The following is a 143529-nucleotide window of genomic DNA, read 5'->3' as shown; positions in this document are numbered from 1 at the left end:
TGCTCACCTGGAGCTTCTGGGCCATCTTTGATTTGCTGATAGTATCATTCTAAGTGTCTTTTTGCTTGGCAAATATTTGTGTGTACTATATTAGTGTCATTTATAAGAATGCAGAGGGCAGAAAAAGGCTTCCTCTATGAAACTGTCATGTGCCAGCTATTGTGGTGTTGAAGTTAAAGAGCGCTCTGTTATTTCCATAATTAATTTTGGACCATTTTGTTGCATCAGCAGTAATTATAGTTCAGATACTGTAACGGTAATTCCAGGTTTACATTTGTAATGTCAGGTTTACATTACAAACGTCGGTATGCATCAGTTTATTTCCAGAGCTTATCACAGAAGAGACCTTCTCTGTTTCAGTGCCATACTTTAGCATTGGTTCCATTTATTTCATATATGCACACTAGGCATGCAGCTATAGGATATTCTAGTAATCGAGTATTCTCCCGATTATGCCATCAACTAACCAAGTAATCGGATAAGAAATACTTTGCTTTATTAAAGAGCAATTGGAAATATACAAAAAGAATAAGAAAAGTCTCTTAAAACAAACAACTCGTCACGATCAGTCCCTTCCGTCTTCGGTGTTCCGTGTTTTCCCTGTCTTGTGTTTAGTTCCGTTCTGTTCCATAGTTTCGTTTTGTTCGATTGCTTACACCTGTCCTTCTTTCTAGTTTTGCGAAGTTGATTGTATTTAAACCCTGCCTTGTTCCCTTAGATTTTGCTGTTCATTTGAATTATTGAATTTTGAATGATCGGTGTATGTGTTTAGTTCAATGAATGTTTGCATGTTTATTCGTATGGTGGGTGTTGGTTTGTGCTCCGTGTTTCCTAGCCCTAAGTTTTCCCTAGCCTTAGTTATAGCCTGCTTCCCTGTTTGCTTTCATGCCTTTGTGTGCTTGTTTTGTTTAATCGTGTATCGCCGCGCTCTCTGTGTTGGCTCTTTGACCCTGGACTGCTTAAACGACTGATTTTGTATTTGTCCCTATTAAATCTCGCTATTCTCCGCACACGTGTCTGCCTCCTTACCGCTCAGCGTTACACAACTAAACAAAACAGAAGACTCATTCGAACGCGTTGAATGCCGAATACAAAACAGTTTGCTTTACACCCATAAAAAATATAATTCAGGTAAAACTAAGTATCTGTGTGAAATCAGAAGTAGTTTATTACTTCCTCAGTGTACAAAAGGTGACAAACTGCATTTGTTCAATTCATTCATTCAAAATACAATTTTACGTAATGGAACTTACTCCAGTCCATTAACTATAATACCTACTCCAAAAATGTCAAATTCAATGTCTCTGCCAATAAACCTGATTTAATGTCACATGGTGAACTAGCTGACCTTCATCTCGAACTGTGGTAGCTCAGTGGTTAAGCTACTTGACTTGTAATCAGAAGGTTGCTGGTTCAAGCGCCACCACTGCTGAGCTACCACTGTTGGACCCCTGAGCAAGGCCCTTAACCCTCTGTTTCTCAAGTTATACCCAGTTGTAATTGTAAGTCGCTTTGGATAAAAGCGTCAGCCTGTGAGGGGGGTGAGATGAGAGGTGGCCCAAAGACCACTGCTGCAGGAAGGACAACCAATCAATATAAAGGACCAAATGTGACAGGCATATGGCCGACACCCACCTGGACATCACGTGGTTGAGCCCAGTCCCTCTGCATTCAGGATGAAGAGCTGTTGGTCCAGCTCCATATCGCCACCTTGTTTCGATACAAGCTGATATAAGAGTATCTGATGGAAATGTCCACTGCTGAGGCTTCAGCGCAGTGCCGAACACGTCCACCTTTCTCACGCTGGAAATCAGAGTGAACAGAGAATCTCATCAGAATCATTTGCATCTATATAGGAACAAAAAATTGTAAACCTCATGATTCCACATTTGATATTCCTACAGTTTATTTCCTGCTTGGAAATGTGCTATATTGTAGTGACAAGGGTTTCTTCAGCAATAATGAGGCACTTCCAAAAGGCTTCCACAACATTCAGTGGAAGGACAGCAGCCTCAAATCAATGATCTATGCGATTCAGCATTTTATTTATTTATGCTGGCATATATGACCATCAGATTAAAGGCCTATTGAAACAAAGAAAAACGGATGTGACTTTTAACGTCGTAGAACGCTCACATCAAATTTGAAACACATATATTTCTCTTATCTTTTATATGGCAAATATGTGGCAGAGATGTTTTTATCATCATCAACTAAACAAAACAAACAGGCAACCAAAGAAAAATATAAATATTCTGGCTTTTCTTTAAGCAACGAAAGCGAGATAACTAATGCTTTGCGGTTGTTCCCAGGCATAAACAGACTAGGACACATTTAGATAAACAAAAACGACTACAAACACTGACCACGTGTTATGAATGTGCTCACTCTTAATGAGCCCTCCATGTGTTTTCTTACATTTTTACATTTTAATAGTCAGCGATTTGCTTTTTATAGCCAGTCTTTTTCAAACAGTACTGAAATGTAGATATCAGGAAGGTGGAGCTTGACATTGTGGGCCTAAAAAAATTAGCCCAAGAAGATCTAATCAGTTGGAGTATTTCACCGATTTCAGTGTGTGTGATATGTCAGAATGTGCTTGCTAGATAGGCTGTGTGAATCTGCAGCTTGTAGCTAGATCAAATCAGCCCATCTTAGCCAATTTGTATTTTTATTATGACCTTTAAGTGATGCTATTGTTCTTGGGTCCACAGAAGTCCAAAATAATCTGCTTCGAGGCATTTCTTAACTACATATAAGAAGGTCTGAATGGTAAGAATGTGGTATTGACGATTCTGATTAGGGTTTAGCCCCACTAGCCCATTTATAACAGCTGCCCCTGGGTATGTATATGTCCTACAGTAACCATAAGGCTTGCTGTGATTTTTATTCATGCTTTTTATTGAAATATCATAAGATATCGGGATATTATTGCGATGTCAGGCTGACTGAAATGTTCAGTCAAGGTTAAGGCTGGTTTTCAGCATTGCACAAGGGCTGTCTTCAGACCACGGATGTGCAGGCCAGGAGGCTACACTGCCACGACAGCTGTCCCGCTCTTCCAGGTTGAACGGCTCAGGCGTCCTCGCACTCAGTTCCTCCAGGTCAAGTAAGAGGGCTGCACTGTTAGCTTCATCCAGGAAGGTCCGAGATTGGGCTGGCTCAGAAGGAGGAACGTCGTGTGGCAGAAAGTCCAAAGCAGAGGGCAAGAGAGCAGCTCTGCGTCCAGCCAAAGGCGCAGACGCACACTTGCGGCTTTGTGGGGTCGTGTCCGTTTTAAGATCAGGCGAGTGACTTCTAGCTTTGTCCCGGACAGTCAAAGTGTGGTCCAGCTCATAAATGGGCACACCAGGTAAGTCGAAATGCATCAGTGAAGAAGTAGGGCTGTTTCTACTTGAAAATGAACACTCGGAACTTCGTGGAGTGGCAAACAGGGTGTCCAGATCCAAACAGATTTCCTCAACAGGCGTCATCATAAGGCTTCTCGGTGTATTCGTTGCTGAATTTCTCGATTGCCATGTCGGGAATCTCTGGGTTTGGGAAACAGCTGTCCAGGAATCAGGCTCATTTTCAGTAGCCGGATTCTGCACTTTTTTAGCTAGTTTACTGTGCTTTCTTTGGCTGGTTGAGTGAGTCTCCACACGTTCAGCACTCTTGCTGTGATCGCTAACCGTATTCGCAGGACAGTTTTCCATGGTCCGGGACGTCGGTCTCGAAGAAGCTGATCCAGGCCTCCGAGTGCTCCTGCGTGAAGACTGCCTGCTACAGCTGACTGAGCAGTCGTCCTCTGCAACGGAGATGCACAGCAGGGCAGCCATCCTGAAGTAGATGGCTGGCAGAGAGAGTTGCTTTTTCTTTTTCCTCTGCCGCTCTGACTTATTTTGTTCCGTTGGCAGAGGGCTGATTTTCATTTCACTATGTTTTTGTCCCATAGCGACACAGTATGCGTTTAATCGTTCTTTATAAAGTACATGTGGTATCACGGACCAAGAAATGTCAAATGCACTAAAACAGACAGATCTTCTTTCTTAATGGTTCTCTGGACTTGTGATGTCAGCAAGGGTGTCACTGTAGAACAGTTCTCACAGTTCTAGATTTCAGCTGGTTAGTTACACCGCTGCGCACTGCTGAAGCAGCTGGCCGGAAGTATAAAAAGGCATAGAGGGATCTGGCCTTAAAATCTGATTGGCTGAGCTGAGCTGCCAAGTTGATATACGTACAGTATGAATTTATATGCTATGACACTATGCTTCACAACAACAGGATTCTGTATTAATGCGACCCCCCGTTTACATTTACATTTTTAGCATTTAGCAGATGCTTTTATCCAGAGTGACTTACAAAAATACTTTGTCAGCTACTGTATCCTAGCAAGTACAGTAGGTTAGAGACAAAGATACTGCTGAACTAGAATACTGCTAAAATACAACACCTAGAAGAGATGCAAAATAAGCATAAGTTTGAGGTAATAAAAAGAGTGTTAACTGGGAAAAGAGGCCTAACATTGCATTAGACATATTAATAACATAAAACATAAGGGAGTATAGAGAGTCTTTGTCCTTTCAGAATGATTTGCGTACAGGGCAGAGGCCTCTGCAGGCTTCAGCAAAGGATCCTGAGTAGACATTGGTGGAGCTCAGGGTAAGATGTATTACCTCTCCACCAGGCTCAGGACCGCATAGACAAACAATCTTCTTTAGGACAAGCTTAAGAGAAAAGAGCATAAAAGAATAGTAGATTGGTTTGTGACAAAGTCACAAAAGGGGGGAAATGAAGTAATAGAGTGTTAGCAGGGAAAAGAGGCCTAATATGCGTATTAGACATTTTACATTTACATTTACTGCATTTAGCAGACGCTCTTACCCAGAGTGATTTACAAATGTTTGTCATTTACTTATAGAATATCCTAGTGCAGTACTGTAGGTTAGAGTCCAACATACCAATGAACTAGAATACTGTAGAATACTGGGATCAATGCTGATACCTAGAAGTACAAAACGCATAAGGTCTATCTTAAACAATGATAAGTGCAATAAACAATAAGTGCTAGAGTGTGTTAAACAACATCAGTGTAATAAACAATACCCTACAATAAGTACTAATTTAGTCAGTCAATATGGGAGCAGTGTCAGTTATCCTTTAAATATTCCACGAATAGATGGGTCTTCAGTCTGCATTTGAAGACTGCAAGGGACTCTGCTGTCCGGACAGCAAGTGGGAATTCATTCCACCATCTTGGAGCCAGGACAGAAAATACTCGATACTTGTCGTCCATGAGTCCTGAAGCAAAGTATTTCTTTAAGAAAGTATTTAACTTTAAGACTAATTGACTGGGCGTTTTAGGAACAACATTTATTGGTGGCCTGTACTACGGGGATCTTTGGTTGTGGACCCGCGCTGTTATCAGCACCCAATGATGAATGACCTAAGAACTGCTTTGTTCTGTGTCTGAGGGCTGAAATTTCCAAAATCTTTAAGGTAAGCAGATGCCTTTTGAAGTTTCTGCATAGTTTCAGACAATTCACAGAGTATTGTAGTGGTTGGGGCTAGGGGTCATAGAAAATGCAGACTGATTGTTGGTGAATGAGACTAGACTGTTAAAAGTAAAAAAAAATGTAAAAGGAGTAATAGTTAGAAAAAAATGGCTGGTGTACAAAAATGAAAAAGTGAGAAAAGAGGTTATAAAAAGGAAAACAACTATGAAAAGACCATGCTATGAAAATAAGTGATAGAAACCATGAGATGAGAAAATGTGCAGAGAGAGCGAGAGCGAGAGAGACAGATAAAAGAGAAAAGAAGGGGAAAAAAAGCACGCAAAGACATAAATGTTACATTTTGTTTGTTTTGTTCGCCTAAAGTGAGGTAAATGGCATATTAGGTAACCTAAACATCTTAGAATGGTTGGATTTGAAGAACATATGAAATAAACTTATGGATGTTAATTTATTGATTGAAACACATGGGTCGAACTTATTACTTGCTTTAAAGACTTCCGTGGGGATATAACTTTGGCAGTCAGAATTGGTAGCGGTTTTAAATTGGAATGAGATTGCTGTTTTTAACCCTAGAAATTTGCAGAGATAATCAGCTTCGGGAACACAGAGCTTGGGAATAAGAGGATAAAGTTGACTGGCAGACGAGAGACTGTTTTACAGTCTACGAGGGTGTTAGTACGTATAGACGTAGATCTGTAACACACGTTTTTAGTAAAGAGGAAAATTATGGACACAAAGGAAAGTAATCGTTTGGAGGTGAATGGTGTTTAGTAGACAAGATCAGATAGTAGGGGGTGATCGGCTGTATGACGTTTCGTCATCAGATATAAACTGTTAAGCAGCTGTATCATGCACTGTTGGAGATGGAGGTTCCGAGTGGAACATGTTAAGATTATTTTATTATGTCCTTCTTAATTAGCGATATACATTATGATGTGAAAAAGGTAGAAAACGTATTTCCAAAGTAAAATACCGTCCCTGATATGTTATGATACGTTTCTTACACACGAAAAGCTTAGTTTTCGACTTGCCAAGGGGGATGGCTACCAATACAAATGGGTTCCATTTGAGTAATGGTAAAAGCGGAGCATGGATGAAGGAAATGTAAGGCTATAAAAAACTCAAAAAATTCGATTTGAAATGATGAACATCTTTTAAGACAACAAACAAACAAGTGTGAAATGTAAAACGCATGAGTACTAACATTGTATTTTAGCAGGCTACTACCGTAGAAGCGAACTGCGGAAGGGAGAGGAGAGTGAGTTCTAACAGCACTCGGGAGAGAGAAAAGTTAGCTCCTTCAGACACACCCACACGACGCCTCCCAGCTGAGGAACAGGGATCACCTTACACTCACGCATATAGCCCCTCCCGACTGACAGAGGAGACAGTCACACACGCACAACTCCATCCAACCGACAGCGCAACTGTAATGGCCCGAGTGCCACAGGGCATGGAACAGGATGCACAGACTCCCTGGACTTTGTGCAACATTTAATGAAATTATGCTAATGAAGATTAACATGGGCTAGACAAACAAATACAATGGCTACACCAACAGTCCAAGATGGCGCCGGTGAGGTCGGCTGCCGTCACGACTGCTCCGTCCACACCTGGCACTTTTTTCGCTCTTTTCGCTATCTTTTTCGTTCTTTTCGCTCTTCCCGCTACCCCTGACTTCTCCGCAGCCCTTCTCTACACACCACGGCACGTGTCTCGTACAGCAGAGATGCCCTTATTTCTCTTAATCTACATAGCACTCACCTCAAGCCGTCTCTAACCCCGGACCCAAGATGGCCGACGGAGATCCTGAGGGAAAACAGAAGACGCGGGGCGAGGAAAAGGCCGCGAGGGAAGCGAGCTGGCGTCAGGAACAGGCTGAGGGCTCGGGCACACCGAGCTCCCTTACCCAGCATCCTGCTAGCCAACGTCCAGTCTCTGGATAACAAGCTCGATGACCTCCGGGCCAGGATAAAGTTCCAGAGGGACATTCGGGACTGCAATCTCCTCTGCTTCACTGAGTCGTGGCTGAACCCAGCGGTACCAAACCACGCTATCCAGCCGGCCGAGTTCTTCTCGGTTCACCGCATGGACAGGATGGCAGATTCGGGGAAGTCGAGAGGCGGCGGAGTGTGTGTGATGGTAAACAACAGCTGGTGCAACAATGCCAATGTTGTTACTCTCGCCTGCTCCTGCTCACCCAACCTGGAGCTGCTCGCCCTCAAACTTCGCCCTTTCTACCTTCCTCGGGAGTTCACTTCGGTCATCATCAACACCGTGTACATCCCACCTCAGGCTAACATGGACACTGCACTGTGGGAACTTCATGAGGCTCTCACACAGTTTCAGGCACAGCACCGGGACGCTGCACTTATTGTGGTTGGGGATTTCAACAGCGCTAACCTCAAGCGTGCGGTGCCCAACTTTTACCAGCACGTAACCTTCCCCACCAGGGGAAATAGGACACTAGATCACTGCTACACCCCATACAAGGACAGCTACAAGGCACTAGCTCATCCACCGTTTGGTAAGTCGGACCACGCCGCCATCTTCCTCCTACCAAAATATAAACAACGGCTGAAACGGGAAGCTCCGGTTCAGAGGGAGGTCGCGTGCTGGACAGACCAATTGGTGGCCGCCCTGCAGGACGCTCTGGATGACGCGGACTGGGACATGTTCCGGCGCAGCACTGATGATGTCAGCGAGTTTACGGAGGCAGTAGTAGGATTTATTGGGAAACTGGTGGACGACACGATCCCAAGAATCACCATCAAGAAGTTTTCCAACCAGAAGCCCTGGGTGGACAGAACCATCCGCGAGGCTCTGAACTCTCAAACTGCTGCCTACAATGCGGGGATCATCAGCGGGAACATGGACGAGTACAAGTCTGCAGCATACGGAGTGCGCAGGGCGGTGAGGGAGGCGAAGCGGCGCTACGGGAAGAAACTAGAGACACAGTTCCAGCAGAGTGGCTCTAGATCCCTGTGGCAGGGACTACGGATGATCACGGACTACAGGAGCCCACCCTCTGGGCTGATGAGTGCGGATGAGTCTCTGGCGAACGAGCTGAATACATTCTTTGCTCGCTTCGAGGCTACATCTAGCAGCGCTAATGCTAGCATCACAAATGCTAACGGCGCTAGTGCTAACAGCGCCAATGCTAACGGTGCTGGTGCAAGTGGCACTATCGGCGCAGCCGGTGGCACATGCACGGGGCCCACCATAGAGCAGCGCCCTCTCATCATCACGGAGAGTGACGTGAGGAGAGTGTTTAAAAGGGTGAATACCAGGAAGGCGATGGGACCAGACGGTATCTGCGGGAGGGTCCTCAAAGCCTGCGCAGATCAGCTAGCCCCGGTATTCACCGACATCTTCAATCTCTCCCTGACGCTCGGTATTGTCCCGTCCAGCTTCAAGCGGTCCACCATCGTCCCCGTCCCGAAGAAACCTCGACCCTCCGACCTCAATGACTACCGCCCTGTCGCCCTCACATCAGTCGTGATGAAGTGCTTTGAAAAGCTAGTTAGAGACTTCATCACATCTTCACTGCCAGCCTCCACGGACCCACTGCAGTTTGCATACCGCCACAACCGCTCCACTGACGATGCGATTGCACATCTGCTCCACACTTCACTGACTCACCTGGACGAAGGGAGGGGAAATTATGTTAAAATGCTATTTGTCGACTACAGTTCAGCATTTAACACTATCATTCCCTCCCTACTCACTAGTAAGTTGGGAGATCTAGGACTGCATACATCCCTGTGCGACTGGATCTCCAACTTCCTAACAGACAGACCACAATCAGTACGGGTGGGCAACTGCGCCTCATCCACCCTCACCCTCAGCACTGGAGCTCCTCACGGTTGTGTCCTAAGCCCCCTGCTCTACTCACTGTACACCTACGACTGCACAGCCACTTCCAGCTCTAACACCATTGTCAAGTTTGCTGACGACACCGTTGTCGTGGGTCTGATCTCGGACAACGACGAGAGGGCCTACCTGGAGGAGATTAAACACCTGGAAAACTGGTGCCAGGAAAATAATCTCCTCCTAAACGTCAGTAAGACAAAGGAGCTGATCGTGGATTGCAGCAAGAAGCAGGAGCGGCACTACCAACCTGTGAGGATCAGTGGAACCGCGGTGGAGAGAGTAGATAGTTTCAGGTACCTTGGTGTTCACATCTCGCAGGACCTGTCCTGATCCCGCCATACCAGCTCCCTGGCAAAGAAGGCTCCTCAGCGTCTTTACCACCTCAGACGCCTAAGGGACTTCAGACTGTCCTCCAAGGTACTGCGGAACTTCTACACCTGCACTATCGAGAGCATCCTCACGGGGAACATCACAGTCTGGTTTGGAAATAGCACCAAGCAGGACAGACAAGCACTCCAAAGGGTAGTGCGTTCAGCAGAGCGCATCACTCACTCGGAACTTCCTGACCTGCAGACCACCTACTACAAGCGGTGCCAAACCAAGGCCAGGAAAATTGTGAAGGACCCCACCCATCCCAACAATAGACTGTTCTCTCTGTTGAGGTCAGGGAGGCGCTTCCGCTCCCTGAAGGCCAAGACAGAGAGGCTGAAGAGGAGCTTCTTCCCACAGGCCATTCGGGCCCTGAATCAGGGAAACTGATAAACTGTGGGGACCACCACCACCACCACGTAACATGACTGTTACGTAACATGACTGTATATCTGTATATCTGTATATCTGTACCACCACGTAACATGACTGTATATCTGTACATCTGTATATATAGATTTAGATTTATACTCAATTAACCTGTTACAACAACTGTAGATATGGTACTATACAATGGATCTGTACATTCTGTAGATTGTGTACATATATACTCAACCATATACATTGTACATTGTGTATATAATCATAATATACATATATTGTACATACATTGTTAATATATTTTTGTACATACATAGAATATATATTTATCTGTATATATATTTTTTTTCTCTATGCACCCCTGGTTTTCTTCCTCAGTTTGGACAGAGCACTCTCCACCATTTCACTGCGTGTTGTACTGTGTATGACTATGTATGTGACAAATAAACCAAACTTGAAACTTGAAACTTGAAACCTGGATACAAACATACCACGTCAGACGCTAACAACCGGTGACCAACACCGAGGCGCGCACTGACGGGGTTTTACATAGACTGACCAACACTAACAATTAGCCCCATACAGGTGCGTGCCACGGGGGTGTGGCCACAAACAAGGGTGAACCCCCGCTGCACGCGGCAGGCCGTACCGAGTCGCTTGGTGGGGGGGGGGAACGTCCCGTGACGGCACCCCCTCCCGAGGGGCGCGGCTTCCGACGCGTCCTCTCCAGGACTACCTAAACCTAAAGTGCTTTCACACTCCTGGAAGAGGTTCCTAACTATGGCCTGGCCACAGTGCAACCTTAATACGAGAGTTACAAAGTATGGATGAACTTACTATGAGGGTCGTAAGCCATCTTGCAGGTTCACTTGTTTTTCCATCAGACAGCGGGAACCACAGCACTGGTTACAGAGTGTTGAGCGGCTTTGTTCACCCAGTGGGCCTGGAGCACAGCGACTGCCTCATTCACCTCAGAACGCAGAGACTCGGGAGACTGCAGCCCCAGAGCCTGAGATGCCATGGTCTGAGAGGCCATCATGTGTGGGACCTGGGAGATGGCGGTGGGTCGGACGGTGCTGAAGGCCTGCGGGCCTGCAGCTGGGCTGATGGCACTCAGCGTAATCTGGAAATGCTGTGGATGGACGCTCTGCGTGGCCCAGGGGGTGCTGGGGTGGAGCTGTGCCAGCTGGCTGCTCAGGTAGTAGGCAGCCCAGTTCTGAGCCTCCGAAACGGCTTCCACGAAGTAGCCGGAGGGCGGGGCGGGCTGGTAGGGGTTCGGCACTGGGTTGGGCACGGCACTCACGCTGGCCATGCGCCGCATGTACTGGTGGGTGAGGCGGGCCTGCCGCTCCTCCTTGCACTGCGCCAGGCCCACGTACAGTGGCTCGGTGCCTACGATGCGCCTGCTCATCTCCTCCATTGCCTCGGTGGCCTTCTCCGGCGAGGAGAAACACACAAAGCCGAACCCTTTGGAGCGGCCGCCCTCCGTCGTCACCTTGGCGCTCGCGATTGTCCCGGAGAGAGAGAACTCTTTACGCAGACGCTCGTCGTCCAGACTGTTGTCTAGGTTTCATCTGCTTCGTCCGCTCAAACTTGCGTTCCATCTGCCTCTCGCCTTTCTTCTGGACACGAGCCACATACAGCTGCTTCCCATTCAGCTGCTTCCCATTCATCTCATCCACAGCCCTTTTTGCATCCTCGTGCCTCTCGAAGCTCACAAAGCCAAAGCCCTTGGACTCGCGTCGGGCCGAACTTGCTGAAGATCTCCTTCAACTTGTTGTCGTGCATGTCTTTTTCTATCCAAGATGTAAAGTTTAATATTTTTGTTCAAGAGATACATCTGGGTCAGATTTTGGATCAGTGGACTAGGCCCAAACTGCAAATATACTGTATATGCAAAATTCAAATGCAGGGAGTTGTTGGTCGCTTCTGTAATCAAATCTGAACACTATGAAATTTTCTTCACATTTGTTCTAATTGGACAGATTTTAAAGGGATAATGGACATCACTAGACAAAAAGGAACCAAAAACTAAATAAAAAGGAGCAAAACCAAAAACAAAGGAAGACTTTAACACACCTGCCCAAACAAGCACTAAATCACACAAAAATAGATCAAGCAATGACAAAGCTGTGAAGAAACATATTAACCATTGTTTACTTTCTTGTTTTCAACAGTGATCTGATTGTTAACATACTGGTTGTCTTCAACCGTTTTGCTCCCAACATATGAATGGGTACAAATGTGGCTCATTACCCACCTGCACAATTTGCTTCTAACATACCGGGCAGCTACAGGGTTGTAAACCCATGTGGATTCTGACATACTGGGCAGCTACGGGGTTCTTCACTTGTGTGGATTCTCTTCTGCTCCTCCATGTGGCCCGTTTCACCAAAGCCCTTCCTACAGTACTTGCAGCACTATGACAAGCGGACACCCTTGTGTGAGCGTTGAGGTGCTTCTCAAGAGTCTGGTCACATTTGAAACACTAGCTACTGACTTTGCACTGTTAACCTTGCAGCCGGTAGCTAGCTAGCTAGCAGCTCAGTAACCGTACAAATTCGTCTGCTACTGAAAACTGTCAAGTTGTATTTATAGCTTTCGTTTTAGTTCTCTCAGCTTACTTATTTATTTTTTGTGCGTTTTTTTTTTTTAGGGAAGTTGAATAATTTCTTAGAAATCTTGGAACATTTTGCCAGTTGGCATCTAGGAAAGCCTTTCTGCTCACAGACAATAAACACAAGCCAGAATTCCTCAAACAGGAATGAATCTACTAATTTACAACACGGTTTAGTAACATTTCAGGCACATGAGTGGAGGAACTAGCAAATTCTAAATGATGAAATCGAAGCTGATAAAAATCCATGAAAATTTAAACTGGTCATGAAAAAATGCATGTGACTTGAAAATGTAAGTGAGAGTTATCTGGAAAAGAAAGGATTAAAACAGTCTTGATTTGATACATTTTTAAAAATCAAATATCAAGTTTGATCATTCATGACCAAGGGAGTTTCTTTGAGGGTGTAAACAACAAATGCATGTGAACTAAATACTACAGTGGCATATAATTAAATAATTTGAGTAACTTTGTGTCACGTCATTTAACGTTTAACTCAAGCCGTTTGTGTTACCGGACTCTTTTATCACTTAACATTAGTAACTGTTTTAGTTGCCTTGTTTATCCAATAACATTCATTAATTAATCAATGGTTTAACCCAAGCAATTTTCGTTACTTCCGCCTCTCGAGGCAAAAATGTCAATCAGAACGTTGCGCCCGCAAACTTCAAATAAATGATAAATAAGGCAAGTAATAAAAATGGATAAAGTTGAAAGATAAGTTGATTAAACTTGAGTCAAATAAAACTACTTATCAGTCAAAACGTAAAATTCATATGCATTTTATTGACTCAATTTAATTTACGTGCATTTTAATCAGCCATATTTTTGGTGTATAGACCTGAGTTTTGTCGTTGAAGAGAATAAAAGAATCCGTCATGTAAACTTACGCCATCTGCAGGCTGAGATGGTGTTGGGGTGACCCGGATGTGACATTTGCCAAGCTGATGACATATCGCGATATTAATTGTGAGATTTCCTTACCATCTTTGCTCTTCGCAGAAGGGCACAGTGCGGTTTACAGGGCACAGTTTGACCCTTTAAATAAAACTACAACCAGACTTCCAGGCACAAGAGGTCACACAGTCATGCCCAGCAAGGTTGCTTTAAACGTGGGCACACTTCAGACCGTTTCACTCTTTAAATCATTCAAAGCACCACATTTCAAGGCCCAAGAGGTCACACAGTCATGCCCAGCAAAGTAGCTCTGGGCCTCGGCAAACTTCATGCAGTTTGACCCTTTAAATAATACTACAAAAAGACTTCCTGGCCCAAGAGGTCACACAGTCACGCCCAGCAAAGTAGCTCTTGGCCTGGGCACACTTCACGCAGTTTTACCGTTTAAATAAAACTAGAAACAGACCTCCAGGCCCAAGAGGTCACACAGTCATGCCCAGCAAAGTAGCTCTGGGCCTGGGCACACTTCACGCAGTTTGACCGTTTAAATAAAACTAGAAACAGACTTCCAGGCCCAAGAGGTCACACAGTCATGCCCAGCAAAGTAGCTCTGGGCCTGGGCACACTTCACACAGTTTGACCCTTTAAATAATACTACAACCAGACACATACAGGTGCGCACATATACACAGATACACATTCTGTTTAATTTCTTTACATCTGCAGACTAGAGTAAGCTGAGGGTATAGTGTTAAACCAGGTACTACATAAACAGTATATAGTATATATACAGAGGATATAGTGTTAAACCAGGTACTACATACAGAGTATATAGATTTACCAAAAGATCGTGCTGATCTTTGATCTCCTGGTTCTTCATCTCCAGCGCCACTTTCAGACTCATGTCCTCCTCTATGGGCTGGTATAACACACACACACACACACACACACACACACACACACACACACACACACACACACACACACACACAGAGAGAGACAAACAGAAAGACACACAGACATATGAAATTAGCAAGCCATATAGTGTAGAAATAGATTGATGTTATTCAGGGACCTCATTTATAAAACTTTGTGGATTCCAAAGTGAAAGTGTGTGTATTCTGCACAAATAACAGGAAATGGCATATACCCCCCAAAAACTTAGATTTCTAAAGCCTCGAGTATGAATTATTGGGAGATAGAGGCGACAATGCAGCGCTAAAGACAAAAAAGGAATTTTCTCTTCTCCAAGGTAACGGAGAGATATGAAAGGATAAAAAGGGAAAAGAATAAAATGCGCGTCGGTTTTAAATTCGCAGGCTACCTGCGCTGAAGGCGTGGAAAACGAGCACGTGACGGAAAGGCTTCCGTACCCGATGGGTCCAGCTCTCGTGGCCAGTCGGTAGCTCGAAGGCCGTGCACATTCGAAGCCGCGCGGCCCCTGGGGCTCACGTTTTCAAGGGTCGAAGTGCGCACGTGCTGATGACCAGCGACCTAGCTCCGTGCCTGGGCACAATTCGGGCACTTTGACCCCCTTCAAGTGAATGGATAGATGGGGGGGGGAGGAACCATACTTCCAGGCCCACCGTGTCACATCGACCATGCAGGGCAAAGTGGCTTCGTCCCTGGGCACACTTTCTTGTGATTTGAGCCTTTAAATAATACAGGATCCAGACTTCCAACACTCTCTAAATCACTTGCCCAGCAAAGTAGCCTTAAACCTGGACACACAATGGAGACCATTTGACCCTTTAAATCAGACTACAACCAGACTTCCAGGCCCACCAGGTCACACAGTCATGCCCAGCAAAGGAGCTCTGGGCCTGGGCAGACCATACAGTTTGACCCTTTATCCAAAACTAGAAACAGACCTCCAAGCCCAGGAGGTCACAGAATCATACCCAGTAAAGTAGCTAGCTAGCTTTCAGCTCAGTAAAACATACAATCAAATGTCCACCAAGCATTTAAACCGCAAGCATTTAAACCAGTAGATACAGCTAGTTACCGGCTGCACGGTTAACAGTGCAAAGCCATTACCAAGCTACCTAGCTAGCTAGCTAGCTACCAGAAGCACTTTTAACAGTGCAAAGTCCCTAACCCTAACCCTAACCCTAACCCTACCCTAACCCTAACCCAACCCAAATTCAGTGCATTGTAAGCATGTTTTGCATTGATTCTAGTGTTAAATCAAAGAAGAGAAATAATACCCGTTTCTTGAAATATTGCAATATTTGTCTTTGAATTTGGATAAGCAATGCTATTTACTCAAATTTACATAGCGCGCTATGTTGTCAAATGTATATACCAGCGTCTGATTAGCTTTCGATTTCAACAGGAAAAAAAAGGAAAAAAGAAAATGGTATATATTTTGCAAAATGAGTGAGACCTTTCTCTGGGACAGCTCATTTTTAAACAGCATGCTGATCTCTTGCCAATAAAGTCAGTGAATGAACTCTACATTGATACAAGGAAAATGGTAACAACTCAATCCTACCAATTGACCAGAATGTTGACAAGACCCAAAAGTCGAAACACTAACAAAACAAGCTGCAGGAAATGGGCTTGTTGGTCTAGGTGTCTGATTTTTGCTTAGGGTGTGAGTGGGCCCAGGTTCAATTGGTTGATGAGCCTTTCATCTTTACTTCTGATACACAGTTGCACAGCACCATGCGTCATTGTCTCCTTATGAAATGAGCAAAATAAATGACTTCTGCTTCTTACGAATGTCCAGTAAAAAGGGTACTAGATTGCGCTACTAAGAGGCTTGTTATTCTAGGCTTGCGATAGTAGCTATGGGTGCAAGAGTTCCTATGATCAACTGGCCCAAAAGTCCACCTTGATCTCGAAACACTGGTTGCTGTGAGAGCATTCAGGTTTGTGTTTAATTTTGTTAAGTGAAGTTGAGCTTCAGACAAAGCAATGGTGTCCACGTCCTTTCCTGGTGATCCAGTGTCCCACAGAAAATACATTTTGGACAGTTTACTCTAAAATAATTGAAAGAGTGCATTAACTCTAAGACTCGCGTTAACTTGGGTTTAGAAATAAACTCCCCAGGTCCAAAATTGGCTTGTTATGTTTTTAGGAATTTTCAATGGCAACCCTCACCTTAAAGCAATGTCTATGTCTAGAGAGAAATGGGTCACCCTAGGACCAACTTTAAAGCTAGCGCTTTGAAAGTCGGTGACCTCCCTCTGTCCAAGGCCTAGAATAAAGCCATTGAATTATAGGTGGCTAAGGGAAATCATTGATGCACAAGCCTCGCGGTCATGTTTTTTTTTTTTAAGTGTATTTTGCCCTGTCATTTCCAATGTGTAATTCACAGGCTAAACAAGTTGAGGCCGAATGATGCATAGCCACAAAAATCTCCGTGCACCATCTGGTCAAGGCTTAGATTAGAGCCATCGAGTTTGGTGCCGATAGGTCAAAGCACTAGTGTGCAGGCCTTAGGAGTGTTCTTTTCAAAAGCTATGTAAAGATGATATCGAAGGACTGGCTATAATGTAACAGTCAAGTTATATTTGGCTTGCAACTAGACTCTGTAGGGTGGAAGAACAACAGGACCAGAAATAGGTTGTCTTTCGGTACCTATTACAGATAGACCTCTTCGTAACAATTGGGTGAAGTAAGAAAGCCAGCTATGGTGGAACCGCAGCATAGCCAAAGGCACAAAGAAAGCCTCAAATGATGATGCCTTTGATGGCCAAATAAGACAGCTCAGCACATGGAAGGTCACACTGAGAAGATAGCTTGGATTCCCTCACACACAGCAAAGCAGGTTTTGCGTGCAGACTCATAGATCACAAACAGTAGAGCACACTCACGTAGTCAGCAGGACTCGAACCTGCGCGGGGAAACCCCAATGGATTTCTAGTCCATCGCCTTAACCTCTCGGCCATGACTACCACGGATCCCGGGGCGATGCTCTACAGCTCTGACGCTGAAGAGCACCGATGCAATGCAGCAAATGTTGAGTGAGAAAAGCATCCCAGAAGTGGGATTCAAACCCTCATCTCTAGGAGAGACTGAGACCTAAACGCAGAGCCTTTGCCCCGTCGGACACCCTGACACGTCTGCTGTTGCGGCGGCGACCACGATACCATGCACTCTCTTTTTATGTAATGAAGAGCACCATCTTTGAGCCAGATTTGTCCATAAACTGACAGAACTCTATCATGCTACAGATAAAGAAAGTTAACAACAATTCTTATCAATGCACATGTTCTGGAAAAATCTTATGTGAGGGTCAGGCTATCATGTTATTTAAAGAGTCATAATTTTAGCACAGAGTTACTGTTTGTGGTTCCCACAAGTGTATATATTTCAAAACACTATAAAACTCTTTATGACCTTCCTATGAACTTGCATAAAGCCTATTCCAACCCTTCAATGATGCGCCGGCGAGATGTTGAATCGTCTTTGAAAACTGAAACATTGTCACAAAACAAATTCAGTGCATTGTAAGCATGTTTTGCATTGATTCTAGTGTTAAATCAAAGAAGAGAAATAATACCCGTTTCTTGAAATATTGCAATATTTGTCTTTGAATTTGGATAAGCAATGCTATTTACTCAAATTTACATAGCGCGCTATGTTGTCAAATGTATATACCAGCGTCTGATTAGCTTTCGATTTCAACAGGAAAAAAAAGGAAAAAAGAAAATGGTATATATTTTGCAAAATGAGTGAGACCTTTCTCTGGGACAGCTCATTTTTAAACAGCATGCTGATCTCTTGCCAATAAAGTCAGTGAATGAACTCTACATTGATACAAGGAAAATGGTAACAAATCAATCCTACCAATTGACCAGAATGTTGACAAGACCCAAAAGTCGAAACACTAACAAAACAAGCTGCAGGAAATGGGCTTGTTGGTCTAGGTGTCTGATTTTTGCTTAGGGTGTGAGTGGGCCCAGGTTCAATTGGTTGATGAGCCTTTCATCTTTACTTCTGATACACAGTTGCACAGCACCATGCGTCATTGTCTCCTTATGAAATGAGCAAAATAAATGACTTCTGCTTCTTACGAATGTCCAGTAAAAAGGGTACTAGATTGCGCTACTAAGAGGCTTGTTATTCTAGGCTTGCGATAGTAGCTATGGGTGCAAGAGTTCCTATGATCAACTGGCCCAAAAGTCCACCTTGATCTCGAAACACTGGTTGCTGTGAGAGCATTCAGGTTTGTGTTTAATTTTGTTAAGTGAAGTTGAGCTTCAGACAAAGCAATGGTGTCCACGTCCTTTCCTGGTGATCCAGTGTCCCACAGAGAATACATTTTGGACAGATTACTCTAAAATAATTGAAAGAGTGCATTAACTCTAAGACTCGCGTTAACTTGGGTTTAGAAATAAACTCCCCAGGTCCAAAATTGGCTTGTTATGTTTTTAGGAATTTTCAATGGCAACCCTCACCTTAAAGCAATGTCTATGTCTAGAGAGAAATGGGTCACCCTAGGACCAACTTTAAAGCTAGCGCTTTGAAAGTCGGTGACCTCCCTCTGTCCAAGGCCTAGAATAAAGCCATTGAATTATAGGTGGCTAAGGGAAATCATTGATGCACAAGCCTCGCGGTCATGTTTTTTTTTTTTAAGTGTATTTTGCCCTGTCATTTCCAATGTGTAATTCACAGGCTAAACAAGTTGAGGCCGAATGATGCATAGCCACAAAAATCTCCGTGCACCATCTGGTCAAGGCTTAGATTAGAGCCATCGAGTTTGGTGCCGATAGGTCAAAGCACTAGTGTGCAGGCCTTAGGAGTGTTCTTTTCAAAAGCTATGTAAAGATGATATCGAAGGACTGGCTATAATGTAACAGTCAAGTTATATTTGGCTTGCAACTAGACTCTGTAGGGTGGAAGAACAACAGGACCAGAAATAGGTTGTCTTTCGGTACCTATTACAGATAGACCTCTTCGTAACAATTGGGTGAAGTAAGAAAGCCAGCTATGGTGGAACCGCAGCATAGCCAAAGGCACAAAGAAAGCCTCAAATGATCATGCCTTTGATGGCCAAATAAGACAGCTCAGCACATGGAAGGTCACACTGAGAAGATAGCTTGGATTCCCTCACACACAGCAAAGCAGGTTTTGCGTGCAGACTCACAGATCACAAACATTAGAACACACTCACGTAGTCAGCAGGACTCGAACCTGCGCGGGGAAACCCCAATGGATTTCTAGTCCATCGCCTTAACCTCTCGGCCATGACTACCACGGATCCCGGGGCGATGCTCTACAGCTCTGACGCTGAAGAGCACCGATGCAATGCAGCAAATGTTGAGTGAGAAAAGCATCCCAGAAGTGGGATTCAAACCCTCATCTCTAGGAGAGACTGAGACCTAAACGCAGAGCCTTTGCCCCGTCGGACACCCTGACACGTCTGCTGTTGCGGCGGCGACCACGATACCATGCACTCTCTTTTTATGTAATGAAGAGCACCATCTTTGAGCCAGATTTGTCCATAAACTGACAGAACTCTATCATGCTACAGATAAAGAAAGTTAACAACAATTCTTATCAATGCACATGTTCTGGAAAAATCTTATGTGAGGGTCAGGCTATCATGTTATTTAAAGAGTCATAATTTTAGCACAGAGTTACTGTTTGTGGTTCCCACAAGTGGATATATTTCAAAACACTATAAAACTCTTTATGACCTTCCTATGAACTTGCATAAAGCCTATTCCAACCCTTCAATGATGCGCCGGCGAGATGTTGAATCGTCTTTGAAAACTGAAACATTGTCACAAAACAAATTCAGTGCATTGTAAGCATGTTTTGCATTGATTCTAGTGTTAAATCAAAGAAGAGAAATAATACCCGTTTCTTGAAATATTGCAATATTTGTCTTTGAATTTGGATAAGCAATGCTATTTACTCAAATTTACATAGCGCGCTATGTTGTTAAATGTATAAAATGTATATACCAGCATCTGATTAGCTTTCGATTTCAACAGGGAAAAAAAGGAAAAAAGAAAATGGTATATATTTTGCAAAATGAGTGAGACCTTTCTCTGGGACAGCTCATTTTTAAACAGCATGCTGATCTCTTGCCAATAAAGTCAGTGAATGAACTCTACATTGATACAAGGAAAATGGTAACAAATCAATCCTACCAATTGACCAGAATGTTGACAAGACCCAAAAGTCGAAACACTAACTAAACAAGCTGCAGGAAATGGGCTTGTTGGTCTAGGTGTCTGAGTGTTGCTTAGGGTGTGAGTGGTCACAGGTTCAATTGGTTGATGAGCCTTTCATCTTTACATGTGATACACAGTTGCACAGCACCATGCGTCATTGTCTCCTTATGAAATGAGCAAAATAAATGACTTCTGCTTCTTACGAATGTCCAGTAAAAAGGGTACTAGATTGCGCTACTAAGAGGCTTTTTATTCTAGGCTTGCGATAGTAGCTTTGGGTGCAAGAGTTCCTATGTTCAACTGGCCCAAAAGTCCACCTTGACCTCGAAACACTGGTTGCTGTGAGAGCATTCAGGTTTGTGTTTAATTTTGTTAAGTGAAGTTGAGCTTCAGACAAAGCAATGGTGTCCACGTCCTTTCCTGGTGATCCAGTGTCCCACAGAGAATACATTTTGGACAGATTACTCTAAAATAATTGAAAGAGTGCATTAACTCTAAGACTCGCGTTAACTTGGGTTTAGAAATAAACTCCCCAGGTCCAAAATTGGCTTGTTATGTTTTTAGGAATTTTCAATGGCAACCCTCACCTTAAAGCAATGTCTATGTCTAGAGAGAAATGGGTCACCCTAGGTCCAACTTTAAAGCTAGCGCTTTAAAAGTCGGTGACCTCCCTCTGTCCAAGGCCTAGAATAAAGCCATTGAATTATAGGTGGCTAAGGGAAATCATTGATGCACAAGCCTCGCGGTCATGTTTTTTTTTTTTAAGTGTATTTTGCCCTGTCATTTCCAATGTGTAATTCACAGGCTAAACAAGTTGAGGCCGAATGATGCATAGCCACAAAAATCTCCGTGCACCATCTGGTCAAGGTTTAGATTAGAGCCATCGAGTTTGGTGCCGATAGGTCAAAGCACTAGTGTGCAGGCCTTAGGAGTGTTCTTTTCAAAAGCTATGTAAAGATGATATCGAAGGACTAGCTATAATGTAACAGTCAAGTTATATTTGGCTTGCAACTAGACTCTGTAGGGTGGAAGAACAACAGGACCAGAAATAGGTTGTCTTTCGGTACCTATTACAGATAGACCTCTTCGTAACAATTGGGTGAAGTAAGAAAGCCAGCTATGGTGGAACCGCAGCATAGCCAAAGGCACAAAGAAAGCCTCAAATGATCATGCCTTTGATGGCCAAATAAGACAGCTCAGCACATGGAAGGTCACACTGAGAAGATAGCTTGGATTCCCTCACAAACAGCAAAGCAGGTTTTGCGTGCAGACTCACAGATCACAAACAGTAGAGCACACTCACGTAGTCAGCAGGACTCGAACCTGCGCGGGGAAACCCCAATGGATTTCTAGTCCATCGCCTTAACCTCTCGGCCATGACTACCACGGATCCCGGGGCGATGCTCTACAGCTCTGACGCTGAAGAGCACCGATGCAATGCAGCAAATGTTGAGTGAGAAAAGCATCCCAGAAGTGGGATTCAAACCCTCATCTCTAGGAGAGACTGAGACCTAAACGCAGAGCCTTTGCCCCGTCGGACACCCTGACACGTCTGCTGTTGCGGCGGCGACCACGATACCATGCACTCTCTTTTTATGTAATGAAGAGCACCATCTTTGAGCCAGATTTGTCCATAAACTGACAGAACTCTATCATGCTACAGATAAAGAAAGTTAACAACAATTCTTATCAATGCACATGTTCTGGAAAAATCTTATGTGAGGGTCAGGCTATCATGTTATTTAAAGAGTCATAATTTTAGCACAGAGTTACTGTTTGTGGTTCCCACAAGTGGATATATTTCAAAACACTATAAAACTCTTTATGACCTTCCTATGAACTTGCATAAAGCCTATTCCAACCTTCAATGATGCGCCGGCGAGATGTTGAATCGTCTTTGAAAACTGAAACATTGTCACAAAACAAATTCAGTGCATTGTAAGCATGTTTTGCATTGATTCTAGTGTTAAATCAAAGAAGAGAAATAATACCCGTTTCTTGAAATATTGCAATATTTGTCTTTGAATTTGGATAAGCAATGCTATTTACTCAAATTTACATAGCGCGCTATGTTGTCAAATGTATATACCAGCATCTGATTAGCTTTCGATTTCAACAGGGAAAAAAAGGAAAAAAGAAAATGGTATATATTTTGCAAAATGAGTGAGACCTTTCTCTGGGACAGCTCATTTTTAAACAGCATGCTGATCTCTTGCCAATAAAGTCAGTGAATGAACTCTACATTGATACAAGGAAAATGGTAACAAATCAATCCTACCAATTGACCAGAATGTTGACAAGACCCAAAAGTCGAAACACTAACTAAACAAGCTGCAGGAAATGGGCTTGTTGGTCTAGGTGTCTGAGTGTTGCTTAGGGTGTGAGTGGTCACAGGTTCAATTGGTTGATGAGCCTTTCATCTTTACATGTGATACACAGTTGCACAGCACCATGCGTCATTGTCTCCTTATGAAATGAGCAAAATAAATGACTTCTGCTTCTTACGAATGTCCAGTAAAAAGGGTACTAGATTGCGCTACTAAGAGGCTTTTTATTCTAGGCTTGCGATAGTAGCTTTGGGTGCAAGAGTTCCTATGTTCAACTGGCCCAAAAGTCCACCTTGACCTCGAAACACTGGTTGCTGTGAGAGCATTCAGGTTTGTGTTTAATTTTGTTAAGTGAAGTTGAGCTTCAGACAAAGCAATGGTGTCCACGTCCTTTCCTGGTGATCCAGTGTCCCACAGAGAATACATTTTGGACAGATTACTCTAAAATAATTGAAAGAGTGCATTAACTCTAAGACTCGCGTTAACTTGGGTTTAGAAATAAACTCCCCAGGTCCAAAATTGGCTTGTTATGTTTTTAGGAATTTTCAATGGCAACCCTCACCTTAAAGCAATGTCTATGTCTAGAGAGAAATGGGTCACCCTAGGTCCAACTTTAAAGCTAGCGCTTTAAAAGTCGGTGACCTCCCTCTGTCCAAGGCCTAGAATAAAGCCATTGAATTATAGGTGGCTAAGGGAAATCATTGATGCACAAGCCTCGCGGTCATGTTTTTTTTTTTTAAGTGTATTTTGCCCTGTCATTTCCAATGTGTAATTCACAGGCTAAACAAGTTGAGGCCGAATGATGCATAGCCACAAAAATCTCCGTGCACCATCTGGTCAAGGTTTAGATTAGAGCCATCGAGTTTGGTGCCGATAGGTCAAAGCACTAGTGTGCAGGCCTTAGGAGTGTTCTTTTCAAAAGCTATGTAAAGATGATATCGAAGGACTAGCTATAATGTAACAGTCAAGTTATATTTGGCTTGCAACTAGACTCTGTAGGGTGGAAGAACAACAGGACCAGAAATAGGTTGTCTTTCGGTACCTATTACAGATAGACCTCTTCGTAACAATTGGGTGAAGTAAGAAAGCCAGCTATGGTGGAACCGCAGCATAGCCAAAGGCACAAAGAAAGCCTCAAATGATCATGCCTTTGATGGCCAAATAAGACAGCTCAGCACATGGAAGGTCACACTGAGAAGATAGCTTGGATTCCCTCACAAACAGCAAAGCAGGTTTTGCGTGCAGACTCACAGATCACAAACAGTAGAGCACACTCACGTAGTCAGCAGGACTCGAACCTGCGCGGGGAAACCCCAATGGATTTCTAGTCCATCGCCTTAACCTCTCGGCCATGACTACCACGGATCCCGGGGCGATGCTCTACAGCTCTGACGCTGAAGAGCACCGATGCAATGCAGCAAATGTTGAGTGAGAAAAGCATCCCAGAAGTGGGATTCAAACCCTCATCTCTAGGAGAGACTGAGACCTAAACGCAGAGCCTTTGCCCCGTCGGACACCCTGACACTTCTGCTGTTGCGGCGGCGACCACGATACCATGCACTCTCTTTTTATGTAATGAAGAGCACCATCTTTGAGCCAGATTTGTCCATAAACTGACAGAACTCTATCATGCTACAGATAAAGAAAGTTAACAACAATTCTTATCAATGCACATGTTCTGGAAAAATCTTATGTGAGGGTCAGGCTATCATGTTATTTAAAGAGTCATAATTTTAGCACAGAGTTACTGTTTGTGGTTCCCACAAGTGGATATATTTCAAAACACTATAAAACTCTTTATGACCTTCCTATGAACTTGCATAAAGCCTATTCCAACCTTCAATGATGCGCCGGCGAGATGTTGAATCGTCTTTGAAAACTGAAACATTGTCACAAAACAAATTCAGTGCATTGTAAGCATGTTTTGCATTGATTCTAGTGTTAAATCAAAGAAAAGAAATAATACCCGTTTCTTGAAATATTGCAATATTTGTCTTTGAATTTGGATAAGCAATGCTATTTACTCATATTTACATAGCGCGCTATGTTGTCAAATGTATATACCAGCGTCTGATTAGCTTTCGATTTCAACAGGAAAAAAAAGGAAAAAAGAAAATGGTATATATTTTGCAAAATGAGTGAGACCTTTCTCTGGGACAGCTCATTTTTAAACAGCATGCTGATCTCTTGCCAATAAAGTCAGTGAATGAACTCTACATTGATACAAGGAAAATGGTAACAAATCATTCCTACCAATTGACCAGAATGTTGACAAGACCCAAAAGTCGAAACATTAACTAAACAAGCTGCAGGAAATGGGCTTGTTGGTCTAGGTGTCTGAGTGTTGCTTAGGGTGTGAGTGGTCACAGGTTCAATTGGTTGATGAGACTTTCATCTTTACTTGTGATACACAGTTGCACAGCACCATGCGTCATTGTCTCCTTATGAAATGAGCAAAATAAATGACTTCTGCTTCTTACGAATGTCCAGTAAAAAGGGTACTAGATTGCGCTACTAAGAGGCTTTTTATTCTAGGCTTGCGATAGTAGCTTTGGGTGCAAGAGTTCCTATGTTCAACTGGCCCAAAAGTCCACCTTGACCTCGAAACACTGGTTGCTGTGAGAGCATTCAGGTTTGTGTTTAATTTTGTTAAGTGAAGTTGAGCTTCAGACAAAGCAATGGTGTCCACGTCCTTTCCTGGTGATCCAGTGTCCCACAGAGAATACATTTTGGACAGATTACTCTAAAATAATTGAAAGAGTGCATTAACTCTAAAACTCGCGTTAACTTGGGTTTAGAAATAAACTCCCCAGGTCCAAAATTGGCTTGTTATGTTTTTAGGAATTTTCAATGGCAACCCTCACCTTAAAGCAATGTCTATGTCTAGAGAGAAATGGGTCACCCTAGGTCCAACTTTAAAGCTAGCGCTTTAAAAGTCGGTGACCTCCCTCTGTCCAAGGCCTAGAATAAAGCCATTGAATTATAGGTGGCTAAGGGAAATCATTGATGCACAAGCCTCGCGGTCATGTTTTTTTTTTTAAGTGTATTTTGCCCTGTCATTTCCAATGTGTAATTCACAGGCTAAACAAGTTGAGGCCGAATGATGCATAGCCACAAAAATCTCCGTGCACCATCTGGTCAAGGCTTAGATTAGAGCCATCGAGTTTGGTGCCGATAGGTCAAAGCACTAGTGTGCAGGCCTTAGGAGTGTTCTTTTCAAAAGCTATGTAAAGATGATATCGAAGGACTGGCTATAATGTAACAGTCAAGTTATATTTGGCTTGCAACTAGACTCTGTAGGGTGGAAGAACAACAGGACCAGAAATAGGTTGTCTTTCGGTACCTATTACAGATAGACCTCTTCGTAACAATTGGGTGAAGTAAGAAAGCCAGCTATGGTGGAACCGCAGCATAGCCAAAGGCACAAAGAAAGCCTCAAATGATGATGCCTTTGATGGCCAAATAAGACAGCTCAGCACATGGAAGGTCACACTGAGAAGATAGCTTGGATTCCCTCACACACAGCAAAGCAGGTTTTGCGTGCAGACTCATAGATCACAAACAGTAGAGCACACTCACGTAGTCAGCAGGACTCGAACCTGCGCGGGGAAACCCCAATGGATTTCTAGTCCATCGCCTTAACCTCTCGGCCATGACTACCACGGATCCCGGGGCGATGCTCTACAGCTCTGACGCTGAAGAGCACCGATGCAATGCAGCAAATGTTGAGTGAGAAAAGCATCCCACAAGTGGGATTCAAACCCTCATCTCTAGGAGAGACTGAGACCTAAACGCAGAGCCTTTGCCCCGTCGGACACCCTGACACGTCTGCTGTTGCGGCGGCGACCACGATACCATGCACTCTCTTTTTATGTAATGAAGAGCACCATCTTTGAGCCAGATTTGTCCATAAACTGACAGAACTCTATCATGCTACAGATAAAGAAAGTTAACAACAATTCTTATCAATGCACATGTTCTGGAAAAATCTTATGTGAGGGTCAGGCTATCATGTTATTTAAAGAGTCATAATTTTAGCACAGAGTTACTGTTTGTGGTTCCCACAAGTGGATATATTTCAAAACACTATAAAACTCTTTATGACCTTCCTATGAACTTGCATAAAGCCTATTCCAACCTTCAATGATGCGCCGGCGAGATGTTGAATCGTCTTTGAAAACTGAAACATTGTCACAAAACAAATTCAGTGCATTGTAAGCATGTTTTGCATTGATTCTAGTGTTAAATCAAAGAAAAGAAATAATACCCGTTTCTTGAAATATTGCAATATTTGTCTTTGAATTTGGATAAGCAATGCTATTTACTCATATTTACATAGCGCGCTATGTTGTCAAATGTATATACCAGCGTCTGATTAGCTTTCGATTTCAACAGGAAAAAAAAGGAAAAAAGAAAATGGTATATATTTTGCAAAATGAGTGAGACCTTTCTCTGGGACAGCTCATTTTTAAACAGCATGCTGATCTCTTGCCAATAAAGTCAGTGAATGAACTCTACATTGATACAAGGAAAATGGTAACAAATCATTCCTACCAATTGACCAGAATGTTGACAAGACCCAAAAGTCGAAACATTAACTAAACAAGCTGCAGGAAATGGGCTTGTTGGTCTAGGTGTCTGAGTGTTGCTTAGGGTGTGAGTGGTCACAGGTTCAATTGGTTGATGAGACTTTCATCTTTACTTGTGATACACAGTTGCACAGCACCATGCGTCATTGTCTCCTTATGAAATGAGCAAAATAAATGACTTCTGCTTCTTACGAATGTCCAGTAAAAAGGGTACTAGATTGCGCTACTAAGAGGCTTTTTATTCTAGGCTTGCGATAGTAGCTTTGGGTGCAAGAGTTCCTATGTTCAACTGGCCCAAAAGTCCACCTTGACCTCGAAACACTGGTTGCTGTGAGAGCATTCAGGTTTGTGTTTAATTTTGTTAAGTGAAGTTGAGCTTCAGACAAAGCAATGGTGTCCACGTCCTTTCCTGGTGATCCAGTGTCCCACAGAGAATACATTTTGGACAGATTACTCTAAAATAATTGAAAGAGTGCATTAACTCTAAAACTCGCGTTAACTTGGGTTTAGAAATAAACTCCCCAGGTCCAAAATTGGCTTGTTATGTTTTTAGGAATTTTCAATGGCAACCCTCACCTTAAAGCAATGTCTATGTCTAGAGAGAAATGGGTCACCCTAGGTCCAACTTTAAAGCTAGCGCTTTAAAAGTCGGTGACCTCCCTCTGTCCAAGGCCTAGAATAAAGCCATTGAATTATAGGTGGCTAAGGGAAATCATTGATGCACAAGCCTCGCGGTCATGTTTTTTTTTTTAAGTGTATTTTGCCCTGTCATTTCCAATGTGTAATTCACAGGCTAAACAAGTTGAGGCCGAATGATGCATAGCCACAAAAATCTCCGTGCACCATCTGGTCAAGGCTTAGATTAGAGCCATCGAGTTTGGTGCCGATAGGTCAAAGCACTAGTGTGCAGGCCTTAGGAGTGTTCTTTTCAAAAGCTATGTAAAGATGATATCGAAGGACTGGCTATAATGTAACAGTCAAGTTATATTTGGCTTGCAACTAGACTCTGTAGGCTGGAAGAACAACAGGACCAGAAATAGGTTGTCTTTCGGTACCTATTACAGATAGACCTCTTCGTAACAATTGGGTGAAGTAAGAAAGCCAGCTATGGTGGAACCGCAGCATAGCCAAAGGCACAAAGAAAGCCTCAAATGATGATGCCTTTGATGGCCAAATAAGACAGCTCAGCACATGGAAGGTCACACTGAGAAGATAGCTTGGATTCCCTCACACACAGCAAAGCAGGTTTTGCGTGCAGACTCATAGATCACAAACAGTAGAGCACACTCACGTAGTCAGCAGGACTCGAACCTGCGCGGGGAAACCCCAATGGATTTCTAGTCCATCGCCTTAACCTCTCGGCCATGACTACCACGGATCCCGGGGCGATGCTCTACAGCTCTGACGCTGAAGAGCACCGATGCAATGCAGCAAATGTTGAGTGAGAAAAGCATCCCACAAGTGGGATTCAAACCCTCATCTCTAGGAGAGACTGAGACCTAAACGCAGAGCCTTTGCCCCGTCGGACACCCTGACACGTCTGCTGTTGCGGCGGCGACCACGATACCATGCACTCTCTTTTTATGTAATGAAGAGCACCATCTTTGAGCCAGATTTGTCCATAAACTGACAGAACTCTATCATGCTACAGATAAAGAAAGTTAACAACAATTCTTATCAATGCACATGTTCTGGAAAAATCTTATGTGAGGGTCAGGCTATCATGTTATTTAAAGAGTCATAATTTTAGCACAGAGTTACTGTTTGTGGTTCCCACAAGTGGATATATTTCAAAACACTATAAAACTCTTTATGACCTTCCTATGAACTTGCATAAAGCCTATTCCAACCTTCAATGATGCGCCGGCGAGATGTTGAATCGTCTTTGAAAACTGAAACATTGTCACAAAACAAATTCAGTGCATTGTAAGCATGTTTTGCATTGATTCTAGTGTTAAATCAAAGAAGAGAAATAATACCCGTTTCTTGAAATATTGCAATATTTGTCTTTGAATTTGGATAAGCAATGCTATTTACTCATATTTACATAGCGCGCTATGCTGTCAAATGTATATACCAGCGTCTGATTAGCTTTCGATTTCAACAGGAAAAAAAAGGAAAAAAGAAAATGGTATATATTTTGCAAAATGAGTGAGACCTTTCTCTGGGACAGCTCATTTTTAAACAGCATGCTGATCTCTTGCCAATAAAGTCAGTGAATGAACTCTACATTGATACAAGGAAAATGGTAACAAATCATTCCTACCAATTGACCAGAATGTTGACAAGACCCAAAAGTCGAAACATTAACTAAACAAGCTGCAGGAAATGGGCTTGTTGGTCTAGGTGTCTGAGTGTTGCTTAGGGTGTGAGTGGTCACAGGTTCAATTGGTTGATGAGACTTTCATCTTTACTTGTGATACACAGTTGCACAGCACCATGCGTCATTGTCTCCTTATGAAATGAGCAAAATAAATGACTTCTGCTTCTTACGAATGTCCAGTAAAAAGGGTACTAGATTGCGCTACTAAGAGGCTTTTTATTCTAGGCTTGCGATAGTAGCTTTGGGTGCAAGAGTTCCTATGTTCAACTGGCCCAAAAGTCCACCTTGACCTCGAAACACTGGTTGCTGTGAGAGCATTCAGGTTTGTGTTTAATTTTGTTAAGTGAAGTTGAGCTTCAGACAAAGCAATGGTGTCCACGTCCTTTCCTGGTGATCCAGTGTCCCACAGAGAATACATTTTGGACAGATTACTCTAAAATAATTGAAAGAGTGCATTAACTCTAAGACTCGCGTTAACTTGGGTTTAGAAATAAACTCCCCAGGTCCAAAATTGGCTTGTTATGTTTTTAGGAATTTTCAATGGCAACCCTCACCTTAAAGCAATGTCTATGTCTAGAGAGAAATGGGTCACCCTAGGTCCAACTTTAAAGCTAGCGCTTTAAAAGTCGGTGACCTCCCTCTGTCCAAGGCCTAGAATAAAGCCATTGAATTATAGGTGGCTAAGGGAAATCATTGATGCACAAGCCTCGCGGTCATGTTTTTTTTTTTAAGTGTATTTTGCCCTGTCATTTCCAATGTGTAATTCACAGGCTAAACAAGTTGAGGCCGAATGATGCATAGCCACAAAAATCTCCGTGCACCATCTGGTCAAGGCTTAGATTAGAGCCATCGAGTTTGGTGCCGATAGGTCAAAGCACTAGTGTGCAGGCCTTAGGAGTGTTCTTTTCAAAAGCTATGTAAAGATGATATCGAAGGACTGGCTATAATGTAACAGTCAAGTTATATTTGGCTTGCAACTAGACTCTGTAGGCTGGAAGAACAACAGGACCAGAAATAGGTTGTCTTTCGGTACCTATTACAGATAGACCTCTTCGTAACAATTGGGTGAAGTAAGAAAGCCAGCTATGGTGGAACCGCAGCATAGCCAAAGGCACAAAGAAAGCCTCAAATGATGATGCCTTTGATGGCCAAATAAGACAGCTCAGCACATGGAAGGTCACACTGAGAAGATAGCTTGGATTCCCTCACACACAGCAAAGCAGGTTTTGCGTGCAGACTCATAGATCACAAACAGTAGAGCACACTCACGTAGTCAGCAGGACTCGAACCTGCGCGGGGAAACCCCAATGGATTTCTAGTCCATCGCCTTAACCTCTTGGCCATGACTACCACGGATCCCGGGGCGATGCTCTACAGCTCTGACGCTGAAGAGCACCGATGCAATGCAGCAAATGTTGAGTGAGAAAAGCATCCCACAAGTGGGATTCAAACCCTCATCTCTAGGAGAGACTGAGACCTAAACGCAGAGCCTTTGCCCCGTCGGACACCCTGACACGTCTGCTGTTGCGGCGGCGACCACGATACCATGCACTCTCTTTTTATGTAATGAAGAGCACCATCTTTGAGCCAGATTTGTCCATAAACTGACAGAACTCTATCATGCTACAGATAAAGAAAGTTAACAACAATTCTTATCAATGCACATGTTCTGGAAAAATCTTATGTGAGGGTCAGGCTATCATGTTATTTAAAGAGTCATAATTTTAGCACAGAGTTACTGTTTGTGGTTCCCACAAGTGGATATATTTCAAAACACTATAAAACTCTTTATGACCTTCCTATGAACTTGCATAAAGCCTATTCCAACCTTCAATGATGCGCCGGCGAGATGTTGAATCGTCTTTGAAAACTGAAACATTGTCACAAAACAAATTCAGTGCATTGTAAGCATGTTTTGCATTGATTCTAGTGTTAAATCAAAGAAGAGAAATAATACCCGTTTCTTGAAATATTGCAATATTTGTCTTTGAATTTGGATAAGCAATGCTATTTACTCATATTTACATAGCGCGCTATGCTGTCAAATGTATATACCAGCGTCTGATTAGCTTTCGATTTCAACAGGAAAAAAAAGGAAAAAAGAAAATGGTATATATTTTGCAAAATGAGTGAGACCTTTCTCTGGGACAGCTCATTTTTAAACAGCATGCTGATCTCTTGCCAATAAAGTCAGTGAATGAACTCTACATTGATACAAGGAAAATGGTAACAAATCATTCCTACCAATTGACCAGAATGTTGACAAGACCCAAAAGTCGAAACATTAACTAAACAAGCTGCAGGAAATGGGCTTGTTGGTCTAGGTGTCTGAGTGTTGCTTAGGGTGTGAGTGGTCACAGGTTCAATTGGTTGATGAGACTTTCATCTTTACTTGTGATACACAGTTGCACAGCACCATGCGTCATTGTCTCCTTATGAAATGAGCAAAATAAATGACTTCTGCTTCTTACGAATGTCCAGTAAAAAGGGTACTAGATTGCGCTACTAAGAGGCTTTTTATTCTAGGCTTGCGATAGTAGCTTTGGGTGCAAGAGTTCCTATGTTCAACTGGCCCAAAAGTCCACCTTGACCTCGAAACACTGGTTGCTGTGAGAGCATTCAGGTTTGTGTTTAATTTTGTTAAGTGAAGTTGAGCTTCAGACAAAGCAATGGTGTCCACGTCCTTTCCTGGTGATCCAGTGTCCCACAGAGAATACATTTTGGACAGATTACTCTAAAATAATTGAAAGAGTGCATTAACTCTAAGACTCGCGTTAACTTGGGTTTAGAAATAAACTCCCCAGGTCCAAAATTGGCTTGTTATGTTTTTAGGAATTTTCAATGGCAACCCTCACCTTAAAGCAATGTCTATGTCTAGAGAGAAATGGGTCACCCTAGGTCCAACTTTAAAGCTAGCGCTTTAAAAGTCGGTGACCTCCCTCTGTCCAAGGCCTAGAATAAAGCCATTGAATTATAGGTGGCTAAGGGAAATCATTGATGCACAAGCCTCGCGGTCATGTTTTTTTTTTTAAGTGTATTTTGCCCTGTCATTTCCAATGTGTAATTCACAGGCTAAACAAGTTGAGGCCGAATGATGCATAGCCACAAAAATCTCCGTGCACCATCTGGTCAAGGCTTAGATTAGAGCCATCGAGTTTGGTGCCGATAGGTCAAAGCACTAGTGTGCAGGCCTTAGGAGTGTTCTTTTCAAAAGCTATGTAAAGATGATATCGAAGGACTGGCTATAATGTAACAGTCAAGTTATATTTGGCTTGCAACTAGACTCTGTAGGGTGGAAGAACAACAGGACCAGAAATAGGTTGTCTTTCGGTACCTATTACAGATAGACCTCTTCGTAACAATTGGGTGAAGTAAGAAAGCCAGCTATGGTGGAACCGCAGCATAGCCAAAGGCACAAAGAAAGCCTCAAATGATGATGCCTTTGATGGCCAAATAAGACAGCTCAGCACATGGAAGGTCACACTGAGAAGATAGCTTGGATTCCCTCACACACAGCAAAGCAGGTTTTGCGTGCAGACTCATAGATCACAAACAGTAGAGCACACTCACGTAGTCAGCAGGACTCGAACCTGCGCGGGGAAACCCCAATGGATTTCTAGTCCATCGCCTTAACCTCTCGGCCATGACTACCACGGATCCCGGGGCGATGCTCTACAGCTCTGACGCTGAAGAGCACCGATGCAATGCAGCAAATGTTGAGTGAGAAAAGCATCCCACAAGTGGGATTCAAACCCTCATCTCTAGGAGAGACTGAGACCTAAACGCAGAGCCTTTGCCCCGTCGGACACCCTGACACGTCTGCTGTTGCGGCGGCGACCACGATACCATGCACTCTCTTTTTATGTAATGAAGAGCACCATCTTTGAGCCAGATTTGTCCATAAACTGACAGAACTCTATCATGCTACAGATAAAGAAAGTTAACAACAATTCTTATCAATGCACATGTTCTGGAAAAATCTTATGTGAGGGTCAGGCTATCATGTTATTTAAAGAGTCATAATTTTAGCACAGAGTTACTGTTTGTGGTTCCCACAAGTGGATATATTTCAAAACACTATAAAACTCTTTATGACCTTCCTATGAACTTGCATAAAGCCTATTCCAACCTTCAATGATGCGCCGGCGAGATGTTGAATCGTCTTTGAAAACTGAAACATTGTCACAAAACAAATTCAGTGCATTGTAAGCATGTTTTGCATTGATTCTAGTGTTAAATCAAAGAAGAGAAATAATACCCGTTTCTTGAAATATTGCAATATTTGTCTTTGAATTTGGATAAGCAATGCTATTTACTCATATTTACATAGCGCGCTATGCTGTCAAATGTATATACCAGCGTCTGATTAGCTTTCGATTTCAACAGGAAAAAAAAGGAAAAAAGAAAATGGTATATATTTTGCAAAATGAGTGAGACCTTTCTCTGGGACAGCTCATTTTTAAACAGCATGCTGATCTCTTGCCAATAAAGTCAGTGAATGAACTCTACATTGATACAAGGAAAATGGTAACAAATCATTCCTACCAATTGACCAGAATGTTGACAAGACCCAAAAGTCGAAACATTAACTAAACAAGCTGCAGGAAATGGGCTTGTTGGTCTAGGTGTCTGAGTGTTGCTTAGGGTGTGAGTGGTCACAGGTTCAATTGGTTGATGAGACTTTCATCTTTACTTGTGATACACAGTTGCACAGCACCATGCGTCATTGTCTCCTTATGAAATGAGCAAAATAAATGACTTCTGCTTCTTACGAATGTCCAGTAAAAAGGGTACTAGATTGCGCTACTAAGAGGCTTTTTATTCTAGGCTTGCGATAGTAGCTTTGGGTGCAAGAGTTCCTATGTTCAACTGGCCCAAAAGTCCACCTTGACCTCGAAACACTGGTTGCTGTGAGAGCATTCAGGTTTGTGTTTAATTTTGTTAAGTGAAGTTGAGCTTCAGACAAAGCAATGGTGTCCACGTCCTTTCCTGGTGATCCAGTGTCCCACAGAGAATACATTTTGGACAGATTACTCTAAAATAATTGAAAGAGTGCATTAACTCTAAAACTCGCGTTAACTTGGGTTTAGAAATAAACTCCCCAGGTCCAAAATTGGCTTGTTATGTTTTTAGGAATTTTCAATGGCAACCCTCACCTTAAAGCAATGTCTATGTCTAGAGAGAAATGGGTCACCCTAGGTCCAACTTTAAAGCTAGCGCTTTAAAAGTCGGTGACCTCCCTCTGTCCAAGGCCTAGAATAAAGCCATTGAATTATAGGTGGCTAAGGGAAATCATTGATGCACAAGCCTCGCGGTCATGTTTTTTTTTTTAAGTGTATTTTGCCCTGTCATTTCCAATGTGTAATTCACAGGCTAAACAAGTTGAGGCCGAATGATGCATAGCCACAAAAATCTCCGTGCACCATCTGGTCAAGGCTTAGATTAGAGCCATCGAGTTTGGTGCCGATAGGTCAAAGCACTAGTGTGCAGGCCTTAGGAGTGTTCTTTTCAAAAGCTATGTAAAGATGATATCGAAGGACTGGCTATAATGTAACAGTCAAGTTATATTTGGCTTGCAACTAGACTCTGTAGGGTGGAAGAACAACAGGACCAGAAATAGGTTGTCTTTCGGTACCTATTACAGATAGACCTCTTCGTAACAATTGGGTGAAGTAAGAAAGCCAGCTATGGTGGAACCGCAGCATAGCCAAAGGCACAAAGAAAGCCTCAAATGATGATGCCTTTGATGGCCAAATAAGACAGCTCAGCACATGGAAGGTCACACTGAGAAGATAGCTTGGATTCCCTCACACACAGCAAAGCAGGTTTTGCGTGCAGACTCATAGATCACAAACAGTAGAGCACACTCACGTAGTCAGCAGGACTCGAACCTGCGCGGGGAAACCCCAATGGATTTCTAGTCCATCGCCTTAACCTCTCGGCCATGACTACCACGGATCCCGGGGCGATGCTCTACAGCTCTGACGCTGAAGAGCACCGATGCAATGCAGCAAATGTTGAGTGAGAAAAGCATCCCACAAGTGGGATTCAAACCCTCATCTCTAGGAGAGACTGAGACCTAAACGCAGAGCCTTTGCCCCGTCGGACACCCTGACACGTCTGCTGTTGCGGCGGCGACCACGATACCATGCACTCTCTTTTTATGTAATGAAGAGCACCATCTTTGAGCCAGATTTGTCCATAAACTGACAGAACTCTATCATGCTACAGATAAAGAAAGTTAACAACAATTCTTATCAATGCACATGTTCTGGAAAAATCTTATGTGAGGGTCAGGCTATCATGTTATTTAAAGAGTCATAATTTTAGCACAGAGTTACTGTTTGTGGTTCCCACAAGTGGATATATTTCAAAACACTATAAAACTCTTTATGACCTTCCTATGAACTTGCATAAAGCCTATTCCAACCTTCAATGATGCGCCGGCGAGATGTTGAATCGTCTTTGAAAACTGAAACATTGTCACAAAACAAATTCAGTGCATTGTAAGCATGTTTTGCATTGATTCTAGTGTTAAATCAAAGAAGAGAAATAATACCCGTTTCTTGAAATATTGCAATATTTGTCTTTGAATTTGGATAAGCAATGCTATTTACTCATATTTACATAGCGCGCTATGCTGTCAAATGTATATACCAGCGTCTGATTAGCTTTCGATTTCAACAGGAAAAAAAAGGAAAAAAGAAAATGGTATATATTTTGCAAAATGAGTGAGACCTTTCTCTGGGACAGCTCATTTTTAAACAGCATGCTGATCTCTTGCCAATAAAGTCAGTGAATGAACTCTACATTGATACAAGGAAAATGGTAACAAATCATTCCTACCAATTGACCAGAATGTTGACAAGACCCAAAAGTCGAAACATTAACTAAACAAGCTGCAGGAAATGGGCTTGTTGGTCTAGGTGTCTGAGTGTTGCTTAGGGTGTGAGTGGTCACAGGTTCAATTGGTTGATGAGACTTTCATCTTTACTTGTGATACACAGTTGCACAGCACCATGCGTCATTGTCTCCTTATGAAATGAGCAAAATAAATGACTTCTGCTTCTTACGAATGTCCAGTAAAAAGGGTACTAGATTGCGCTACTAAGAGGCTTTTTATTCTAGGCTTGCGATAGTAGCTTTGGGTGCAAGAGTTCCTATGTTCAACTGGCCCAAAAGTCCACCTTGACCTCGAAACACTGGTTGCTGTGAGAGCATTCAGGTTTGTGTTTAATTTTGTTAAGTGAAGTTGAGCTTCAGACAAAGCAATGGTGTCCACGTCCTTTCCTGGTGATCCAGTGTCCCACAGAGAATACATTTTGGACAGATTACTCTAAAATAATTGAAAGAGTGCATTAACTCTAAGACTCGCGTTAACTTGGGTTTAGAAATAAACTCCCCAGGTCCAAAATTGGCTTGTTATGTTTTTAGGAATTTTCAATGGCAACCCTCACCTTAAAGCAATGTCTATGTCTAGAGAGAAATGGGTCACCCTAGGTCCAACTTTAAAGCTAGCGCTTTAAAAGTCGGTGACCTCCCTCTGTCCAAGGCCTAGAATAAAGCCATTGAATTATAGGTGGCTAAGGGAAATCATTGATGCACAAGCCTCGCGGTCATGTTTTTTTTTTTAAGTGTATTTTGCCCTGTCATTTCCAATGTGTAATTCACAGGCTAAACAAGTTGAGGCCGAATGATGCATAGCCACAAAAATCTCCGTGCACCATCTGGTCAAGGCTTAGATTAGAGCCATCGAGTTTGGTGCCGATAGGTCAAAGCACTAGTGTGCAGGCCTTAGGAGTGTTCTTTTCAAAAGCTATGTAAAGATGATATCGAAGGACTGGCTATAATGTAACAGTCAAGTTATATTTGGCTTGCAACTAGACTCTGTAGGGTGGAAGAACAACAGGACCAGAAATAGGTTGTCTTTCGGTACCTATTACAGATAGACCTCTTCGTAACAATTGGGTGAAGTAAGAAAGCCAGCTATGGTGGAACCGCAGCATAGCCAAAGGCACAAAGAAAGCCTCAAATGATGATGCCTTTGATGGCCAAATAAGACAGCTCAGCACATGGAAGGTCACACTGAGAAGATAGCTTGGATTCCCTCACACACAGCAAAGCAGGTTTTGCGTGCAGACTCATAGATCACAAACAGTAGAGCACACTCACGTAGTCAGCAGGACTCGAACCTGCGCGGGGAAACCCCAATGGATTTCTAGTCCATCGCCTTAACCTCTCGGCCATGACTACCACGGATCCCGGGGCGATGCTCTACAGCTCTGACGCTGAAGAGCACCGATGCAATGCAGCAAATGTTGAGTGAGAAAAGCATCCCACAAGTGGGATTCAAACCCTCATCTCTAGGAGAGACTGAGACCTAAACGCAGAGCCTTTGCCCCGTCGGACACCCTGACACGTCTGCTGTTGCGGCGGCGACCACGATACCATGCACTCTCTTTTTATGTAATGAAGAGCACCATCTTTGAGCCAGATTTGTCCATAAACTGACAGAACTCTATCATGCTACAGATAAAGAAAGTTAACAACAATTCTTATCAATGCACATGTTCTGGAAAAATCTTATGTGAGGGTCAGGCTATCATGTTATTTAAAGAGTCATAATTTTAGCACAGAGTTACTGTTTGTGGTTCCCACAAGTGGATATATTTCAAAACACTATAAAACTCTTTATGACCTTCCTATGAACTTGCATAAAGCCTATTCCAACCTTCAATGATGCGCCGGCGAGATGTTGAATCGTCTTTGAAAACTGAAACATTGTCACAAAACAAATTCAGTGCATTGTAAGCATGTTTTGCATTGATTCTAGTGTTAAATCAAAGAAGAGAAATAATACCCGTTTCTTGAAATATTGCAATATTTGTCTTTGAATTTGGATAAGCAATGCTATTTACTCATATTTACATAGCGCGCTATGCTGTCAAATGTATATACCAGCGTCTGATTAGCTTTCGATTTCAACAGGAAAAAAAAGGAAAAAAGAAAATGGTATATATTTTGCAAAATGAGTGAGACCTTTCTCTGGGACAGCTCATTTTTAAACAGCATGCTGATCTCTTGCCAATAAAGTCAGTGAATGAACTCTACATTGATACAAGGAAAATGGTAACAAATCATTCCTACCAATTGACCAGAATGTTGACAAGACCCAAAAGTCGAAACATTAACTAAACAAGCTGCAGGAAATGGGCTTGTTGGTCTAGGTGTCTGAGTGTTGCTTAGGGTGTGAGTGGTCACAGGTTCAATTGGTTGATGAGACTTTCATCTTTACTTGTGATACACAGTTGCACAGCACCATGCGTCATTGTCTCCTTATGAAATGAGCAAAATAAATGACTTCTGCTTCTTACGAATGTCCAGTAAAAAGGGTACTAGATTGCGCTACTAAGAGGCTTTTTATTCTAGGCTTGCGATAGTAGCTTTGGGTGCAAGAGTTCCTATGTTCAACTGGCCCAAAAGTCCACCTTGACCTCGAAACACTGGTTGCTGTGAGAGCATTCAGGTTTGTGTTTAATTTTGTTAAGTGAAGTTGAGCTTCAGACAAAGCAATGGTGTCCACGTCCTTTCCTGGTGATCCAGTGTCCCACAGAGAATACATTTTGGACAGATTACTCTAAAATAATTGAAAGAGTGCATTAACTCTAAGACTCGCGTTAACTTGGGTTTAGAAATAAACTCCCCAGGTCCAAAATTGGCTTGTTATGTTTTTAGGAATTTTCAATGGCAACCCTCACCTTAAAGCAATGTCTATGTCTAGAGAGAAATGGGTCACCCTAGGTCCAACTTTAAAGCTAGCGCTTTAAAAGTCGGTGACCTCCCTCTGTCCAAGGCCTAGAATAAAGCCATTGAATTATAGGTGGCTAAGGGAAATCATTGATGCACAAGCCTCGCGGTCATGTTTTTTTTTTTAAGTGTATTTTGCCCTGTCATTTCCAATGTGTAATTCACAGGCTAAACAAGTTGAGGCCGAATGATGCATAGCCACAAAAATCTCCGTGCACCATCTGGTCAAGGCTTAGATTAGAGCCATCGAGTTTGGTGCCGATAGGTCAAAGCACTAGTGTGCAGGCCTTAGGAGTGTTCTTTTCAAAAGCTATGTAAAGATGATATCGAAGGACTGGCTATAATGTAACAGTCAAGTTATATTTGGCTTGCAACTAGACTCTGTAGGGTGGAAGAACAACAGGACCAGAAATAGGTTGTCTTTCGGTACCTATTACAGATAGACCTCTTCGTAACAATTGGGTGAAGTAAGAAAGCCAGCTATGGTGGAACCGCAGCATAGCCAAAGGCACAAAGAAAGCCTCAAATGATGATGCCTTTGATGGCCAAATAAGACAGCTCAGCACATGGAAGGTCACACTGAGAAGATAGCTTGGATTCCCTCACACACAGCAAAGCAGGTTTTGCGTGCAGACTCATAGATCACAAACAGTAGAGCACACTCACGTAGTCAGCAGGACTCGAACCTGCGCGGGGAAACCCCAATGGATTTCTAGTCCATCGCCTTAACCTCTCGGCCATGACTACCACGGATCCCGGGGCGATGCTCTACAGCTCTGACGCTGAAGAGCACCGATGCAATGCAGCAAATGTTGAGTGAGAAAAGCATCCCACAAGTGGGATTCAAACCCTCATCTCTAGGAGAGACTGAGACCTAAACGCAGAGCCTTTGCCCCGTCGGACACCCTGACACGTCTGCTGTTGCGGCGGCGACCACGATACCATGCACTCTCTTTTTATGTAATGAAGAGCACCATCTTTGAGCCAGATTTGTCCATAAACTGACAGAACTCTATCATGCTACAGATAAAGAAAGTTAACAACAATTCTTATCAATGCACATGTTCTGGAAAAATCTTATGTGAGGGTCAGGCTATCATGTTATTTAAAGAGTCATAATTTTAGCACAGAGTTACTGTTTGTGGTTCCCACAAGTGGATATATTTCAAAACACTATAAAACTCTTTATGACCTTCCTATGAACTTGCATAAAGCCTATTCCAACCTTCAATGATGCGCCGGCGAGATGTTGAATCGTCTTTGAAAACTGAAACATTGTCACAAAACAAATTCAGTGCATTGTAAGCATGTTTTGCATTGATTCTAGTGTTAAATCAAAGAAGAGAAATAATACCCGTTTCTTGAAATATTGCAATATTTGTCTTTGAATTTGGATAAGCAATGCTATTTACTCATATTTACATAGCGCGCTATGCTGTCAAATGTATATACCAGCGTCTGATTAGCTTTCGATTTCAACAGGAAAAAAAAGGAAAAAAGAAAATGGTATATATTTTGCAAAATGAGTGAGACCTTTCTCTGGGACAGCTCATTTTTAAACAGCATGCTGATCTCTTGCCAATAAAGTCAGTGAATGAACTCTACATTGATACAAGGAAAATGGTAACAAATCATTCCTACCAATTGACCAGAATGTTGACAAGACCCAAAAGTCGAAACATTAACTAAACAAGCTGCAGGAAATGGGCTTGTTGGTCTAGGTGTCTGAGTGTTGCTTAGGGTGTGAGTGGTCACAGGTTCAATTGGTTGATGAGACTTTCATCTTTACTTGTGATACACAGTTGCACAGCACCATGCGTCATTGTCTCCTTATGAAATGAGCAAAATAAATGACTTCTGCTTCTTACGAATGTCCAGTAAAAAGGGTACTAGATTGCGCTACTAAGAGGCTTTTTATTCTAGGCTTGCGATAGTAGCTTTGGGTGCAAGAGTTCCTATGTTCAACTGGCCCAAAAGTCCACCTTGACCTCGAAACACTGGTTGCTGTGAGAGCATTCAGGTTTGTGTTTAATTTTGTTAAGTGAAGTTGAGCTTCAGACAAAGCAATGGTGTCCACGTCCTTTCCTGGTGATCCAGTGTCCCACAGAGAATACATTTTGGACAGATTACTCTAAAATAATTGAAAGAGTGCATTAACTCTAAGACTCGCGTTAACTTGGGTTTAGAAATAAACTCCCCAGGTCCAAAATTGGCTTGTTATGTTTTTAGGAATTTTCAATGGCAACCCTCACCTTAAAGCAATGTCTATGTCTAGAGAGAAATGGGTCACCCTAGGTCCAACTTTAAAGCTAGCGCTTTAAAAGTCGGTGACCTCCCTCTGTCCAAGGCCTAGAATAAAGCCATTGAATTATAGGTGGCTAAGGGAAATCATTGATGCACAAGCCTCGCGGTCATGTTTTTTTTTTTAAGTGTATTTTGCCCTGTCATTTCCAATGTGTAATTCACAGGCTAAACAAGTTGAGGCCGAATGATGCATAGCCACAAAAATCTCCGTGCACCATCTGGTCAAGGCTTAGATTAGAGCCATCGAGTTTGGTGCCGATAGGTCAAAGCACTAGTGTGCAGGCCTTAGGAGTGTTCTTTTCAAAAGCTATGTAAAGATGATATCGAAGGACTGGCTATAATGTAACAGTCAAGTTATATTTGGCTTGCAACTAGACTCTGTAGGGTGGAAGAACAACAGGACCAGAAATAGGTTGTCTTTCGGTACCTATTACAGATAGACCTCTTCGTAACAATTGGGTGAAGTAAGAAAGCCAGCTATGGTGGAACCGCAGCATAGCCAAAGGCACAAAGAAAGCCTCAAATGATGATGCCTTTGATGGCCAAATAAGACAGCTCAGCACATGGAAGGTCACACTGAGAAGATAGCTTGGATTCCCTCACACACAGCAAAGCAGGTTTTGCGTGCAGACTCATAGATCACAAACAGTAGAGCACACTCACGTAGTCAGCAGGACTTGAACCTGCGCGGGGAAACCCCAATGGATTTCTAGTCCATCGCCTTAACCTCTCGGCCATGACTACCACGGATCCCGGGGCGATGCTCTACAGCTCTGACGCTGAAGAGCACCGATGCAATGCAGCAAATGTTGAGTGAGAAAAGCATCCCACAAGTGGGATTCAAACCCTCATCTCTAGGAGAGACTGAGACCTAAACGCAGAGCCTTTGCCCCGTCGGACACCCTGACACGTCTGCTGTTGCGGCGGCGACCACGATACCATGCACTCTCTTTTTATGTAATGAAGAGCACCATCTTTGAGCCAGATTTGTCCATAAACTGACAGAACTCTATCATGCTACAGATAAAGAAAGTTAACAACAATTCTTATCAATGCACATGTTCTGGAAAAATCTTATGTGAGGGTCAGGCTATCATGTTATTTAAAGAGTCATAATTTTAGCACAGAGTTACTGTTTGTGGTTCCCACAAGTGGATATATTTCAAAACACTATAAAACTCTTTATGACCTTCCTATGAACTTGCATAAAGCCTATTCCAACCTTCAATGATGCGCCGGCGAGATGTTGAATCGTCTTTGAAAACTGAAACATTGTCACAAAACAAATTCAGTGCATTGTAAGCATGTTTTGCATTGATTCTAGTGTTAAATCAAAGAAGAGAAATAATACCCGTTTCTTGAAATATTGCAATATTTGTCTTTGAATTTGGATAAGCAATGCTATTTACTCATATTTACATAGCGCGCTATGCTGTCAAATGTATATACCAGCGTCTGATTAGCTTTCGATTTCAACAGGAAAAAAAAGGAAAAAAGAAAATGGTATATATTTTGCAAAATGAGTGAGACCTTTCTCTGGGACAGCTCATTTTTAAACAGCATGCTGATCTCTTGCCAATAAAGTCAGTGAATGAACTCTACATTGATACAAGGAAAATGGTAACAAATCATTCCTACCAATTGACCAGAATGTTGACAAGACCCAAAAGTCGAAACATTAACTAAACAAGCTGCAGGAAATGGGCTTGTTGGTCTAGGTGTCTGAGTGTTGCTTAGGGTGTGAGTGGTCACAGGTTCAATTGGTTGATGAGACTTTCATCTTTACTTGTGATACACAGTTGCACAGCACCATGCGTCATTGTCTCCTTATGAAATGAGCAAAATAAATGACTTCTGCTTCTTACGAATGTCCAGTAAAAAGGGTACTAGATTGCGCTACTAAGAGGCTTTTTATTCTAGGCTTGCGATAGTAGCTTTGGGTGCAAGAGTTCCTATGTTCAACTGGCCCAAAAGTCCACCTTGACCTCGAAACACTGGTTGCTGTGAGAGCATTCAGGTTTGTGTTTAATTTTGTTAAGTGAAGTTGAGCTTCAGACAAAGCAATGGTGTCCACGTCCTTTCCTGGTGATCCAGTGTCCCACAGAGAATACATTTTGGACAGATTACTCTAAAATAATTGAAAGAGTGCATTAACTCTAAAACTCGCGTTAACTTGGGTTTAGAAATAAACTCCCCAGGTCCAAAATTGGCTTGTTATGTTTTTAGGAATTTTCAATGGCAACCCTCACCTTAAAGCAATGTCTATGTCTAGAGAGAAATGGGTCACCCTAGGTCCAACTTTAAAGCTAGCGCTTTAAAAGTCGGTGACCTCCCTCTGTCCAAGGCCTAGAATAAAGCCATTGAATTATAGGTGGCTAAGGGAAATCATTGATGCACAAGCCTCGCGGTCATGTTTTTTTTTTTAAGTGTATTTTGCCCTGTCATTTCCAATGTGTAATTCACAGGCTAAACAAGTTGAGGCCGAATGATGCATAGCCACAAAAATCTCCGTGCACCATCTGGTCAAGGCTTAGATTAGAGCCATCGAGTTTGGTGCCGATAGGTCAAAGCACTAGTGTGCAGGCCTTAGGAGTGTTCTTTTCAAAAGCTATGTAAAGATGATATCGAAGGACTGGCTATAATGTAACAGTCAAGTTATATTTGGCTTGCAACTAGACTCTGTAGGGTGGAAGAACAACAGGACCAGAAATAGGTTGTCTTTCGGTACCTATTACAGATAGACCTCTTCGTAACAATTGGGTGAAGTAAGAAAGCCAGCTATGGTGGAACCGCAGCATAGCCAAAGGCACAAAGAAAGCCTCAAATGATGATGCCTTTGATGGCCAAATAAGACAGCTCAGCACATGGAAGGTCACACTGAGAAGATAGCTTGGATTCCCTCACACACAGCAAAGCAGGTTTTGCGTGCAGACTCATAGATCACAAACAGTAGAGCACACTCACGTAGTCAGCAGGACTCGAACCTGCGCGGGGAAACCCCAATGGATTTCTAGTCCATCGCCTTAACCTCTCGGCCATGACTACCACGGATCCCGGGGCGATGCTCTACAGCTCTGACGCTGAAGAGCACCGATGCAATGCAGCAAATGTTGAGTGAGAAAAGCATCCCACAAGTGGGATTCAAACCCTCATCTCTAGGAGAGACTGAGACCTAAACGCAGAGCCTTTGCCCCGTCGGACACCCTGACACGTCTGCTGTTGCGGCGGCGACCACGATACCATGCACTCTCTTTTTATGTAATGAAGAGCACCATCTTTGAGCCAGATTTGTCCATAAACTGACAGAACTCTATCATGCTACAGATAAAGAAAGTTAACAACAATTCTTATCAATGCACATGTTCTGGAAAAATCTTATGTGAGGGTCAGGCTATCATGTTATTTAAAGAGTCATAATTTTAGCACAGAGTTACTGTTTGTGGTTCCCACAAGTGGATATATTTCAAAACACTATAAAACTCTTTATGACCTTCCTATGAACTTGCATAAAGCCTATTCCAACCTTCAATGATGCGCCGGCGAGATGTTGAATCGTCTTTGAAAACTGAAACATTGTCACAAAACAAATTCAGTGCATTGTAAGCATGTTTTGCATTGATTCTAGTGTTAAATCAAAGAAGAGAAATAATACCCGTTTCTTGAAATATTGCAATATTTGTCTTTGAATTTGGATAAGCAATGCTATTTACTCATATTTACATAGCGCGCTATGCTGTCAAATGTATATACCAGCGTCTGATTAGCTTTCGATTTCAACAGGAAAAAAAAGGAAAAAAGAAAATGGTATATATTTTGCAAAATGAGTGAGACCTTTCTCTGGGACAGCTCATTTTTAAACAGCATGCTGATCTCTTGCCAATAAAGTCAGTGAATGAACTCTACATTGATACAAGGAAAATGGTAACAAATCATTCCTACCAATTGACCAGAATGTTGACAAGACCCAAAAGTCGAAACATTAACTAAACAAGCTGCAGGAAATGGGCTTGTTGGTCTAGGTGTCTGAGTGTTGCTTAGGGTGTGAGTGGTCACAGGTTCAATTGGTTGATGAGACTTTCATCTTTACTTGTGATACACAGTTGCACAGCACCATGCGTCATTGTCTCCTTATGAAATGAGCAAAATAAATGACTTCTGCTTCTTACGAATGTCCAGTAAAAAGGGTACTAGATTGCGCTACTAAGAGGCTTTTTATTCTAGGCTTGCGATAGTAGCTTTGGGTGCAAGAGTTCCTATGTTCAACTGGCCCAAAAGTCCACCTTGACCTCGAAACACTGGTTGCTGTGAGAGCATTCAGGTTTGTGTTTAATTTTGTTAAGTGAAGTTGAGCTTCAGACAAAGCAATGGTGTCCACGTCCTTTCCTGGTGATCCAGTGTCCCACAGAGAATACATTTTGGACAGATTACTCTAAAATAATTGAAAGAGTGCATTAACTCTAAGACTCGCGTTAACTTGGGTTTAGAAATAAACTCCCCAGGTCCAAAATTGGCTTGTTATGTTTTTAGGAATTTTCAATGGCAACCATCACCTTAAAGCAATGTCTATGTCTAGAGAGAAATGGGTCACCCTAGGTCCAACTTTAAAGCTAGCGCTTTAAAAGTCGGTGACCTCCCTCTGTCCAAGGCCTAGAATAAAGCCATTGAATTATAGGTGGCTAAGGGAAATCATTGATGCACAAGCCTCGCGGTCATGTTTTTTTTTTTAAGTGTATTTTGCCCTGTCATTTCCAATGTGTAATTCACAGGCTAAACAAGTTGAGGCCGAATGATGCATAGCCACAAAAATCTCCGTGCACCATCTGGTCAAGGCTTAGATTAGAGCCATCGAGTTTGGTGCCGATAGGTCAAAGCACTAGTGTGCAGGCCTTAGGAGTGTTCTTTTCAAAAGCTATGTAAAGATGATATCGAAGGACTGGCTATAATGTAACAGTCAAGTTATATTTGGCTTGCAACTAGACTCTGTAGGGTGGAAGAACAACAGGACCAGAAATAGGTTGTCTTTCGGTACCTATTACAGATAGACCTCTTCGTAACAATTGGGTGAAGTAAGAAAGCCAGCTATGGTGGAACCGCAGCATAGCCAAAGGCACAAAGAAAGCCTCAAATGATGATGCCTTTGATGGCCAAATAAGACAGCTCAGCACATGGAAGGTCACACTGAGAAGATAGCTTGGATTCCCTCACACACAGCAAAGCAGGTTTTGCGTGCAGACTCATAGATCACAAACAGTAGAGCACACTCACGTAGTCAGCAGGACTCGAACCTGCGTGGGGAAACCCCAATGGATTTCTAGTCCATCGCCTTAACCTCTCGGCCATGACTACCACGGATCCCGGGGCGATGCTCTACAGCTCTGACGCTGAAGAGCACCGATGCAATGCAGCAAATGTTGAGTGAGAAAAGCATCCCACAAGTGGGATTCAAACCCTCATCTCTAGGAGAGACTGAGACCTAAACGCAGAGCCTTTGCCCCGTCGGACACCCTGACACGTCTGCTGTTGCGGCGGCGACCACGATACCATGCACTCTCTTTTTATGTAATGAAGAGCACCATCTTTGAGCCAGATTTGTCCATAAACTGACAGAACTCTATCATGCTACAGATAAAGAAAGTTAACAACAATTCTTATCAATGCACATGTTCTGGAAAAATCTTATGTGAGGGTCAGGCTATCATGTTATTTAAAGAGTCATAATTTTAGCACAGAGTTACTGTTTGTGGTTCCCACAAGTGGATATATTTCAAAACACTATAAAACTCTTTATGACCTTCCTATGAACTTGCATAAAGCCTATTCCAACCTTCAATGATGCGCCGGCGAGATGTTGAATCGTCTTTGAAAACTGAAACATTGTCACAAAACAAATTCAGTGCATTGTAAGCATGTTTTGCATTGATTCTAGTGTTAAATCAAAGAAGAGAAATAATACCCGTTTCTTGAAATATTGCAATATTTGTCTTTGAATTTGGATAAGCAATGCTATTTACTCATATTTACATAGCGCGCTATGCTGTCAAATGTATATACCAGCGTCTGATTAGCTTTCGATTTCAACAGGAAAAAAAAGGAAAAAAGAAAATGGTATATATTTTGCAAAATGAGTGAGACCTTTCTCTGGGACAGCTCATTTTTAAACAGCATGCTGATCTCTTGCCAATAAAGTCAGTGAATGAACTCTACATTGATACAAGGAAAATGGTAACAAATCATTCCTACCAATTGACCAGAATGTTGACAAGACCCAAAAGTCGAAACATTAACTAAACAAGCTGCAGGAAATGGGCTTGTTGGTCTAGGTGTCTGAGTGTTGCTTAGGGTGTGAGTGGTCACAGGTTCAATTGGTTGATGAGACTTTCATCTTTACTTGTGATACACAGTTGCACAGCACCATGCGTCATTGTCTCCTTATGAAATGAGCAAAATAAATGACTTCTGCTTCTTACGAATGTCCAGTAAAAAGGGTACTAGATTGCGCTACTAAGAGGCTTTTTATTCTAGGCTTGCGATAGTAGCTTTGGGTGCAAGAGTTCCTATGTTCAACTGGCCCAAAAGTCCACCTTGACCTCGAAACACTGGTTGCTGTGAGAGCATTCAGGTTTGTGTTTAATTTTGTTAAGTGAAGTTGAGCTTCAGACAAAGCAATGGTGTCCACGTCCTTTCCTGGTGATCCAGTGTCCCACAGAGAATACATTTTGGACAGATTACTCTAAAATAATTGAAAGAGTGCATTAACTCTAAAACTCGCGTTAACTTGGGTTTAGAAATAAACTCCCCAGGTCCAAAATTGGCTTGTTATGTTTTTAGGAATTTTCAATGGCAACCCTCACCTTAAAGCAATGTCTATGTCTAGAGAGAAATGGGTCACCCTAGGTCCAACTTTAAAGCTAGCGCTTTAAAAGTCGGTGACCTCCCTCTGTCCAAGGCCTAGAATAAAGCCATTGAATTATAGGTGGCTAAGGGAAATCATTGATGCACAAGCCTCGCGGTCATGTTTTTTTTTTTAAGTGTATTTTGCCCTGTCATTTCCAATGTGTAATTCACAGGCTAAACAAGTTGAGGCCGAATGATGCATAGCCACAAAAATCTCCGTGCACCATCTGGTCAAGGCTTAGATTAGAGCCATCGAGTTTGGTGCCGATAGGTCAAAGCACTAGTGTGCAGGCCTTAGGAGTGTTCTTTTCAAAAGCTATGTAAAGATGATATCGAAGGACTGGCTATAATGTAACAGTCAAGTTATATTTGGCTTGCAACTAGACTCTGTAGGGTGGAAGAACAACAGGACCAGAAATAGGTTGTCTTTCGGTACCTATTACAGATAGACCTCTTCGTAACAATTGGGTGAAGTAAGAAAGCCAGCTATGGTGGAACCGCAGCATAGCCAAAGGCACAAAGAAAGCCTCAAATGATGATGCCTTTGATGGCCAAATAAGACAGCTCAGCACATGGAAGGTCACACTGAGAAGATAGCTTGGATTCCCTCACACACAGCAAAGCAGGTTTTGCGTGCAGACTCATAGATCACAAACAGTAGAGCACACTCACGTAGTCAGCAGGACTCGAACCTGCGCGGGGAAACCCCAATGGATTTCTAGTCCATCGCCTTAACCTCTCGGCCATGACTACCACGGATCCCGGGGCGATGCTCTACAGCTCTGACGCTGAAGAGCACCGATGCAATGCAGCAAATGTTGAGTGAGAAAAGCATCCCACAAGTGGGATTCAAACCCTCATCTCTAGGAGAGACTGAGACCTAAACGCAGAGCCTTTGCCCCGTCGGACACCCTGACACGTCTGCTGTTGCGGCGGCGACCACGATACCATGCACTCTCTTTTTATGTAATGAAGAGCACCATCTTTGAGCCAGATTTGTCCATAAACTGACAGAACTCTATCATGCTACAGATAAAGAAAGTTAACAACAATTCTTATCAATGCACATGTTCTGGAAAAATCTTATGTGAGGGTCAGGCTATCATGTTATTTAAAGAGTCATAATTTTAGCACAGAGTTACTGTTTGTGGTTCCCACAAGTGGATATATTTCAAAACACTATAAAACTCTTTATGACCTTCCTATGAACTTGCATAAAGCCTATTCCAACCTTCAATGATGCGCCGGCGAGATGTTGAATCGTCTTTGAAAACTGAAACATTGTCACAAAACAAATTCAGTGCATTGTAAGCATGTTTTGCATTGATTCTAGTGTTAAATCAAAGAAGAGAAATAATACCCGTTTCTTGAAATATTGCAATATTTGTCTTTGAATTTGGATAAGCAATGCTATTTACTCATATTTACATAGCGCGCTATGCTGTCAAATGTATATACCAGCGTCTGATTAGCTTTCGATTTCAACAGGAAAAAAAAGGAAAAAAGAAAATGGTATATATTTTGCAAAATGAGTGAGACCTTTCTCTGGGACAGCTCATTTTTAAACAGCATGCTGATCTCTTGCCAATAAAGTCAGTGAATGAACTCTACATTGATACAAGGAAAATGGTAACAAATCATTCCTACCAATTGACCAGAATGTTGACAAGACCCAAAAGTCGAAACACTAACTAAACAAGCTGCAGGAAATGGGCTTGTTGGTCTAGGTGTCTGAGTGTTGCTTAGGGTGTGAGTGGTCACAGGTTCAATTGGTTGATGAGACTTTCATCTTTACTTGTGATACACAGTTGCACAGCACCATGCGTCATTGTCTCCTTATGAAATGAGCAAAATAAATGACTTCTGCTTCTTACGAATGTCCAGTAAAAAGGGTACTAGATTGCGCTACTAAGAGGCTTTTTATTCTAGGCTTGCGATAGTAGCTTTGGGTGCAAGAGTTCCTATGTTCAACTGGCCCAAAAGTCCACCTTGACCTCGAAACACTGGTTGCTGTGAGAGCATTCAGGTTTGTGTTTAATTTTGTTAAGTGAAGTTGAGCTTCAGACAAAGTAATGGTGTCCACGTCCTTTCCTGGTGATCCAGTGTCCCACAGAGAATACATTTTGGACAGATTGCTCTAAAATAATTGAAAGAGTGCATTAACTCTAAGACTCGCGTTAACTTGGGTTTAGAAATAAACTCCCCAGGTCCAAAATTGGCTTGTTATGTTTTTAGGAATTTTCAATGGCAACCCTCACCTTAAAGCAATGTCTATGTCTAGAGAGAAATGGGTCACCCTAGGTCCAACTTTAAAGCTAGCGCTTTAAAAGTCGGTGACCTCCCTCTGTCCAAGGCCTAGAATAAAGCCATTGAATTATAGGTGGCTAAGGGAAATCATTGATGCACAAGCCTCGCGGTCATGTTTTTTTTTTTTAAGTGTATTTTGCCCTGTCATTTCCAATGTGTAATTCACAGGCTAAACAAGTTGAGGCCGAATGATGCATAGCCACAAAAATCTCCGTGCACCATCTGGTCAAGGCTTAGATTAGAGCCATCGAGTTTGGTGCCGATAGGTCAAAGCACTAGTGTGCAGGCCTTAGGAGTGTTCTTTTCAAAAGCTATGTAAAGATGATATCGAAGGACTGGCTATAATGTAACAGTCAAGTTATATTTGGCTTGCAACTAGACTCTGTAGGGTGGAAGAACAACAGGACCAGAAATAGGTTGTCTTTCGGTACCTATTACAGATAGACCTCTTCGTAACAATTGGGTGAAGTAAGAAAGCCAGCTATGGTGGAACCGCAGCATAGCCAAAGGCACAAAGAAAGCCTCAAATGATGATGCCTTTGATGGCCAAATAAGACAGCTCAGCACATGGAAGGTCACACTGAGAAGATAGCTTGGATTCCCTCACAAACAGCAAAGCAGGTTTTGCGTGCAGACTCACAGATCACAAACAGTAGAGCACACTCACATAGTCAGCAGGACTCGAACCTGCGCGGGGAAACCCCAATGGATTTCTAGTCCATCGCCTTAACCTCTCGGCCATGACTACCACGGATCCCGGGGCGATGCTCTACAGCTCTGACGCTGAAGAGCACCGATGCAATGCAGCAAATGTTGAGTGAGAAAAGCATCCCACAAGTGGGATTCAAACCCTCATCTCTAGGAGAGACTGAGACCTAAACGCAGAGACTTTGCCCCGTCGGACACCCTGACACGTCTGATGTTGCGGCGGCGACCACGATACCATGCACTCTCTTTTTATGTAATGAAGAGCACCATCTTTGAGCCAGATTTGTCCATAAACTGACAGAACTCTATCATGCTACAGATAAAGAAAGTTAACAACAATTCTTATCAATGCACATGTTCTGGAAAAATCTTATGTGAGGGTCAGGCTATCATGTTATTTAAAGAGTCATAATTTTAGCACAGAGTTACTGTTTGTGGTTCCCACAAGTGGATATATTTCAAAACACTATAAAACTCTTTATGACCTTCCTATGAACTTGCATAAAGCCTATTCCAACCTTCAATGATGCGCCGGCGAGATGTTGAATCGTCTTTGAAAACTGAAACATTGTCACAAAACAAATTCAGTGCATTGTAAGCATGTTTTGCATTGATTCTAGTGTTAAATCAAAGAAGAGAAATAATACCCGTTTCTTGAAATATTGCAATATTTGTCTTTGAATTTGGATAAGCAATGCTATTTACTCATATTTACATAGCGCGCTATGCTGTCAAATGTATATACCAGCGTCTGATTAGCTTTCGATTTCAACAGGAAAAAAAAGGAAAAAAGAAAATGGTATATATTTTGCAAAATGAGTGAGACCTTTCTCTGGGACAGCTCATTTTTAAACAGCATGCTGATCTCTTGCCAATAAAGTCAGTGAATGAACTCTACATTGATACAAGGAAAATGGTAACAAATCATTCCTACCAATTGACCAGAATGTTGACAAGACCCAAAAGTCGAAACATTAACTAAACAAGCTGCAGGAAATGGGCTTGTTGGTCTAGGTGTCTGAGTGTTGCTTAGGGTGTGAGTGGTCACAGGTTCAATTGGTTGATGAGACTTTCATCTTTACTTGTGATACACAGTTGCACAGCACCATGCGTCATTGTCTCCTTATGAAATGAGCAAAATAAATGACTTCTGCTTCTTACGAATGTCCAGTAAAAAGGGTACTAGATTGCGCTACTAAGAGGCTTTTTATTCTAGGCTTGCGATAGTAGCTTTGGGTGCAAGAGTTCCTATGTTCAACTGGCCCAAAAGTCCACCTTGACCTCGAAACACTGGTTGCTGTGAGAGCATTCAGGTTTGTGTTTAATTTTGTTAAGTGAAGTTGAGCTTCAGACAAAGCAATGGTGTCCACATCCTTTCCTGGTGATCCAGTGTCCCACAGAGAATACATTTTGGACAGATTACTCTAAAATAATTGAAAGAGTGCATTAACTCTAAAACTCGCGTTAACTTGGGTTTAGAAATAAACTCCCCAGGTCCAAAATTGGCTTGTTATGTTTTTAGGAATTTTCAATGGCAACCCTCACCTTAAAGCAATGTCTATGTCTAGAGAGAAATGGGTCACCCTAGGTCCAACTTTAAAGCTAGCGCTTTAAAAGTCGGTGACCTCCCTCTGTCCAAGGCCTAGAATAAAGCCATTGAATTATAGGTGGCTAAGGGAAATCATTGATGCACAAGCCTCGCGGTCATGTTTTTTTTTTTAAGTGTATTTTGCCCTGTCATTTCCAATGTGTAATTCACAGGCTAAACAAGTTGAGGCCGAATGATGCATAGCCACAAAAATCTCCGTGCACCATCTGGTCAAGGCTTAGATTAGAGCCATCGAGTTTGGTGCCGATAGGTCAAAGCACTAGTGTGCAGGCCTTAGGAGTGTTCTTTTCAAAAGCTATGTAAAGATGATATCGAAGGACTGGCTATAATGTAACAGTCAAGTTATATTTGGCTTGCAACTAGACTCTGTAGGGTGGAAGAACAACAGGACCAGAAATAGGTTGTCTTTCGGTACCTATTACAGATAGACCTCTTCGTAACAATTGGGTGAAGTAAGAAAGCCAGCTATGGTGGAACCGCAGCATAGCCAAAGGCACAAAGAAAGCCTCAAATGATGATGCCTTTGATGGCCAAATAAGACAGCTCAGCAAATGGAAGGTCACACTGAGAAGATAGCTTGGATTCCCTCACACACAGCAAAGCAGGTTTTGCGTGCAGACTCATAGATCACAAACAGTAGAGCACACTCACGTAGTCAGCAGTACTCGAACCTGCGCGGGGAAACCCCAATGGATTTCTAGTCCATCGCCTTAACCTCTCGGCCATGACTACCACAGATCCCGGGGCGATGCTCTACAGCTCTGACGCTGAAGAGCACCGATGCAATGCAGCAAATGTTGAGTGAGAAAAGCATCCCACAAGTGGGATTCAAACCCTCATCTCTAGGAGAGACTGAGACCTAAACGCAGAGCCTTTGCCCCGTCGGACACCCTGACACGTCTGCTGTTGCGGCGGCGACCACAATACCATGCACTCTCTTTTTATGTAATGAAGAGCACCATCTTTGAGCCAGATTTGTCCATAAACTGACAGAACTCTATCATGCTACAGATAAAGAAAGTTAACAACAATTCTTATCAATGCACATGTTCTGGAAAAATCTTATGTGAGGGTCAGGCTATCATGTTATTTAAAGAGTCATAATTTTAGCACAGAGTTACTGTTTGTGGTTCCCACAAACAATTGGGTGAAGTAAGAAAGCCAGCTATGGTGGAACCGCAGCATTGCCAAAGGCACAAAGAAAGCCTCAAATTATAATGCCTTTGATGGCCAAATAAGACAGCTCAGCACATGGAAGGTCACAATGAGAAGATGGCTTGGATTCCTTCACAAATAGCAAAGCAGGTTTTGTGTGCAGACTCAATGCTCAAATGTGAAGTGCAGTGATTAATAAAAAAAATTGTCAGATTGGTCTTTGATCATATTTGCTATGAATAGGCAATTTGAGTAATCAATTGAGGCTTACGTCCACACCAGCTTGAGAATGACCAATGTCCTCTGACCTTGCAAGCTAAGCAAGTTTGGTCCTTGATAGTACTGAGATGGGATCCTACCTAGGAAGTCCAGGTGCTATAAGCTTTTCTTGCATCACTTTAATTTACTTTCAAGATGACCTGCTCAAAAGTGAAGTACAGTCATTAATAAAAAAAAAAAAACTATCTGTTAGCACCTGGGAATAGCAGAAGCTGTAAGTTGTTATTGCATCACTTTAATTTACTCTGCAACTGACATTCTTGTATGTGAAGTTCACAGATTAAATAGAAATCTTTTAGTACCAGGGAATAACAGGTACTGTAAGATTTTCTTGCATGACTTGAATTTACTTTCAAGCTAACATGCTCAAATGTGAAGAGAATTGAATAATTAAAAAAAACTATCTGTTAGCACCTGGGAATAACAGAAGCTGTTTTTTTTTGTTGCATCACTTTAATTTACTCTCCAACTCACATGCTTGAATGGGAAGTGCAGTGATTAATCAGAAATCTCTCTGTTAGCACCTAGGAATACCAGGTGCTGTAAACTTCTCTTGCATCACATTAATTTATTTTGCATCTGACATGCTTGTATGTGAAGTGCACAGATTAAATAGAAATCTTTTAGTACCAGGGAATAGCAGGTGCTGTAAGATTTGCTTGCATCACTTTAATTTACTTTCAAGCTAACATGCTCAAATGTGAAGTGCAATGATTAATAATAAAAAAACCTATCTGTTAGTGCCTCCGAATAGCAGATGTTGTAAGCTTTTATTGCATCATTTTAATTTACTTTCAAGCTAACATTCTAGAATTTCAAGGTTCCATGGCTGCTAGCATGGATTCTGTTGAGCAAGATGCTTTTGAGCTTGGAATGGACGCCATGCTTGATGTACTGTAAGTATGAAATTCATATAGCATGTGTGATTCTTTATTGTAAAAGTTCAGTGTCGATTGCATAATATTTAAATGTCCCCTGAACTTGCTCCTATGTTGACTGAAACTCTAGTACGGAAGCCCAAGATGGCCGATGGAGATCCTGAGGAAAAACAAAAAGGACGCGACGCGAGCAAAAGGCCTCGGGCAGACCGAGCTCCCTTACCCAGCATCCTGCTAGCCAACGTCCAGTCTCTGCACAACAAGCTCGCTGACCTCTGGGCCAGGATAAAGTTCCAGAGGGACATTCGGGACTGCAATCTCCTCTTCTTTACCAAGTCGTGGCTGAACCCAGCGGTACCAAACCACGCCATCCAGCCGGCCAAGTTCTTCTCGGTTCACCACATGGACAGGACGGCAGATTCTGGGAAGTCGAGAGGCGGTGGAGTGGGTGTGATGGTAAACAACAGCTGGTGCAACAATGCCATTGTTGTTACTCTCGCCCGCTCCTGCTCACCCAACCTGGAGCTGCTCGCCCTCAAGCTTCGTCCTTTCTACCTTCCCTGGGAGTTCACTTCGGTCATCATAAATACCATGTACATCCCACCTCAGGCCAACATGGACACTGCACTGTGTGAACTTCATGAGGCTCTCACACAGTTTCAGGCACAGCACCGGGATGCTGCACTTATCGTGGTTGTGGATTTGAACAGCGCTAACCTCAAGTGTGCAGTGCCCAACCTTTACCAGCACGTAACCTTCCCCAGCAGGGGAAATAGGAGACTCTACCACTGCTACACCCCATACAAGGACAGCTACAAGGCACTAGCTCATCCACCGTTTGGCAAGTCGGACCACGCCACCATCTTCCTCCTACCAAAATATAAACAAAGGCTGAAACGGGACGCTCCGGTTCAGAAGGAGGTCGCGCGCTGGACAGACCAATCGGTGGCCGCTCTGCAGGACGCTCTGGATGACGCAGACTGGGACATGTTTTGGCGCAGCACTGATGATGTCAGCGAGTTTACGGAGGCAGTAGTGGGGTTTATTGGGAAACTGGTGGATGACATGATTCCAAGAATCACCCTCAAGAAGTTTCCCAACCAAAAGCCCTGGGTGGACAAAACCATCTGCGAGGCTCTGAACTCTCGCACTGCTGCCTACAATGCGGGGATCATCAGCGGGAACATAGACGAGTACAAGTCTGCGGCATACGGAGTGCGCAGGGCGGTGAGGGAGGCGAAGCGGCGCTACAGGAAGAAACTAGAGACACAGTTCCAGCAGAGTGGCTCTAAAGCCCTGTGGCAGGGACTATGGATGATCACGGACTACAGGAGCCCACCCTCCGGACTGATGAGTGCGGATGAGTCTCTGGCGAACGAGCTGAATACATTCTTCGCTCGCTTCGAGGCTACATCTAGCAGCGTTGATGCTAGCCGTGCTAATGCTAGCAGCACTAGTGCTAATGCTAATGGTAATGGTACTATCGGCGCAGCCAATGGTACATGCCCAGAGCCTGAACAGTGCCCTCTCATCGTCACGGAGAGTGACGTGAGGAGAGTGTTTAAAAGGGTGAATACCAGGAAGGTGGTGGGACCAGGAGGGTCCTCTAAGCCTGCGCAAATCAGCTAGCCCCGGTATTCATCAACATCTTCAATCTCTCCCTGACGCTCGGTATCGTCCCATCCAGCTTCAAGCGATCCACCATTGTCCCCGTCCCGAAGAAACCTCAACCCTCCGACCTCAATGACTACCGCCCTGTTGCCCTCACATCAGTCATGATGAAGTGCTTTGAGAAGCTTGTCAGAGATTTCATCACATCTTCACTGCCAGCCTCCATGGACCCACTGCAATTTGCATACCGCCACAACCGCTCCAATGATGATGCAATCACACATTTGCTCCACACCACACTGACCCACCTGGACAAAGGGAGGGGTAATTATGTTAAAATGCTGTTTGTCAACGACAGTTCAGCATTTAACACCATCATCTCCTCCCTACTCACAACTAAGTTGGAGGATCTAGGACTGCATGCATACATCCCTGTGTGACTGGATCTCCAACTTCCTAACAGACAGACCACAATCGGTACGGGTGGGCAACTGTGCCTCATCCACCCTCACCCTCAGCACTGGAGCTCCTCAGGGTTGTGTCCTAAGCCCTCTGCTCTACTTACTGTACACCTACGACTGCACAACAACTTCCAGCTCCATCCTTATTTTCAAGTTTGCTGACGATACCGTCATCATGGGCCTGATCTCAGACAACGATGAGAGGGCCTATCTGGAGGAGATTAAACACCTGGAGAACTGGTGCCAGATAAATAATCTCCTCCTAAACATCAGCAAGACAAAGGAGCTGATTGTGGATTGCAGCAAAAAGCAGGAGCGGCACTACCAACCTGTGAGGATCAGTGGATCGGTGGAGAGAGTAGATAATTTCAGGTACCTTGGTGTTCACATCTCGCAGGACCTATCCTGGTCCCTCCATACCAACTCCCTGGCAAAGAAGGCTCATCAGCGTCTTTACCACCTCAGACGCCTAAGGCACTTCAGACTGCCCTCCAAGGTACTGCGGAACTTCTACACCTGTACTATAGAGAGCATCCTCATTGGGAAACTTCACAGTCTGGTTTGGGAATAGCACCAAGCAGGACAGACAAGCACTCCAAAGGGTAGTGCGTTCAGCAGAGTGCATCACTCACACGGAACTTCCTGACCTGCAGACCACTTACTACAAGTGGTGCCAGACCAAGGCCAGGAGGATTGTGAAGGACCCCATCCATCCCAACAATAGGCTCTTCTCTCTGTTGAGGTCAGGGAGGTGCTTTTACTCCCTGAAGACCAAGACAGAGAGACTGAAGAGGAGCTTCTTCCCACAGGCCATTCAGGCCCTGAATCAGGGAAACTGATAAACTGTGCGGACCACCACCACCACCATGTAACATAACTGTATATATATATATATATATATATATATATATATATATATATATATATAGATATAGATATAGATATATAGATAGATATTCTATTCCACCATGTAACAAAAACTGTAAAAACTGTAAATATGTCATTTTACAAATAGATCTGTACATTCTGTACATATACATACACAACCATATACATTGTACATTGTGTATATAAACATAATATACATGTATTGTACATACATTGTTAATATAGTTTTGTACATATATAGAATATATATTTCTGTATGCACCCCTATTTTCTTTTTTCTCAGTTTGGACAGAGCACGCAACCATTTCACTGCGAGTTGTATTGTGTATGACTGTGTATGTGACAAATACACCAAACTTGAACTTGAACTATTGTTTATCGCACTGATTGTGTAAGTCGTAACTCGCTCTGGATAAGCGCGTCTGCTAAATACCCTAAATGTAAAGGTAAATTATTGTTGTTTGAAATGGAGCTTATGTATTTTGCACTAGGCATTAGCATTGATCATCATTCTAGTTCATTGGTATCTTGGTTATATGATTGTAAAGCGTCCTTGAGCATGCAAAGGCACTATAGTCATGTAATTGTAAATGTATGTAGTATGTAGTAAATGTAATAATAATTTTGTCTTATTTAGCATGACAATTTGCAATTTGTATTTATTTTCATCTTCATATTTTACTCATTTGGCTGTTATCCTGTCTTTGTCTTGCAGTGAAGAAGATTCACCCTCCCCTCCCCCCATCAGAGATTACACACCTCTTCTGGCCCACCCCCAGAGCCATCAGCTTCTACCCCCTGCCAATCTGTGGACACCCCTCACACCTCAGGACTGCATAGTCACAGAGGCAGCAGGAGCACAAGCCCACCCCAAGCAAAGAAAAGAGCGTCAACACCGAAAGGTGCCAAAAAGAGCAGAAGAGCTCCTGCAAAACCACCACCTGCAACACTGGAGGACAGATGGCATGACACATCGGAGGAAGATGAGCAGCCTCCTCCATTGCAGTTTCACCCCAGGAGGACACCAGGAGTCCAGCTGGATTTTCAGAAGGACTAAAGCCCTTCTGAAGTCTTCCAGCTGTTCTTCAGTCAAGAAGTGCTCCTGACCCTGTGCAATAATACCAACAAGTATGCAGCACGGAGAACAGAGAGGGGCATGAGGAGGCAGTGGACTGACATTAATGCTGATGAACTGCTTTGATTTATCGGTATTGTAATTTACCTTGGACTTCTGAAGCCTTTGGCTATTTGGGATCTGTGGAGGAAGGATCATTTGCACAGCTTCCCATTTCCTCCTGCAGTGATGACTGGGAAGCGGTATGAGGCCATCAGTGCAAACCTGCACATGAGTGACCCAGCAGCAGATGCCATCAATGATCAGCTTAGAGGTAAACCTGGCCATGATTGTCTCTTCCACCTCAAGCCACTCATGGAACAGATCCTGACCGCCTGTCAAACATATTACCAGCCACACCAGAATATTGCCGTGGACGAAAGGATGGTGGCCACCAAGGCAAGGATTTCCATGAAACAGTACATGAAGGGCAAGCCGACCAAGTGGGGATACAAGCTCTTTGTGCTGGCCAACAGCTCCAACAGTTACACATTTGGTTTCAGCATGGATGAGGGGAAGGCAAGGAAACCATCCAGAAAAGGACTGAGTTTTGATGCTGTGGTCAACCTAATACATGTTCCTTCTCTGGGCACAGGATACACAGTATATGTGGACAATTTTTATACAAGTTCACTACTATTCCATCACCTACACGGAATTGGTTTTGGGGCTTGTGGAACCATCCGGCAGAATAGGATAGGTTTTTCAAAGGCATCTGCCAATGACCTGCCAAAAAAAGCTGCCCATGGCGACATGAGATGGATCAGGGATGGCCCATTACTGTTTGTAAAGTGGAGGGACACACGAGATGTCACAATGTGCTCCACTGTCCACAAAGCTTACAGTGGGAAAACTGTGCAGCAACGGGTGAGAAATGAAAGTGGCACCTGGTCCACCCAACAGATCCCTGTACCAGATACTGTGAAGGCATACAACAAGTTCATGGGAGGAGTTGACATGCCGGATGCCCTCATAAAGTACTTTTCTGTGACACAGAATTCCAGACGCTGGTACATGAAGCTGTTTTTGCATTTCATAGACATTGTGGTGGTGAACAGGCTTCATCATTCAAAGGGAGATGGCACTGGCAACAAAGAAGCAGCCCCTCAACCAAAAGCGCTTCAGGGAGGTTTTATGTTCAGAGCTGGCTGGTGTTGGGAGACCACAGGAATCCCCAGAGGTAGAAGCTACGAGTGCCTCTTCGTCAGCTCCTCGTGTCCCAGAGCAGAGACCACAGGGGTGCTTCCCTGTTCCGGTATGTGAGCCATCCACTGACATCAGACAAAAAAGCCACACAAGGGAGGAGAAAATGTGTGAACCGCAAAATGAAGACAATGTTCATGTGCTGATCTTGCAGTGTTCTGCTTTGTGTTGTGGTAGATAGGATGTGCTTCACAGAGTGGCATGATCAAAAGAAATAGATGTAAATAGTTTATAGTTGTAAAATAGTTGTAAATATTTGCTATTTTATAAGTTGTAAGTTCTGTCAAATAAAAATGCACACAGATTTATCACAGACTTTTTATGGACTCTTAAAAAGATACCCCCCCCCCCCCCGTGTAACTGTTACACGGGGGGGGGGGGGGGGAACATGATATTTTATGTCCAGAACTTTTAAAGAGATCTTAAGATCATTATATTTATTGTTGAATTTTATTGCTGCATTTTTGATTTATGATTAAATAAATGTAAAAAAAATCTGTTCTTATCGAACAGAAATGAAATTGATCTTTTAAAAGGTGGTGGGTTTTAATTCGTGATTTTAATTGCGTTTCATTCTGTGTTTTTAGTCCCAGCTCACCTGGACCGGAGGGAGGAAGCCCCTGGAGCACCTGGAGGACGACGGAACCGGCAACTGGAGGACCTGCGAAGGATCTCTGCTCGGGACTCGGCTGGAGGAGGGCAGTGGATGGCGACCGAAGGACCTCAGGGTCCGGAGCTGGCAGGTGGGGCCTCAGCGGAGGCCCCGGAGCCCTGGGGGACTGCGCGGCAGGAGCAGGAAGTGGGGAGTAAGTTTTCTGATAGTCAGCCAGGCAAACGAGCAAGGCATGGTGAAGAGTACGCACTCCTGAAATTGTCCGAGTTTACAAACGCAATCTTCCAACAGTTCACATAATCAACAATGGAGACTCCGGGCCAGAAGCGTACCACCCACAGTGGGACAGCCACTGTGCTCTCCCCCACGTGCATCACATGTCTCCAAGAGAAAGAGGACCTGCGCAACCCGAACGACCGCCTGGCCATCTACATTGACAAGGTGCGCTCCCTGGAGACGGAGAATGCCGCCCTGCAGCTGCGCGTCACTGAGTCGGAGACGGAGGTCTGCCGTGAGCTGACCGGCATGAAGGCAGCATATGAGGCCGAGCTGGCCAACGCCCGCAAGACCCTAGAGTCGGTGGCCAAAGAGCGAGCCAGGCTGCTACTGGAGCTCAGCAAGGTGCGTGAGGACTATAAAGGAGCTCAAGGCCAGCGTCACCAAGGACTGAATGGATTGGATGCAACTCAACATGACTTTGGAAGGGAGGGATCGAGACACGGGTGCGGGAATGCAGAGTCTTTATCATCCATCAAGACACAGAACAGAGAGAAGGAAAATAAAAAGTGATGCCACTGGCAGCAGTTCTCTAGGCATAGTGGCACAGAAGAGCAGCAGTTTTCCAATGCATGCAGGAACTAGGAGCAATCAATAATCAAGTGATTTTGGAGTGTGTGTGTGTGACCATGGGTGTGTTGCTCGAGCACTGTGACACCTAAAGTATTATGTATGATTGCAGTGGACAGGGGTACAGCATATCTATGTGGCGATATTGAAATTGGACTGCATTGCTTTGCCATGTTATATTATTATACTGTTATATGTGTATATATAATTGTGTAGTTGTTATGAAATGACAAAACACTTTAATGCACTTTTGGATTTCGGGGACAAATTTGTTGGGTTTACACATGTGTGTCTGTCAATTTGTCTTCTGCCATTCTGATGCATAGTCATAGTTTTGATGTGCATACCTAGGGCATTCTTGATGGTGTGTAGGATTGTCGGGGACTGTGTGTGGTCATGACCCATAGTCATTAAATAAATGTTTTAGTCAGGAAGAAAAAAAAAAAAATCTGTTCTCATCAGTTTGGATTTTACAACGGATTTTACACCTGAAGAGAAAGCAGCCGCGCTTGGGCTTTTTTTTTATAGCTTTAAGTGAGGCCAAGGGTGATCTTAGGTGCAGTAGTCTGGAGGCTTGTCCTCCGACACCACATGTGATCCCTTGGTCTCATTGTTATTTGATTTTTAGTGTTTTTTAATTTTTGTTTTAGCCCCGGCTCATCCCGACGCTGAGGAGGACAATGACATTTTCAACTTGGCCAGCAGGGGGAGGACCTCCCAGCACCAACAAAGCTGCCGACGTGGGGGTTCATTCCAGCTCCAGCTCCGGGACCGGCCAGAGATGGCCACGGAAGGCAATGGGGCGGCTCCTTGCTGCACGCCGCAGGCAGCAGAGGCCCCGGTAGAGACAGCCAGCAGGACCTGCCTGGCGGGACCGGGCCCAAGAGTAGGCGGAGGCCTGCTTAATATGGCCCGGTTCTGCTGGAGGGACCCGGAGGACGGGACCCGCTTTACTGAGTGGGTCCCCTTCATATGGGAGGTCCTGTTCGGTTGTGTCGGGCTCCACCCGGGGGCACTCATTTACACTCAGCGCAATAGTGCGCAGTTTTATTATGACATGATGATGGCAAGTGATGCCGCCTACAGGAGGGTCCTGGAGCTGGAGGGTAAGATGTGTGACCATCCGCTGGGCAAGTACTACACTCTTGAGCCATTATGAGATGGCAACCGGCCCACGTTTTTAACTCCCACATTATGGCAGCGAGTGTGAGGTTGTTCCTGGCTGGGATCTGGAATGGGTGCCGCCAGTTTTTAATGAAGTTTAGAAAGGACGGCGATGGGAAGGAGGTGTACCCCCCAGCCTACTTCACATGGGCTGGGAATAGCGGGTACCTATTCTTCAGGGGGCAGCCCACCTTCTCCAGGGGGTGCCAGCATTACAGACACTTGGTCGAGGGGTGCCAAGACTCCATCTGTCGGAACTGCCTGGGGCCGGGGCACGTGTCTAAAGACTGCAAAAACCCCCGCCGGTGCAGGGCATGCGGGGGGGAGGGACATATGGCGCACTCCTGCCCCGGACAAGCCAGGTCTTATGCCACGGTGCTGGCAGGGGTCGGGAGTGCGGCCCTGAAAGCCAGGAACTCCGGGGGAGAGGAACTGTTGTCCATGTGTCGTCACCCCCCGGAGCAAGGAGAGGAAGACCTTCCCCCTCCGCTGCCCTTATGACGTCGTCACCGGCAGGGGCAGGGACCCCGGCTCTGGGCCAGCAGCAATGCCAAGCGGAAGAGGGAGAAGGCCTTACCGGATAAGGAGAAGAGGATGAAAGCGAGCCCCCCTTTAGTGGCGCCGCCTGTTGAGGAGCCCCCCGAGCTTCGGACTCCTCCCTTGCCCCCAAAGCAGAAGATTATAGCCGATTATAGCCGGAGGCATATCCTCCTCCACCATTGACCACGTATGGGGGCAGGGAGGGGTCACCAAACGAGACTCCTTTCTTAGAAGACATTATGGATGATGGGGAGAGGGGGGCTCCCCTTTCTTAGTTGTTTTTCGTGTGTTTTAGTGTTTTAATGAACCTTTTCTCCTTTTTATTATGGCAGATTTTACTATTTTAACTACTAACGTCAGAGGGCTGCAGAATGTGGTGAAAAAGGCAGCAGTTTTCCAGGACTTGGCATCGACCCCTTCAGCACTATATTGTTTGCAAGAGGTTCACCTTAGGGACCAGAGGGATGAGGCTCTTTATTCCCCAGCAATGGAAGAAAAGTAAAGCCTACTGGAGTGTGGGTGGCATCCACTCTTCAGGCGTGGGAATCCTGTTGGGGGACCACACCTTTGAGAAGGTAAGACCCTTTATCATCATGCCAGGGAGGGTGAGGAGGGTGGATGTCACCTAGAGAGGTCAACACCTGAGGGCAATTTGTGCCTATACTCCGGTAGAGGCCCCGTCCTGTGTCACGAATAGACACCTTTTTATAGCAGGTGATTTTAATGTTTTTTTGGAAGGGTGAGTGGATGTCAAACCTAGGATCATAATGGAAGGGTCAAGAGTCTGCAGAGGCCCGTAGTGGATGAAGTCAATAAGGAAATCAAAAACTGGTTAGCAGCTCATGATGTGTACACCCTCCATAAGGTTCAATTTAAAAGGGGTCACTAAAATCAAAATAATTCTGGGTCACCATGCAAAAGCATGGATTCTACATGACTCTACCGAGCAATGCCTCCAAAAGACATTTACCCCGATAAGATTTCATGCTTAACAACCAAAATTTGTGAATCATATAGATTTGTTGGGGACTTGGTAGATCACTCGTACAGAGGTGCAATATTCTCATACTTGCTACTCACTGAAGGAGCTGGATATGGATATGGATATGGAAAGTGTCTTTTTTATTAATCACCACACAAGGAGAAAGTAGTGTGATATACATGTCTTTTTCAAGCCAAGGGTATTATAGTATAGAACACCTGGTTAAGGAAATTAAGGATATTTTAAAAAATTAGCTCTTGCTCTAAAAATAGAATACCAAGCCATGAAAAACAATTCATCTGATGACTACCAAACCCTATCCACTTTGGACTCAAGGAAACCTTTCACATATTCTTTGGCTGCATCAAAAATGTTTTGTACATGAGGAACCAGAGGCACCCTTCCCCGCCAACATTCACACGGGGTTTTATACCATGTACATGGATATTATACAGCATCAGAGAGTAGGAAACAGTTTTGTTCCTTTGCTGAGGTGTACATAACTGGGAAGAACAATCAAGTTACTGTAAAATGTACGACAACCCACACTACGTACCCGTTAGCAAATCTCCCATAAGTGATATTAGCATTGAGGTCAAATCTGATCAAAACATTCATATACCCTTTCTATACAATAGATTTGTGGCCAAGCTTCACTTTAGACCAGAAAAACACACTTTTCTTGTCTGAAAAAAGTGAGTGATCGGCGCAAGTTACGTGGACTACTATAAGCATCAGGCAGGGAATGGACTTTCAAGGTTTGCAGGAACCCCAAGCATGTATGGGTCTTGGCTTGGTGGTATACTAAAAGCACTATTTTGTAAGGCTGTACTTCATATACATTATACTTTGCAGGAAGTGGTAGTTCTCAACAGTCTTGTATACACTGATACTAATGATGTACAGGTGTGTTCAATACTCCGGTGATGCTGATCTGCTTAAGTGTCTGATTGGTGGAGTTGTTGCCAGGGAGAACAGGTTGCTGCATGTTGCCAGATACCCTAGCAGACTACATTATGACAGTGAAGCAGTAGAACATACTTCTTCCTTTTGAACAACTCTTCTGATGGATTACTACATCTTCATTCATTTCTAGTTCTACTGGTAAGGTGGGCTTGAACCCAGGTCAGCTAGGTCACCAACAGCCTACTGGGTGAGCAACCACACTAACAATGGTGGGCCCATGTGCAGAACAGTTAGATCTTGGCTCAGGTAAAACAAAAGGAAAAAAACTAACACCACACCAAGTGTGGAAAAAGGGAGAACAAAAAGGATGCCACGGGAAGAAATGGCAACCCCGATGCACGGGGCAAAACCAAATGAAAACTTCACAAACAAAACCAGAAAACAGGGAGGAACTTGAATGGCTAAGGGAAGCCTCAGGAGAAAGACAGACTCAAGAGGAAAAACTGGAGAAAGGAGGAGATGTGTAAAAACACAAACGCCCTCACAGACAAGAAGTGAGGTGTGGCACGATGGCTCACAGACCGCAATACCTGAAGTTACCAGCTAGGAGCTTGGCTCAAAACTTTAGCAAAAACCCAGCAGTGCATGAGTGGGTCACTGGGCTTATATAAACTCTAACCCAGCTGTTGGGTGTTAAACCTGATTAGTAGTATGATTGACTCGAGGCCTCCCTCTGGTGGCCAGAGGGGGCCTCAGCCTGGTGCCGACCCTTACACTATCGATCTGGATCTTTTTTGGAATTGGTGTTTTTTTTTTCTCTTCCTTTTTCCCCCCGATTGTTCAGCCACCAATTCCTCCTCCTCCTCTTGCTCCTCCTCCATGAAACTTTCAAATCCTTCTGTGTTCTTCTGCCTTCTGAGTATTTAAATGTAATGAATAGAATTTATTTGCTGCTGAGGTGTCATGGCACATGAAGTCCGCCACAATTTCCCTTTCCTTGGGTCCCAGGGCATTCCTAGCCTGCAATGAAGAAACAAAAAAAATAATTCAGGCCATTGGCATAAATGACACACTGTGCGATACTTACATGGGTGGCAATGGAGCTCCTAATATCTGTGAAATTTGGTTTTCCTGGCAGCTGCATCCTCTTCCAAGCATCTTGCAAGTGTTTGGGGTGGAATTGGAAAATACATATTTCAAAATTGTTGCTCCCAATAACCTTAATTGCAAATATTTCGACATCCACTCAAACTGCTCAGCTGTGAGGCAGAGCTGCGCAACACTGAAAACTTCATTTGTTTTGTGGGACTCTACCTCTTTAAATGAAAATGGACAAAAACACAAACAATACATAACATATTAGAACCTATAAGGAAGAAATGATGATCTGCAGTATCAAAAGTAAATCACTGCAGAAGTGACTATGTGTAATGTTCTAATAGAATTAGGGCAAATAACAAATTTTTACATTTATGAAGTAGGTATCTTATTGCTGGTCATGTTTTGTCAGCATGACCATTCCACCTTGAGATTTTGAAATACCCCCGATCTATGCCCATAAATACACGAGAGGAAGGCTGTGATGTAGCCATACCACAATCTCTGTGTTTTTATGGACCATTTTTTGGGACAGGTTCTCTGTGGGAGGAAAAAGGCAAACAAAAACAACATAAGAATGAAACTTGACACCATCCCACTTGCAGTATATTTCACATAACTAAAATAGACTAAGAGGTTTCTTTAACCTCCTTATGCACCAATGCCCCCTAGCGGGCCAGCGGGTGGACCCAAACTGGCATATCAAATAAATTACTTGATAACATCAAATATTCTTAAAGTACAGTAGATTTATCAACATAACTTTTCATAGGACTAATACAAGTACCTGCTGACCAATTTTCAGCTGTCTACATGCATCCGTTTGCCAGAAATTGCACGCTGAAGACACCGTGCTTTTCTGGTAAAATTTCCACAAAAACATGCCTGCCCTTTAAAACATTCTTTCGGTATAAGATAAGTTCAAATTTTGTCATAGAAAATTAAATTACCATCAAAACAACTGCATGACACATTTAAATGGTATACAGAGTGTTAGTAAAGTTCTTTAATTGTGTTCTCACAATTTAATTATGTTCTCACAAAAAGTTTTTCTTTTGGTTCGGTTCCTTCGTAACAAACCCAAACTATGCAAGCCTTTGGTTTACTGAAAATGCATGCTACTGACGTAAAAGTGTTCCTGAATAGAGCATTAGACCCCCTTTTCTATTTTATATTGATTTTTATTGGCCATTGCAGCACCCTTGTCTTGGAGTGACAGCAATTCTCTGTCACTCCAGGGGAGGTAGCGTGACTAGCATTTACTTCCAAGTGTTTCCAAGTGTTTCTAGGGAAAGTGGCATGATTGGCAGTTGTTTCATGAAATAGAGGAGGCTTAGACAAAAACGGAGACCTCTTGGTTGCCTCATTTAGTCATCCCTTTAATGTTTAAAGATCTGTGCAATGCTTCAGTGTTGATAGCATAGTGCATCAGTTTGGTGCTGTTTGGTGAAACTCGTACAACCATAGGAATGATTTGATCATTTTGTGTCTATGTTTGGACATCATGGAAAGGAAGAGGCTTATTTTAGCTGAAGTTTACGTGGAGTTGTTTGGGTGCTGCTAGCATGGACTAGCTTGACTGCTAGCATAGACTAGCTTGGCTGCTAGCATGGACTAGCTTCGATGCTTGCATAGCAAATCACGGGATGTTTCCATTCACTGCTGGAAAAATTCATAATCCTGCTACATATCATAAGTATAAATGAGAATGTATACTATTTCTTTCCAGTATTACAGCACTTACAGTATTTTCCCCAGCATTTACAATATTAGCTACAGTATTTTCCCCTAATGATGCCAACAATGACACTATGAAGCTAATATTGTTGTGGAACTTACTAAAGTTAGTACAAATATACACTTTGTGGGATTTGGCCCCATTCCTATATACTGCTATTGGACACATATATGCGCAAAAGCATTGCGAGCTCATTTGGGATCCCAATACGTGCTAGGTTAAGTGATTGTCCGGACAGCGTTTACTAACATTTACTGACCCAATTACCACGGTCAATATACAGGTTTTGGGACTCACTAGGGGTGCTTCTGCACTTTCTTGCCCCTCACTCCACCCTAGACCCTATTTCCACACACTCAATGACATACTTCTATTAGGATTTTCATCCCATTTGCAGTATATTTGACACACTGACTACCGCCCTGTCGCCCTCACATCAGTCGTGATGAAGTGCTTTGAAAAGCTAGTCAGAGACTTCATCGCATCTTCACTGCCAGCCTCCATGGACCCACTGCAATTTGCATACCGCCACAACCGCTCCACTGACGATGCAATTGCACATCTGCTCCACACTACATTGACTCACCTTGACGAAGGGAGGGGAAATTATGTTAAAATGCTATTTGTCGACTATAGTTCAGCATTTAACACTATCATCCCCTCCCTACTCACTACTAAGTTGGGAGATCTAGGACTGCATACATCCCTGTGCGACTGGATCTCCAACTTCCTAACAGACAGACCACAATCGGTACAGGTGGGCAACTGCACCTCATCCACCCTCACCCTCAGCACTGGAGCTCCTCAGGGTTGTGTCCTAAGCCCCCTGCTCTACTCACTGTACACCTACGACTGCACAGCCACTTCCAGCTCTAACATCATTGTCAAGTTTGCTGATGACACCGTTGTCGTGGGTCTGATCTCGGACAACGATGAGAGGACCTAGCTGGAGGAGATTAAACACCTGGAAAACTGGTGCCAGGAAAATAATCTCCTCCTAAACGTCAGTAAGACAAAGGAGCTGATCGTGGATTGCAGCAAGAAACAGGTGCGGCACTACCAACCTGTGAGGATCAGTGGAACCACGGTGGAGAGAGTAGATAGTTTCAGGTACCTTGGAGTTCACATCTCGCAGGACCTGTCCTGGTCCCGCCATACCAACTCCCTGGCAAAGAAGGCTCGTCAGCGTCTTTACCACCTCAGACGCCTAAGGGACTTCAAACTGCCCTCCAAAGTACCGCGGAACTTCTACACCTGCACTATCGAGAGCATCCTCACGGGGAACATCACAGTCTGGTTTGGGAATAGCACCAAGCAGGACAGACAATCACTCCAAAGGGTAGTGCGTTCAGCAGAGCGCATCACTCACACGGAACTTCCTGACCTGCAGACCATCTACTACAAGCGGTGCCAGACCAAGGCCAGGAAAATTGTGAAGGACCCCACCCATCCCAACAATAGACTCTTCTCTCTGTTGAGGTCAGGGAGGCGCTTCCGCTCCCTGAAGACCAAGACAGAGAGGCTGAAGAGTAGCTTCTTCCCACATGCCATTTGGGCCCTGAATCAGGGAAACTGATAAACTGTGGGGACCACCACCACCATGTAACATGACTGTATATCTGTACATCTGTATATATAGATTTATACTCAATTACCCTGTTACACAACAACTGTAGATATGTTATTATACAAAATGGATCTGTACATTCTGTAGATTGTGTACATATTTACGCAACCATATACATTGTACATTGTGTATATAATCATAATATAAATATATTGTACATACATTGTTAATATATTTTTGTACATACATAGAATATATATATTTATCTGCATATATATGTTTTTCTCTATGCACCCCTGTTTCTCTTCCTCAGTTTGGACAGAGCACTCTCCACCATTTCACTGTGCATTATACTGTGTATGACTATGTATGTGACGAATAAACCGAACTTGAACTTGAACACTCACCTTCTATGTACGGGTATCGAATGTCTGCTTCAAACTTAGAGAGCCACACTTTTAAAGAATCATTAAATAAAACATATTTCAACTGTTTAAATAACAGATCTATCAGGCTGAAATACTTTTGCAGCTGAAACCAGTTGCTACATCCAAAGTTCATTACTGAATCTCTCCTGATATCCGTTCCAGGTTCATGACATTTATGGCCATGAATCACAGAGAAACAAATGTCTACAGCTGTCAACTCAATCAAATCAAGCAATAAACCATTTTGACGGTTAGTGAATACCATCTCTCTCTCGTAGGTCAGTTAACATATGTTCCTGTTGTGAAAGATAGTCAGGAGGTGTTGCTTCTCCCACTTCTGAGAAGTGTCTGATCCTGGTATGATATGTCAGTGTTGACTAAACACAAATGATAACAGCTTTAGAAATTGAGTGGGGGAAAAAATGGATTATTTTCAGTAAATAGTTAGAATTCTTTATCAGACCACTCGCATGATGGGGGAGGCACTCTTAAATCAGCCTCCCAGGCAAACAGACTCAACTCCTGATCCCCGTCATCCGAACCATCTTAGAAAATCTTTTTGAATCAATTATTCTAGTATAAATGTGATTATTAATCATGCTTTTGAAATTATACTTACACTGTGATCGTGGCATACATCTTAGTGGTTGAACAGCTTGAAGAAGCCTAATAAGCCTAGAGCCACAGTGACCTCTGCATACGTTTCTATAGACGTCGTTGGTTGTTCGACGTCCCCTGAAAAAATTGTGAGCTCCGTCGGAGTGCTCGATGAGTAGTGGATGATGGCAGAGGGATTCAACCCTTCTGCCTCTGTGTGACAAATGAAAGCACTGTATAAACCTTTAGACAAAAAGCAGTCTTTTAACATATGTTAGATGCACTTTAGAATGGATTAATTTGCATCAACTCATTCAGTATATGGACTGTTTCATCCTTATATCTGCTAATAAAAAATAACAAATTAAAATGGTAAATACATAAAATTAAAACATAAAAGTTCACAAATTACATTGGTCAGCAATTCTCCCCACAGATTCAAGGAACTTGTAAACGTCTGACCCTACTGAAATACGTAGAACAGAATTATAAACCGTGAGCAGAAAAGATCCTCATGATCGTATCCTTTATACCAAAATGCAGTGATGTTACATCATTTATTTCTTAATTTAAGTAAATAGAATCTCCTACTTCGAAGTTAAAGTTTTTCTATTTAGCTAGCCATGAGAATAAGAATAGCTATCGATGAAAAGAGTTTCAGTCAATCAAAATGTTTCACGTACTGTAAAATACAATATAGTAATATTACATAATCATCAGAATAAAGACAATATCCTTTCCTAGCTAGCTCGCAAAAGAATAGTTATGATAGCTTGTACATAATATGTAATCAATGTTTGATAAAATACAATTAAATTACGCAACTGGTAGAGATATCCAGTTGACTCATTAATAAAATACCTTCATGAAAGAACATTACTATTTTCCCCCTAGTTTAGCTGACAAACAATTATTTTCTAATATGATTAATAATTTTCAGATCTTGACAGTGCAGGGCTTGTAGGTTTTATCTAGACCTGAAATTAATTACTACGTTAGGCCCCAAGGAGTTAAAATATACAATGCATGATAAAGTATTTCAACCATTAGTTAAATAAATAGCTAAATACATGTCAGCCTTTTTAGTAACTTAGACTAACATAAGTTATAACATGAATGGATAAATAGAATGTAACTGATGATAACGGTTGAACCATGTCCATGTTCATTCGGAGGTCTTGGGAAAGGTTTTCAGATGTATCGGTTAGAATTATGGCTGTGAACTAAACGAGTGAGGTACCATAAAAAATGGCTTTAAGAAAGAAAGGTCGAGGGGAAAAGAGATGGTTTTTGGATAAAAGCTGTAAATTACAATCCACCCCTCCCCAACACTTCTCTCAGATGTGGAATGCACTGAAAAGGGTTAAGGACCCAACATGTGATAATGGATAAGAACCTAGTGTGATAACACATTTAGTTAGGGATCACAGAAAAAAATAATTAAATAGAAACGTTATGATGTTTTGTGAAAAGTTTGCTTATTGCCCTGATTGGGTACACATGGCAGATAAGGTGTGAGGAGGTGTGAGAGTGCAAGAGAGAGAGAGCAAAAGTGTCAACGACCCCGTTCTATTTAGTCTGTGCACTTCACATAGAAGCATGTCAGTTGCAGAGTAAATTAAAGTGATGCAACAAATACCTACAGCATCTGCTATTCCCAGGTGCTAACAGATAGTTTGATTTAATGATTCACTGCACTTCAAATTTGAGCATGACAGCTTAAACATAATTTAAAGGGATGCAATAAAATCTTACAGCACCTGCTCTTCCCTGGTGCAAAAAGATTTCTATTTAATCTGTGCACTTCAGATAGAAGCATGTCAGTTGCAGAATAAATTAAAGTGATGCAACAAATACCTACAGCATCTGCTATTCCCAGGTGCTCACAGATAGTTTTTAGTATTAATCACTGCACTTCACATTTGAGCATGTCAGCTTGAAAGTAAATTAAAGTGATGCAAGAAAAGCCTACAGCAGCTGCTATTCCCAGGTGCTAACAGATAGTTTTTTCTATTAATCAGTGCACTTCACATTTGAGCATGTCAGCTTGAATGTAAATTAAAGTGATGCAAGAAAAGCCTACAGCAGCTGGTATTCCTAGGTAGGGTCCCACCTCAATACTATCCAAGTCCGAATTTGCTTAGCTTCAAAGGTCAGATGAGATTGGGCGTTCTCAAACTAGTGTGGCCGTAAGCCTTAAACACTTACTCAAATTGCCTATTCATAGTAAATATGATCAAAGACCATATGACAATTTTTTTTATTAATCACTGCACTTGATATTCTAGAATGTTAGCATGAAAGGAAAATAAAATGATGCAATAAAAGCTTAAAACATCTGGTATTCAGAGGCACTAACAGACAGATTTTTTATTAATCACTGCACTTCACATTCACGAATGTCAGTTGGAGAGTAAATTAAAGTGATGCAATAAAAACTTACAGCATCTGCTATTCGCACGTTCTAACAGATAGTTTGATTTTATGATTCACTGCACTTCAAATTTGAGCATGATAGCTTGAACATAAATTAAAGGAATGCAATAAAATCTTAGAGCACCTGCTATTCCCTGGTGCAAAAAGATTTCTATTTAATCTGTGCACTTCAGATAGAAGCATGTCAGTTGCAGATTAAATTAAAGTGATGCAACAAAAATTTACAGCATCTGCTATTCCCAGGTGCTAACAGATAGTTTTTTTTAATTAATCACTGCACTTCACATTTGAGCATGTCAGCTTGAATGTAAATTAAAGTGATGCAAGAAAAGCCTACAGCAGCTGGTATTCCTAGGTAGGGTCCCACCTCAGTACTATCCAGGTCCAAATTTGCTTAGTTTCAAAGGTCAGATGAGATTGGGCGTTCTCAAACTGGTGTGGCCGTAAGCCTTAAACACTTACTCTAATTGCCTATTCATAGCAAATATGATCAAAGACCAATCTGACAATTTTTTTTATTTAATCACTGCACTTGACATTCTAGAATGTTAGCTTGAAAGTAAATTAAAATGATGCAATAAAAGCTTACAACATCTGGGATTCAGAGGCACTAACAGACAGATTTTTTATTAATCACTGCACTTCACATTCACGCATGTCAGTTGGAGAGTAAATTAAAGTGATGCAATAAAAACTTACAGCATCTGCTATTCCCAGGTGCTAACAGATAGTTTGATTTAATGATTCACTGCACTGCAAATTTGAGCCTGATAGCCTGAACATAAATTAAAGGGCTGCAATAAAATCTTACAGCACCTGCTATTCCCTGGTGCAAAAAGATTTCTATTTAATCTGTGCACTTCAGATAGAAGCATGTCAGTTGCAGAGTAAATTAAAGTGATGCAACAAATACCTACAGCATCTGCTATTCCCAGGTGCTCACAGATAGTTTTTAGTATTAATCACTGCACTTCACATTTGAGCATGTCAGCTTGAAAGTAAATTAAAGTGATGCAAGAAAAGCCTACAGCAGCTGCTATTCCCAGGTGCTAACAGATAGTTTTTTCTATTAATCAGTGCACTTCACATTTGAGCATGTCAGCTTGAATGTAAATTAAAGTGATGCAAGAAAAGCCTACAGCAGCTGGTATTCCTAGGTAGGGTCCCACCTCAATACTATCCAAGTCCGAATTTGCTTAGCTTCAAAGGTCAGATGAGATTGGGCGTTCTCAAACTAGTGTGGCCGTAAGCCTTAAACACTTACTCAAATTGCCTATTCATAGTAAATATGATCAAAGACCATATGACAATTTTTTTTATTAATCACTGCACTTGATATTCTAGAATGTTAGCATGAAAGGAAAATAAAATGATGCAATAAAAGCTTAAAACATCTGGTATTCAGAGGCACTAACAGACAGATTTTTTATTAATCACTGCACTTCACATTCACGAATGTCAGTTGGAGAGTAAATTAAAGTGATGCAATAAAAACTTACAGCATCTGCTATTCGCACGTTCTAACAGATAGTTTGATTTTATGATTCACTGCACTTCAAATTTGAGCATGATAGCTTGAACATAAATTAAAGGAATGCAATAAAATCTTAGAGCACCTGCTATTCCCTGGTGCAAAAAGATTTCTATTTAATCTGTGCACTTCAGATAGAAGCATGTCAGTTGCAGATTAAATTAAAGTGATGCAACAAAAATTTACAGCATCTGCTATTCCCAGGTGCTAACAGATAGTTTTTTTTAATTAATCACTGCACTTCACATTTGAGCATGTCAGCTTGAATGTAAATTAAAGTGATGCAAGAAAAGCCTACAGCAGCTGGTATTCCTAGGTAGGGTCCCACCTCAGTACTATCCAGGTCCAAATTTGCTTAGTTTCAAAGGTCAGATGAGATTGGGCGTTCTCAAACTGGTGTGGCCGTAAGCCTTAAACACTTACTCTAATTGCCTATTCATAGCAAATATGATCAAAGACCAATCTGACAATTTTTTTTATTTAATCACTGCACTTGACATTCTAGAATGTTAGCTTGAAAGTAAATTAAAATGATGCAATAAAAGCTTACAACATCTGGGATTCAGAGGCACTAACAGACAGATTTTTTATTAATCACTGCACTTCACATTCACGCATGTCAGTTGGAGAGTAAATTAAAGTGATGCAATAAAAACTTACAGCATCTGCTATTCCCAGGTGCTAACAGATAGTTTGATTTAATGATTCACTGCACTGCAAATTTGAGCCTGATAGCCTGAACATAAATTAAAGGGCTGCAATAAAATCTTACAGCACCTGCTATTCCCTGGTGCAAAAAGATTTCTATTTAATCTGTGCACTTCAGATAGAAGCATGTCAGTTGCAGAGTAAATTAAAGTGATGCAACAAATACCTACAGCATCTGCTATTCCCAGGTGCTAACAGATAGTTTCATTTAATGATTCACTGCACTTCAAATTTGAGCATGATAGCCTGAACATAAATTAAAGGGATGCAATAAAAACTTACAGCATCTGCTATTCCCAGGAGCTAACAGATAGTTTGATTTAATGATTCACTGCACTTCAAATTTGAGCATGATAGCTTGAACATAAATTAAAGGGATGCAATAAAATCTTACAGCACCTGCTATTCCCTGGTGCAAAAGGATTTCTATTTAATCTGTGCACTTCACATAGAAGCATGTCAGTTGCAGAGTAAATTAAAGTGATGCAACAAATACCTACAGCATATGCTATTCCCAGGTGCTAACAGATAGTTTTTAGTATTAATCACTGCACTTCACATTTGAGCATGTCAGCTTGAAAGTAAATTAAAGTGATGCAAGAAAAGCCTACAGCAGCTGCTATTCCCAGGTGCTAACAGATAGTTTTTTTTATTAATCACTGCACTTCACATTTGAGCATGTCAGCTTGAATGTAAATTAAAGTGATGCAAGAAAAGCCTACAGCAGCTGGTAGTCCTAGGTAGGGTCCCACCTCAATACTATCCAAGTCCAAATTTGCTTAGCTTCAAAGGTCAGATGAGATTGGGCGTTCCCAAACTAGTGTGGCCGTAAGCCTTAAACACTTACTCAAATTGCCTATTCATAGTAAAAATGATCAAAGACCATATGACAATTTTTTTTATTAATCACTGCACTTGATATTCTAGAATGTTAGCATGAAAGGAAAATAAAATGATGCAATAAAAGCTTAAAACATCTGGTATTCAGAGGCACTAACAGACAGATTTTTTATTAATCACTGCACTTCACATTCACGAATGTCAGTTGGAGAGTAAATTAAAGTGATGCAATAAAAACTTACAGCATCTGCTATTCGCACGTTCTAACAGATAGTTTGATTTTATGATTCACTGCACTTCAAATTTGAGCATGATAGCTTGAACATAAATTAAAGGAATGCAATAAAATCTTAGAGCACCTGCTATTCCCTGGTGCAAAAAGATTTCTATTTAATCTGTGCACTTCAGATAGAAGCATGTCAGTTGCAGATTAAATTAAAGTGATGCAACAAAAATTTACAGCATCTGCTATTCCCAGGTGCTAACAGATAGTTTTTTTTAATTAATCACTGCACTTCACATTTGAGCATGTCAGCTTGAAAGTAAATTAAAGTGATGCAAGAAAAGCCTACAGCAGCTGGTATTCCTAGGTAGGGTCCCACCTCAGTACTATCCAGGTCCAAATTTGCTTAGTTTCAAAGGTCAGATGAGATTGGGCGTTCTCAAACTGGTGTGGCCATAAGCCTTAAACACTTACTCTAATTGCCTATTCATAGCAAATATGATCAAAGACCAATCTGACAATTTTTTTTATTTAATCACTGCACTTGACATTCTAGAATGTTAGCTTGAAAGTAAATTAAAATGATGCAATAAAAGCTTACAACATCTGGGATTCAGAGGCACTAACAGACAGATTTTTTATTAATCACTGCACTTCACATTCACGCATGTCAGTTGGAGAGTAAATTAAAGTGATGCAATAAAAACTTACAGCATCTGCTATTCCCAGGTGCTAACAGATAGTTTGATTTTATGATTCACTGCACTTCAAATTTGAGCCTGATAGCCTGAACATAAATTAAAGGGATGCAATAAAATCTTACAGCACCTGCTATTCCCTGGTGCAAAAAGATTTCTATTTAATCTGTGCACTTCAGATAGAAGCATGTCAGTTGCAGAGTAAATTAAAGTGATGCAACAAATACCTACAGCATCTGCTATTCCCAGGTGCTAACAGATAGTTTGATTTAATGATTCACTGCACTTCAAATTTGAGCATGATAGCCTGAACATAAATTAAAGGGATGCAATAAAAACTTACAGCATCTGCTATTCCCAGGAGCTAACAGATAGTTTGATTTAATGATTCACTGCACTTCAAATTTGAGCATGATAGCCTGAACATAAATTAAAGTGATGCAACAAATACCTACAGCATCTACTATTCCCAGTTGCTAACAGATAGTTTGATTTAATGATTCACTGCACTTCAAATTTGAGCATGATAGCTTGAACATAAATTAAAGGGATGCAATAAAATCTTACAGCACCTGCTATTCCCTGGTGCAAAAGGATTTCTATTTAATCTGTGCACTTCACATAGAAGCATGTCAGTTGCAGAGTAAATTAAAGTGATGCAACAAATACCTACAGCATATGCTATTCCCAGGTGCTAACAGATAGTTTTTAGTATTAATCACTGCACTTCACATTTGAGCATGTCAGCTTGAAAGTAAATTAAAGTGATGCAAGAAAAGCCTACAGCAGCTGCTATTCCCAGGTGCTAACAGATAGTTTTTTCTATTAATCAGTGCACTTCACATTTGAGCATGTCAGCTTGAATGTAAATTAAAGTGATGCAAGAAAAGCCTACAGCAGCTGGTATTCCTAGGTAGGGTCCCACCTCAATACTATCCAAGTCCAAATTTGCTTAGCTTCAAAGGTCAGATGAGATTGGGCGTTCTCAAACTAGTGTGGCCGTAAGCCTTAAACACTTACTCAAATTGCCTATTCATAGTAAATATGATCAAAGACCATATGACAATTTTTTTTATTAATCACTGCACTTGATATTCTAGAATGTTAGCATGAAAGGAAAATAAAATGATGCAATAAAAGCTTAAAACATCTGGTATTCAGAGGCACTAACAGACAGATTTTTTATTAATCACTGCACTTCACATTCACGAATGTCAGTTGGAGAGTAAATTAAAGTGATGCAATAAAAACTTACAGCATCTGCTATTCGCACGTTCTAACAGATAGTTTGATTTTATGATTCACTGCACTTCAAATTTGAGCATGATAGCTTGAACATAAATTAAAGGAATGCAATAAAATCTTAGAGCACCTGCTATTCCCTGGTGCAAAAAGATTTCTATTTAATCTATGCACTTCACATAGAAGCATGTCAGTTGCAGAGTAAATTAAAGTGATGCAACAAATACCTACAGCATCTGCTATTCCCAGGTGCTAACAGATAGTTTTTTTTATTAATCACTGCACTTCACATTTGAGCATGTCAGCTTGAAAGTAAATTAAAGTGATGCAAGAAAAGACTACAGCAGCTGGTATTCCTAGGTAGGGTCCCACCTCAGTACTATCCAGGTCCAAATTTGCTTAGTTTCAAAGGTCAGATGAGATTGGGCGTTCTCAAACTGGTGTGGCCGTAAGCCTTAAACACTTACTCTAATTGCCTATTCATAGCAAATATGATCAAAGACCAATCTGACAATTTTTTTTATTTAATCACTGCACTTGACATTCTAGAATGTTAGCTTGAAAGTAAATTAAAATGATGCAATAAAAGCTTACAACATCTGGGATTCAGAGGCACTAACAGACAGATTTTTTATTAATCACTGCACTTCACATTCACGCATGTCAGTTGGAGAGTAAATTAAAGTGATGCAATAAAAACTTACAGCATCTGCTATTCCCAGGTGCTAACAGATAGTTTGATTTAATGATTCACTGCACTTCAAATTTGAGCCTGATAGCCTGAACATAAATTAAAGGGATGCAATAAAATCTTACAGCACCTGCTATTCCCTGGTGCAAAAAGATTTCTATTTAATCTGTGCACTTCAGATAGAAGCATGTCAGTTGCAGAGTAAATTAAAGTGATGCAACAAATACCTACAGCATCTGCTATTCCCAGGTGCTAACAGATAGTTTGATTTAATGATTCACTGCACTTCAAATTTGAGCATGATAGCTTGAACATAAATGAAAGTTATGCAACAAATACCTACAGCATCTGCTATTCCCAGTTGCTAACAGATAGTTTGATTTAATGATTCACTGCACTTCAAATTTGAGCATGATAGCTTGAACATAAATTAAAGGGATGCAATAAAATCTTACAGCACCTGCTATTCCCTGGTGCAAAAAGATTTCTATTTAATCTGTGCACTTCACATAGAAGCATGTCAGTTGCAGAGTAAATTAAAGTGATGCAACAAATACCTACAGCATCTGCTATTCCCAGGTGCTCAGAGATATTTTTTTTAATTAATCACTGCACTTCACATTTGAGCATGTCAGCTTGAAAGTAAATTAAAGTGATGCAAGAAAAGCCTACAGCAGCTGCTATTCCTAGGTAGGGTCCCACCTCAGTACTATCCAGATCCAAATTTGCTTAGCTTCAAAGGTCAGGTGAGATTGGGCGTTCTCAAACTGGTGTGGACGTAAGTCTTACACACTTACTCTAATTGCCTATTCATAGCAAATATGATCAAAGACCAATCTGAATTTTTTTCATTAATCACTGCACTTGACATTCTAGAATGTTAGCTTGAAAGTAACTTAAAATGATGTAATAAAAGCTTACAACATCTGGTATTCAGAGGCACTAACAGACAGATTTTTTATTAAGCACTGCACTTCACATTCACGCATGTCAGTTGGAGAGTAAATTAAAGTGATGCAATAAAAACTTACAGCATCTGCTATTCCCAGGTGCTAACAGATAGTTTGATTTAATGATTCACTGCACTTCAAATTTGAGCATGATAGCTTGAACATAAATTAAAGGAATGCAATAAAATCTTAGAGCACCTGCTATTCCCTGGGGCAAAAAGATTTCTATTTAATCTATGCACTTCACATAGAAGCATGACAGTTGCAGAGTAAATTAAAATGATGCAACAAATACCTACAGCATCTGCTATTCCCAGGTGCTAACAGATAGTTTGATTTAATGATTCACTGCACTTCAAATTTGAGCATGATAGCCTGAACATAAATTAAAGGGATGCAATAAAAACTTACAGCATCTGCTATTCCCAGGAGCTAACAGATAGTTTGATTTAATGATTCACTGCACTTCAAATTTGAGCATGATAGCCTGAACATAAATTAAAGTGATGCAACAAATACCTACAGCATCTACTATTCCCAGTTGCTAACAGATAGTTTGATTTAATGATTCACTGCACTTCAAATTTGAGCATGATAGCTTGAACATAAATTAAAGGGATGCAATAAAATCTTACAGCACCTGCTATTCCCTGGTGCAAAAGGATTTCTATTTAATCTGTGCACTTCACATAGAAGCATGTCAGTTGCAGAGTAAATTAAAGTGATGCAACAAATACCTACAGCATATGCTATTCCCAGGTGCTAACAGATAGTTTTTAGTATTAATCACTGCACTTCACATTTGAGCATGTCAGCTTGAAAGTAAATTAAAGTGATGCAAGAAAAGCATACAGCAGCTGCTATTCCCAGGTGCTAACAGATAGTTTTTTCTATTAATCAGTGCACTTCACATTTGAGCATGTCAGCTTGAATGTAAATTAAAGTGATGCAAGAAAAGCCTACAGCAGCTGGTATTCCTAGGTAGGGTCCCACCTCAATACTATCCAAGTCCAAATTTGCTTAGCTTCATAGGTCAGATGAGATTGGGCGTTCTCAAACTAGTGTGGCCTTAAGCCTTAAACACTTACTCAAATTGCCTATTCATAGTAAATATGATCAAAGACCAATATGACAATTTTTTTTATTAATCACTGCACTTGATATTCTAGAATGTTAGCATGAAAGGAAAATAAAATGATGCAATAAAAGCTTAAAACATCTGGTATTCAGAGGCACTAACAGACAGATTTTTTATTAATCACTGCACTTCACATTCACGAATGTCAGTTGGAGAGTAAATTAAAGTGATGCAATAAAAACTTACAGCATCTGCTATTCGCACGTTCTAACAGATAGTTTGATTTTATGATTCACTGCACTTCAAATTTGAGCATGATAGCTTGAACATAAATTAAAGGAATGCAATAAAATCTTAGAGCACCTGCTATTCCCTGGTGCAAAAAGATTTCTATTTAATCTGTGCACTTCAGATAGAAGCATGTCAGTTGCAGATTAAATTAAAGTGATGCAACAAAAATTTACAGCATCTGCTATTCCCAGGTGCTAACAGATAGTTTTTTTTAATTAATCACTGCACTTCACATTTGAGCATGTCAGCTTGAAAGTAAATTAAAGTGATGCAAGAAAAGCCTACAGCAGCTGGTATTCCTAGGTAGGGTCCCACCTCAGTACTATCCAGGTCCAAATTTGCTTAGTTTCAAAGGTCAGATGAGATTGGGCGTTCTCAAACTGGTGTGGCCATAAGCCTTAAACACTTACTCTAATTGCCTATTCATAGCAAATATGATCAAAGACCAATCTGACAATTTTTTTTATTTAATCACTGCACTTGACATTCTAGAATGTTAGCTTGAAAGTAAATTAAAATGATGCAATAAAAGCTTACAACATCTGGGATTCAGAGGCACTAACAGACAGATTTTTTATTAATCACTGCACTTCACATTCACGCATGTCAGTTGGAGAGTAAATTAAAGTGATGCAATAAAAACTTACAGCATCTGCTATTCCCAGGTGCTAACAGATAGTTTGATTTTATGATTCACTGCACTTCAAATTTGAGCCTGATAGCCTGAACATAAATTAAAGGGATGCAATAAAATCTTACAGCACCTGCTATTCCCTGGTGCAAAAAGATTTCTATTTAATCTGTGCACTTCAGATAGAAGCATGTCAGTTGCAGAGTAAATTAAAGTGATGCAACAAATACCTACAGCATCTGCTATTCCCAGGTGCTAACAGATAGTTTGATTTAATGATTCACTGCACTTCAAATTTGAGCATGATAGCTTGAACATAAATGAAAGTGATGCAACAAATACCTACAGCATCTGCTATTCCCAGTTGCTAACAGATAGTTTGATTTAATGATTCACTGCACTTCAAATTTGAGCATGATAGCTTGAACATAAATTAAAGGGATGCAATAAAATCTTACAGCACCTGCTATTCCCTGGTGCAAAAAGATTTCTATTTAATCTGTGCACTTCACATAGAAGCATGTCAGTTGCAGAGTAAATTAAAGTGATGCAACAAATACCTACAGCATCTGCTATTCCCAGGTGCTCACAGATATTTTTTTTTATTAATCACTGCACTTCACATTTGAGCATGTCAGCTTGAAAGTAAATTAAAGTGATGCAAGAAAAGCCTACAGCAGCTGCTATTCCTAGGTAGGGTCCCACCTCAGTACTATCCAGATCCAAATTTGCTTAGCTTCAAAGGTCAGGTGAGATTGGGCGTTCTCAAACTGGTGTGGACGTAAGTCTTACACACTTACTCTAATTGCCTATTCATAGCAAATATGATCAAAGACCAATCTGAATTTTTTTCATTAATCACTGCACTTGACATTCTAGAATGTTAGCTTGAAAGTAACTTAAAATGATGCAATAAAAGATTACAACATCTGGTATTCAGAGGCACTAACAGACAGATTTTTTATTAAGCACTGCACTTCACATTCACGCATGTCAGTTGGAGAGTAAATTAAAGTGATGCAATAAAAACTTACAGCATCTGCTATTCCCAGGTGCTAACAGATAGTTTGATTTAATGATTCACTGCACTTCAAATTTGAGCATGATAGCTTGAACATAAATTAAAGGAATGCAATAAAATCTTAGAGCACCTGCTATTCCCTGGGGCAAAAAGATTTCTATTTAATCTATGCACTTCACATAGAAGCATGACAGTTGCAGAGTAAATTAAAATGATGCAACAAATACCTACAGCATCTGCTATTCCCAGGTGCTAACAGATAGTTTTTTCTATTAATCAGTGCACTTCACATTTGAGCATGTCAGCTTGAATGTAAATTAAAGTGATGCAAGAAAAGCCTACAGCAGCTGGTATTCCTAGGTAGGGTCCCACCTCAATACTATCCAAGTCCAAATTTGCTTAGCTTCAAAGGTCAGATGAGATTGGGCGTTCTCAAACTAGTGTGGCCGTAAGCCTTAAACACTTACTCAAATTGCCTATTCATAGTAAATATGATCAAAGACCAATATGACAATTTTTTTTATTAATCACTGCACTTGATATTCTAGAATGTTAGCATGAAAGGAAAATAAAATGATGCAATAAAAGCATAAAACATCTGGTATTCAGAGGCACTAACAGACAGATTTTTTATTAATCACTGCACTTCACATTCACGAATGTCAGTTGGAGAGTAAATTAAAGTGATGCAATAAAAACTTACAGCATCTGCTATTCGCACATTCTAACAGATAGTTTGATTTTATGATTCACTGCACTTCAAATTTGAGCATGATAGCTTGAACATAAATTAAAGGAATGCAATAAAATCTTAGAGCACCTGCTATTCCCTGGTGCAAAAAGATTTCTATTTAATCTATGCACTTCACATAGAAGCATGTCAGTTGCAGAGTAAATTAAAGTGATGCAACAAATACCTACAGCATCTGCTATTCCCAGGTGCTAACAGATAGTTTTTTTTATTAATCACTGCACTTCACATTTGAGCATGTCAGCTTGAAAGTAAATTAAAGTGATGCAAGAAAAGCCTACAGCAGCTGGTATTCCTAGGTAGGGTCCCACCTCAGTACTATCCAGGTCCAAATTTGCTTAGTTTCAAAGGTCAGATGAGATTGGGCGTTCTCAAACTGGTGTGGCCGTAAGCCTTAAACACTTACTCTAATTGCCTATTCATAGCAAATATGATCAAAGACCAATCTGACAATTTTTTTTATTTAATCACTGCTCTTGACATTCTAGAATGTTAGCTTGAAAGTAACTTAAAATGATGCAATAAAAGCTTACAACATCTGGTATTCAGAGGCACTAACAGACAGATTTTTTATTAAGCACTGCACTTCACATTCACGCATGTCAGTTGGAGAGTAAATTAAAGTGATGCAATAAAAACTTACAGCATCTGCTATTCCCAGGTGCTAACAGATAGTTTGATTTAATGATTCACTGCACTTCAAATTTGAGCCTGATAGCCTGAACATAAATTAAAGGGATGCAATAAAATCTTACAGCACCTGCTATTCCCTGGTGCAAAAAGATTTCTATTTCATCTGTGCACTTCAGATAGAAGCATGTCAGTTGCAGAGTAAATTAAAGTGATGCAACAAATACCTACAGCATCTGCTATTCCCAGGTGCTAACAGATAGTTTGATTTAATGATTCACTGCACTTCAAATTTGAGCATGATAGCTTGAACATAAATGAAAGTGATGCAACAAATACCTACAGCATCTGCTATTCCCAGTTGCTAACAGATAGTTTGATTTAATGATTCACTGCACTTCAAATTTGAGCCTGATAGCCTGAACATAAATTAAAGTGATGCAATAAAATCTTACATCACCTGCTATTCCCTGGTGCAAAAAGATTTCTATTTAATCTGTGCACTTCAGATAGAAGCATGTCAGTTGCAGAGTAAATTAAAGTGATGCAACAAATACCTACAGCATCTGCTATTCCCAGGTGCTAACAGATAGTTTGATTTAATGATTCACTGCACTTCAAATTTGAGCATGATAGCTTGAACATAAATGAAAGTGATGCAACAAATACCTACAGCATCTGCTATTCCCAGTTGCTAACAGATAGTTTGATTTAATGATTCACTGCACTTCAAATTTGAGCATGATAGCTTGAACATAAATTAAAGGGATGCAATAAAATCTTACAGCACCTGCTATTCCCTGGTGCAAAAAGATTTCTTTTTAATCTGTGCACTTCACATAGAAGCATGTCAGTTGCAGAGTAAATTAAAGTGATGCAACAAATACCTACAGCATCTGCTATTCCCAGGTGCTAACAGATAGTTTTTTTTATTAATCACTGCACTTCACATTTGAGCATGTCAGCTTGAAAGTAAATTAAAGTGATGCAAGAAAAGCCTACAGCAGCTGGTATTCCTAGGTAGGGTCCCACCTCAGTACTATCCAGGTCCAAATTTGCTTAGTTTCAAAGGTCAGATGAGATTCGGCGTTCTCAAACTGGTGTGGCCGTAAGCCTTAAACACTTACTCTAATTGCCTATTCATAGCAAATATGATCAAAGACCAATCTGACAATTTTTTTTATTTAATCACTGCTCTTGACATTCTAGAATGTTAGCTTGAAAGTAACTTAAAATGATGCAATAAAAGCTTACAACATCTGGTATTCAGAGGCACTAACAGACAGATTTTTTATTAAGCACTGCACTTCACATTCACGCATGTCAGTTGGAGAGTAAATTAAAGTGATGCAATAAAAACTTACAGCATCTGCTATTCCCAGGTGCTAACAGATAGTTTGATTTAATGATTCACTGCACTTCAAATTTGAGCCTGATAGCCTGAACATAAATTAAAGGGATGCAATAAAATCTTACAGCACCTGCTATTCCCTGGTGCAAAAAGATTTCTATTTAATCTGTGCACTTCAGATAGAAGCATGTCAGTTGCAGAGTAAATTAAAGTGATGCAACAAATACCTACAGCATCTGCTATTCCCAGGTGCTAACAGATAGTTTGATTTAATGATTCACTGCACTTCAAATTTGAGCATGATAGCTTGAACATAAATGAAAGTGATGCAACAAATACCTACAGCATCTGCTATTCCCAGTTGCTAACAGATAGTTTGATTTAATGATTCACTGCACTTCAAATTTGAGCCTGATAGCCTGAACATAAATTAAAGTGATGCAATAAAATCTTACATCACCTGCTATTCCCTGGTGCAAAAAGATTTCTATTTAATCTGTGCACTTCAGATAGAAGCATGTCAGTTGCAGAGTAAATTAAAGTGATGCAACAAATACCTACAGCATCTGCTATTCCCAGGTGCTAACAGATAGTTTGATTTAATGATTCACTGCACTTCAAATTTGAGCATGATAGCTTGAACATAAATGAAAGTGATGCAACAAATACCTACAGCATCTGCTATTCCCAGTTGCTAACAGATAGTTTGATTTAATGATTCACTGCACTTCAAATTTGAGCATGATAGCTTGAACATAAATTAAAGGGATGCAATAAAATCTTACAGCACCTGCTATTCCCTGGTGCAAAAAGATTTCTTTTTAATCTATGCACTTCACATAGAAGCATGACAGTTGCAGAGTAAATTAAAGTGATGCAACAAATACCTACAGCATCTGCTATTCCCAGGTGCTAACAGATAGTTTTTTTTATTAATCACTGCACTTCACATTTGAGCATTTCAGCTTGAAAGTAAATTAAAGTGATGCAAGAAAAGCCTACAGCAGCTGCTATTCCTAGGTAGGGTCTCACCTCAATACTATCCAGGTCCAAATTTGCTTAGCTTCAAAGGTCAGATAATTGGGCGGTCTCAACCTGGTGTGGCCATAAGCCTTAAACACTTACTCAATTTGCCTATTCATAGCAAATATGATCAAAGACCAATCTGACAATTTTTTTTATTAATCACTGCACTTGACATTCTAGAATGTTAGCTTGAAAGTAAATTAAAATGATGCAATAAAAGCTTACAACATCTGGTATTCAGAGGCACTAACAGACAGGTTTTTTATTAATCACTGCACTTCACATTCACGCATGTCAGTTGGAGAGTAAATTAAAGTGATACAATAAAAACTTACAGCATCTGCTATTCCCAGGTGCTAACAGATAGTTTGATTTAATGATTCACTGCTCTTCAAATTTGAGCATGATACCTTGAACATAAATTAAAGGGATGCAATAATATCTTACAGCACCTGCTATTCCCTGGTGCAAAAAGATTTCTATTTAATCTGTGCACTTAACATAGAAGCATGTCAGTTGCAGAGTAAATTAAAGTGATGCAACAAATACCTACAGCATCTGCTATTCCCAGGTGCTAACAGATAGTTTGATTTAATGATTCACTGCACTTCAAATTTGAGCATGACAGCTTGAACATAATTTAAAGGGATGCAATAAAATCTTACAGCACCTGCTCTTCCCTGGTGCAAAAAGATTTCTATTTAATCTGTGCACTTCAGATAGAAGCATGTCAGTTGCAGAATAAATTAGAGTGATGCAACAAATACCTACAGCATCTGCTATTCCCAGGTGCTCACAGATAGTTTTTTTTATTAATCACTGCACTTCACATTTGAGCATGTCAGCTTGAAAGTAAATTAAAGTGATGCAAGAAAAGCCTACAGCAGCTGCTATTCCTAGGTAGGGTCCCACCTCAGTACTATCCAGATCCAAATTTGCTTAGCTTCAAAGGTCAGGTGAGATTGGGCGTTCTCAAACTGGTGTGGCTGTAAGTCTTAAACACTTACTCAAATTGCCTATTCATAGCAAATATGATCAAAGACCAATCTGGATTTTTTTTATTAATCACTGCACTTGACATTCTAGAATGTTAGCTTGAAAGTAACTTAAAATGATGCAATAAAAGCTTACAACATCTGGTATTCAGAGGCACTAACAGACAGATTTTTTATTAATCACTGCACTTCACATTCACGCATGTCAGTTGCAGAGCAAATTAAAGTGATGCAACAAATACCTACAGCATCTGCTATTCCCAGGTGCTAACAGATAGTTTGATTTAATGATTCACTGCACTTCAAATTTGAGCATGATAGCTTGAACATAAATTAAAGTGATGCAACAAATACCTACAGCATCTGCTATTCCCAGTTGCTAACAGATAGTTTGATTTAATGATTCACTGCACTTCAAATTTGAGCATTATAGCTTGAACATAAATTAAAGGGATGCAATAAAATCTTACAGCACCTGCTCTTCCCTGGTGCACAAAGATTTCTATTTAATCACTGCACTTAACATTTGAGCATGTCAGCTTGAAAGTAAATTAAAGTGATGCAAGAAAAGCCTACAGCAGTTGCTATTCCCAGGTGCTAACAGATAGTTTTTTCTATTAATCACTGCACTTCACATTTGAGCATGTCAGCTTGAAAGTAAATTAAAGTGATGCAAGAAAAGCCTACAGCAGCTGCTATTCCTAGGTAGGGTCCCACCTCAGTACTATCCAGATCCAAATTTACTTAGCTTCAAAGGTCAGGTGAGATTGGGCGTTCTCAAACTGGTGTGGCTGTAAGTCTTAAACACTTACTCAAATTGCCTATTCATAGCAAATATGATCAAAGACCAATCTGGATTTTTTTTATTAATCACTGCACTTGACATTCTAGAATGTTAGCTTGAAAGTAACTTAAAATGATGCAATAAAAGCTTACAACATCTGGTATTCAGAGGCACTAACAGACAGATTTTTTATTAATCACTGCACTTCACATTCACGCATGTCAGTTGCAGAGCAAATTAAAGTGATGCAACAAATACCTACAGCATCTGCTATTCCCAGGTGCTAACAGATAGTTTGATTTAATGATTCACTGCACTTCAAATTTGAGCATGATAGCTTGAACATAAATTAAAGTGATGCAACAAATACCTACAGCATCTGCTATTCCCAGTTGCTAACAGATAGTTTGATTTAATGATTCACTGCACTTCAAATTTGAGCATTATAGCTTGAACATAAATTAAAGGGATGCAATAAAATCTTACAGCACCTGCTCTTCCCTGGTGCACAAAGATTTCTATTTAATCACTGCACTTAACATTTGAGCATGTCAGCTTGAAAGTAAATTAAAGTGATGCAAGAAAAGCCTACAGCAGTTGCTATTCCCAGGTGCTAACAGATAGTTTTTTTTATTAATCACTGCACTTCACATTTGAGCATGTCAGCTTGAAAGTAAATTAAAGTGATGCAAGAAAAGCCTACAGCAGCTGCTATTCCTAGGTAGGGTCTCACCTCAATACTATCCAGATCCAAATTTGCTTAGCTTCAAAGGTCAGATAATTGGGCGGTCTCAACCTGGTGTGGCCATAAGCCTTAAACACTTACTCAATTTGCCTATTCATAGCAAATATGATCATAGACCAATCTGACAATTTTTTTTATTAATCACTGCACTTGACATTCTAGAATGTTAGCTTGAAAGTAAATTAAAATGATGCAATAAAAGCTTACAACATCTGGGATTCAGAGGCACTAACAGACAGGTTTTTTATTAATCACTGCACTTCACATTCACGCATGTCAGTTGGAGAGTAAATTAAAGTGATACAATAAAAACTTACAGCATCTGCTATTCCCAGGTGCTAACAGATAGTTTGATTTAATGATTCACTGCACTTCAAATTTGAGCATGATACCTTGAACATAAATTAAAGGGATGCAATAATATCTTACAGCACCTGCTATTCCCTGGTGCAAAAAGATTTCTATTTAATCTGTGCACTTAACATAGAAGCATGTCAGTTGCAGAGTAAATTAAAGTGATGCAACAAATACCTACAGCATCTGCTATTCCCAGGTGCTAACAGATAGTTTGATTTAATGATTCACTGCACTTCAAATTTGAGCAGGACAGCTTGAACATAATTTAAAGGGATGCAATAAAATCTTACAGCACCTGCTCTTCCCTGGTGCAAAAAGATTTCTATTTAATCTGTGCACTTCAGATAGAAGCATGTCAGTTGCAGAATAAATTAGAGTGATGCAACAAATACCTACAGCATCTGCTATTCCCAGGTGCTCACAGATAGTTTTTTTTATTAATCACTGCACTTCACATTTGAGCATGTCAGCTTGAAAGTAAATTAAAGTGATGCAAGAAAAGCCTACAGCAGCTGCTATTCCTAGGTAGGGTCCCACCTCAGTACTATCCAGATCCAAATTTGCTTAGCTTCAAAGGTCAGGTGAGATTGGGCGTTCTCAAACTGGTGTGGCTGTAAGTCTTAAACACTTACTCAAATTGCCTATTCATAGCAAATATGATCAAAGACCAATCTGGATTTTTTTTATTAATCACTGCACTTGACATTCTAGAATGTTAGCTTGAAAGTAACTTAAAATGATGCAATAAAAGCTTACAACATCTGGTATTCAGAGGCACTAACAGACAGATTTTTTATTAATCACTGCACTTCACATTCACGCATGTCAGTTGCAGAGCAAATTAAAGTGATGCAACAAATACCTACAGCATCTGCTATTCCCAGGTGCTAACAGATAGTTTGATTTAATGATTCACTGCACTTCAAATTTGAGCATGATAGCTTGAACATAAATTAAAGTGATGCAACAAATACCTACAGCATCTGCTATTCCCAGTTGCTAACAGATAGTTTGATTTAATGATTCACTGCACTTCAAATTTGAGCATTATAGCTTGAACATAAATTAAAGGGATGCAATAAAATCTTACAGCACCTGCTCTTCCCTGGTGCACAAAGATTTCTATTTAATCACTGCACTTAACATTTGAGCATGTCAGCTTGAAAGTAAATTAAAGTGATGCAAGAAAAGCCTACAGCAGTTGCTATTCCCAGGTGCTAACAGATAGTTTTTTCTATTAATCACTGCACTTCACATTTGAGCATGTCAGCTTGAAAGTAAATTAAAGTGATGCAAGAAAAGCCTACAGCAGCTGCTATTCCTAGGTAGGGTCCCACCTCAGTACTATCCAGATCCAAATTTGCTTAGCTTCAAAGGTCAGGTGAGATTGGGCGTTCTCAAACTGGTGTGGCTGTAAGTCTTAAACACTTACTCAAATTGCCTATTCATAGCAAATATGATCAAAGACCAATCTGGATTTTTTTTATTAATCACTGCACTTGACATTCTAGAATGTTAGCTTGAAAGTAACTTAAAATGATGCAATAAAAGCTTACAACATCTGGTATTCAGAGGCACTAACAGACAGATTTTTTATTAATCACTGCACTTCACATTCACGCATGTCAGTTGCAGAGCAAATTAAAGTGATGCAACAAATACCTACAGCATCTGCTATTCCCAGGTGCTAACAGATAGTTTGATTTAATGATTCACTGCACTTCAAATTTGAGCATGATAGCTTGAACATAAATTAAAGTGATGCAACAAATACCTACAGCATCTGCTATTCCCAGTTGCTAACAGATAGTTTGATTTAATGATTCACTGCACTTCAAATTTGAGCATTATAGCTTGAACATAAATTAAAGGGATGCAATAAAATCTTACAGCACCTGCTCTTCCCTGGTGCACAAAGATTTCTATTTAATCACTGCACTTAACATTTGAGCATGTCAGCTTGAAAGTAAATTAAAGTGATGCAAGAAAAGCCTACAGCAGTTGCTATTCCCAGGTGCTAACAGATAGTTTTTTTTATTAATCACTGCACTTCACATTTGAGCATGTCAGCTTGAAAGTAAATTAAAGTGATGCAAGAAAAGCCTACAGCAGCTGCTATTCCTAGGTAGGGTCTCACCTCAATACTATCCAGATCCAAATTTGCTTAGCTTCAAAGGTCAGATAATTGGGCGGTCTCAACCTGGTGTGGCCATAAGCCTTAAACACTTACTCAATTTGCCTATTCATAGCAAATATGATCATAGACCAATCTGACAATTTTTTTTATTAATCACTGCACTTGACATTCTAGAATGTTAGCTTGAAAGTAAATTAAAATGATGCAATAAAAGCTTACAACATCTGGGATTCAGAGGCACTAACAGACAGGTTTTTTATTAATCACTGCACTTCACATTCACGCATGTCAGTTGGAGAGTAAATTAAAGTGATACAATAAAAACTTACAGCATCTGCTATTCCCAGGTGCTAACAGATAGTTTGATTTAATGATTCACTGCACTTCAAATTTGAGCATGATACCTTGAACATAAATTAAAGGGATGCAATAATATCTTACAGCACCTGCTATTCCCTGGTGCAAAAAGATTTCTATTTAATCTGTGCACTTAACATAGAAGCATGTCAGTTGCAGAGTAAATTAAAGTGATGCAACAAATACCTACAGCATCTGCTATTCCCAGGTGCTAACAGATAGTTTGATTTAATGATTCACTGCACTTCAAATTTGAGCAGGACAGCTTGAACATAATTTAAAGGGATGCAATAAAATCTTACAGCACCTGCTCTTCCCTGGTGCAAAAAGATTTCTATTTAATCTGTGCACTTCAGATAGAAGCATGTCAGTTGCAGAATAAATTAGAGTGATGCAACAAATACCTACAGCATCTGCTATTCCCAGGTGCTCACAGATAGTTTTTTTTATTAATCACTGCACTTCACATTTGAGCATGTCAGCTTGAAAGTAAATTAAAGTGATGCAAGAAAAGCCTACAGCATCTGCTATTCCCAGGTGCTAACAGATAGTTTGATTTAATGATTCACTGCACTTCAAATTTGAGCATGATAGCTTGAACATAAATTAAAGTGATGCAACAAATACCTACAGCATCTGCTATTCCCAGTTGCTAACAGATAGTTTGATTTAATGATTCACTGCACTTCAAATTTGAGCATTATAGCTTGAACATAAATTAAAGGGATGCAATAAAATCTTACAGCACCTGCTCTTCCCTGGTGCACAAAGATTTCTATTTAATCACTGCACTTAACATTTGAGCATGTCAGCTTGAAAGTAAATTAAAGTGATGCAAGAAAAGCCTACAGCAGTTGTTATTCCCAGGTGCTAACAGATAGTTTTTTCTATTAATCACTGCACTTCACATTTGAGCATGTCAGCTTGAAAGTAAATTAAAGTGATGCAAGAAAAGCCTACAGCAGCTGCTATTCCTAGGTAGGGTCCCACCTCAGTACTATCCAGATCCAAATTTGCTTAGCTTCAAAGGTCAGGTGAGATTGGGCGTTCTCAAACTGGTGTGGCTGTAAGTCTTAAACACTTACTCAAATTGCCTATTCATAGCAAATATGATCAAAGACCAATCTGGATTTTTTTTATTAATCACTGCACTTGACATTCTAGAATGTTAGCTTGAAAGTAACTTAAAATGATGCAATAAAAGCTTACAACATCTGGTATTCAGAGGCACTAACAGACAGATTTTTTATTAATCACTGCACTTCACATTCACGCATGTCAGTTGCAGAGCAAATTAAAGTGATGCAACAAATACCTACAGCATCTGCTATTCCCAGGTGCTAACAGATAGTTTGATTTAATGATTCACTGCACTTCAAATTTGAGCATGATAGCTTGAACATAAATTAAAGTGATGCAACAAATACCTACAGCATCTGCTATTCCCAGTTGCTAACAGATAGTTTGATTTAATGATTCACTGCACTTCAAATTTGAGCATTATAGCTTGAACATAAATTAAAGGGATGCAATAAAATCTTACAGCACCTGCTATTCCCTGGTGCAAAAAGATTTCTATTTAATCTGTGCACTTCACATAGAAGCATGTCAGTTGCAGAGCAAATTAAAGTGATGCAACAAATACTTACAGCATCTGCTATTCCCAGGTGCTAACAGATAGTTTGATTTAATGATTCACTGCACTTCAAATTTGAGCATGATAGCTTGAACATAAATTAAAGTGATACAATAAAATCTTACAGCACCTGCTCTTCCCTGGTGCAAAAAGATTTCTATTTAATCACTGCACTTCACATTTGAGCATGTCAGCTTGAAAGTAAATTAAAGTGATGCAAGTAAAGCCTACAGCAGCTGCTATTCCCAGGTGCTAACAGATAGTTTTTTCTATTAATCAGTGCACTTCACATTTGAGCATGTCAGCTTGAATGTAAATTAAAGTGATGCAAGAAAAGCCTACAGCAGCTGGTATTCCTAGGTAGGGTCCCACCTCAGTACTATCCAAGTCCAAATTTGCTTAGCTTCAAAGGTCTGATGAGATTGGGCGTTCTCAAACTAGTGTGGCCTTAAGCCTTAAACACTTACTCAAATTGCCTATTCATAGTAAATATGATCAAAGACCAATATGACAATTTTTTTTATTAATCACTGCACTTGATATTCTAGAATGTTAGCATGAAAGGAAAATAAAATGATGCAATAAAAGCTTAAAACATCTGGTATTCAGAGGCACTAACAGACAGATTTTTTATTAATCACTGCACTTCACATTCACGAATGTCAGTTGGAGAGTAATTTAAAGTAATGCAATAAAAACTTACAGCATCTGCTATTCCCAGGTGCTAACAGATATTTTGATTTAATGATTCACTGCACTTCAAATTTGAGCCTGATAGCCTGAACATAAATTAAAGGCATGCAATAAAATCTTACAGCACCTGCTATTCCCTGGTGCAAAAAGATTTCTATTTAATCTGTGCACTTCAGATAGAAGCATGTCAGTTGCAGAGTAAATTAAAGTGATGCAACAAATACCTACAGCATCTGCTATTCCCAGGTGCTAACAGATAGTTTTTTTTATTAATCACTGCACTTCACATTTGAGCATTTCAGCTTGAAAGTAAATTAAAGTGATGCAAGAAAAGCCTACAGCAGCTGCTACTCCTAGGTAGGGTCCCACCTCAGTACTATCCAGGTCCAAATTTAATTAGCTTCAAAGGTAAGAGGAGATTGGCCGTTCTCAACCTGGTGTGGCCGTAAGCCTTAAACACTTACTCTAATTGCGTATTCATAGCAAATATGATCAAAGACCAATCTGACAATTTTTTTTATTTAATCACTGCACTTGACATTCTAGAATGTTAGCTTGAAAGTAAATTAAAATGATGCAATAAAAGCTTACAACATCTGGGATTCAGAGGCACTAACAGACAGATTTGTTATTAATCACTGCACTTCACATTCACGCATGTCAGTTGGAGAGTAAATTAAAGTGATGCAATAAAAACTTACAGCATCTGCTATTCCCAGGTGCTAACAGATAGTTTGATTTAATGATTCACTGCTCTTCAAATTTGAGCATGATAGCTTGAACATAAATTAAAGGGATGCAATAAAATCTTACAGCACCTGCTATTCCCTGGTGCAAAAAGATTTCTATTTAATCTGTGCACTTCACATAGAAGCATGTCAGTTGCAGAGCAAATTAAAGTGATGCAACAAATACCTACAGCATCTGCTATTCCCAGGTGCTAACAGATATTTTGATTTAATGATTCACTGCACTTCAAATTTGAGCCTGATAGCCTGAACATAAATTAAAGGCATGCAATAAAATCTTACAGCACCTGCTATTCCCTGGTGCAAAAAGATTTCTATTTAATCTGTGCACTTCAGATAGAAGCATGTCAGTTGCAGAGTAAATTAAAGTGATGCAACAAATACCTACAGCATCTGCTATTCCCAGGTGCTAACAGATAGTTTTTTTTATTAATCACTGCACTTCACATTTGAGCATTTCAGCTTGAAAGTAAATTAAAGTGATGCAAGAAAAGCCTACAGCAGCTGCTACTCCTAGGTAGGGTCCCACCTCAGTACTATCCAGGTCCAAATTTAATTAGCTTCAAAGGTAAGAGGAGATTGGCCGTTCTCAACCTGGTGTGGCCGTAAGCCTTAAACACTTACTCTAATTGCCTATTCATAGCAAATATGATCAAAGACCAATCTGACAATTTTTTTTATTTAATCACTGCACTTGACATTCTAGAATGTTAGCTTGAAAGTAAATTAAAATGATGCAATAAAAGCTTACAACATCTGGGATTCAGAGGCACTAACAGACAGATTTGTTATTAATCACTGCACTTCACATTCACGCATGTCAGTTGGAGAGTAAATTAAAGTGATGCAATAAAAACTTACAGCATCTGCTATTCCCAGGTGCTAACAGATAGTTTGATTTAATGATTCACTGCTCTTCAAATTTGAGCATGATAGCTTGAACATAAATTAAAGGGATGCAATAAAATCTTACAGCACCTGCTATTCCCTGGTGCAAAAAGATTTCTATTTAATCTGTGCACTTCACATAGAAGCATGTCAGTTGCAGAGCAAATTAAAGTGATGCAACAAATACCTACAGCATCTGCTATTCCCAAGTGCTAACAGATAGTTTGATTTAATGATTCACTGCACTTCAAATTTGAGCATGATAGCTTGAACATAAATTAAAGTGATGCAACAAATACCTACAGCATCTGCTATTCCCAGTTGCTAACAGATAGTTTGATTTAATGATTCACTGCACTTCAAATTTGAGCATGATAGCTTGAACATAAATTAAAGGGATGCAATAAAATCTTACAGCACCTGCTCTTCCCTGGTGCAAAAAGATTTCTATTTAATCACTGCACTTCACATTTGAGCATGTCAGCTTGAAAGTAAATTAAAGTGATGCAAGAAAAGCCTACAGCAGCTGCTATTCCCAGGTGCTAACAGATAGTTTTTTCTATTAATCAGTGCACTTCACATTTGAGCATATCAGCTTGAATGTAAATTAAAGTGATGCAAGAAAAGCCTACAGCAGCTGGTATTCCTAGGTAGGGTCCCACCTCAGTACTATCCAAGTCCAAATTTGCTTAGCTTCAAAGGTCAGATGAGATTGGGCGTTCTCAAACTAGTGTGGCCGTAAGCATTAAACACTTACTCAAATTGCCTATTCATAGTAAATATGATCAAAGACCAATATGACAATTTTTTTTATTAATCACTGCACTTGACATTCTAGAATGTTAGCTTGAAAGTAACTTAAAATGATGCAATAAAAGCTTAAAACATCTGGTATTCAGAGGCACTAACAGACAGATTTTTTATTAATCACTGCACTTCACATTCACGAATGTCAGTTGGAGAGTAATTTAAAGTGATGCAATAAAAACTTACAGCATCTGCTATTCCCAGGTGCTAACAGATAGTTTGATTTAATGATTCACTGCACTTCAAATTTGAGCCTGATAGCCTGAACATAAATTAAAGGGATGCAATAAAATCTTACAGCACCTGCTATTCCCTGGTGCAAAAAGATTTCTATTTAATCTGTGCACTTCAGATAGAAGCATGTCAGTTGCAGAGTAAATTAAAGTGATGCAACAAATACCTACAGCATCTGCTATTCCCAGGTGCTAACAGATAGTTTTTTTTATTAATCACTGCACTTCACATTTGAGCATTTCAGCTTGAAAGTAAATTAAAGTGATGCAAGAAAAGCCTACAGCAGCTGCTACTCCTAGGTAGGGTCCCACCTCAGTACTATCCAGGTCCAAATTTACTTAGCTTCAAAGGTCAGATGAGATTGGGCGTTCTCAACCTGGTGTGGCCGTAAGCCTTAAACACTTACTCTAATTGCGTATTCATAGCAAATATGATCAAAGACCAATCTGACAATTTTTTTTATTTAATCACTGCACTTGACATTCTAGAATGTTAGCTTGAAAGTAAATTAAAATGATGCAATAAAAGCTTACAACATCTGGGATTCAGAGGCACTAACAGACAGATTTGTTATTAATCACTGCACATCACATTCACGCATGTCAGTTGGAGAGTAAATTAAAGTGATGCAATAAAAACTTACAGCATCTGCTATTCCCAGGTGCTAACAGATAGTTTGATTTAATGATTCACTGCTCTTCAAATTTGAGCATGATAGCTTGAACATAAATTAAAGGGATGCAATAAAATCTTACAGCACCTGCTATTCCCTGGTGCAAAAATATTTCTATTTAATCTGTGCACTTCACATAGAAGCATGTCAGTTGCAGAGCAAATTAAAGTGATGCAACAAATACCTACAGCATCTGCTATTCCCAGGTGCTAACAGATAGTCTGATTTAATGATTCACTGCACTTCAAATTTGAGCATGATAGCTTGAACATAAATTAAAGGGATGCAATAAAATCTTACAGCACCTGCTCTTCCCTGGTGCAAAAAGATTTCTATTTAATCACTGCACTTCACATTTGAGCATGTCAGCTTGAAAGTAAATTAAAGTGATGCAAGAAAAGCCTACAGCAGCTGCTATTCCCAGGTGCTAACAGATAGTTTTTTCTATTAATCAGTGCACTTCACATTTGAGCATGTCAGCTTGAATGTAAATTAAAGTGATGCAAGAAAAGCCTACAGCAGCTGGTATTCCTAGGTAGGGTCCCACCTCAGTACTATCCAAGTCCAAATTTGCTTAGCTTCAAAGGTCAGATGAGATTGGGCGTTCTCAAACTAGTGTGGCCGTAAGCCTTAAACACTTACTCAAATTGCCTATTCATAGTAAATATGATCAAAGACCAATATGACAATTTTTTTTATTAATCACTGCACTTGACATTCTAGAATGTTAGCTTGAAAGTAACTTAAAATGATGCAATAAAAGCTTAAAACATCTGGTATTCAGAGGCACTAACAGACAGATTTTTTATTAATCACTGCACTTCACATTCACGAATGTCAGTTGGAGAGTAATTTAAAGTGATGCAATAAAAACTTACAGCATCTGCTATTCCCAGGTGCTAACAGATAGTTTGATTTAATGATTCACTGCTCTTCAAATTTGAGCATGATAGCTTGAACATAAATTAAAGGGATGCAATAAAATCTTACAGCACCTGCTATTCCCTGGTGCAAAAAGATTTCTATTTAATCTGTGCACTTCACATAGAAGCATGTCAGTTGCAGAGCAAATTAAAGTGATGCAACAAATACCTACAGCATCTGCTATTCCCAGGTGCTAACAGATAGTTTGATTTAATGATTCACTGCACTTCAAATTTGAGCATGATAGCTTGAACATAAATTAAAGGGATGCATTAAAATCTTACAGCACCTGCTCTTCCCTGGTGCAAAAGATTTCTATTTAATCACTGCACTTCACATTTGAGCATGTCAGCTTGAAAGTAAATTAAAGTGATGCAAGAAAAGCCTACAGGAGCTGCTATTCCCAGGTGCTAACAGATAGTTTTTTCTATTAATCAATGCACTTCATATTTGAGCATGTCAGCTTGAATGTAAATTAAAGTGATGCAAGAAAAGCCTACAGCAGCTGGTATTCCTAGGTAGGGTCCCACCTCAGTACTATCCAAGTCCAAATTTGCTTAGCTTCAAAGGTCAGATGAGATTGGGCGTTCTCAAACTAGTGTGGCCGTAAGCCTTAAACACTTACTCAAATTGCCTATTCATAGTAAATATGATCAAAGACCAATATGACAATTTTTTTTATTAATCACTGCACTTGATATTCTAGAATGTTAGCATGAAAGGAAAATAAAATGATGCAATAAAAGCTTAAAACATCTGGTATTCAGAGGCACTAACAGACAGATTTTTTATTAATCACTGCACTTCACATTCACGAATGTCAGTTGGAGAGTAATTTAAAGTAATGCAATAAAAACTTACAGCATCTGCTATTCCCAGGTGCTAACAGATAGTTTGATTTAATGATTCACTGCACTTCAAATTTGAGCCTGATAGCCTGAACATAAATTAAAGGGATGCAATAAAATCTTTCAGCACCTGCTATTCCCTGGTGCAAAAAGATTTCTATTTAATCTGTGCACTTCAGATAGAAGCATGTCAGTTGCAGAGTAAATTAAAGTGATGCAACAAATACCTACAGCATCTGCTATTCCCAGGTGCTAACAGATAGTTTTTTTTTATTAATCACTGCACTTCACATTTGAGCATTTCAGCTTGAAAGTAAATTAAAGTGATGCAAGAAAAGCCTACAGCAGCTGCTACTCCTAGGTAGGGTCCCACCTCAGTACTATCCAGGTCCAAATTTACTTAGCTTCAAAGGTCAGATGAGATTGGGCGTTCTCAACCTGGTGTGGCCGTAAGCCTTAAACACTTACTCTAATTGAGTATTCATAGCAAATATGATCAAAGACCAATCTGACAATTTTTTTTATTTAATCACTGCACTTGAAATTCTAGAATGTTAGCTTGAAAGTAAATTAAAATGATGCAATAAAAGCTTACAACATCTGGGATTCAGAGGCACTAACAGACAGATTTTTTATTAATCACTGAACTTCACATTCACGCATGTCAGTTGGAGAGTAAATTAAAGTGATGCAATAAAAACTTACAGCATCTGATATTCCCAGGTGCTAACAGATAGTTTGATTTAATGATTCACTGCACTTCAAATTTGAGCATGATAGCTTGAACATAAATTAAAGGGATGCAATAAAATCTTACAGCACCTGCTATTCCCTGGTGCAAAAAGATTTCTATTTAATCCGTACACTTCACATAGAAGCATGTCAGTTGCAGAGTAAATTAAAATGATGCAACAAATACCTACAGCATCTGCTATTCCCAGGTGCTAAAAGATAGTTTGATTTAATGATTCACTGCACTACAAATTTGAGCATGATAGCCTGAACATAAATTAAAGTGATGCAACAAATACCTACAGCATCTACTATTCCCAGTTGCTAACAGATAGTTTGATTTAATGATTCACTGCACTTTAAATTTGAGCATGATAGCTTGAACATAAATTAAAGGGATGCAATAAAATCTTACAGCACCTGCTCTTCCCTGGTGCAAAAAGATTTCTATTTAATCACTGCACTTCACATTTGAGCATGTCAGCTTGAAAGTAAATTAAAGTGATGCAAGAAAAGCCTACAGCAGCTGCTATTCCCAGGTGCTAACAGATAGTTTTTTCTATTAATCAGTGCACTTCACATTTGAGCATGTCAGCTTGAAAGTAAATTAAAGTGATGCAAGAAAAGCCTACAGCAGCTGCTATTCCCAGGTGCTAGTCCCAGGTGCTAACAGATAGTTTTTTCTATTAATCAGTGTACTTCACATTTGAGCATGTCAGCTTGAATGTAAATTAAAGTGATGCAAGAAAAGCCTACAGCAGCTGGTATTCCTAGGTAGGGTCCCACCTCAGTACTATCCAAGTCCAAATTTGCTTAGCTTCAAAGGGCAGATGAGATTGGGCGTTCTCAAACTAGTGTGGCCGTAAGCCTTAAACACTTACTCAAATTGCCTATTCATAGTAAATATGATCAAAGACCAATATGACAATTTTTTTTATTAATCACTGCACTTGATATTCTAGAATGTTAGCATGAAAGGAAAATAAAATGATGCAATAAAAGCTTAAAACATCTGGTATTCAGAGGCACTAACAGACAGATTTTTTATTAATCACTGCACTTCACATTCACGAATGTCAGTTGGAGAGTAATTTAAAGTGATGCAATAAAAACTTACAGCATCTGCTATTCCCAGGTGCTAACAGATAGTTTGATTTAATGATTCACTGCACTTCAAATTTGAGCCTGATAGCCTGAACATAAATTAAAGGGATGCAATAAAATCTTACAGCACCTGCTATTCCCTGGTGCAAAAAGATTTCTATTTAATCTGTGCACTTCAGATAGAAGCATGTCAGTTGCAGAGTAAATTAAAGTGATGCAACAAATACCTACAGCATCTGCTATTCCCAGGTGCTAACAGATAGTTGTTTTTATTAATCACTGCACTTCACATTTGAGCATTTCAGCTTGAAAGTAAATTAAAGTGATGCAAGAAAAGCCTACAGCAGCTGGTATTCCTAGGTAGGGTCCCACCTCAGTACTATCCAGGTCCAAATTTACTTAGCTTCAAAGGTCAGATGAGATTGGGCGTTCTCAACCTGGTGTGGCCGTAAGCCTTAAACACTTACTCTAATTGCGTATTCATAGCAAATATGATCAAAGACCAATCTGACAATTTTTTTAATTTAATCACTGCACTTGACATTCTAGAATGTTAGCTTGACAGTAAATTAAAATGATGCAATAAAAGCTTACAACATCTGGTATTCAGAGGCACTAACAGACAGATTTGTTATTAATCACTGAACTTCACATTCACGCATTTCAGTTGGAGAGTAAATTAAAGTGACGCAATAAAAACTTACAGCATCTGCTATTCCCAGGTGCTAACAGATAGTTTGATTTAATGATTCACTGCTCTTCAAATTTGAGCATGATAGCTTGAACATAAATTAAAGGGATGCAATAAAATCTTACAGCACCTGCTATTCCCTGGTGCAAAAAGATTTCTATTTAATCTGTGCACTTCACATAGAAGCATGTCAGTTGCAGAGCAAATTAAAGTGATGCAACAAATACCTACAGCATCTGCTATTCCCAGTTGCTAACAGATAGTTTGATTTAATGATTCACTGCACTTCAAATTTGAGCATGATAGCTTGAACATAAATTAAAGGGATGCATTAAAATCTTACAGCACCTGCTCTTCCCTGGTGCAAAAAGATTTCTATTTAATCACTGCACTTCACATTTGAGCATGTCAGCTTGAAAGTAAATTAAAGTGATGCAAGAAAAGCCTACAGCAGCTGCTATTCCCAGGTGCTAACAGATAGTTTTTTCTATTAATCAGTGCACTTCACATTTGAGCATGTCAGCTTGAATGTAAATTAAAGTGATGCAAGAAAAGCCTACAGCAGCTGGTATTCCTAGGTAGGCTCCCACCTCAGTACTATCCAAGTCCAAATTTGCTTATCTTCAAAGGTCAGATGAGACTGGGCGTTCTCAAACTAGTGTGGCCGTAAGCCTTAAACACTCACTCAAATTGCCTATTCATAGTAAATATGATCAAAGACCAATATGACAATTTTTTTTATTAATCACTGCACTTGACATTCTAGAATGTTAGCTTGAAAGTAACTTAAAATGATGCAATAAAAGCTTAAAACATCTGGTATTCAGAGGCACTAACAGACAGATTTTTTATTAATCACTGCACTTCACATTCACGAATGTCAGTTGGAGAGTAATTTAAAGTGATGCAATAAAAACTTACAGCATCTGCTATTCCCAGGTGCTAACAGATAGTTTGATTTAATGATTCACTGCACTTCAAATTTGAGCCTAATAGCCTGAACATAAATTAAAGGGATGCAATAAAATCTTACAGCACCTGCTATTCCCTGGTGCAAAAAGATTTCTATTTAATCTGTGCACTTCAGATAGAAGCATGTCAGTTGCAGAGTAAATTAAATGATGCAACAAATACCTACAGCATCTGCTATTCCCAGGTGCTAACAGATAGTTTTTTTTATTAATCACTGCACTTCACATTTGAGCATTTCAGCTTGAAAGTAAATTAAAGTGATGCAAGAAAAACCTACAGCAGCTGCTACTCCTAGGTAGGGTCCCACCTCAGTACTATCCAGGTCCAAATTTACTTAGCTTCAAAGGTCAGATGAGATTGGGCGTTCTCAACCTGGTGTGGCCGTAAGCCTTAATCACTTACTCTAATTGCGTATTCATAGCAAATATGATCAAAGACCAATCTGACAATTTTTTTTATTTAATCACTGCACTTGACATTCTAGAATGTTAGCTTGAAAGTAAATTAAAATGATGCAATAAAAGCTTACAACATCTGGGATTCAGAGGCACTAACAGACAGATTTGTTATTAATCACTGCACTTCACATTCACGCATGTCATTTGGAGAGTAAATTAAAGTGATGCAATAAAAACTTACAGCATCTGCTATTCCCAGGTGCTAACAGATAGTTTGATTTAATGATTCACTGCTCTTCAAATTTGAGCATGATAGCTTGAACATAAATTAAAGTGATGCAACAAATACCTACAGCATCTGCTATTCCCAGTTGCTAACAGATAGTTTGATTTAATGATTCACTGCACTTCAAATTTGAGCATGATAGCTTGAACATAAATTAAAGGGATGCAATAAAATCTTACAGCACCTGCTCTTCCCTGGTGCAAAAAGATTTCTATTTAATCACTGCACTTCACATTTGAGCATGTCAGCTTGAAAGTAAATTAAAGTGATGCAAGAAAAGCCTACAGCAGCTGCTATTCCCAGGTGCTAGTCCCAGGTGCTAACAGATAGTTTTTTCTATTAATCAGTGTACTTCACATTTGAGCATGTCAGCTTGAATGTAAATTAAAGTGATGCAAGAAAAGCCTACAGCAGCTGGTATTCCTAGGTAGGGTCCCACATCAGTACTATCCAAGTCCAAATTTGCTTAGCTTCAAAGGTCAGATGAGATTGGGCGTTCTCAAACTAGTGTGGCCGTAAGCCTTAAACACTTACTCAAATTGCCTATTCATAGTAAATATGATCAAAGACCAATATGACAATTTTTTTTATTAATCACTGCACTTGACATTCTAGAATGTTAGCTTGAAAGTAACTTAAAATGATGCAATAAAAGCTTAAAACATCTGGTATTCAGAGGCACTAACAGACAGATTTTTTATTAATCACTGCACTTCACATTCACGAATGTCAGGTGGAGAGTAATTTAAAGTGATGCAATAAAAACTTACAGCATCTGCTATTCCCAGGTGCTAACAGATAGTTTGATTTAATGATTCACTGCACTTCAAATTTGAGCCTGATAGCCTGAACATAAATTAAAGGGATGCAATAAAATCTTACAGCACCTGCTATTCCCTGGTGCAAAAAGATTTCTATTTAATCTGTGCACTTCAGATAGAAGCATGTCAGTTGCAGAGTAAATTAAAGTGATGCAACAAATACCTACAGCATCTGCTATTCCCAGGTGCTAACAGATAGTTTTTTTTATTAATCACTGCACTTCACATTTGAGCATTTCAGCTTGAAAGTAAATTAAAGTGATGCAAGAAAAGCCTACAGCAGCTGCTACTCCTAGGTAGGGTCCCACCTCAGTACTATCCAGGTCCAAATTTACTTAGCTTCAAAGGTCAGATGAGATTGGGCGTTCTCAACCTGGTGTGGCCGTAAGCCTTAATCACTTACTCTAATTGCGTATTCATAGCAAATATGATCAAAGACCAATCTGACAATTTTTTTTATTTAATCACTGCACTTGACATTCTAGAATGTTAGCTTGAAAGTAAATTAAAATGATGCAATAAAAGCTTACAACATCTGGGATTCAGAGGCACTAACAGACAGATTTGTTATTAATCACTGCACTTCACATTCACGCATGTCATTTGGAGAGTAAATTAAAGTGATGCAATAAAAACTTACAGCATCTGCTATTCCCAGGTGCTAACAGATAGTTTGATTTAATGATTCACTGCTCTTCAAATTTGAGCATGATAGCTTGAACATAAATTAAAGTGATGCAACAAATACCTACAGCATCTGCTATTCCCAGTTGCTAACAGATAGTTTGATTTAATGATTCACTGCACTTCAAATTTGAGCATGATAGCTTGAACATAAATTAAAGGGATGCAATAAAATCTTACAGCACCTGCTCTTCCCTGGTGCAAAAAGATTTCTATTTAATCACTGCACTTCACATTTGAGCATGTCAGCTTGAAAGTAAATTAAAGTGATGCAAGAAAAGCCTACAGCAGCTGCTATTCCCAGGTGCTAACAGATAGTTTTTTCTATTAATCAGTGCACTTCACATTTGAGCATGTCAGCTTGAATGTAAATTAAAGTGATGCAAGAAAAGCCTACAGCAGCTGGTATTCCTAGGTAGGGTCCCACATCAGTACTATCCAAGTCCAAATTTGCTTAGCTTCAAAGGTCAGATGAGATTGGGCGTTCTCAAACTAGTGTGGCCGTAAGCCTTAAACACTTACTCAAATTGCCTATTCATAGTAAATATGATCAAAGACCAATATGACAATTTTTTTTATTAATCACTGCACTTGACATTCTAGAATGTTAGCTTGAAAGTAACTTAAAATGATGCAATAAAAGCTTAAAACATCTGGTATTCAGAGGCACTAACAGACAGATTTTTTATTAATCACTGCACTTCACATTCACGAATGTCAGTTGGAGAGTAATTTAAAGTGATGCAATAAAAACTTACAGCATCTGCTATTCCCAGGTGCTAACAGATAGTTTGATTTAATGATTCACTGCACTTCAAATTTGAGCCTGATAGCCTGAACATAAATTAAAGGGATGCAATAAAATCTTACAGCACCTGCTATTCCCTGGTGCAAAAAGATTTCTATTTAATCTGTGCACTTCAGATAGAAGCATGTCAGTTGCAGAGTAAATTAAAGTGATGCAACAAATACCTACAGCATCTGCTATTCCCAGGTGCTAACAGATAGTTTTTTTTTATTAATCACTGCACTTCACATTTGAGCATTTCAGCTTGAAAGTAAATTAAAGTGATGCAAGAAAAGCCTACAGCAGCTGCTACTCCTAGGTAGGGTCCCACCTCAGTACTATCCAGGTCCAAATTTACTTAGCTTCAAAGGTCAGATGAGATTGGGCGTTCTCAACCTGGTGTGGCCGTAAGCCTTAAGCATTTACTCTAATTGCGTATGCATAGCAAATATGATCAAAGACCAATCTGACAATTTTTTTTATTTAATCACTGCACTTGACATTCTAGAATGTTAGCTTGAAAGTAAATTAAAATGATGCAATAAAAGCTTACAACATCTGGGATTCAGAGGCACTAACAGACAGATTTGTTATTAATCACTGCACTTCACATTCACGCATGTCATTTGGAGAGTAAATTAAAGTGATGCAATAAAAACTTACAGCATCTGCTATTCCCAGGTGCTAACAGATAGTTTGATTTAATGATTCACTGCTCTTCAAATTTGAGCATGATAGCTTGAACATAAATTAAAGGGATGCAATAAAATCTTACAGCACCTGCTATTCCCTGGTGCAAAAAGATTTCTATTTAATCTGTGCACTTCACATAGAAGCATGTCAGTTGCAGAGCAAATTAAAGTGATGCAACAAATACCTACAGCATCTGCTATTCCCAGGTGCTAACAGATAGTTTGATTTAATGATTCACTGCACTTCAAATTTGAGCATGATAGCTTGAACATAAATTAAAGTGATGCAACAAATACCTACAGCATCTGCTATTCCCAGTTGCTAACAGATAGTTTGATTTAATGATTCACTGCACTTCAAATTTGAGCATGATAGCTTGAACATAAATTAAAGGGATGCAATAAAATCTTACAGCACCTGCTCTTCCCTGGTGCAAAAAGATTTCTATTTAATCACTGCACTTCACATTTGAGCATGTCAGCTTGAAAGTAAATTAAAGTGATGCAAGAAAAGCCTACAGCAGCTGCTATTCCCAGGTGCTAACAGATAGTTTTTTCTATTAATCAGTGCACTTCACATTTGAGCATGTCAGCTTGAATGTAAATTAAAGTGATGCAAGAAAAGCCTACAGCAGCTGGTATTCCTAGGTAGGGTCCCACATCAGTACTATCCAAGTCCAAATTTGCTTAGCTTCAAAGGTCAGATGAGATTGGGCGTTCTCAAACTAGTGTGGCCGTAAGCCTTAAACACTTACTCAAATTGCCTATTCATAGTAAATATGATCAAAGACCAATATGACAATTTTTTTTATTAATCACTGCACTTGACATTCTAGAATGTTAGCTTGAAAGTAACTTAAAATGATGCAATAAAAGCTTAAAACATCTGGTATTCAGAGGCACTAACAGACAGATTTTTTATTAATCACTGCACTTCACATTCACGAATGTCAGTTGGAGAGTAATTTAAAGTGATGCAATAAAAACTTACAGCATCTGCTATTCCCAGGTGCTAACAGATAGTTTGATTTAATGATTCACTGCACTTCAAATTTGAGCCTGATAGCCTGAACATAAATTAAAGGGATGCAATAAAATCTTACAGCACCTGCTATTCCCTGGTGCAAAAAGATTTCTATTTAATCTGTGCACTTCAGATAGAAGCATGTCAGTTGCAGAGTAAATTAAAGTGATGCAACAAATACCTACAGCATCTGCTATTCCCAGGTGCTAACAGATAGTTTTTTTTATTAATCACTGCACTTCACATTTGAGCATTTCAGCTTGAAAGTAAATTAAAGTGATGCAAGAAAAGCCTACAGCAGCTGCTATTCCCAGGTGCTAACAGATAGTTTGATTTAATGATTCACTGCACTTCAAATTTGAGCATGATAGCTTGAACATAAATTAAAGGGATGCAATAAAATCTTACAGCACCTGTTATTCCCTGGTGCAAAAGGATTTCTATTTAATCTGTGCACTTCACATAGAAGCATGTCAGTTGCAGAGTAAATTAAAGTGATGCAACAAATACCTACAGCATACGCTATTCCCAGGTGCTAACAGATAGTTTTTAGTATTAATCACTGCACTTCACATTTGAGCATGTCAGCTTGAAAGTAAATTAAAGTGATGCAAGAAAAGCCTACAGCAGCTGCTATTCCCAGGTGCTAACAGATAGTTTTTTTTATTAATCACTGCACTTCACATTTGAGCATTTCAGCTTGAAAGTAAATTAAAGTGATGCAAGAAAAGCCTACAGCAGCTGCTACTCCTAGGTAGGGTCCCACCTCAGTACTATCCAGGTCCAAATTTACTTAGCTTCAAAGGTCAGATGAGATTGGGCGTTCTCAACCTGGTGTGGCCGTAAGCCTTAATCACTTACTCTAATTGCGTATTCATAGCAAATATGATCAAAGACCAATCTGACAATTTTTTTTATTTAATCACTGCACTTGACATTCTAGAATGTTAGCTTGAAAGTAAATTAAAATGATGCAATAAAAGCTTACAACATCTGGGATTCAGAGGCACTAACAGACAGATTTGTTATTAATCACTGCACTTCACATTCACGCATGTCAGTTGGAGAGTAAATTAAAGTGATGCAATAAAAACTTACAGCATCTGCTATTCCCAGGTGCTAACAGATAGTCTGATTTAATGATTCACTGCTCTTCAAATTTGAGCATGATAGCTTGAACATAAATTAAAGGGATGCAATAAAATCTTACAGCACCTGCTATTCCCTGGTGCAAAAAGATTTCTATTTAATCTGTGCACTTCACATAGAAGCATGTCAGTTGCAGAGCAAATTAAAGTGATGCAACAAATACCTACAGCATCTGCTATTCCCAGGTGCTAACAGATAGTTTGATTTAATGATTCACTGCACTTCAAATTTGAGCATGATAGCTTGAACATAAATTAAAGTGATGCAACAAATACCTACAGCATCTGCTATTCCCAGTTGCTAACAGATAGTTTGATTTAATGATTCACTGCACTTCAAATTTGAGCATGATAGCTTGAACATAAATTAAAGGGATGCAATAAAATCTTACAGCACCTGCTCTTCCCTGGTGCAAAAAGATTTCTATTTAATCACTGCACTTCACATTTGAGCATGTCAGCTTGAAAGTAAATTAAAGTGATGCAAGAAAATCCTACAGCAGCTGCTATTCCCAGGTGCTAACAGATAGTTTGATTTAATGATTCACTGCACTTCAAATTTGAGCATGATAGCTTGAACATAAATTAAAGGGATGCAATAAAATCTTACAGCACCTGCTATTCCCTGGTGCAAAAGGATTTCTATTTAATCTGTGCACTTCACATAGAAGCATGTCAGTTGCAGAGTAAATTAAAGTGATGCAACAAATACCTACAGCATACGCTATTCCCAGGTGCTAACAGATAGTTTTTAGTATTAATCACTGCACTTCACATTTGAGCATGTCAGCTTGAAAGTAAATTAAAGTGATGCAAGAAAAGCCTACAGCAGCTGCTATTCCCAGGTGCTAACAGATAGTTTTTTTTATTAATCACTGCACTTCACATTTGAGCATTTCAGCTTGAAAGTAAATTAAAGTGATGCAAGAAAAGCCTACAGCAGCTGCTACTCCTAGGTAGGGTCCCACCTCAGTACTATCCAGGTCCAAATTTACTTAGCTTCAAAGGTCAGATGAGATTGGGCGTTCTCAACCTGGTGTGGCCGTAAGCCTTAATCACTTACTCTAATTGCGTATTCATAGCAAATATGATCAAAGACCAATCTGACAATTTTTTTTATTTAATCACTGCACTTGACATTCTAGAATGTTAGCTTGAAAGTAAATTAAAATGATGCAATAAAAGCTTACAACATCTGGGATTCAGAGGCACTAACAGACAGATTTGTTATTAATCACTGCACTTCACATTCACGAATGTCAGTTGGAGAGTAAATTAAAGTGATGCAATAAAAACTTACAGCATCTGCTATTCCCAGGTGCTAACAGATAGTTTGATTTAATGATTCACTGCTCTTCAAATTTGAGCATGATAGCTTGAACATAAATTAAAGGGATGCAATAAAATCTTACAGCACCTGCTATTCCCTGGTGCAAAAAGATTTCTATTTAATCTGTGCACTTCACATAGAAGCATGTCAGTTGCAGAGCAAATTAAAGTGATGCAACAAATACCTACAGCATCTGCTATTCCCAGGTGCTAACAGATAGTTTGATTTAATGATTCACTGCACTTCAAATTTGAGCATGATAGCTTGAACATAAATTAAAGTGATGCAACAAATACCTACAGCATCTGCTATTCCCAGGTGCTAACAGATAGTTTGATTTAATGATTCACTGCACTTCAAATTTGAGCATGATAGCTTGAACATAAATTAAAGGGATGCAATAAAATCTTACAGCACCTGCTCTTCCCTGGTGCAAAAAGATTTCTATTTAATCACTGCACTTCACATTTGAGCATGTCAGCTTGAAAGTAAATTAAAGTGATGCAAGAAAAGCCTACAGCAGCTGCTATTCCCAGGTGCTAACAGATAGTTTTTTCTATTAATCAGTGCACTTCACATTTGAGCATGTCAGCTTGAATGTAAATTAAAGTGATGCAAGAAAAGCCTACAGCAGCTGGTATTCCTAGGTAGGGTCCCACATCAGTACTATCCAAGTCCAAATTTGCTTAGCTTCAAAGGTCAGATGAGATTGGGCGTTCTCAAACTAGTGTGGCCGTAAGCCTTAAACACTTACTCAAATTGCCTTTTCATAGTAAATATGATCAAAGACCAATATGACAATTTTTTTTATTAATCACTGCACTTGACATTCTAGAATGTTAGCTTGAAAGTAACTTAAAATGATGCAATAAAAGCTTAAAACATCTGGTATTCAGAGGCACTAACAGACAGATTTTTTATTAATCACTGCACTTCACATTCACGAATGTCAGTTGGAGAGTAATTTAAAGTGATGCAATAAAAACTTACAGCATCTGCTATTCCCAGGTGCTAACAGATAGTTTGATTTAATGATTCACTGCACTTCAAATTTGAGCCTGATAGCCTGAACATAAATTAAAGGGATGCAATAAAATCTTACAGCACCTGCTATTCCCTGGTGCAAAAAGATTTCTATTTAATCTGTGCACTTCAGATAGAAGCATGTCAGTTGCAGAGTAAATTAAAGTGATGCAACAAATACCTACAGCATCTGCTATTCCCAGGTGCTAACAGATAGTTTTTTTTATTAATCACTGCACTTCACATTTGAGCATTTCAGCTTGAAAGTAAATTAAAGTGATGCAAGAAAAGCCTACAGCAGCTGCTGCTACTCCTAGGTAGGGTCCCACCTCAGTACTATCCAGGTCCAAATTTACTTAGCTTCAAAGGTCAGATGAGATTGGGCGTTCTCAACATGGTGTGGCCGTAAGCCTTAATCACTTACTCTAATTGCGTATTCATAGCAAATATGATCAAAGACCAATCTGACAATTTTTTTTATTTAATCACTGCACTTGACATTCTAGAATGTTAGCTTGAAAGTAAATTAAAATGATGCAATAAAAGCTTACAACATCTGGGATTCAGAGGCACTAACAGACAGATTTGTTATTAATCACTGAACTTCACATTCACGCATGTCAGTTGGAGAGTAAATTAAAGTGATGCAATAAAAACTTACAGCATCTGCTATTCCCAGGTGCTAACAGATAGTTTGATTTAATGATTCACTGCTCTTCAAATTTGAGCATGATAGCTTGAACATAAATTAAAGGGATGCAATAAAATCTTACAGCACCTGCTATTCCCTGGTGCAAAAAGATTTCTATTTAATCTATGCACTTCACATAGAAGCATGTCAGTTGCAGAGTAAATTAAAGTGATGCAACAAATACCTACAGCATCTGCTATTCCCAGGTGCTAACAGATAGTTTTTTTTATTAATCACTGCACTTCACATTTGAGCATTTCAGCTTGAAAGTAAATTAAAGTGATGCAAGAAAAGCCGACAGCAGTTGCTATTCCCAGGTGCTAACAGATACTTTTTTCTATTAATCACTGCACTTCACATTTGAGCATGTCAGCTTGAAAGTAAATTAAAGTGATGCAAGAAAAGCCTACAGCAGCTGGTATTCCTAGGTAGGGTCCCACCTCAGTACTATCCAGGTCCAAATTTGCTTAGTTTCAAAGGTCAGATGAGATTGGGCGTTCTCAAACCGGTGTGGCCGTAAGCATTAAACACTTACTCTAATTGCCTATTCATAGCAAATATGATCAAAGACCAATCTGACAATTTTTTTTATTTAATCACTGCACTTGAAATTCTAGAATGTTAGCTTGAAAGTAAATTAAAATGATGCAGTAAAAGCTTACAACATCTGGGATTCAGAGGCACTAACAGACAGATTTTTTATTAATCACTGAACTTCACATTCACGCATGTCAGTTGGAGAGTAAATTAAAGTGATGCAATAAAAACTTACAGCATCTGCTATTCCCAGGTGCTAACAGATAGTTTGATTTAATGATTCACTGCACTTCAAATTTGAGCATGATAGCTTGAACATAAATTAAAGGGATGCAATAAAATCTTACAGCACCTGCTATTCCCTGGTGCAAAAAGATTTCTATTTAATCTGTACACTTCACATAGAAGCATGTCAGTTTCAGAGTAAATTAAAGTGATGCAACAAATACCTACAGCATCTGCTATTCCCAGGTGCTAACAGATAGTTTGATTTAATGATTCACTGCACTACAAATTTGAGCAAGATAGCCTGAACATAAATTAAAGTGATGCAACAAATACCTACAGCATCTACTATTCCCAGTTGCTAACAGATAGTTTGATTTAATGATTCACTGCACTTCAAATTTGAGCATGATAGCTTGAACATAAAATAAAGGGATGCAATAAAATCTTACAGCACCTGCTCTTCCCTGGTGCAAAAAGATTTCTATTTAATCACTGCACTTCACATTTGAGCATGTCAGCTTGAAAGTAAATTAAAGTGATGCAAGAAAAGCCTACAGCAGCTGCTATTCCCAGGTGCTAACAGATAGTTTTTTCTATTAATCAGTGCACTTCACATTTGAGCATGTCAGCTTGAATGTAAATTAAAGTGATGCAAGAAAAGCCTACAGCAGCTGGTATTCCTAGGTAGGGTCCCACCTCAGTACTATCCAAGTCCAAATTTGCTTAGCTTCAAAGATCAGATGAGATTGGGCGTTCTCAAACTAGTGTGGCCGTAAGCCTTAAACACTTACTCAAATTGCCTATTCATAGTAAATATGATCAAAGACCAATATGACAATTTTTTTTTATTAATCACTGCACTTGATATTCTAGAATGTTAGCATGAAAGGAAAATAAAATGATGCAATAAAAGCTTAAAACATCTGGTATTCAGAGGCACTAACAGACAGATTTTTTATTAATCACTGCACTTCACATTTGAGCATGTCAGCTTGAAAGTAAATTAAAGTGATGCAAGAAAAGCCTACAGCAGCTGCTATTCCTAGGTAGGGTCTCACCTCAATACTATCCAGGTCCAAATTTGCTTAGCTTCAAAGGTCAGATAATTGGGCGGTCTCAACCTGGTGTGGCCATAAGCCTTAAACACTTACTCAATTTGCCTATTCATAGCAAATATGATCAAAGACCAATCTGACAATTTTTTTTATTAATCACTGCACTTGAAATTCTAGAATGTTAGCTTGAAAGTAAATTAAAATGATGCAATAAAAGCTTACAAAATCTGGTATTCAGAGGCACTAACAGACAGGTTTTTTATTAATCACTGCACTTCACATTCACGCATGTCAGTTGGAGAGTAAATTAAAGTGATACAATAAAAACTTACAGCATCTGCTATTCCCAGGTGCTAACAGATAGTTTGATTTAATGATTCACTGCACTTCAAATTTGAGCCTGATAGCCTGAACATAAATTAAAGGGATGCAATAAAATCTTACAGCACCTGCTATTCCCTGGTGCAAAAAGATTTCTATTTAATCTGTGCACTTCAGATAGAAGCATGTCAGTTGCAGAGTAAATTAAAGTGATGCAACAAATACCTACAGCATCTGCTATTCCCAGGTGCTCACAGATAGTTTTTTTTTATTAATCACTGCACTTCACATTTGAGCATGTCAGCTTGAAAGTAAATTAAAGTGATGCAAGAAAAGCCTACAGCAGCTGCTATTCCTAGGTAGGGTCTCACCTCAATACTATCCAGGTCCAAATTTGCTTAGCTTCAAAGGTCAGATAATTGGGCGGTCTCAACCTGGTGTGGCCATAAGCCTTAAACACTTACTCAATTTGCCTATTCATAGCAAATATGATCAAAGACCAATCTGACAATTTTTTTTATTAATCACTGCACTTGACATTCTAGAATGTTAGCTTGAAAGTAAATTAAAATGATGCAATAAAAGCTTACAACATCTGGTATTCAGAGGCACTAACAGACAGGTTTTTTATTAATCACTGCACTTCACATTCACGCATGTCAGTTGGAGAGTAAATTAAAGTGATACAATAAAAACTTACAGCATCTGCTATTCCCAGGTGCTAACAGATAGTTTGATTTAATGATTCACTGCACTTCAAATTTGAGCCTGATAGCCTGAACATAAATTAAAGGGATGCAATAAAATCTTACAGCACCTGCTATTCCCTGGTGCAAAAAGATTTCTATTTAATCTGTGCACTTCAGATAGAAGCATGTCAGTTGCAGAGTAAATTAAAGTGATGCAACAAATACCTACAGCATCTGCTATTCCCAGGTGCTCACAGATAGTTTTTTTTTATTAATCACTGCACTTCACATTTGAGCATGTCAGCTTGAAAGTAAATTAAAGTGATGCAAGAAAAGCCTACAGCAGCTGCTATTCCTAGGTAGGGTCCCACCTCAGTACTATCCAGATCCAAATTTGCTTAGCTTCAAAGGTCAGGTGAGATTTGGCGTTCTCAATCTGGTGTGGAAGTAAGTCTTACACACTTACTCAAATTGCCTATTCATAGCAAATATGATCAAAGACCAATCTGAATTTTTTTTATTAATCACTGCACTTGACATTCTAGAATGTTAGCTTGAAAGTAACTTAAAATGATGCAATAAAAGATTACAACATCTGGTATTCAGAGGCACTAACAGACAGATTTTTTATTAATCACTGCACTTCACATTCACGCATGTCAGTTGGAGAGTAAATTAAAGTGATGCAATAAAAACTTACAGCATCTGCTATTCCCAGGTGCTAAAAGATAGTTTGATTTAATGATTCACTGCACTTCAAATTTGAGCATGATAGCCTGAACATAAATTAAAGGGATGCAATAAAATCTTAGAGCACCTGCTATTCCCTGGTGCAAAAATATTTTTATTTAATCTATGCACTTCACATAGAAGCATGTCAGTTGCAGAGTAAATTAAAGTGATGCAACAAATACCTACAGCATCTGCTATTCCCAGGTGCTAACAGATAGTTTTTTTTATTAATCACTGCACTTCACATTTGAGCATTTCAGCTTGAAAGTAAATTAAAGTGATGCAAGAAAAGCCGACAGCAGTTGCTATTCCCAGGTGCTAACAGATACTTTTTTCTATTAATCACTGCACTTCACATTTGAGCATGTCAGCTTGAAAGTAAATTAAAGTGATGCAAGAAAAGCCTACAGCAGCTGGTATTCCTAGGTAGGGTCCCACCTCAGTACTATCCAGGTCCAAATTTGCTTAGTTTCAAAGGTCAGATGAGATTGGGCGTTCTCAAACCGGTGTGGCCGTAAGCATTAAACACTTACTCTAATTGCCTATTCATAGCAAATATGATCAAAGACCAATCTGACAATTTTTTTTATTTAATCACTGCACTTGACATTCTAGAATGTTAGCTTGAAAGTAAATTAAAATGATGCAATAAAAGCTTACACCATCTGGGATTCAGAGGCACTAACAGACAGATTTTTTATTAATCACTGAACTTCACATTCACGCATGTCAGTTGGAGAGTAAATTAAAGTGATGCAATAAAAACTTACAGCATCTGCTATTCCCAGGTGCTAACAGATAGTTTGATTTAATGATTCACTGTACTTCAAATTTGAGCATGATAGCTTGAACATAAATTAAAGGGATGCAATAAAATCTTACAGCACCTGCTATTCCCTGGTGCAAAAAGATTTCTATTTAATCTGTACACTTCACATAGAAGCATGTCAGTTGCAGAGTAAATTAAAGTGATGCAACAAATACCTACAGCATCTGCTATTCCCAGGTGCTAACAGATAGTTTGATTTAATGATTCACTGCACTACAAATTTGAGCAAGATAGCCTGAACATAAATTAAAGTGATGCAACAAATACCTACAGCATCTACTATTCCCAGTTGCTAACAGATAGTTTGATTTAATGATTCACTGCACTTCAAATTTGAGCATGATAGCTTGAACATAAAATAAAGGGATGCAATAAAATCTTACAGCACCTGCTCTTCCCTGGTGCAAAAAGATTTCTATTTAATCACTGCACTTCACATTTGAGCATGTCAGCTTGAAAGTAAATTAAAGTGATGCAAGAAAAGCCTACAGCAGCTGCTATTCCCAGGTGCTAACAGATAGTTTTTTCTATTAATCAGTGCACTTCACATTTGAGCATGTCAGCTTGAATGTAAATTAAAGTGATGCAAGAAAAGCCTACAGCAGCTGGTATTCCTAGGTAGGGTCCCACCTCAGTACTATCCAAGTCCAAATTTGCTTAGCTTCAAAGATCAGATGAGATTGGGCGTTCTCAAACTAGTGTGGCCGTAAGCCTTAAACACTTACTCAAATTGCCTATTCATAGTAAATATGATCAAAGACCAATATGACAATTTTTTTTTATTAATCACTGCACTTGATATTCTAGAATGTTAGCATGAAAGGAAAATAAAATGATGCAATAAAAGCTTAAAACATCTGGTATTCAGAGGCACTAACAGACAGATTTTTTATTAATCACTGCACTTCACATTTGAGCATTTCAGCTTGAAAGTAAATTAAAGTGATGCAAGAAAAGCCTACAGCAGCTGCTATTCCCAGTTGCTAACAGATAGTTTTTTTTATTAATCACTGCACTTCACATTTGAGCATGTCAGCTTGAAAGTAAATTAAAGTGATGCAAGAAAAGCCTACAGCAGCTGCTATTCCTAGGTAGGGTCTCACCTCAATACTATCCAGGTCCAAATTTGCTTAGCTTCAAAGGTCAGATAATTGGGCGGTCTCAACCTGGTGTGGCCATAAGCCTTAAACACTTACTCAATTTGCCTATTCATAGCAAATATGATCAAAGACCAATCTGACAATTTTTTTTATTAATCACTGCACTTGACATTCTAGAATGTTAGCTTGAAAGTAAATTAAAATGATGCAATAAAAGCTTACAACATCTGGTATTCAGAGGCACTAACAGACAGGTTTTTTATTAATCACTGCACTTCACATTCACGCATGTCAGTTGGAGAGTAAATTAAAGTGATACAATAAAAACTTACAGCATCTGCTATTCCCAGGTGCTAACAGATAGTTTGATTTAATGATTCACTGCACTTCAAATTTGAGCCTGATAGCCTGAACAAAAATTAAAGGGATGCAATAAAATCTTACAGCACCTGCTATTCCCTGGTGCAAAAAGATTTCTATTTAATCTGTGCACTTCAGATAGAAGCATGTCAGTTGCAGAGTAAATTAAAGTGATGCAACAAATACCTACAGCATCTGCTATTCCCAGGTGCTCACAGATAGTTTTTTTTTATTAATCACTGCACTTCACATTTGAGCATGTCAGCTTGAAAGTAAATTAAAGTGATGCAAGAAAAGCCTACAGCAGCTGCTATTCCTAGGTAGGGTCTCACCTCAATACTATCCAGGTCCAAATTTGCTTAGCTTCAAAGGTCAGATAATTGGGCGGTCTCAACCTGGTGTGGCCATAAACCTTAAACACTTACTCAATTTGCCTATTCATAGCAAATATGATCAAAGACCAATCTGACAATTTTTTTTATTAATCACTGCACTTGACATTCTAGAATGTTAGCTTGAAAGTAAATTAAAATGATGCAATAAAAGCTTACAACATCTGGTATTCAGAGGCACTAACAGACAGGTTTTTTATTAATCACTGCACTTCACATTCACGCATGTCAGTTGGAGAGTAAATTAAAGTGATACAATAAAAACTTACAGCATCTGCTATTCCCAGGTGCTAACAGATAGTTTGATTTAATGATTCACTGCACTTCAAATTTGAGCATGATAGCTTGAACATAAATTAAAGGGATGCAATAAAATCTTACAGCACCTGCTATTCCCTGGTGCAAAAATATTTCTATTTAATCTGTGCACATCACATAGAAGCATGTCAGTTGCAGAGTAAATTAAAGTGATGCAACAAATACCTACAGCATCTGCTATTCCCAGTTGCTAACAGATAGTTTGATTTAATGATTCACTGCACTTCAAATTTGAGCATGATAGCTTGAACATAAATTAAAGGGATGCAATAAAATCTTACAGCACCTGCTATTCCCTGGTGCAAAAAGATTTCTATTTAATCACTGCACTTCACATTTGAGAATGTCAGCTTGAAAGTAAATTAAAGTGATGCAAGAAAAGCCTACAGCATCTGCTATTCCCAGGAGCTAACAGATAGTTTGATTTAATGATTCACTGCACTTCAAATTTGGGCATGATAGCTTGAACATAAATTAAAGGGATGCAATAAAATCTTACAGCACCTGCTATTCCCTGGTGCAAAAATATTTCTATTTAATCTGTGCACTGCACATAGAAGCATGTCAGTTGCAGAGTAAATTAAAGTTATGCAACAAATACCTACAGCATCTGCTATTCCCAGGTGCTAACAGATAGTTTTTTTTATTAATCACTGCACTTCACATTTGAGCATGTCAGCTTGAAAGTAAATTAAAGTGATGCAATAAAAACTAACAGATAGTTTGATTTAATGATTCACTGCACTTCAAATTTGAGCATGATAGCCAGAACATAAATTAAGGGGATGCAATAAAAACTTACAGCATCTGCTATTCCCAGGTGTTAACAGATAGTTTGATATAATGATTCACTGCACTTCAAATTTGAGCATGATAGCCTGAACATAAATTAAAGGGATGCAATAAAATCTTAAAGCACCTGCTATTCCCTGGTGCAAAAGGATTTCTATTTAATCTGTGCACTTCACATAGAAGCAGGTCCAAAGTTGCTTAGCTTCAAAGGTCAGATAAGATTGGGCGTTCTCAAACTGGTGTGGCCGTAAGCCTTAAACACGTACTCTAATTGCCTATTCATAGCAAATATGATCAAAGACCAATCTGACAATTTTTTTTATTTAAGCACTGCACTTGACATTCTAGAATGTTAGCTTGAAAGTAAATTAAAATGATGCAATAAAAGCTTACAACATCTGGGATTCAGAGGCACTAACAGACAGATTTTTTATTAATCACTGCACTTCACATTCACGCATGTCAGTTGGAGAGTAAATTAAAGTGATGCAATAAAAACTTACAGCATCTGCTATTCCCAGGAGCTAACAGATACTTTGATTTAATGATTCACTGCACTACAAATTTGAGCATGATAGCCTGAACATAAATTAAAGTGATGCAACAAATACCTACAGCATCTACTATTCCCAGTTGCTAACAGATAGTTTGATTTAATGATTCACTGCACTTCAAATTTGAGCATGATAGCTTGAACATAAATTAAAGGGATGCAATAAAATCTTACAGCACCTGCTATTCCCTGGTGCAAAAAGATTTCTATTTAATCTGTGCACTTCACATAGAAGCATGTCAGTTGCAGAGCAAATTAAAGTGATGCAACAAATACCTACAGCATCTGCTATTCCCAGTTGCTAACAGATAGTTTGATTTAATGATTCACTGCACTTCAAATTTGAGCATGATAGCTTGAACATAAATTAAAGGGATGCAATAAAATCTTACAGCACCTGCTATTCACTGGTGCAAAAAGATTTCTATTTAATCACTGCACTTCACATTTGAGCATGTCAGCTTGAAAGTAAATTAAAGTGATGCAAGAAAAGCCTACAGCAGCTGCTATTCTTAGGTGCTAACAGATAGTTTTTTCTATTAATCAGTGCACTTCAGATTTGAGCATGTCAGCTTGAATGTAAATTAAAGTGATGCAAGAAAAGCCTACAGCAGCTGGTATTCCTAGGTAGGGTCCCACCTCAGTACTATTCAGGTCCAAATTTACTTAGCTTCAAAGGTCAGATGGGATTGGGCGTTCTCAACCTGGTGTGGCCGTAAGCCTTAAGCACTTACTCTAATTGCGTATTCATAGCAAATATGATCAAAGACCAATCTGACAATTTTTTTTATTTAATCACTGCACTTGACATTCTAGAATGTTAGCTTGAAAGTAAATTAAAATGATGCAATAAAAGCTTACAACATCTGGGATTCAGAGGCACTAACAGACAGATTTGTTATTAATCACTGCACTTCACATTCACGCATGTCAGTTGGAGAGTAAATTAAAGTGATACAATAAAAACTTACAGCATCTGCTATTCCCAGGTGCTAACAGATAGTTTGATTTAATGATTCACTGCACTTCAAATTTGAGCCTGATAGCCTGAACAAAAATTAAAGGGATGCAATAAAATCTTACAGCACCTGCTATTCCCTGGTGCAAAAAGATTTCTATTTAATCTGTGCACTTCAGATAGAAGCATGTCAGTTGCAGAGTAAATTAAAGTGATGCAACAAATACCTACAGCATCTGCTATTCCCAGGTGCTCACAGATAGTTTTTTTTTATTAATCACTGCACTTCACATTTGAGCATGTCAGCTTGAAAGTAAATTAAAGTGATGCAAGAAAAGCCTACAGCAGCTGCTATTCCTAGGTAGGGTCTCACCTCAATACTATCCAGGTCCAAATTTGCTTAGCTTCAAAGGTCAGATAATTGGGCGGTCTCAACCTGGTGTGGCCATAAACCTTAAACACTTACTCAATTTGCCTATTCATAGCAAATATGATCAAAGACCAATCTGACAATTTTTTTTATTAATCACTGCACTTGACATTCTAGAATGTTAGCTTGAAAGTAAATTAAAATGATGCAATAAAAGCTTACAACATCTGGTATTCAGAGGCACTAACAGACAGGTTTTTTATTAATCACTGCACTTCACATTCACGCATGTCAGTTGGAGAGTAAATTAAAGTGATACAATAAAAACTTACAGCATCTGCTATTCCCAGGTGCTAACAGATAGTTTGATTTAATGATTCACTGCACTTCAAATTTGAGCATGATAGCTTGAACATAAATTAAAGGGATGCAATAAAATCTTACAGCACCTGCTATTCCCTGGTGCAAAAATATTTCTATTTAATCTGTGCACATCACATAGAAGCATGTCAGTTGCAGAGTAAATTAAAGTGATGCAACAAATACCTACAGCATCTGCTATTCCCAGTTGCTAACAGATAGTTTGATTTAATGATTCACTGCACTTCAAATTTGAGCATGATAGCTTGAACATAAATTAAAGGGATGCAATAAAATCTTACAGCACCTGCTATTCCCTGGTGCAAAAAGATTTCTATTTAATCACTGCACTTCACATTTGAGAATGTCAGCTTGAAAGTAAATTAAAGTGATGCAAGAAAAGCCTACAGCATCTGCTATTCCCAGGAGCTAACAGATAGTTTGATTTAATGATTCACTGCACTTCAAATTTGGGCATGATAGCTTGAACATAAATTAAAGGGATGCAATAAAATCTTACAGCACCTGCTATTCCCTGGTGCAAAAATATTTCTATTTAATCTGTGCACTGCACATAGAAGCATGTCAGTTGCAGAGTAAATTAAAGTTATGCAACAAATACCTACAGCATCTGCTATTCCCAGGTGCTAACAGATAGTTTTTTTTATTAATCACTGCACTTCACATTTGAGCATGTCAGCTTGAAAGTAAATTAAAGTGATGCAATAAAAACTAACAGATAGTTTGATTTAATGATTCACTGCACTTCAAATTTGAGCATGATAGCCAGAACATAAATTAAGGGGATGCAATAAAAACTTACAGCATCTGCTATTCCCAGGTGTTAACAGATAGTTTGATATAATGATTCACTGCACTTCAAATTTGAGCATGATAGCCTGAACATAAATTAAAGGGATGCAATAAAATCTTAAAGCACCTGCTATTCCCTGGTGCAAAAGGATTTCTATTTAATCTGTGCACTTCACATAGAAGCAGGTCCAAAGTTGCTTAGCTTCAAAGGTCAGATAAGATTGGGCGTTCTCAAACTGGTGTGGCCGTAAGCCTTAAACACGTACTCTAATTGCCTATTCATAGCAAATATGATCAAAGACCAATCTGACAATTTTTTTTATTTAAGCACTGCACTTGACATTCTAGAATGTTAGCTTGAAAGTAAATTAAAATGATGCAATAAAAGCTTACAACATCTGGGATTCAGAGGCACTAACAGACAGATTTTTTATTAATCACTGCACTTCACATTCACGCATGTCAGTTGGAGAGTAAATTAAAGTGATGCAATAAAAACTTACAGCATCTGCTATTCCCAGGAGCTAACAGATACTTTGATTTAATGATTCACTGCACTACAAATTTGAGCATGATAGCCTGAACATAAATTAAAGTGATGCAACAAATACCTACAGCATCTACTATTCCCAGTTGCTAACAGATAGTTTGATTTAATGATTCACTGCACTTCAAATTTGAGCATGATAGCTTGAACATAAATTAAAGGGATGCAATAAAATCTTACAGCACCTGCTATTCCCTGGTGCAAAAAGATTTCTATTTAATCTGTGCACTTCACATAGAAGCATGTCAGTTGCAGAGCAAATTAAAGTGATGCAACAAATACCTACAGCATCTGCTATTCCCAGTTGCTAACAGATAGTTTGATTTAATGATTCACTGCACTTCAAATTTGAGCATGATAGCTTGAACATAAATTAAAGGGATGCAATAAAATCTTACAGCACCTGCTATTCACTGGTGCAAAAAGATTTCTATTTAATCACTGCACTTCACATTTGAGCATGTCAGCTTGAAAGTAAATTAAAGTGATGCAAGAAAAGCCTACAGCAGCTGCTATTCTTAGGTGCTAACAGATAGTTTTTTCTATTAATCAGTGCACTTCAGATTTGAGCATGTCAGCTTGAATGTAAATTAAAGTGATGCAAGAAAAGCCTACAGCAGCTGGTATTCCTAGGTAGGGTCCCACCTCAGTACTATTCAGGTCCAAATTTACTTAGCTTCAAAGGTCAGATGGGATTGGGCGTTCTCAACCTGGTGTGGCCGTAAGCCTTAAGCACTTACTCTAATTGCGTATTCATAGCAAATATGATCAAAGACCAATCTGACAATTTTTTTTATTTAATCACTGCACTTGACATTCTAGAATGTTAGCTTGAAAGTAAATTAAAATGATGCAATAAAAGCTTACAACATCTGGGATTCAGAGGCACTAACAGACAGATTTGTTATTAATCACTGCACTTCACATTCACGCATGTCAGTTGGAGAGTAAATTAAAGGGATGCAATAAAATCTTACAGCACCTGCTATTCCCTGGTGCAAAAAGATTTCTATTTAATCACTGCACTTCACATTTGAGCATGTCAGCTTGAAAGTAAATTAAAGTGATGCAAGAAAAGCCTACAGCATCTGCTATTCCCAGGAGCTAACAGATAGTTTGATTTAATGATTCACTGCACTTCAAATTTGAGCATGATAGCCTGAACATAAATTAAGGGGATGCAATAAAAACTTACAGCATCTGCTATTCCCAGGTGTTAACAGATAGTTTGATATAATGATTCACTGCACTTCAAATTTGAGCATGATAGCCTGAACATAAATTAAAGGGATGCAATAAAATCTTAAAGCACCTGCTATTCCCTGGTGCAAAAGGATTTCTATTTAATCTGTGCACTTCACATAGAAGCATGTCAGTTGCAGAGTAAATTAAAGTGATGCAACAAATACCTACAGCATATGCTATTCCCAGGTGCTAACAGATAGTTTTTTCTATTAATCAGTGCCCTTCACATTTGAGCATGTCAGCTTGAATGTAAATTAAAGTGATGCAAGAAAAGCCTACAGCAGCTGGTATTCCTAGGTAGGGTCCCACCTCAGTACTATCCAGGTCTAAAGTTGCTTAGCTTCAAAGGTCAGATAAGATTGGGCGTTCTCAAACTGGTGTGGCCGTAAGCCTTAAACACGTACTCTAATTGCCTATTCATAGCAAATATGATCAAAGACCAATCTGACAATTTTTTTTATTTAAGCACTGCACTTGACATTCTAGAATGTTAGCTTGAAAGTAAATTAAAATGATGCAATAAAAGCTTACAACATCTGGGATTCAGAGGCACTAACAGACAGATTTTTTATTAATCACTGCACTTCACATTCACGCATGTCAGTTGGAGAGTAAATTAAAGTGATGCAATAAAAACTTACAGCATCTGCTATTCCCAGGAGCTAACAGATACTTTGATTTAATGATTCACTGCACTACAAATTTGAGCATGATAGCCTGAACATAAATTAAAGTGATGCAACAAATACCTACAGCATCTACTATTCCCAGTTGCTAACAGATAGTTTGATTTAATGATTCACTGCACTTCAAATTTGAGCATGATAGCTTGAACATAAATTAAAGGGATGCAATAAAATCTTACAGCACCTGCTATTCCCTGGTGCAAAAAGATTTCTATTTAATCTGTGCACTTCACATAGAAGCATGTCAGTTGCAGAGCAAATTAAAGTGATGCAACAAATACCTACAGCATCTGCTATTCCCAGTTGCTAACAGATAGTTTGATTTAATGATTCACTGCACTTCAAATTTGAGCATGATAGCTTGAACATAAATTAAAGGGATGCAATAAAATCTTACAGCACCTGCTATTCCCTGGTGCAAAAAGATTTCTATTTAATCACTGCACTTCACATTTGAGCATGTCAGCTTGAAAGTAAATTAAAGTGATGCAAGAAAAGCCTACAGCAGCTGCTATTCTTAGGTGCTAACAGATAGTTTTTTCTATTAATCAGTGCACTTCAGATTTGAGCATGTCAGCTTGAATGTAAATTAAAGTGATGCAAGAAAAGCCTACAGCAGCTGGTATTCCTAGGTAGGGTCCCACCTCAGTACTATCCAAGTCCAAATTTGCTTAGCTTCAAAGGTCAGATGAGATTGGGCGTTCTCAAACTAGTGTGGCCGTAAGCCTTAAACACTTACTCAAATTGCCTATTCATAGTAAATATGATCAAAGACCAATATGACAATTTTTTTTATTTAAGCACTGCACTTGACATTCTAGAATGTTAGCTTGAAAGTAAATTAAAATGATGCAATAAAAGCTTACAACATCTGGGATTCAGAGGCACTAACAGACAGATTTTTTATTAATCACTGCACTTCACATTCACGCATGTCAGTTGGAGAGTAAATTAAAGTGATGCAATAAAAACTTACAGCATCTGCTATTCCCAGGAGCTAACAGATACTTTGATTTAATGATTCACTGCACTACAAATTTGAGCATGATAGCCTGAACATAAATTAAAGGGATGCAATAAAATCTTACAGCACCTGCTATTCCCTGGTGCAAAAAGATTTCTATTTAATCTGTGCACTTCAGATAGAAGCATGTCAGTTGCAGAGTAAATTAAAGTGATGCAACAAATACCTACAGCATCTGCTATTCCCAGATGCTAACAGATAGTTTTTTTTATTAATCACTGCACTTCACATTTGAGCATTTCAGCTTGAAAATAAATTAAAGTGATGCAAGAAAAGCCTACACCAGCTGCTACTCCTAGGTAGGGTCCCACCTCAGTACTATCCAGGTCCAAATTTACTTAGCTTCAAAGGTCAGATGAGATTGGGCGTTCTCAACCTGGTGTGGCCGTAAGCCTTAAGCACTTACTCTAATTGCGTATTCATAGCAAATATGATCAAAGACCAATCTGACAATTTTTTTTATTTAATCACTGCACTTGACATTCTAGAATGTTAGCTTGAAAGTAAATTAAAATGATGCAATAAAAGCTTACAACATCTGGGATTCAGAGGCACTAACAGACAGATTTGTTATTAATCACTGCACTTCACATTCACGCATGTCAGTTGGAGAGTAAATTAAAGGGATGCAATAAAATCTTACAGCACCTGCTATTCCCTGGTGCAAAAATATTTCTATTTAATCACTGCACTTCACATTTGAGCATGTCAGCTTGAAAGTAAATTAAAGTGATGCAAGAAAAGCCTACAGCATCTGCTATTCCCAGGAGCTAACAGATAGTTTGATTTAATGATTCACTGCACTTCAAATTTGAGCATGATAGCCTGAAGATAAATTAAGGGGATGCAATAAAAACTTACAGCATCTGCTATTCCCAGGTGTTAACAGATAGTTTGATATAATGATTCACTGCACTTCAAATTTGAGCATGATAGCCTGAACATAAATTAAAGGGATGCAATAAAATCTTAAAGCACCTGCTATTCCCTGGTGCAAAAGGATTTCTATTTAATCTGTGCACTTCACATAGAAGCATGTCAGTTGCAGAGTAAATTAAAGTGATGCAACAAATACCTACAGCATATGCTATTCCCAGGTGCTAACAGATAGTTTTTTCTATTAATCAGTGCCCTTCACATTTGAGCATGTCAGCTTGAATGTAAATTAAAGTGATGCAAGAAAAGCCTACAGCAGCTGGTATTCCTAGGTAGGGTCCCACCTCAGTACTATCCAGGTCTAAAGTTGCTTAGCTTCAAAGGTCAGATAAGATTGGGCGTTCTCAAACTGGTGTGGCCGTAAGCCTTAAACACGTACTCTAATTGCCTATTCATAGCAAATATGATCAAAGACCAATCTGACAATTTTTTTTATTTAAGCACTGCACTTGACATTCTAGAATGTTAGCTTGAAAGTAAATTAAAATGATGCAATAAAAGCTTACAACATCTGGGATTCAGAGGCACTAACAGACAGATTTTTTATTAATCACTGCACTTCACATTCACGCATGTCAGTTGGAGAGTAAATTAAAGTGATGCAATAAAAACTTACAGCATCTGCTATTCCCAGGAGCTAACAGATACTTTGATTTAATGATTCACTGCACTACAAATTTGAGCATGATAGCCTGAACATAAATTAAAGTGATGCAACAAATACCTACAGCATCTACTATTCCCAGTTGCTAACAGATAGTTTGATTTAATGATTCACTGCACTTCAAATTTGAGCATGATAGCTTGAACATAAATTAAAGGGATGCAATAAAATCTTACAGCACCTGCTATTCCCTGGTGCAAAAATATTTCTATTTAATCTGTGCACATCACATAGAAGCATGTCAGTTGCAGAGTAAATTAAAGTGATGCAACAAATACCTACAGCATCTGCTATTCCCAGTTGCTAACAGATAGTTTGATTTAATGATTCACTGCACTTCAAATTTGAGCATGATAGCTTGAACATAAATTAAAGGGATGCAATAAAATCTTACAGCACCTGCTATTCCCTGGTGCAAAAAGATTTCTATTTAATCACTGCACTTCACATTTGAGCATGTCAGCTTGAAAGTAAATTAAAGTGATGCAAGAAAAGCCTACAGCATCTGCTATTCCCAGGAGCTAACAGATAGTTTGATTTAATGATTCACTGCACTTCAAATTTGGGCATGATAGCTTGAACATAAATTAAAAGGATGCAATAAAATCTTACAGCACCTGCTATTCCCTGGTGCAAAAATATTTCTATTTAATCTGTGCACTGCACATAGAAGCATGTCAGTTGCAGAGTAAATTAAAGTTATGCAACAAATACCTACAGCATCTGCTATTCCCAGGTGCTAACAGATAGTTTTTTTTATTAATCACTGCACTTCACATTTGAGCATGTCAGCTTGAAAGTAAATTAAAGTGATGCAATAAAAACTAACAGATAGTTTGATTTAATGATTCACTGCACTTCAAATTTGAGCATGATAGCCTGAACATAAATTAAGGGGATGCAATAAAAACTTACAGCATCTGCTATTCCCAGGTGTTAACAGATAGTTTGATATAATGATTCACTGCACTTCAAATTTGAGCATGATAGCCTGAACATAAATTAAAGGGATGCAATAAAATCTTAAAGCACCTGCTATTCCCTGGTGCAAAAGGATTTCTATTTAATCTGTGCACTTCACATAGAAGCAGGTCCAAAGTTGCTTAGCTTCAAAGGTCAGATAAGATTGGGCGTTCTCAAACTGGTGTGGCCGTAAGCCTTAAACACGTACTCTAATTGCCTATTCATAGCAAATATGATCAAAGACCAATCTGACAATTTTTTTTATTTAAGCACTGCACTTGACATTCTAGAATGTTAGCTTGAAAGTAAATTAAAATGATGCAATAAAAGCTTACAACATCTGGGATTCAGAGGCACTAACAGACAGATTTTTTATTAATCACTGCACTTCACATTCACGCATGTCAGTTGGAGAGTAAATTAAAGTGATGCAATAAAAACTTACAGCATCTGCTATTCCCAGGAGCTAACAGATACTTTGATTTAATGATTCACTGCACTACAAATTTGAGCATGATAGCCTGAACATAAATTAAAGTGATGCAACAAATACCTACAGCATCTACTATTCCCAGTTGCTAACAGATAGTTTGATTTAATGATTCACTGCACTTCAAATTTGAGCATGATAGCTTGAACATAAATTAAAGGGATGCAATAAAATCTTACAGCACCTGCTATTCCCTGGTGCAAAAAGATTTCTATTTAATCTGTGCACTTCAGATAGAAGCATGTCAGTTGCAGAGTAAATTAAAGTGATGCAACAAATACCTACAGCATCTGCTATTCCCAGTTGCTAACAGATAGTTTGATTTAATGATTCACTGCACTTCAAATTTGAGCATGATAGCTTGAACATAAATTAAAGGGATGCAATAAAATCTTACAGCACCTGCTATTCCCTGGTGCAAAAAGATTTCTATTTAATCACTGCACTTCACATTTGAGCATGTCAGCTTGAAAGTAAATTAAAGTGATGCAAGAAAAGCCTACAGCAGCTGCTAGTCTTAGGTGCTAACAGATAGTTTTTTCTATTAATCAGTGCACTTCAGATTTGAGCATGTCAGCTTGAATGTAAATTAAAGTGATGCAAGAAAAGCCTACAGCAGCTGGTATTCCTAGGTAGGGTCCCACCTCAGTACTATCCAAGTCCAAATTTGCTTAGCTTCAAAGGTCAGATGAGATTGGGCGTTCTCAAACTAGTGTGGCCGTAAGCCTTAAACACTTACTCAAATTGCCTATTCATAGTAAATATGATCAAAGACCAATATGACAATTTTTTTTATTTAAGCACTGCACTTGACATTCTAGAATGTTAGCTTGAAAGTAAATTAAAATGATGCAATAAAAGCTTACAACATCTGGGATTCAGAGGCACTAACAGACAGATTTTTTATTAATCACTGCACTTCACATTCACGCATGTCAGTTGGAGAGTAAATTAAAGTGATGCAATAAAAACTTACAGCATCTGCTATTCCCAGGAGCTAACAGATACTTTGATTTAATGATTCACTGCACTACAAATTTGAGCATGATAGCCTGAACATAAATTAAAGTGATGCAACAAATACCTACAGCATCTACTATTCCCAGTTGCTAACAGATAGTTTGATTTAATGATTCACTGCACTTCAAATTTGAGCATGATAGCTTGAACATAAATTAAAGGGATGCAATAAAATCTTACAGCACCTGCTATTCCCTGGTGCAAAAAGATTTCTATTTAATCTGTGCACTTCACATAGAAGCATGTCAGTTGCAGAGCAAATTAAAGTGATGCAACAAATACCTACAGCATCTGCTATTCCCAGTTGCTAACAGATAGTTTGATTTAATGATTCACTGCACTTCAAATTTGAGCATGATAGCTTGAACATAAATTAAAGGGATGCAATAAAATCTTACAGCACCTGCTATTCCCTGGTGCAAAAAGATTTCTATTTAATCACTGCACTTCACATTTGAGCATGTCAGCTTGAAAGTAAATTAAAGTGATGCAAGAAAAGCCTACAGCATCTGCTATTCCCAGGAGCTAACAGATAGTTTGATTTAATGATTCACTGCACTTCAAATTTGGGCATGATAGCTTGAACATAAATTAAAAGGATGCAATAAAATCTTACAGCACCTGCTATTCCCTGGTGCAAAAATATTTCTATTTAATCTGTGCACTGCACATAGAAGCATGTCAGTTGCAGAGTAAATTAAAGTTATGCAACAAATACCTACAGCATCTGCTATTCCCAGGTGCTAACAGATAGTTTTTTTTATTAATCACTGCACTTCACATTTGAGCATGTCAGCTTGAAAGTAAATTAAAGTGATGCAATAAAAACTAACAGATAGTTTGATTTAATGATTCACTGCACTTCAAATTTGAGCATGATAGCCTGAACATAAATTAAGGGGATGCAATAAAAACTTACAGCATCTGCTATTCCCAGGTGTTAACAGATAGTTTGATATAATGATTCACTGCACTTCAAATTTGAGCATGATAGCCTGAACATAAATTAAAGGGATGCAATAAAATCTTAAAGCACCTGCTATTCCCTGGTGCAAAAGGATTTCTATTTAATCTGTGCACTTCACATAGAAGCAGGTCCAAAGTTGCTTAGCTTCAAAGGTCAGATAAGATTGGGCGTTCTCAAACTGGTGTGGCCGTAAGCCTTAAACACGTACTCTAATTGCCTATTCATAGCAAATATGATCAAAGACCAATCTGACAATTTTTTTTATTTAAGCACTGCACTTGACATTCTAGAATGTTAGCTTGAAAGTAAATTAAAATGATGCAATAAAAGCTTACAACATCTGGGATTCAGAGGCACTAACAGACAGATTTTTTATTAATCACTGCACTTCACATTCACGCATGTCAGTTGGAGAGTAAATTAAAGTGATGCAATAAAAACTTACAGCATCTGCTATTCCCAGGAGCTAACAGATACTTTGATTTAATGATTCACTGCACTACAAATTTGAGCATGATAGCCTGAACATAAATTAAAGTGATGCAACAAATACCTACAGCATCTACTATTCCCAGTTGCTAACAGATAGTTTGATTTAATGATTCACTGCACTTCAAATTTGAGCATGATAGCTTGAACATAAATTAAAGGGATGCAATAAAATCTTACAGCACCTGCTATTCCCTGGTGCAAAAAGATTTCTATTTAATCTGTGCACTTCAGATAGAAGCATGTCAGTTGCAGAGTAAATTAAAGTGATGCAACAAATACCTACAGCATCTGCTATTCCCAGTTGCTAACAGATAGTTTGATTTAATGATTCACTGCACTTCAAATTTGAGCATGATAGCTTGAACATAAATTAAAGGGATGCAATAAAATCTTACAGCACCTGCTATTCCCTGGTGCAAAAAGATTTCTATTTAATCACTGCACTTCACATTTGAGCATGTCAGCTTGAAAGTAAATTAAAGTGATGCAAGAAAAGCCTACAGCAGCTGCTATTCTTAGGTGCTAACAGATAGTTTTTTCTATTAATCAGTGCACTTCAGATTTGAGCATGTCAGCTTGAATGTAAATTAAAGTGATGCAAGAAAAGCCTACAGCAGCTGGTATTCCTAGGTAGGGTCCCACCTCAGTACTATCCAAGTCCAAATTTGCTTAGCTTCAAAGGTCAGATGAGATTGGGCGTTCTCAAACTAGTGTGGCCGTAAGCCTTAAACACTTACTCAAATTGCCTATTCATAGTAAATATGATCAAAGACCAATATGACAATTTTTTTTATTTAAGCACTGCACTTGACATTCTAGAATGTTAGCTTGAAAGTAAATTAAAATGATGCAATAAAAGCTTACAACATCTGGGATTCAGAGGCACTAACAGACAGATTTTTTATTAATCACTGCACTTCACATTCACGCATGTCAGTTGGAGAGTAAATTAAAGTGATGCAATAAAAACTTACAGCATCTGCTATTCCCAGGAGCTAACAGATACTTTGATTTAATGATTCACTGCACTACAAATTTGAGCATGATAGCCTGAACATAAATTAAAGTGATGCAACAAATACCTACAGCATCTACTATTCCCAGTTGCTAACAGATAGTTTGATTTAATGATTCACTGCACTTCAAATTTGAGCATGATAGCTTGAACATAAATTAAAGGGATGCAATAAAATCTTACAGCACCTGCTATTCCCTGGTGCAAAAAGATTTCTATTTAATCTGTGCACTTCACATAGAAGCATGTCAGTTGCAGAGCAAATTAAAGTGATGCAACAAATACCTACAGCATCTGCTATTCCCAGTTGCTAACAGATAGTTTGATTTAATGATTCACTGCACTTCAAATTTGAGCATGATAGCTTGAACATAAATTAAAGGGATGCAATAAAATCTTACAGCACCTGCTATTCCCTGGTGCAAAAAGATTTCTATTTAATCACTGCACTTCACATTTGAGCATGTCAGCTTGAAAGTAAATTAAAGTGATGCAAGAAAAGCCTACAGCAGCTGGTATTCCTAGGTAGGGTTCCACCTCAGTACTATCCAAGTCCAAATTTGCTTAGCTTCAAAGGTCAGATGAGATTGGGTGTTCTCAAACTAGTGTGTCCGTAAGCCTTAAACACTTACTCAAATTGCCTATTCATTGTAAATATGATCAAAGACCAATATGACAATTTTTTTTATTTAAGCACTGCACTTGACATTCACGCATGTCAGTTGGAGAGTAAATTAAAGTGATGCAATAAAAACTTACAGCATCTGCTATTCCCAGGAGCTAACAGATACTTTGATTTAATGATTCACTGCACTACAAATTTGAGCATGATAGCCTGAACATAAATTAAAGTGATGCAACAAATACCTACAGCATCTACTATTCCCAGTTGCTAACAGATAGTTTGATTTAATGATTCACTGCACTTCAAATTTGAGCATGATAGCTTGAACATAAATTAAAGGGATGCAATAAAATCTTACAGCACCTGCTATTCCCTGGTGCAAAAAGATTTCTATTTAATCTGTGCACTTCACATAGAAGCATGTCAGTTGCAGAGCAAATTAAAGTGATGCAACAAATACCTACAGCATCTGCTATTCCCAGTTGCTAACAGATAGTTTGATTTAATGATTCACTGCACTTCAAATTTGAGCATGATAGCTTGAACATAAATTAAAGGGATGCAATAAAATGTTACAGCACCTGCTATTCCCTGGTGCAAAAAGATTTCTATTTAATCACTGCACTTCACATTTGAGCATGTCAGCTTGAAAGTAAATTAAAGTGATGCAAGAAAAGCCTACAGCAGCTGCTATTCTTAGGTGCTAACAGATAGTTTTTTCTATTAATCAGTGCACTTCAGATTTGAGCATGTCAGCTTGAATGTAAATTAAAGTGATGCAAGAAAAGCCTACAGCAGCTGGTATTCCTAGGTAGGGTCCCACCTCAGTACTATCCAAGTCCAAATTTGCTTAGCTTCAAAGGTCAGATGAGATTGGGCGTTCTCAAACTAGTGTGGCCGTAAGCCTTAAACACTTACTCAAATTGCCTATTCATAGTAAATATGATCAAAGACCAATATGACAATTTTTTTTATTTAAGCACTGCACTTGACATTCTAGAATGTTAGCTTGAAAGTAAATTAAAATGATGCAATAAAAGCTTACAACATCTGGGATTCAGAGGCACTAACAGACAGATTTTTTATTAATCACTGCACTTCACATTCACGCATGTCAGTTGGAGAGTAAATTAAAGTGATGCAATAAAAACTTACAGCATCTGCTATTCCCAGGAGCTAACAGATACTTTGATTTAATGATTCACTGCACTACAAATTTGAGCATGATAGCCTGAACATAAATTAAAGGGATGCAATAAAATCTTACAGCACCTGCTATTCCCTGGTGCAAAAAGATTTCTATTTAATCTGTGCACTTCAGATAGAAGCATGTCAGTTGCAGAGTAAATTAAAGTGATGCAACAAATACCTACAGCATCTGCTATTCCCAGATGCTAACAGATAGTTTTTTTTATTAATCACTGCACTTCACATTTGAGCATTTCAGCTTGAAAATAAATTAAAGTGATGCAAGAAAAGCCTACACCAGCTGCTACTCCTAGGTAGGGTCCCACCTCAGTACTATTCAGGTCCAAATTTACTTAGCTTCAAAGGTCAGATGAGATTGGGCGTTCTCAACCTGGTGTGGCCGTAAGCCTTAAGCACTTACTCTAATTGCGTATTCATAGCAAATATGATCAAAGACCAATCTGACAATTTTTTTTATTTAATCACTGCACTTGACATTCTAGAATGTTAGCTTGAAAGTAAATTAAAATGATGCAATAAAAGCTTACAACATTTGGGATTCAGAGGCACTAACAGACAGATTTGTTATTAATCACTGCACTTCACATTCACGCATGTCAGTTGGAGAGTAAATTAAAGGGATGCAATAAAATCTTACAGCACCTGCTATTCCCTGGTGCAAAAAGATTTCTATTTAATCACTGCACTTCACATTTGAGCATGTCAGCTTGAAAGTAAATTAAAGTGATGCAAGAAAAGCCTACGGCATCTGCTATTCCCAGGAGCTAACAGATAGTTTGATTTAATGATTCACTGCACTTCAAATTTGAGCATGATAGCCTGAACATAAATTAAGGGGATGCAATAAAAACTTACAGCATCTGCTATTCCCAGGTGTTAACAGATAGTTTGATATAATGATTCACTGCACTTCAAATTTGAGCATGATAGCCTGAACATAAATTAAAGGGATGCAATAAAATCTTAAAGCACCTGCTATTCCCTGGTGCAAAAGGATTTCTATTTAATCTGTGCACTTCACATAGAAGCATGTCAGTTGCAGAGTAAATTAAAGTGATGCAACAAATACCTACAGCATATGCTATTCCCAGGTGCTAACAGATAGTTTTTTCTATTAATCAGTGCCCTTCACATTTGAGCATGTCAGCTTGAATGTAAATTAAAGTGATGCAAGAAAAGCCTACAGCAGCTGGTATTCCTAGGTAGGGTCCCACCTCAGTACTATCCAGGTCTAAAGTTGCTTAGCTTCAAAGGTCAGATAAGATTGGGCGTTCTCAAACTGGTGTGGCCGTAAGCCTTAAACACGTACTCTAATTGCCTATTCATAGCAAATATGATCAAAGACCAATCTGACAATTTTTTTTATTTAAGCACTGCACTTGACATTCTAGAATGTTAGCTTGAAAGTAAATTAAAATGATGCAATAAAAGCTTACAACATCTGGGATTCAGAGGCACTAACAGACAGATTTTTTATTAATCACTGCACTTCACATTCACGCATGTCAGTTGGAGAGTAAATTAAAGTGATGCAATAAAAACTTACAGCATCTGCTATTCCCAGGAGCTAACAGATACTTTGATTTAATGATTCACTGCACTACAAATTTGAGCATGATAGCCTGAACATAAATTAAAGTGATGCAACAAATACCTACAGCATCTACTATTCCCAGTTGCTAACAGATAGTTTGATTTAATGATTCACTGCACTTCAAATTTGAGCATGATAGCTTGAACATAAATTAAAGGGATGCAATAAAATCTTACAGCACCTGCTATTCCCTGGTGCAAAAATATTTCTATTTAATCTGTGCACATCACATAGAAGCATGTCAGTTGCAGAGTAAATTAAAGTGATGCAACAAATACCTACAGCATCTGCTATTCCCAGTTGCTAACAGATAGTTTGATTTAATGATTCACTGCACTTCAAATTTGAGCATGATAGCTTGAACATAAATTAAAGGGATGCAATAAAATCTTACAGCACCTGCTATTCCCTGGTGCAAAAAGATTTCTATTTAATCTGTGCACTTCACATAGAAGCATGTCAGTTGCAGAGCAAATTAAAGTGATGCAACAAATACCTACAGCATCTGCTATTCCCAGTTGCTAACAGATAGTTTGATTTAATGATTCACTGCACTTCAAATTTGAGCATGATAGCTTGAACATAAATTAAAGGGATGCAATAAAATGTTACAGCACCTGCTATTCCCTGGTGCAAAAAGATTTCTATTTAATCACTGCACTTCACATTTGAGCATGTCAGCTTGAAAGTAAATTAAAGTGATGCAAGAAAAGCCTACAGCATCTGCTATTCCTAGTTGCTAACAGATAGTTTGATTTAATGATTCACTGCACTTCAAATTTGAGCATGATAGCTTGAACATAAATTAAAGGGATGCAATAAAATCTTACAGCACCTGCTATTCCCTGGTGCAAAAAGATTTCTATTTAATCACTGCACTTCACATTTGAGCATGTCAGCTTGAAAGTAAATTAAAGTGATGCAAGAAAAGCCTACAGCAGCTGCTATTCTTAGGTGCTAACAGATAGTTTTTTCTATTAATCAGTGCACTTCAGATTTGAGCATGTCAGCTTGAATGTAAATTAAAGTGATGCAAGAAAAGCCTACAGCAGCTGGTATTCCTAGGTAGGGTCCCACCTCAGTACTATCCAAGTCCAAATTTGCTTAGCTTCAAAGGTCAGATGAGATTGGGCGTTCTCAAACTAGTGTGGCCGTAAGCCTTAAACACTTACTCAAATTGCCTATTCATAGTAAATATGATCAAAGACCAATATGACAATTTTTTTTATTTAAGCACTGCACTTGACATTCTAGAATGTTAGCTTGAAAGTAAATTAAAATGATGCAATAAAAGCTTACAACATCTGGGATTCAGAGGCACTAACAGACAGATTTTTTATTAATCACTGCACTTCACATTCACGCATGTCAGTTGGAGAGTAAATTAAAGTGATGCAATAAAAACTTACAGCATCTGCTATTCCCAGGAGCTAACAGATACTTTGATTTAATGATTCACTGCACTACAAATTTGAGCATGATAGCCTGAACATAAATTAAAGGGATGCAATAAAATCTTACAGCACCTGCTATTCCCTGGTGCAAAAAGATTTCTATTTAATCTGTGCACTTCAGATAGAAGCATGTCAGTTGCAGAGTAAATTAAAGTGATGCAACAAATACCTACAGCATCTGCTATTCCCAGATGCTAACAGATAGTTTTTTTTATTAATCACTGCACTTCACATTTGAGCATTTCAGCTTGAAAATAAATTAAAGTGATGCAAGAAAAGCCTACACCAGCTGCTACTCCTAGGTAGGGTCCCACCTCAGTACTATTCAGGTCCAAATTTACTTAGCTTCAAAGGTCAGATGAGATTGGGCGTTCTCAACCTGGTGTGGCCGTAAGCCTTAAGCACTTACTCTAATTGCGTATTCATAGCAAATATGATCAAAGACCAATCTGACAATTTTTTTTATTTAATCACTGCACTTGACATTCTAGAATGTTAGCTTGAAAGTAAATTAAAATGATGCAATAAAAGCTTACAACATTTGGGATTCAGAGGCACTAACAGACAGATTTGTTATTAATCACTGCACTTCACATTCACGCATGTCAGTTGGAGAGTAAATTAAAGGGATGCAATAAAATCTTACAGCACCTGCTATTCCCTGGTGCAAAAAGATTTCTATTTAATCACTGCACTTCACATTTGAGCATGTCAGCTTGAAAGTAAATTAAAGTGATGCAAGAAAAGCCTACGGCATCTGCTATTCCCAGGAGCTAACAGATAGTTTGATTTAATGATTCACTGCACTTCAAATTTGAGCATGATAGCCTGAACATAAATTAAGGGGATGCAATAAAAACTTACAGCATCTGCTATTCCCAGGTGTTAACAGATAGTTTGATATAATGATTCACTGCACTTCAAATTTGAGCATGATAGCCTGAACATAAATTAAAGGGATGCAATAAAATCTTAAAGCACCTGCTATTCCCTGGTGCAAAAGGATTTCTATTTAATCTGTGCACTTCACATAGAAGCATGTCAGTTGCAGAGTAAATTAAAGTGATGCAACAAATACCTACAGCATATGCTATTCCCAGGTGCTAACAGATAGTTTTTTCTATTAATCAGTGCCCTTCACATTTGAGCATGTCAGCTTGAATGTAAATTAAAGTGATGCAAGAAAAGCCTACAGCAGCTGGTATTCCTAGGTAGGGTCCCACCTCAGTACTATCCAGGTCTAAAGTTGCTTAGCTTCAAAGGTCAGATAAGATTGGGCGTTCTCAAACTGGTGTGGCCGTAAGCCTTAAACACGTACTCTAATTGCCTATTCATAGCAAATATGATCAAAGACCAATCTGACAATTTTTTTTATTTAAGCACTGCACTTGACATTCTAGAATGTTAGCTTGAAAGTAAATTAAAATGATGCAATAAAAGCTTACAACATCTGGGATTCAGAGGCACTAACAGACAGATTTTTTATTAATCACTGCACTTCACATTCACGCATGTCAGTTGGAGAGTAAATTAAAGTGATGCAATAAAAACTTACAGCATCTGCTATTCCCAGGAGCTAACAGATACTTTGATTTAATGATTCACTGCACTACAAATTTGAGCATGATAGCCTGAACATAAATTAAAGTGATGCAACAAATACCTACAGCATCTACTATTCCCAGTTGCTAACAGATAGTTTGATTTAATGATTCACTGCACTTCAAATTTGAGCATGATAGCTTGAACATAAATTAAAGGGATGCAATAAAATCTTACAGCACCTGCTATTCCCTGGTGCAAAAATATTTCTATTTAATCTGTGCACATCACATAGAAGCATGTCAGTTGCAGAGTAAATTAAAGTGATGCAACAAATACCTACAGCATCTGCTATTCCCAGTTGCTAACAGATAGTTTGATTTAATGATTCACTGCACTTCAAATTTGAGCATGATAGCTTGAACATAAATTAAAGGGATGCAATAAAATCTTACAGCACCTGCTATTCCCTGGTGCAAAAAGATTTCTATTTAATCTGTGCACTTCACATAGAAGCATGTCAGTTGCAGAGCAAATTAAAGTGATGCAACAAATACCTACAGCATCTGCTATTCCCAGTTGCTAACAGATAGTTTGATTTAATGATTCACTGCACTTCAAATTTGAGCATGATAGCTTGAACATAAATTAAAGGGATGCAATAAAATGTTACAGCACCTGCTATTCCCTGGTGCAAAAAGATTTCTATTTAATCACTGCACTTCACATTTGAGCATGTCAGCTTGAAAGTAAATTAAAGTGATGCAAGAAAAGCCTACAGCAGCTGCTATTCTTAGGTGCTAACAGATAGTTTTTTCTATTAATCAGTGCACTTCAGATTTGAGCATGTCAGCTTGAATGTAAATTAAAGTGATGCAAGAAAAGCCTACAGCAGCTGGTATTCCTAGGTAGGGTCCCACCTCAGTACTATCCAAGTCCAAATTTGCTTAGCTTCAAAGGTCAGATGAGATTGGGCGTTCTCAAACTAGTGTGGCCGTAAGCCTTAAACACTTACTCAAATTGCCTATTCATAGTAAATATGATCAAAGACCAATATGACAATTTTTTTTATTTAAGCACTGCACTTGACATTCTAGAATGTTAGCTTGAAAGTAAATTAAAATGATGCAATAAAAGCTTACAACATCTGGGATTCAGAGGCACTAACAGACAGATTTTTTATTAATCACTGCACTTCACATTCACGCATGTCAGTTGGAGAGTAAATTAAAGTGATGCAATAAAAACTTACAGCATCTGCTATTCCCAGGAGCTAACAGATACTTTGATTTAATGATTCACTGCACTACAAATTTGAGCATGATAGCCTGAACATAAATTAAAGGGATGCAATAAAATCTTACAGCACCTGCTATTCCCTGGTGCAAAAAGATTTCTATTTAATCTGTGCACTTCAGATAGAAGCATGTCAGTTGCAGAGTAAATTAAAGTGATGCAACAAATACCTACAGCATCTGCTATTCCCAGATGCTAACAGATAGTTTTTTTTATTAATCACTGCACTTCACATTTGAGCATTTCAGCTTGAAAATAAATTAAAGTGATGCAAGAAAAGCCTACACCAGCTGCTACTCCTAGGTAGGGTCCCACCTCAGTACTATTCAGGTCCAAATTTACTTAGCTTCAAAGGTCAGATGAGATTGGGCGTTCTCAACCTGGTGTGGCCGTAAGCCTTAAGCACTTACTCTAATTGCGTATTCATAGCAAATATGATCAAAGACCAATCTGACAATTTTTTTTATTTAATCACTGCACTTGACATTCTAGAATGTTAGCTTGAAAGTAAATTAAAATGATGCAATAAAAGCTTACAACATTTGGGATTCAGAGGCACTAACAGACAGATTTGTTATTAATCACTGCACTTCACATTCACGCATGTCAGTTGGAGAGTAAATTAAAGGGATGCAATAAAATCTTACAGCACCTGCTATTCCCTGGTGCAAAAAGATTTCTATTTAATCACTGCACTTCACATTTGAGCATGTCAGCTTGAAAGTAAATTAAAGTGATGCAAGAAAAGCCTACGGCATCTGCTATTCCCAGGAGCTAACAGATAGTTTGATTTAATGATTCACTGCACTTCAAATTTGAGCATGATAGCCTGAACATAAATTAAGGGGATGCAATAAAAACTTACAGCATCTGCTATTCCCAGGTGTTAACAGATAGTTTGATATAATGATTCACTGCACTTCAAATTTGAGCATGATAGCCTGAACATAAATTAAAGGGATGCAATAAAATCTTAAAGCACCTGCTATTCCCTGGTGCAAAAGGATTTCTATTTAATCTGTGCACTTCACATAGAAGCATGTCAGTTGCAGAGTAAATTAAAGTGATGCAACAAATACCTACAGCATATGCTATTCCCAGGTGCTAACAGATAGTTTTTTCTATTAATCAGTGCCCTTCACATTTGAGCATGTCAGCTTGAATGTAAATTAAAGTGATGCAAGAAAAGCCTACAGCAGCTGGTATTCCTAGGTAGGGTCCCACCTCAGTACTATCCAGGTCTAAAGTTGCTTAGCTTCAAAGGTCAGATAAGATTGGGCGTTCTCAAACTGGTGTGGCCGTAAGCCTTAAACACGTACTCTAATTGCCTATTCATAGCAAATATGATCAAAGACCAATCTGACAATTTTTTTTATTTAAGCACTGCACTTGACATTCTAGAATGTTAGCTTGAAAGTAAATTAAAATGATGCAATAAAAGCTTACAACATCTGGGATTCAGAGGCACTAACAGACAGATTTTTTATTAATCACTGCACTTCACATTCACGCATGTCAGTTGGAGAGTAAATTAAAGTGATGCAATAAAAACTTACAGCATCTGCTATTCCCAGGAGCTAACAGATACTTTGATTTAATGATTCACTGCACTACAAATTTGAGCATGATAGCCTGAACATAAATTAAAGTGATGCAACAAATACCTACAGCATCTACTATTCCCAGTTGCTAACAGATAGTTTGATTTAATGATTCACTGCACTTCAAATTTGAGCATGATAGCTTGAACATAAATTAAAGGGATGCAATAAAATCTTACAGCACCTGCTATTCCCTGGTGCAAAAATATTTCTATTTAATCTGTGCACATCACATAGAAGCATGTCAGTTGCAGAGTAAATTAAAGTGATGCAACAAATACCTACAGCATCTGCTATTCCCAGTTGCTAACAGATAGTTTGATTTAATGATTCACTGCACTTCAAATTTGAGCATGATAGCTTGAACATAAATTAAAGGGATGCAATAAAATCTTACAGCACCTGCTATTCCCTGGTGCAAAAAGATTTCTATTTAATCTGTGCACTTCACATAGAAGCATGTCAGTTGCAGAGCAAATTAAAGTGATGCAACAAATACCTACAGCATCTGCTATTCCCAGTTGCTAACAGATAGTTTGATTTAATGATTCACTGCACTTCAAATTTGAGCATGATAGCTTGAACATAAATTAAAGGGATGCAATAAAATGTTACAGCACCTGCTATTCCCTGGTGCAAAAAGATTTCTATTTAATCACTGCACTTCACATTTGAGCATGTCAGCTTGAAAGTAAATTAAAGTGATGCAAGAAAAGCCTACAGCATCTGCTATTCCCAGTTGC

General features: G+C 39.6%; 1 protein-coding gene, 17 non-coding genes and 36 pseudogenes across 18 annotated transcripts in view; 1 reads left to right on the top strand and 53 right to left on the bottom strand.

The window, feature by feature from the left end:
- The window catches only part of LOC113591038 (voltage-dependent L-type calcium channel subunit alpha-1D-like), a 3267-nt gene extending 1532 nt beyond the window's left edge, over window positions 1-1735 (top strand). The window contains exon 7 of the mRNA XM_081694427.1: window positions 1676-1735. Coding sequence (XP_081550553.1) covers window positions 1676-1735 — 60 coding nt within the window. The remainder of the gene's footprint in view (window positions 1-1675) is intronic.
- Window positions 1736-10998: 9263 nt separating this feature from the next.
- On the bottom strand, window positions 10999-12400 carry LOC145643383 (polyadenylate-binding protein 1A pseudogene; annotated as a pseudogene).
- Window positions 12401-17452: 5052 nt separating this feature from the next.
- trnas-aga (transfer RNA serine (anticodon AGA)) lies at window positions 17453-17534 on the bottom strand. The gene has a single exon. It is a non-coding gene; the product is annotated as a tRNA-Ser (tRNA).
- A 2221-nt stretch (window positions 17535-19755) lies between these two features.
- Window positions 19756-19837, bottom strand: trnas-aga (transfer RNA serine (anticodon AGA)). Its single transcript has one exon. It is a non-coding gene; the product is annotated as a tRNA-Ser (tRNA).
- Window positions 19838-22067: 2230 nt separating this feature from the next.
- On the bottom strand, window positions 22068-22149 carry trnas-aga (transfer RNA serine (anticodon AGA)). Its single transcript has one exon. It is a non-coding gene; the product is annotated as a tRNA-Ser (tRNA).
- Window positions 22150-24369: 2220 nt separating this feature from the next.
- On the bottom strand, window positions 24370-24451 carry trnas-aga (transfer RNA serine (anticodon AGA)). Its single transcript has one exon. It is a non-coding gene; the product is annotated as a tRNA-Ser (tRNA).
- Window positions 24452-26670: 2219 nt separating this feature from the next.
- trnas-aga (transfer RNA serine (anticodon AGA)) lies at window positions 26671-26752 on the bottom strand. The gene has a single exon. It is a non-coding gene; the product is annotated as a tRNA-Ser (tRNA).
- Window positions 26753-28971: 2219 nt separating this feature from the next.
- Window positions 28972-29053, bottom strand: trnas-aga (transfer RNA serine (anticodon AGA)). Its single transcript has one exon. It is a non-coding gene; the product is annotated as a tRNA-Ser (tRNA).
- Window positions 29054-31272: 2219 nt separating this feature from the next.
- trnas-aga (transfer RNA serine (anticodon AGA)) lies at window positions 31273-31354 on the bottom strand. The gene has a single exon. It is a non-coding gene; the product is annotated as a tRNA-Ser (tRNA).
- A 2219-nt stretch (window positions 31355-33573) lies between these two features.
- Window positions 33574-33655, bottom strand: trnas-aga (transfer RNA serine (anticodon AGA)). Its single transcript has one exon. It is a non-coding gene; the product is annotated as a tRNA-Ser (tRNA).
- Window positions 33656-35874: 2219 nt separating this feature from the next.
- On the bottom strand, window positions 35875-35956 carry trnas-aga (transfer RNA serine (anticodon AGA)). Its single transcript has one exon. It is a non-coding gene; the product is annotated as a tRNA-Ser (tRNA).
- A 2219-nt stretch (window positions 35957-38175) lies between these two features.
- trnas-aga (transfer RNA serine (anticodon AGA)) lies at window positions 38176-38257 on the bottom strand. Its single transcript has one exon. It is a non-coding gene; the product is annotated as a tRNA-Ser (tRNA).
- Window positions 38258-40476: 2219 nt separating this feature from the next.
- trnas-aga (transfer RNA serine (anticodon AGA)) lies at window positions 40477-40558 on the bottom strand. Its single transcript has one exon. It is a non-coding gene; the product is annotated as a tRNA-Ser (tRNA).
- Window positions 40559-42777: 2219 nt separating this feature from the next.
- trnas-aga (transfer RNA serine (anticodon AGA)) lies at window positions 42778-42859 on the bottom strand. The gene has a single exon. It is a non-coding gene; the product is annotated as a tRNA-Ser (tRNA).
- A 2219-nt stretch (window positions 42860-45078) lies between these two features.
- trnas-aga (transfer RNA serine (anticodon AGA)) lies at window positions 45079-45160 on the bottom strand. The gene has a single exon. It is a non-coding gene; the product is annotated as a tRNA-Ser (tRNA).
- A 2219-nt stretch (window positions 45161-47379) lies between these two features.
- Window positions 47380-47461, bottom strand: trnas-aga (transfer RNA serine (anticodon AGA)). The gene has a single exon. It is a non-coding gene; the product is annotated as a tRNA-Ser (tRNA).
- A 2219-nt stretch (window positions 47462-49680) lies between these two features.
- On the bottom strand, window positions 49681-49762 carry trnas-aga (transfer RNA serine (anticodon AGA)). The gene has a single exon. It is a non-coding gene; the product is annotated as a tRNA-Ser (tRNA).
- Window positions 49763-51982: 2220 nt separating this feature from the next.
- On the bottom strand, window positions 51983-52064 carry trnas-aga (transfer RNA serine (anticodon AGA)). Its single transcript has one exon. It is a non-coding gene; the product is annotated as a tRNA-Ser (tRNA).
- Window positions 52065-54283: 2219 nt separating this feature from the next.
- Window positions 54284-54365, bottom strand: trnas-aga (transfer RNA serine (anticodon AGA)). Its single transcript has one exon. It is a non-coding gene; the product is annotated as a tRNA-Ser (tRNA).
- A 19412-nt stretch (window positions 54366-73777) lies between these two features.
- On the bottom strand, window positions 73778-73896 carry LOC118240267 (5S ribosomal RNA; annotated as a pseudogene).
- Window positions 73897-74467: 571 nt separating this feature from the next.
- Window positions 74468-74586, bottom strand: LOC118240187 (5S ribosomal RNA; annotated as a pseudogene).
- Window positions 74587-75269: 683 nt separating this feature from the next.
- Window positions 75270-75388, bottom strand: LOC118240269 (5S ribosomal RNA; annotated as a pseudogene).
- Window positions 75389-75959: 571 nt separating this feature from the next.
- On the bottom strand, window positions 75960-76078 carry LOC118240188 (5S ribosomal RNA; annotated as a pseudogene).
- Window positions 76079-77781: 1703 nt separating this feature from the next.
- On the bottom strand, window positions 77782-77900 carry LOC118240265 (5S ribosomal RNA; annotated as a pseudogene).
- A 1125-nt stretch (window positions 77901-79025) lies between these two features.
- LOC118240254 (5S ribosomal RNA) lies at window positions 79026-79144 on the bottom strand (annotated as a pseudogene).
- Window positions 79145-79714: 570 nt separating this feature from the next.
- On the bottom strand, window positions 79715-79833 carry LOC118240189 (5S ribosomal RNA; annotated as a pseudogene).
- Window positions 79834-82667: 2834 nt separating this feature from the next.
- Window positions 82668-82786, bottom strand: LOC145645992 (5S ribosomal RNA; annotated as a pseudogene).
- Window positions 82787-84376: 1590 nt separating this feature from the next.
- Window positions 84377-84495, bottom strand: LOC145645891 (5S ribosomal RNA; annotated as a pseudogene).
- A 571-nt stretch (window positions 84496-85066) lies between these two features.
- Window positions 85067-85185, bottom strand: LOC145645803 (5S ribosomal RNA; annotated as a pseudogene).
- Window positions 85186-86417: 1232 nt separating this feature from the next.
- On the bottom strand, window positions 86418-86536 carry LOC145645162 (5S ribosomal RNA; annotated as a pseudogene).
- An 8609-nt stretch (window positions 86537-95145) lies between these two features.
- On the bottom strand, window positions 95146-95264 carry LOC145646182 (5S ribosomal RNA; annotated as a pseudogene).
- Window positions 95265-97765: 2501 nt separating this feature from the next.
- On the bottom strand, window positions 97766-97884 carry LOC145645134 (5S ribosomal RNA; annotated as a pseudogene).
- Window positions 97885-99364: 1480 nt separating this feature from the next.
- Window positions 99365-99483, bottom strand: LOC145645133 (5S ribosomal RNA; annotated as a pseudogene).
- A 788-nt stretch (window positions 99484-100271) lies between these two features.
- Window positions 100272-100390, bottom strand: LOC145645132 (5S ribosomal RNA; annotated as a pseudogene).
- A 1717-nt stretch (window positions 100391-102107) lies between these two features.
- Window positions 102108-102226, bottom strand: LOC145645979 (5S ribosomal RNA; annotated as a pseudogene).
- Window positions 102227-102797: 571 nt separating this feature from the next.
- Window positions 102798-102916, bottom strand: LOC145645993 (5S ribosomal RNA; annotated as a pseudogene).
- Window positions 102917-103706: 790 nt separating this feature from the next.
- LOC145645445 (5S ribosomal RNA) lies at window positions 103707-103825 on the bottom strand (annotated as a pseudogene).
- A 1386-nt stretch (window positions 103826-105211) lies between these two features.
- Window positions 105212-105330, bottom strand: LOC145645829 (5S ribosomal RNA; annotated as a pseudogene).
- Window positions 105331-106704: 1374 nt separating this feature from the next.
- LOC145645827 (5S ribosomal RNA) lies at window positions 106705-106823 on the bottom strand (annotated as a pseudogene).
- A 1593-nt stretch (window positions 106824-108416) lies between these two features.
- On the bottom strand, window positions 108417-108535 carry LOC145645826 (5S ribosomal RNA; annotated as a pseudogene).
- Window positions 108536-111917: 3382 nt separating this feature from the next.
- On the bottom strand, window positions 111918-112036 carry LOC145645825 (5S ribosomal RNA; annotated as a pseudogene).
- Window positions 112037-113412: 1376 nt separating this feature from the next.
- LOC145645838 (5S ribosomal RNA) lies at window positions 113413-113531 on the bottom strand (annotated as a pseudogene).
- A 902-nt stretch (window positions 113532-114433) lies between these two features.
- Window positions 114434-114552, bottom strand: LOC145644884 (5S ribosomal RNA; annotated as a pseudogene).
- Window positions 114553-116972: 2420 nt separating this feature from the next.
- LOC145645837 (5S ribosomal RNA) lies at window positions 116973-117091 on the bottom strand (annotated as a pseudogene).
- Window positions 117092-117993: 902 nt separating this feature from the next.
- On the bottom strand, window positions 117994-118112 carry LOC145644883 (5S ribosomal RNA; annotated as a pseudogene).
- Window positions 118113-121517: 3405 nt separating this feature from the next.
- LOC145645865 (5S ribosomal RNA) lies at window positions 121518-121636 on the bottom strand (annotated as a pseudogene).
- A 2935-nt stretch (window positions 121637-124571) lies between these two features.
- Window positions 124572-124690, bottom strand: LOC145645864 (5S ribosomal RNA; annotated as a pseudogene).
- Window positions 124691-126501: 1811 nt separating this feature from the next.
- LOC145645131 (5S ribosomal RNA) lies at window positions 126502-126620 on the bottom strand (annotated as a pseudogene).
- Window positions 126621-130578: 3958 nt separating this feature from the next.
- On the bottom strand, window positions 130579-130697 carry LOC145645130 (5S ribosomal RNA; annotated as a pseudogene).
- A 2358-nt stretch (window positions 130698-133055) lies between these two features.
- Window positions 133056-133174, bottom strand: LOC145645129 (5S ribosomal RNA; annotated as a pseudogene).
- A 791-nt stretch (window positions 133175-133965) lies between these two features.
- On the bottom strand, window positions 133966-134084 carry LOC145646226 (5S ribosomal RNA; annotated as a pseudogene).
- A 792-nt stretch (window positions 134085-134876) lies between these two features.
- LOC145645128 (5S ribosomal RNA) lies at window positions 134877-134995 on the bottom strand (annotated as a pseudogene).
- Window positions 134996-137933: 2938 nt separating this feature from the next.
- On the bottom strand, window positions 137934-138052 carry LOC145645127 (5S ribosomal RNA; annotated as a pseudogene).
- A 2720-nt stretch (window positions 138053-140772) lies between these two features.
- On the bottom strand, window positions 140773-140891 carry LOC145645125 (5S ribosomal RNA; annotated as a pseudogene).
- Between the last annotated feature and the right edge of the window lie 2638 nt (window positions 140892-143529).

This window comes from Electrophorus electricus, chromosome 13 (assembly GCF_041902795.1).
Source record: "Electrophorus electricus isolate QZ-2024a chromosome 13, ASM4190279v1, whole genome shotgun sequence".
NCBI lineage: Eukaryota > Metazoa > Chordata > Actinopteri > Gymnotiformes > Gymnotidae > Electrophorus > Electrophorus electricus.
The sequence above is the reverse complement of the archived record's forward strand: the minus strand, read 5'-3'. Positions and strand labels throughout refer to the sequence as shown.